Source organism: Cinclus cinclus, chromosome 2 (assembly GCF_963662255.1).
Source record: "Cinclus cinclus chromosome 2, bCinCin1.1, whole genome shotgun sequence".
Lineage (NCBI taxonomy): Eukaryota > Metazoa > Chordata > Aves > Passeriformes > Cinclidae > Cinclus > Cinclus cinclus.
This window is the reverse complement of record NC_085047.1, coordinates 29,980,271-30,098,701: the sequence shown is the minus strand read 5'-3', so window position 1 is coordinate 30,098,701 and position 118,431 is coordinate 29,980,271. Positions and strand designations below refer to the sequence as shown.

At 48.0% G+C, this 118,431-nt stretch overlaps 5 protein-coding genes and 1 pseudogene across 10 annotated transcripts; 5 read left to right on the top strand and 1 right to left on the bottom strand.

The window, feature by feature from the left end:
- Positions 1-14,586: 14,586 nt before the first annotated feature.
- On the top strand, positions 14,587-16,193 carry PIANP (PILR alpha associated neural protein). The gene is made up of 5 exons (XM_062513422.1): positions 14,587-14,603; positions 14,744-15,333; positions 15,477-15,558; positions 15,794-16,021; positions 16,172-16,193. The coding sequence occupies exons 1-5, from the start codon at positions 14,587-14,589 to the stop codon at positions 16,191-16,193; spliced, it is 939 nt and encodes a 312-aa protein (XP_062369406.1).
- A 24,318-nt stretch (positions 16,194-40,511) lies between these two features.
- On the top strand, positions 40,512-61,541 carry ZNF384 (zinc finger protein 384). Of its 2 annotated transcripts, XM_062515534.1 has the most exons (9): positions 40,512-40,685; positions 43,315-43,381; positions 43,527-43,767; positions 44,111-44,432; positions 56,449-56,673; positions 57,322-57,504; positions 58,317-58,395; positions 59,197-59,355; positions 59,521-61,541. In XM_062515534.1, the coding sequence occupies exons 1-9, from the start codon at positions 40,633-40,635 to the stop codon at positions 59,794-59,796; spliced, it is 1,605 nt and encodes a 534-aa protein (XP_062371518.1). In that variant the 5' UTR covers positions 40,512-40,632; the 3' UTR covers positions 59,797-61,541. The 2 variants fall into 2 exon arrangements, with proteins under 2 accessions (XP_062371518.1, XP_062371519.1); XM_062515535.1 differs by lacking the exon at positions 57,322-57,504.
- An 11,748-nt stretch (positions 61,542-73,289) lies between these two features.
- Positions 73,290-83,423, top strand: ING4 (inhibitor of growth family member 4). 5 transcript variants are annotated; one of them, XR_009934163.1, is made up of 10 exons: positions 73,290-73,568; positions 80,320-80,391; positions 80,585-80,751; positions 80,946-81,060; positions 81,386-81,494; positions 81,795-81,942; positions 82,336-82,397; positions 82,614-82,788; positions 82,882-82,945; positions 83,094-83,423. XR_009934163.1 is itself a non-coding variant. In XM_062513401.1 (8 exons), exons 1-8 carry the CDS (start codon positions 73,520-73,522, stop codon positions 82,661-82,663), a joined length of 750 nt encoding a protein of 249 aa, XP_062369385.1. In that variant the 5' UTR covers positions 73,290-73,519; the 3' UTR covers positions 82,664-83,423. The 5 variants fall into 5 exon arrangements, 3 of the variants coding, with proteins under 3 accessions (XP_062369385.1, XP_062369373.1, XP_062369396.1); XR_009934164.1 differs by having other exon boundaries at positions 82,636-82,788; positions 82,882-83,423; XM_062513401.1 differs by having other exon boundaries at positions 82,636-83,423.
- Positions 83,424-91,936: 8,513 nt separating this feature from the next.
- On the top strand, positions 91,937-102,442 carry ACRBP (acrosin binding protein). The gene is made up of 9 exons (XM_062513378.1): positions 91,937-92,336; positions 94,952-95,046; positions 95,162-95,264; positions 95,483-95,759; positions 100,906-101,038; positions 101,219-101,398; positions 101,505-101,672; positions 101,752-101,838; positions 102,314-102,442. Exons 1-9 carry the CDS (start codon positions 91,937-91,939, stop codon positions 102,440-102,442), a joined length of 1,572 nt encoding a protein of 523 aa, XP_062369362.1.
- A 1,189-nt stretch (positions 102,443-103,631) lies between these two features.
- On the bottom strand, positions 103,632-113,900 carry LOC134057837 (protein Wnt-4-like; annotated as a pseudogene).
- A 1,297-nt stretch (positions 113,901-115,197) lies between these two features.
- LPAR5 (lysophosphatidic acid receptor 5) lies at positions 115,198-116,328 on the top strand. Its single transcript, XM_062513366.1, has one exon. It carries the CDS (start codon positions 115,198-115,200, stop codon positions 116,326-116,328), a length of 1,131 nt encoding a protein of 376 aa, XP_062369350.1.
- Positions 116,329-118,431: the final 2,103 nt, after the last annotated feature.

Genomic DNA, 118,431 nt, shown 5'->3' with positions numbered 1-118,431 from the left:
CCGGCCGCCCTTGTCACCCTGCCACGGCAGCGTTCATGTCCCCGGACCAGCCCAGGCTGCGTGCGGTCTGCCCGCGGCGCAGCCTCTGCCCAGACAGACAGCGGCCACCGCATGGTCACAGGCACCGGCCAGTCCTCAGCTCCATTCTGCACATTTTTCATGTCCTGCCCTGCTCACCAGCAGCGTCTGCTCGCCGTTCTTTTATTTTTCATGACCCATCCTCTGTCAAAACTCCCCCAAGCTGCTCAGCCATAGTGAGATATGTCCCAACAAGGCAATCAGTGCCAGATGAGCATCCACGTATTAATGTGTCTTGCCAGTCTGGTGAATACTCTTCATCCACACACCTGGAAATGTTCAAGGCCAGGGATTGATGGACCTCTGAGAACGTGGTCCTACCCTGCCTCCAGCAGGGGTGTTGGAACAAGATAATTTTTTTAAGATCCCTTCCGACCCAAACCATTCTGTGATTCTATGATAAATGTTGAAATAACTGTTGAGAAAACAGATGCACTACTATATGGCATGGTGTTTTTCACATCTCAGTGATCTATTCTATAAGCACCACACTAGAACTAAAAGAGGTGCATGGAATACCTTGTGTGTGCCCACACATCGCTCTCATTTTTGCTTTCACACCATTAAGATCTCACTATTTTGGGCAGCGTTTTGGGGATATGTAAATGTAAAAAATCTTATATTGCAAAGAACCGTACTTCTGTATTTAAGCTGTGCATTTCTTAAATTCCTGCATGCCTCCATTCCTCTACTGCATTAATTTTTACCAAAAAAAAATGATTTTACTATCTGCTGAATCATTAAGCATCTCACTTGTCAAGAATTACATCCCTGATGCAGGCAGGGTATGGCCATAAAAAGATAGTTTAAATGCTCCACAAGGATACAAATGTTTATAGTGCACCTTAAGTATCTCTTTGTGGGTGTATGAGCTGCAGCAATGCAGTCATTGTTGAGGGCACAGTTCCTTGTGCCCGGTGAGAGAGAGCAAAAAGTGGGGGTCATTTGAGGAAAAAACCCCAAACTTTTGGAGTTCTTCTCATCTTGTATAAATCACTTGGTAGGCAGAGGTGAGTTGTGAGGGGGGAATGGAAGGAGTACAGCCAGTGTGCATTTCAATCAGCCATATTAAGCTGTTTGGCCAAGAGTTTCCAGAGCATCACCCATTTCCTCGTGGCTGGCTCCTTCAGGAATCCACAGTGATTCTCCATGAGACAAAAAGAGGCAACAAATTGATGGGAGCCCAATACAGTCTATGCAGGTAACATGGTTTTTGGATGTTAAAATCGTAGCGCTATCAGGACAAGTTTGCACTCCAGCACGTGATTGCCAGCAAGAGATTTGGTCTTCAGCTGGCTCAGTTTAGCACATATTAAAGGCAGTTGACTTTTGCTTTGCCAGACTTCTGTATGTATAACATCTTGAAATAAGTGTAACATCTTGAAATTTTCATCTGGGTAAAGTCTACATTTGTTAAGCTTTTACTTGCCAGTGTCAACAACTTTCTTCTCTTGCTTTGACTCTAGTTCTTGTCACACAGCTGCTGTGGCTGAGTCATGGAGAAGGCTCCTTTGGGGTACAATTCTGCTCCAAACATAATTTTGGCTCTAGAAAACACAACCCATGGCTGCCTTGGGGAGTTGGATCGTTGTCTCCCAAGTTCATTTGTACTGCTGTATGGATTGTTGCTACTGCTTCTCAGGGTCATCCTCTTCAGTCCCTAAGGCTCCTTCAGTGTTTGTTCTCCTCACTGAGGCTGCTGACAGAAGGAGGGAATAGTGTGGACAGCAACGGTCAGTGTGAAAAACTGAACTTTTAATGTTAATGATCATGCCATGAAGTGGACATCACTTCAAACTAATTCCAGGCATAAGGAGTAAAACAGCTCTGACTGCAGGGCCAGAGAACCAAACATCTGTCCCATCTGAGAGGGGAAGGCACCCAAACCCTCAGCCCTGCTCTTGTAGGGCACATTTTCATTTATGTGCTCTGATGATCTTAGCTTTGAGATGTCACAGTCTCCTTTGCCTCAAAAATCTGAACCTGAGCAAAGAAACTTCTCTGATCATCTTCCACTGGTAAGCATAGACACAGTCAAGGAGCTCTCCTAGGAAAGTTCCTTACACCCAGCATGTTGCAGGCATTGTTGGAAGCTTCCCTGGGTCTTCAATGAACAAAGTAGTAAGGAGCATTTCCTATGCTCAAGTCAGGTAGAATGGGATCAAGACACATTTTACCCAACGGGCATTTCTTCAGGAAGATCATGATCACCCAGGGAAGCAGGAAAGTCTATCACTCTGTGTTCTCAGAGGCAGCAGTATTTGGGCTTCTCCACACAGCAGAATGAAAGGAGAGGCAAGGCAGGTAAGGTTGGCTGAGAGCTGTGAGGCAGGTTACAGGGCAGTATTGACAAGGGCACCATCTCCTCCCTGCTTTTCCCTCTCTGTTTCTGTGTTTAGGCCGATTCACCATAGCCTCACACCTGCTGTCTTCACTTTCAGCAGTGCAGGGTGCATTCAAATCAGGTTCAAACGTAACCCTGCTGACTTGTAGTGTTTTATTACTCTCTTCCCCACCCCCTTGCCAGCTCCTTCCATCTCAGTTTTATCTCTATTGATCTGTTTCTCTCACACTCTCTGACACGCTTGCTGCCTTTCATTATTAGTTAGATAAAGCCTGGCAGCCTGAGTGTCCTAGCTACATGATGCGCGTTCTCTCCTTCTCCACTTCAGGCCCAGTTCCTATGTCCTGTGTTCTGGGTCCCCGTATTTTTGTCTCCTCCTTTTTTGTCCTGCATCAAGGGCAAATACCAGAAGGTCTTTTGAATGACTCAGATCCAGCACTCTCCAAATGAGAAGGTCATTGTCCTCATGAGTGCAAAAGTTATGGGTGACATCTCCACAACTTAGCAAAACTTTGACCTCATCCCTAGATTGGAGTGCTGGATGTTGAAATTAAATTCCAGCCTTCTGGAGTCAGTAACTTCCATGCTTTTGCTTTCCTCACAAAGTAAACACCTATCTTTATGGTCACAGGGAAACTGTGAAATGTGATTTTCATGTAACCAAAAGAGCCGAAAGTAGGAGGCGAAGAGTGCAGATGAAAGTAAGTCTGTATGACATTTCATAATTTTAAGATAAATCTTGTGACATGGAGACGTTCTGTGTCGTTATTTCAGAGTGTTTGGGATTTCTGATCCTAGCTGTAACCACCCCCTAGCATCATCCTTCTCTTCTGATCTCGCTCTGATCTTTACAGAAGGAAACCTCCATTCTCTTTGCGCTAGAGATCCACTTCCTTTCCTCAGTGCTCACTGTCCCACTTTAAAGCTGTAGAGCTGTACAGACTCATTCTAGGTTGTTCCTTTCTTCACCACCACAGAATCCAAATAACTTGTCAAAATGCTGATGACTTTTCTTCACCAGTCCTTCTCCAAACATAGCAGAGTCACATCTCATGAGACGATTTTTCACAGCTGTGTGTAACACAGACTCTGAGACAAAAACACTGTAAGGACAAAGACGGCTGGCATGACTCTCTTGGGTACCACCATGATACAGAAGGCTTTTAACCCTTTAGTTTGTACTGGGCTAATGCACACAGGGATTACACCTAAAGTCAGCCCAGTATCAGCTGCTTGGGGGTAACTGCACAATAATTCTTCCTCTGATCTGCTCTCACAGCCCTCAAGATTTTGCAGACCAGGAACTGTCTTCCAGACAGGCCTCTGGTTGTGATTCAAAGACTCCAGAAGAGAGAGGATCTTGCACTTCACTAGGTAGTTTGTTTCTGTGATTAATCACTCTCCAGTGACTGGCTCTTGTTATTCTCTGACAGAATATTTGGTAGACTTTTCTCCAGGAAAGGAGTGATACTGCAAGCAAGTCATGTCTCATTCTGCTTTTTGATATATTAAACAGGTTGACCTCTTTAAATTACTGAGATCTCCAGCCTTCATACCACCTTTGATTCAATGTTATTTTTAAAATATGGAGCATAAAGCACTGTACAGTTTTCCAGCATGAGACTTACTCAGACACAGAGAGAGGTTTAATAGTTTCCTTGCTTCCCATCCTTATTTCTGTTTTTACACAGACAGGAATCATCACTTCAGATTCATTGTGGCAGCCTAGATCACTGGTTCTGTGTTCAGTTTTCTGCCTGTTATAATCCTCACATCTTTTTTACAACACTTCTTTTTGGGACTGGAAGTTGTCTCCTGTAGATATGGGCATTTTTTTTTCCTGTTCATGGCTGTATAATTTGCTCTCAACAGTCTTATAAGAAATTTTATGATAATGACCACCCTACTGAAAGGGGCAGGTCACTCTGTCCTGGTCCTATCCTCATTATTTTTAACACTCTAACAATATTTGTGCCCTCAGTAAATTGTGTCAGGATGAACTATATCTGTTCACCAAGCACAGAATAAAATGGTGAGTCATACCTGACCCGGGACTCATTCCTGGGCATCCACGTAAGAAACACTGCCACTCAATGGTGGGCTTCCAGGGATGACCTCCTTTGTGTTTACAGGGCATTAAATGGAGTTAACCAGCTCACTTAACCTCCTGCTCTGTTAATGTTGCATAACACTTTTTTTTTTTCTTATCAGCATGCTTTGGGAAATTAACACTTCCAGAAGCCTGGATAGATCTAAGCCATCACCTTTCCCAAACAAAACTGTAGTCACATCAAAGACTGACAAGAACAAAACAAGTTTATGCAGAAAGATCAGTTTCCTCCAAACCAGGCTGATTGGCATTAACTGGAGAATCTCATATCAGCTCTTTGTTGCTTTGCCTAGAATTTTTAAGGTCTTCTGTTTGCTCTTTACAAATATTCACAGGGCACAGTTCTCTTCCAGTCTTCTGGGATGTCTCTGATATTCCAAAACTTATTAACCCCTTGTTTGGTGAGCAATAAGGCAGAGGAAACTGGGTTCTCTGTGGACTTTTTTCCTGTATGTTCCGTACTTTCCACCAGCACACCTTCAGCTGGGGTCTCTTGATGGCACCCTTTCCACAGCTTGCCACATCTGTGAGGGGCAATTTCTTCTACAGTCTATATCGCTGGGCTCCCCCACCACTCTCTAACATTACACAGCTTTTTTTACCTAGCTCATAGCTTGTTGTTGTTGTTGTTTCTGAAATAACACAGCTTTCCCAATATTTTCTGCTTAATTCTTTTGGCCTGCTGGATGGACTGCTCTGACTGGTGGGGCTTTGCCCAGCAGCACGGCTACAGGCTGTATTCCAGCACAGGCACTGGAAGCATTTCTTTCCTCTGTCAGGCTGTTGGTTTTCATACAATTTGTTGGAGCTTATTTACCTTTTAGAATCTGGTCATTTTGTCAAATCCATGGCAACTAACACACAGACAGACAGATAGACAAGATTCTGCGGGTAGCAAAGCTACAACATGGGTCTCTCTTCCCTTAGGAAACAACAGTAAAGCCAGCAGCAGTGGCCTGCCTGGGCTCAGGACTCCTGGGTGTAAATGATCTGTACATGATCACTGCCAGACAGAAATAACAGCCAGTTAACACCTGATTCCATCTCTCCCCTCAAATTTCCATGTAATTTTACATTAGCTTTCCTTTGAAAAGGAAACCAAACAGGCCATTCCATTTATATCACGTAAGAGTGAGGTACAAGTGACATCAGCCCTTGAGCTCTCTGTTCCCATCATCTAGACGGCCTTTCTGACTCCCCCCACCACATCTACCAAGGCTTCCTTGGTCCCTAAAAAATTCTGCTCCTTGTCCTCTCTCATATTTCTGACTCCTTTTGCTGCCTTCTGTAGTTTTACTCTTCAGGGGGATTTTCAGTGTTTGCGTCATTTGGATTTTCACCCTTTAGTTGACCTTTCTCTGGTTGAAATTTCTCCCTGTGTTTTGTGCTTCCCAATTATACTAAACACATTCGTCAGGATTTGAAAAGGTCAGAGAGAGCCTGTGTGCCTGATGTAGCCCCTTCCAGAGCTTTCTACCCTCTGCTATTCCCAGGTGAGAAAGCAGGAAAAGAATTGCAGGGAGCGAGACAAGCTGAACGCTGACTTGTGCTGCTCCACCATGTCTGTACAGGGGCTTTCTTGGGATGAGAGTGTGAGGAATCACTGAGCAAGATTTGTGCAGATGATTTGTACAAGTCCTGTGAGACCTAGAGATGAAAAGGCTGGAGTGTGACAGGAGCCAGGATAGTCTCTGACATAAAGCCCCATGTACATGAAAGGGACAAAAGCTGGGGGGTCTGGCATGTGTGTGCCTGGTGACACACAGTGGTGCAGCATCTCACACAAACCTCAGCTGTGACACTGCTGCCCGCACTGTCCTCCTCCCACACCACGACCTCCTGGTGACAGCAAGCCTTAACACAACCCCATCCCTGCGCTAATCCTCCAAACACGCACCGACATCATTCCCAAGCATGTGAAAAACCTGTTGACTCTCCTAAACATGCTCACAAATTCACACACAAGACTGAAATATCCTAGCACTGGAAAGCTCAGAACAGCCTGGTTCATGAGCACAGGAGCTTAGAGAAGGCCTGGTGAAGAACAGACTCAGACCCTTCAGGTATCTGTCCAAAGTTGGCATGACCTGTTCTGGCCATCCTGTCATGCTTGGTACTGTGTGTCCATTTGTCACCTGCACGCATCCCTGATGCAGTGGCAGGTTGCTTTACAGATCAGCGCTGTCTCTACTATTTCTTTCTGGCATATTTTTTTTCCCAGGGTCAGTCACAGTCTTTCCTCATTGCTTTATGATGAAAAGTTTGATTGTTTTTGAGGATCTGAGGAAATTACTTTCTTGCTTCCTCATATTTCAGGCCCTGGAGTGGAAACTCTCTCTCTGTCATTGACTTTCTTCTCTCTCCCGTTGGTTGCTCAGCTGCTCCCTTCTGATTTGGTCTGTGCTTTCTGTTTGGTTCTTGATGGTGGAGGGAGATGTTCCCTGTGAAACACTCGGCCCCTCAAAGGCACATCAGCTTCTTTCTTTAATTTTGCTGTCACATCCCCACCATTTCCAGACGCATCCCATCGATCCCTGGCAGAAACGCGCTTGGGGACACACTCAAAAGACCTGGGTGATCCCTCAACGGGTAAAACACACCTTGGACGGATCCCCCTCCTCCCCCCGCCGCTTCCCCATCGCTCCTACCTCACCCATGTGTCCCACGGGCTCTGCCCATGAGGCTCGACCGAACCCCGCCGCTTGCCCCACCGGGGGTGCGCCTCGCCGGGGCCGCCGCTCCGCCGCCCCCCGCCCGGTATCGCGGCGGCCACGGGGGCCCGGGGGCCCGAAACCCGGTGATGATGGATGCGGGGACGGGGGTCGAGGGGCGGGACCGAGGGGTGGCATCTCCCCGAGGGCACTGCTGCGGGGCGGAAAGGCGAGTGGCGGCGGGGATGAGCCCCGGCGGGCGGCCCGGGGGAGGGGGATCCCGGGGGGCCTCCGCCCCCAAGGACGGACCGGTCCGGGGGTGGCATTCGCCGGAGCGAGCTGGAGCGACGGGTCCCTTGGAGACACCTCTCTCCATGGCAACCTAATCGCTTCCTGTGAAGATCCCGAAATAACCGACGAGACGGGGGAGCGGAGCCGAGCGGAGCGGAGCCGAGCGGAGCCGAGCCGTGCGGGCAGCGGCGGGAGGCGGCGGGGGGCAGGTCCGGCGGGCGCGGGGCTGCGGGAGCGCGGCGCGGGCGGGCAGGGAGCGGGAGGAGCCTTCGCGCCCGGCCGCCGGGGCAGGGGGCTCCGGGCCGGGGGGACGCGCTGCCCCAGCCCGGCCGCTGCTCTCGCCCGGCTGCCCCGGCGCCCCCCGCGGGCTGCAGCGGGGGCCACGGTGCCGGGCGCGCCCGTGCCAGCAGCCATGGGGTTAACGGGAGGCAGCGAGCGAGAGAGACAGAGACAGAGAGAGAGAAAGAGGGGCTGGACCAGTCCTCGGCAGCTGTTTATTTCAAGGCATCTCTCGCTCCCTCTCCCTCAGCCAAGGCTCTGCCTCAGCAAACCTTCCTCCTCCTCCTCCTCCTCCTCCTCCTCCTCCTCTTCCTCCTCCTCCTCCTCCTCCTCTCCTTCCTTCGTCCTGGCCATGAGAGGCACGGGCAGCAGCAGCTGTGCTCCCCCAGCCTTCTGCTCCGCCGCCCCGGCTGCGCCCCACTCGTCTCCCCGCAAGGTAAGTTCATCCTCTCGGCCCGGGATTGGGGGACAGAGTGGGGACGGGGCTGCAGGGGCGGGGGGGAGGGGGGCTGCGTGCCCGTCTCCAAGTCATCTCTCCCCGTCTCCTTCCCTGTGTCCTTTCTCCCCCTTTTTCTTTTCCCTTTCCCGATCTGGGTGCTCTGTCTCCTTCTAGCCGGCTGTCTCCTTCTTCCCCCCTCCTTTTCCTCCTCTTTTAGTCGAGGGTAGGAGATGCCTGAGGGGCCGGGAGGGAGAGGGCACAGCCGAGGGATCGCTGCCTCTTACCCTCCAGCTCCGGGCTCCATCACAGACCTGTTGTGCTGGAGCACTGGAGCCTGCGCTGAGGAAGGCGACTTCAGCCAAACTGGCGCAGCTGGAGAAAGGAAACAGAGGGGTCAATCCCACCTCCTGCCTGGCCAAGGGTGCACCATGCAAAAGAGAGCAATTCAGATGTGGAGACTCAGCACTTGAAGCACTTGGATGCCCGGGAACAGTAGGAAACTGGGAGGCAGAAGATTGTCAGACTCATGACATGTATTGCAGGCAGGCACTAGATGGCAGGGGACCGGCATCCTAGAGTGCTGCTTGGAATGGGGCCACACTCACAGTTCCCAAATGCAGGGAGACTTAAGCTCAGAGGACCATTGATGGGCTTCACACGCCCTTTCCTTTGCTATGAAAACGTCCAAATGCAGCATCACCCTTCTAGCCCCGCATTCTGCCCCAGCCTAGGATTGCCATAACCAGCCCATAAGTGCTCACCCTGGCACGGGAATTCCTATCAGCAAACCACTGAACGCTGCAGGACCTGCACTGACTCAGGGCGAGCAGTGTCAACCCCTCCGGGATCCTGCTGGATCCTCCTGGGTGCTGCCACCAACCCTCTCAGCCTCAGACACCAGGTAGAGCAGCCTGACGTGAGCCACTGCATTCCAACTACCAGCCCCCAAATTCAGCCAGCTCTGGGAGGTGCTGCCCCCAGCCCCATGCAGAGCAGGAACTCTTTCCTTGGATGGGCTTGGCATCTCCACCCCAGGGTACCAGCATTCAGATTCACAGTCCCAGCTGCCAAAACTCCTCCGAGTGCAGCAGAATTGTCTCCCTGGGTCATCTGCTCTGGGATTCGTCCCTTCCCCTGTCCCCACCCAGCCAAACACAGCAGGGAATATGCATAAACCCTTTTCACCAACACCGGGGTTCATGCTTCCTGCTGCCAAACCAGTAATGACTGCATCTCTGCCTCTTGGACCCTGAACTCCGGGGTGTTCATGGCTACTGAGAAAAATACAGGTGTGGTGTGCCCAGGCCATCACACAGTGGGGGGAAGGGGGGAGGGTCTTACTGCCAGTGCCTGAACTCACTCTGCTCAGTGCTTGGAGATAGCTGCTATGTTCCGTGGTCCCACATCACAATCTCATATCAGTAGCTGTCACCATAACCCTTAGTGCTGGCTGGGAGATTAAAAAATGACAGCCAACCAAGCATTCCTTCTCTGTAAGGAGGGCTGGGTCCTCCTCAGGTCTGTTTTGATTTTTTTATCACTATTTCGAGTGGAATTGTTGCAGTGGGGGAGCTGGGCGAAGCAAGGATTTGCATGAAGCTCTCAGTGCTGCGGGGTTGCTAATGGTGAGCGTTATTTCAGCCAGCAGTAAGTTTCATAATCTTGGCCCAGCTCTTGTGAATGTTCCATTTTTCAGGGTCATGAGCCTCTTTACCCTTCTTCCATCCCTTCCCCCTCTCCCCAAACTGGTTGGCAATTTCATTGTTCCAGTGGAATATATCCGTCATGTGAGGTCATCGCTGCATAAGGAGAGGTGATTGATTGCTTAGGTCACTGGGGCTTGTCCCATGCTGGGCTTTGAATGCTGGTTTGGAGACCTTGCACCGGACTCTGTGCTCAAAGGCGAGGCGAGGCGATGTGGGGCGCAGAGGGGCACGGCGATACATTCCCGGCAGCTTGAGTCGCCGAGCAAACAGACTGCTGCAATCTGAACTAGCTGGAGCACTCTGAGAGCAGACAGCTTCATTCCTAGAGGCACAGTATCACAGCAGTCAAGCTCTAGATGTTACAAAAATACAGATAGATCATCATCTGCCAGCTGAGCCAGACAGAATCGGGTGCAACTCTTTTCCCATCCCCGGATGGAAGGAGCCTCTACCCGCTCCTGACTAACACGGCTTGTGTGCGCTTGGCTTCATTCAACTGCTCTCCAGTCAGAGCTGATCTCAGCTAGGCATTGAGAAAGCTGCGAGATTCTCAGATTTTAAGGCCAGAGGGACCATTTTGATCATCGAGACTGACCTACAGCAGAGCACAGGCCAGAGAATTTCACCAATTTAATTTCCTGCACCAAGCCCATAACTTCTGATCGAACTGTAGCATCTTTTTTAGGAATACAGCCAAGCAGAGGCTGCAGGCAGTAGGGAACACACCACCTGCCTAGGTGAATTGTGCTAGTGTGTGACCCTCTTTATTAATAGTATTGTTCCTCATTTGAATTTGTCAAACTTCAGCATTTTGTAACAGAAGGTTACAGATTGCACTTGATGTGAGGGAGCTACAGCACACGGCTGGCACCTTGGTTCTTTTATTCCTGTGTTGCCTTTTTTTATTTGGATAGGATTTATCTATGGCATTAAGATATACAAGAATCCTGAACACGGAGAAGGAGTTATCGTGAGTGAATCCTAGGGCTTTCCAGGGGCACAGGAGTATCTGAACTCCAGAGCTCAGGTGTCACATTCAGGGTTTAGTCAGAGCTCCCTGTTCTGAGCAGGAGTGCAGCAGGCTTTGCTCCTAGCCATTAGGTAGCATGTAAATTCCCAGCCCCTCTTGGTGAACTGATGTGTATGCCTTGGGGCATGGATACTGAGATCTGCTCTCTCATGTCCCAGCAGCGGCAGGTCCATGCTGCAGGAGACTTACAAAGAGGGAGGAAGCATAGATGGGTGTGGGGAACAGCAGCAGGATTCATGCTTCCATCCTGCAAATGCATGAGAGCAGCTCCTAACAGATTAGCCCCAGTCTGGAGTGATGTTGGGGTCCATTAGCAATAGCAAAGTAAAGTGTAATCCTTACTGCTTTCAAGCATGAAGATTCACAAACTGAGCTCAATGAAGTGCCCTGGGTAAATAGCTTTGTCATTCACACTCTGTCATCTGTGCATCACAGGACCAGAACGCTGAGATGAAGGCTCTGTACCTAGAGTGAAAGTATACAGGTTTCTTGTTCAGGCTCTGGGAGTAGTCCTGTCCAGTTTTATTGCCATTAGACCTGGGAAACACGTATGAAAGCAAGAGCCTTGCCATGAGGTACTGGTGCAGAAATCCAGTCTCTCTGCTCTGGCACACAAAGGCTTCTTGAATGGTATAGGGTGGGATTTATACTCCCAGGTAGTAAGAGCATCCCCTCCTCTGCTCTGAAGGTCTACCAGTTTATTTCAGGAGCTGCACACTGGGAGCTGCATCCAGAGCTGAACGAAGGGCATGTGTTACTCTTACCCTCCAACACAGCAGGGTCTGTGCCCAGGACACAATCCTGCTGCCGGTGGCTGACCGCAGAGTGCCCCAGACATGCTTTGTCTGCTGTTTAGTCAATAATCCACAGGGACATCATTTCAAACATAAATGCTCCAAGCACGGTGGAATCCAGCCTGCGCTGCCTGGCATTTTCACCTGAAACCCTCCTTTGCTTCCACACCTTCCATGCCATGGGAGACACCTCTCTCCTGCTCCCAGCTCATCCACAATCAGTCCTGGGTGTGCCAGTGCAGGACACACTCTCAGTCTTTGCGCACGATCTCATTAACAAACCAGAACGTGTTGACAACTTTGCATCAACTGACCAACCAACTTTGCATGATTCCTGCACTCCTCTGGAGCCACTTTTGGGGGTGGGGGCATCAGGAATCACCAGCTCTTCACTCTAGGCAGCAGAATCCATGCACAGCAGTGTCTCCAGACTGAAGCTTCCACCCTCATGTATGGGCTGTCCCCTCCTCAGCATCATGTGTGCATGAGGTTGTCCGTGCTGGGGCTCACCTCTGTCAGCTCATTCCATATGTTATCTGCTCCATAGGGCTAAAATTTAGACAACCGTGTGTGAAAGCCATGCAGGATCTGGCTCTATGGGGTTTCTTATTCCCAGTTTTTCAACCCTGGAAGTCCATAGACTGGGGTGTCATGACTGGAGCTCACAATCTCAGCTTAGAAGAGCAGAGATGTCTTCATTATGAGATCTTCCAACAAGCAAGGAGAGCGCAGTGACCCCAGCATTCCTACCCCCAGGCACATTTCTGAGGGTAGAGCCATTGTTGTTAGGAGGAGTGCTAGATGTTGCATATGTACCACTACTATACCACACTACCTGCACCTGGAGAAAGTTGCCCCAGCTGGGATGGCACTGTCGAGCCCCACATCTCCTGCTTCCCGATGCAAAACAGCCCCCAGCCCCCGAAGACTTGAGCTGTGACTGAGAGTGCTGTGCCACAAGCAGAGCAGGCTCTTCATCCCAGGGAACTGCTGTCCTGTGGTCAGTCCCAGACATGGCCCCAGGCACTCCGAGCCACCTTGAAACCTCTCCCGCAGCTTGTGTGCCCTCTAGCCTGGGGATTCACACAAGGAGGTCCTCCATGCTTGGAATTCCCTCCCTTTCAAAGTCCAAAATAAATTTTACCATGGATTTGTGTTGCCAGACGTGATCTTCTACGGCATCGTGATCATAATCCAGATGGCCAAGATCTCGCCAGTATCTGGCTTCAGAAGAAACTTGCTCCATTCTGTTGCCTCTCTGCAGAGCTGCATTTTAATACTGAGTCCCCTCCAAGGCTTAGAGGTTCAGGAGCAAAGAACAAAGAAATGCTGAGAATAGCTGCTCTTTTCTCCTCATCTTCATCTCAGGATCCCTCCAGAGACTGATCTTGCCCCGGAGGGAGGGGCAGGGCACATTAGCCAACAATGCTTTCTTTTTTTTTTCTGTGAACTTTGTTTAAATATTTAACAGAAGGGAACTAAAAATATACCCGGTTAATGCAGCGGGAGCTAGACAGCTACTTAGTCTTGGGTGCCCTTCCTCCTGGCCCCTCTTCTCAGGTGTACATCACATCCAGCCCTGGGCTCTTCCCTTAGGAAGAGGAAGCCTCCCACGCAGGAGGGGCTGCAGTTTTTGTTCAGGGCATGGGGTGAGCAGGGGCCGATGGCTGTCATCCCTTGGAAGCCGGGAGGTGCAGCACAGCTGGCTCAGGGCTGGAGGGGCAGGCTTGGCCTCTGCATTGACACCCTCAGCCAAGAATCCCTATTTCTCCATCCCAGCAGCCACAGGAGGGCATGACGGTGGGTTGTCGGCATTCATGCTTTCCCCTTCACGATGAAGGAGCAGGCTGAACAACATCTCGCATGACTTTTTTTTCCCTTTTTTTTTTTTTTCTTTTTTTTTTTCTTTTTTTTTTGTCCTGCGCGTGCGGTTGCGGAGAGGATCCGGGGTCAAGCACATGAGAGCTCACCGAGGAAGGGCCAGCACGGCGCTGTGCCCAGCCGAGGGAAGGGGCGGGCAGCACAAAGGGCAGCCAGGCTGCCACAGGGCTGATGCCGGAGCGTGCTGAGCGTCCAGGGCAGAAATCCGACCGAGCAGACCTGACCTCGCTCCGTGCTTTTGTTGCTCAGCCGTGGGAGGTGGAAGAGAAAACGGAGGAATAGGGGAGAAAGGGAAGGATGGGACAGTGCAGAGAGGACATTAAGGCAAGGAGTGTGGGAAGGTAATTTCATGTTAGCTAAGAGGAAAGTAAATACTAAATATTTGATAGGCATATTTTTTCTCTTAAATTCTTTAGTGAGTCTGGACTTTTTCTCGCTGATTCACTCTTTCTCAGTCGTCTTGGTTTACCACTCTCATGCTTCCCCTCTCGCTCCCTTGCTCTGGCACACAATGAAGAGGCTCTTTTCTAATAAATGGATTACACACTCCACACTATAAATAAACACAGGAATTAAGATTCCAACTTGTTCCAGCGATAAGCAAACAAAGATGCTGAATCCCCCTCTCGGCCCTCAGACAGGAGAGTCCCTGGGGAAGCTGCGCATGTGCCTGGGCACGTGTGCTCCAGAGATCGCTCCTTGCTTTTGTGAGCATATGCTAATGCATGTGTTTCTGCGTGGACTTGGCATCCGGGGGAATGATGCACCTCCGTGCATGCGGGGCATGGGAGAAGGAGAGGGTGTGTGTGTGTGTGTGCATGGACTCCCCTTGTCCTGCCTGCCGGGGCCAGGAGCTCACCTGGGGTGGCACGCACTGCCTGCAAGGAAAGAGCCGGGAGGGACACTGACCCCCCTCCCTTTTGGTTCCTAGTGAAGAAGATGAGACAAGATCCTGACTGAGCAAAGACACTGGTGCATCTGAGATGGAGCCTAGTGCCTGGTAGGTTCACAGCTTCCCACACTGGAAGGTGAGGCGGGAAGAAAACAGGAGTGTGGGTGGTGGGCTGCTCCTGGCTGCTTGGCCTTTCGACAGGAGGAACATTTAGATCAGGGTCTCTTCTTTTTCCCCCCAACCCGCAGCAGGATGCCTCCGCTCCTCTCCCGCATCCACTCCCTGCAGCTGTGGCATCTCCTCCTGGTCGTCTTGGCCGTCCCTCCTCCTGGCACATGGTCTCTTCGCTCTCGGGGCCCAGCAGCCCCTCGGCCTCTTTGCACCCGCCGGAGCCCCTCGGCCCCACGGTCCATTTGCATCTGGGAAAGGACCTCGCAGCCGGAGCGGGATTCCCGCTCGGATTCCCGCTCGGATTCCCGCTCGGCCCTGCCGCGGCAGCGTGCCCTGCCCGCGCGGGGAGCAGAGCTGCGGCACGTGGTGCGGCTGAGGCGCCAGGCCACGGGCGCTCGGCCCGCCACCCCCTCTGGGTTCGAGGATGGCATGCCCTCCTCCCAGTACCCCTGGGCCATCGTGTGGGGTCCCACGGTGTCGGATGAGGATGGAGGGGACACAAACTCAGCCAACCCAGGCTTCCCACCGCTGGGATACACCTTTGTCTCGCCGCACGGGATGGCGACGGCGCAGCCCAACTCCCACTCGCTCCTGCACAACGCGGGGCTCAACCTGCGTGAGACCCCGGCCACCCTGAGGCCCTTCTTGTTCGGGCCCCGGGGGGAAGGTAAATCTGCCCTTTGCTTCTTTCACCCCCGGTCCCCTGCAGGAGCAGCTCCTGCAAAACTCATCAGGAACCTCCCCTTGTCCTGCTGCTCTCTGGGGACCGGAGGGAGTGGCCATCACAGCCCCCACTCCTTTGTCTCACAGGTGTGGACCCCCAGCTGTACGTCACCATCACCATCTCCATAATCATTGTCCTGGTTGCCACTGGAATCATATTCAAGTTCTGGTAAGTGGGGTTTGGGCCAATGGAGGCTCTCACTGGGCTGGCGTCTACAGGAGGGCTGTGGGCTTGGAACCCATTTGTCCGAGGGGTGCAGATCTGGTGCTGCAGTCCCTTGCAGGGTTTGACATTTAGCCACGCTGGGCTTTAATGCTGAGTGTAGTGAGGTCCATCCCACAAACCTCTCTGATAGCAAAGGCTGGAGCTTGTCTCTTTACCTCACCCCTTACTGTCTCCACAGCTGGGACCGAAATCAGAAACGCCGGCGTCACTCGGGGCAGCAGAGCAGTGGGAGGCAGCAAGAGAGCCAGCAGCCCCTCACAGACCTCTCCCCCACCACCGTCAGCATCCTCGGGCCCTACGGCGACCCCCTGACCCCCACACCTGAGGCAGAGGAGGCCAGGCAGGGCCAGGAGGGTGCGGCAAAACTGGGTGGCCACGGGAAGAATGCAGCCTTCCAGCTTAACCGGTGAGTGGCCAGTGAGCTGGGGCAGGAGGGGCTGGCAGGGGACAGGGGAATGGGCACACTGAAGCAGGGCAAAGGTGACGTTGGCTAGCAGGAGCAGTGGGTCGGGGCAGTGTAAGTGCTAATTAATTTCCAATTCCCTCTTTCCCCCAGAATCCCACTGGTGAACCTGTGAAGCTCCTGGGAGAGGCTGAGCTGGCTCCCCCACCCTCCTGTCACAGCTGGCGAGCGTGGACTCTCGCTGCCTCTGCTACTCCAGGAAAAAAAACAACCTCCTTGTGCCACGGCCCACCACCACCATTATTAACTAACCACACTGGGAAGTGCCTGGGCAAATGGACAAGCTGGGCCTCCTTAGCCTCCTGCTGGGGCAAAGTTGGGGACCCGCCCTGCCCACACAGGACAGGGTGATAAGAGAGCAGAATGGTGGGAGGGAAGACAGCTGGTGGTGGTGTGAAATCTTGACCTCCCCAGACCCTCTTCTAGCATACTTACACAGACACACTTGGATCTCCATGACTCTCTCACCAGTGCATGCCTGACATCGGGGGTAGGCAAGGTGGAAAGGCGTACCCCTGTCCCTGTGGGCCCTCACCCTCCGTGTGTCCCTTCCTGTGTCGTGTGCTTTGCAGTGAACATCTGGAGTTCAGTGGCTGCAGGATTGCCTGCCAGGTGACTCGGATAGTGGCAACTTCGTCTGTTCCTGAGACCTTGGCCCACCTGAGAGTCCCAAGGGTGGGTGAAGCTTGGGCAGAAGAGGCTCACAGAGCACCTGGGCCCTCTCAACAACCCATTTCCTTGAAGGAAACATTATCTTCCCCCTAGATGGAAGATATTCACATCTTTCCAGTTTCTTTCTACCTAACACTCCTTTGGGTTTTTTCTCTTCAGCTTGTATCTTTCTTCCTCTCTCCGTCCACAGTTTTTTCCCCTCAGTTCCCACCCCCATGCCACTTCTCTTGCCAGTTAAAGTTGGAAAAGATTCCTTTAGCTTTCCAAATGTTTTGATCTGTTGAAAGCCTCCTTGCTGTCCCTCTCCACCCCTTCAGCCTCCTTCAGCAAGGTTTTTCTAAGTAACACCAATCTATGATGATGCTTTCCAGAAAATCCAAGGTGAAGCCCTCTATTCACCACGTTATTTAGCCAGTCCTGTACACAGCTAAAGTGTGGAATACACATTGCTGGGCACAAGGAATTTGAATTTTGCTGGGCTTGGGAAGAGATTTGCTTTCAGATATTCCTGGCACAGGCAACAAGGCAGCAGACAGGACTCTCTGCCTGGGATGATCAAGAGCAGTTTAGAATTGACCTTGGCAACACTGGAAGGGTTGCCAAATACTGCTGGTAGGCCTCTCCTGGAGTGCAAGGTGACTGGAAACCCACAAGGCAGTGCTCACCAAGGGCATGAGAGAGGGGTATCTGGGCTCCCAAATGAAGCTTCATCCAGTTCCCCAGCTGGTCAGAAACTGAAAGCAATGGCACAGGTATCTGTCCAAATTGGTTGCCTGCGCATGTCCTTTGGGGCTGTGGTAGTCTGTGGGGCTGGCAGCCACACTGTCACTTGTTTTTGTGAGCAAGATCCGTGCATCTCCACCTCTTCCTAGGCATGGACCCACGGGTGTCACTTTGAGGAAGTGTGAGATGGCAAATTTCAGCTTAATGACCATAGTTCCTCTTAGCTTTTATGGACAACCTCAAATTAATTAAAATCCCACACTGACAACCACTGAGGTGAAAAGATGCACATTTAGATAAGGTTGTCCTTACAGTGTACAAACACCTTTAGCTGCTGGACTGATGAAGCCTGAGGCAGGAAAATCACCCACAATTTGAAGGCCCTAATGCACCATACAAGGTCTCTGACAAAAGTAATCTTGGAGAGAGGGAAGTGGCCTTTCGTCCTTTGTCTCTGCATTACAAGCCTGTTCTTTATAAAACAAAGCACAGGGAATTTCATAAGAGGCCTGGTTCTGCCCATTTACCCAGCTGAACCATTTAGGTGTCCTCAGGTCCCATCTGACTCACGACGAAGGGCATTTAAATGAGAGTGTAAATTACAATAAGCTTCCCAAAAACAGTAGAGATTTGGAGAAAATGACAGGTCAAATAAAATTACTGGCTTATTAAAAGTACAGAGTGACTGAAAGATGTAGGTGGAAAAGGACTCTGGAGATCTCTAGTCTAAGCACAGGTTGAGTCTGTGCTTACAGCAGGGGATATTAGTGCTTTACTGTAGATTGATCTGTTACTGAGCCTGTTCTTATTCAGGATCCATGCAAGGCTTTGGAGCACATTTAAGCTGCAGATGGACAGGGAAGGACCAGGTGGCAGTTCCTGCTCACTGCCCCATTCATTGCTGCCCCTGTTCCCCCTCTCCCTGGCACGTCCCTTCTGGGGAAGGACATCTGCAGGAGGCTGCACAGCTGATTGCTGGCAATTTACAATACCTGGAACTGGCTGAAGTAATCTTCCAGACCAGATTAATGAGATTGTTCTTTGATCAACAGCATTTGTTGAAACAACGCCAGAGTTTAGATTCTTCCACTTCAAGGATTGTGCTTGGACTTTCTCTTTCCACATGCTGTGTGGAGAGAAGGTTTGCAAGAAAGTGGCAGGGGGCCACGGGAGGCATAGTGAAAACATTTTCCAATACTTGATGTGGGAAAGCCCTGCGCTCTCCTGGGAAGGCTTTCGTAAATTCTGCAAAAAAAACAGATTTTGGTGGTTTGGGCTTTTTTTCCTTCTCCTTTTACATGTCTCTGGTTTTGGTGAAAGTATCTCCAGGTAGTGAAAACTTTAATGGGTACTGTGCTGAGGGGAAAGCTGGTGTAGAGAAAACTCTTACAACAACAGAGGCTTGGGTATAAAGAACATCTTTTCTAAGAACAGTTTTCCTAGCCAAATACATTTTTTTGATAATCATTCAATCTCTCACACAAAACAGTTTAGATACAGGGAAACAACTTCATTGTCCTGCCCAAACATTCATTGCTATGCTTTGTCCCTGGAACAAAACACTCAGAACACATGTGGACACACAAGCTTCTTCCAGTCAATAAATAATCCCACTGGATCTGTTTTCTCCATGACTGGAACCCTATAAACCATCTTCCCCTACACATACTGGAGCCAGAGCATGCCTGAAGTCTCTTCCCTCGCCCAGGGTAATATTCTGTAGGATGTGCACATAGCTAAATAGACAGCACTGAGTACCAAGCCAGGCTAGAGGACAATACCTTCTTAGTCACAGCCCATCAGGTTTCCCTGTCTTGTAGATGAAAGAAGGAGAAATATTTTTCTTTCTTTCCATTAGAAATGCAAGTTTTTTTCTTCCAATTAGAGAGAAAAGTGAGCAGGGAAACCAACTGGAAGTGTTTGTAATCTTGGGCTAATTCCGCCCAACATTTCTATGCTGCTTGTTGAAAGGGAACATCCAGGTGGGCCAAGTGATCTGAAGTAACTGTCTCTGCTGAGTTCCTGGAGACCCCTGGCTTTTTGAACACAAGGGTGGTCTCTCTGTGAGCACAGTGGAAGGGAGGGAAGTTCCTGCTTTGAAGCAGGAACTGGAGTCTCCTTTGCTTTACCCAAGAGAGTGGTATGACCACAAAGCCAAATCCTGCTTGGGCTTTCCCATCTGGTTGTTTGCAACTGGTAGGCAGGAAGCAGACCTCCAGTGCGTGCTTCCACACCTCTCCTCCAGTCCAGTTTCCAGGGACTCACATCCAGCCAAGCATCCCAAAATTCAGAGAGGGCTATCTACCTCTTCCTCAATGGCACCCAAGTGCCCTTGCAAATCTGGTCCCTTCATTTCCCACTCCACTTCCCGACGAAGAAAAATGCTTGGAAAGGGGTGGTTTGTTCATTCCCTGCAAGTGTTCAAATAGGACCACCTTGAGACTGTTCTGAATTAAACCATGGTTTTGTTTTTTCGCTCTGACAAACCACATCTGTGGCCCAGCCTTAGAGCTGAGACCTGCAGCACAAAAGTCCTGGGTCAAACTCCAGCTCCCCAGCTACATCCCTACTAACATCTCACCATAGTCCTGCCCCAACCCTGGGAGGACCATAGAGAGAAGTCCCCTTTCTTCACCAACTGCTGGCTCTCTACTCCTCTTTTCCTGTTGTTTTCCTTCTCCCACTGTTTTCCCTCTTCCCACTCTTGTCCTGTACCATGGTCTCCCTCCTGGTTCTCTCTCCCCTCCTAATGTTTTGCTCTTTGTACTCCTCTCTTGTTCTCCCTTTGCCACTCGGTCTCGTTCTGCCACGGCTTCCATCCTCCCCTCCAGCCTCCCTCCTGCTCCTCTGCTCAGTCTCGCTCTTCCCCCTTCCCTGCCCTTGTGCGCTGTGATATATATTTTTGTAGGATTTCTCTTCTCCTTGTGGTGAAATATTCAAATCTTGTGGGATGTTAGTTTCAACATTTTTAAATAAAACTTTGCAAAATATTGAAGGAAGACCTCTTGCTTCTGTGGAAGGTGCCACACTGGATAGTCAGGGTGGGATGAGAGGGACTGCATCCCGGGCAGACCCCAACGGGATAGGGGCTCAGACTGCTTCTGGAATCCCACATTCTCTTGTTGGGAGTAGAGGGGGCAATTTGTCCCCGTATCCATCTTTCCTTGGTCTCTTTACCGACTACAGAGGCTCTTTGACCACCCTCATGCATTTCCATGGGAGGTGGAGCCTGGTGGAGGAGGAGTCCTTCACTCATTTTTCCACCCAAAGCCGCTGTACTGCCCCTGGAGCTGCTGCCTCCCGGGCACGCCTTGGGGCTGCTTGTCAAGCTGGGGGCCAGGGTGTCCGGGAGAGGTGACAGAAGCCGAGGGGAAGGGAGGGACATGCGGCGCTGCAGGCGCAGAAGCCTCCCTCACTCTGTTCCCCGCGGCTGCCTCCGCAATTTCTATTTACAGCCCTGCTGCCTCCCCTCCTGGCCACAGTGCTGCCGCTGTTGCTGGTTTCCAGGGCTGCTCTGTAATTAAGCATCCTTGTCTCCTGCAGCTCCTCCACTTCGCAAGCCCAGCGGCAATCGGGGCTGGGGGCACCCCGGGCTCGATGGCCGCTCCAAAGGGCTGCTCCCTGGCCACGGTTCGAAGACTGCTGGGGATGGGGATGGTTCCCAGCCCCTGCTCCCTCTGCCCTGTCTGAGTCCTTTGAGCACTGGACATGTCCCTTATCCTTTGCTTTATTCTTGGAGGAAGGAGCAGGCTTCGCAGACCGGACCTGACCTCTGACTCTGGGGTTTCTGCCCCCTGGAAGGACCCTTCCTGCTGCAGGGCCAGGCCCCTCCACATGGCACCCTGTGCCCTGGACAGGATCTCCGTGGGTTGGTGGTCGCCACAGGCCCATCAGAGAGCAGACACACTCCTGTGGTGTCTGTCCCGGGTACAGACACACAAGAGGCTGAACAGCACCTCTTCTGCCCCTGTGCTGAGTGTGGGAGGGGAGAGACTTTCACCCCTGCTGCTTTAGGTGGAAGATCCTCTCCAGTAAACAGCTTTGGGGCTGGGCAAGCTGGAGAGACTTGACAGAGGTGGCGATAGGTTCTCATTGTGCTGAAATTACATTCATATACTCATTGGTGCAGTGAGATGTTTTGCACAAACCTCATCTGCTTCCAGCCAGAGCTTCAGCCCTTCCTGCTGACTTCTCTCTGCCATCAAATGCTTTTCCTCTGGTGCCCTCTCTATATAGGCTGGGACTGCAGGCACTCAGCCAAACATACCCTTTTCCACCAGAACTCACTCTCTGACTCATAAGAGGAGCTCCACAAGCTGCCCCTTACTCTTCTGGCTTCCTGAAGCACTGAATCCCTGGTCTAGTCCCCTCCCATCACCACTTCCCACTACATCACTCCTACCCACCTGTCCATGTTAACTTCCCACCCTTCCAGTCTGGTCCCAGACCTGACTCCTTTTCCAGTATCTCCATTCCTTTCCAGTCTGCCTCCTTCCCTAGCATCTCCCCCACATCCTGTTCTCCAGCAGGGAGCTAGCACTGGGACTTGCATTCTGAATGAGGACAGCAGAGATGGGAGAAATAAATGCAATCATTTAAATCAAAGAAGAACATACAAAACTGTACAATGACTTCAAGACACATAAAAATCACCCTAAGGAGTGGTCAAAAAACAAGCATGAGGTGTTGCTGACTGCTATGATTTCGTGGGAAAGAGAGTAGTTCGGAAAAACACTTTGAAAACATCTTCAAAATTTGGATTCTCTCCAGCTGAATGCCTTCTACAACCTGCTCTAAACTATCCTGTTATGGGAAAAAAAATCAGCTGGAAGAGTCTGTATTGAAGGGATGTGGCAGCAACCAACAACACTTGCTTACTTCCCCTGCTGAAGGACCCTCCCCAGAGTTGTGGCTGGAAGTTAGGACTCCATGTGCTCTGGCTCTGCCCTCCTCCCCAGGCCTGTGCTGCTGGATATGATTCCTTTGTGTTTCTTTGCAGCACACCTTGTTAGAGAGCCATCTCAATACTGTGGGAAAACACCTGTGGAGCTGTGGCATCCTTGTGCTTCTCGGGGAGGGTGTGGAGTGGGCATGGGAGCGTGGACAAGCTGTGTTAACTCAAGTGTGAGTCTTTGTGCAGGGAGAAGGGAGAGCTTCAATCACAGGTAGCTCTGCACTCTACTAAAGGGACCTGGCTGTGTGGATGGCCATTTAATTAGGAGAAATGCACAACTTGAAACTGCCATAAAGAGTCGCCCTGAAACAAGCAACCTCTCATTTCAGCATCATGTAAAAGAGTTGAGTAGCTCCCTTGGTTCATTCCTGCTTTGATCCTTAGAGGCAGAATTGAATCTTTATTGAGGGTAGCTGTGTCTCTGAGTGCACATTGCACTCAGTGAATAATAGGCCATTCAGTGACGCATTCCACATTGATCCAAAGCCCAGCTTTCTCTGGAAGTGACCAGAATACAAGCAAAACCATCTTCAGCCTCAGATCAATCCTCACAAGGGATCTGGCAGAGAAGCAAATGCCAGTCTCTGCTCCAGGGCCCTGTCCTGCCTCTCTGTGGCTCCTAGTTAGCGCTCCAGTGGCAGGACAGCAGATGCTCTAGGGCAGCCAGTCTAGTTTGAAGCTCAGACTTTGTAGACAGCTGGACATACCACAAGGGTTCAACAAACAAGCAAGCAAACAAGCCTGGGGTGACTTGTTTTCTATCAGAGGAACATGGTGTGATGCCTACAGCATGCATTGGTCAAATCTGAGTTACAGCCTGGCTGGGGAGCCAGTAGGTTTCCTTGTTAGTTTGCCTATAAAAGGACACACCAGAATCACAGGCATCATGATTCTCTCAGGTACTCTCTAAGCTTTGGTCAAGTGACACAGACTGCGGAAGCTTTCTGAGCTCTTCCCAAATCAAGGGGCAGTCAGTGGTGGGTGTCCTCTGCTAGTGTCAGGGGAGTCAATCTAGCCAGGTTAGGACACAGTTTTGCCTGAATGAGTTCATTGACCAAAACATGAACACAGTGGTTAAATTCACCTATAGTGGAGGTTTGTGCTGTTCTTATTATTTTTATTCAGACACATTTGGCAATACTGGGAAGAGTTATCTAAGCCTGAAGTGGTTTCTCTCCCATGCCTTTTTCTGCTTTGCCAATTCTTATGTCACATATTACAGAATCACACAAATATCACACAAACGAGATCCAATGCTCTGTGTACCCTGTGTTGGCTGGATACACAGCAGGAACCCTAAGAGGTTCCTTTATAATGAGATTTCTCTTATACCAAGCATCAGGGCCTCCATGACAAAACTGAAGACCAAAAATACTGTCCTGGATAAACGTGGGTTTCTTGTATCTTCTCACATTGGCCAGCTTACATGTAGCAGTAATTCTGAGTGCAGGATATGGGGAAGAGACCGATTTTCCTCTTGTACCTGCAAGTTAGAGGAGGGCTGGGACAAAAGGGTGGCTAAGCATAATACTGCCTCTTCCAGGGTTTCGGTGACAGTTCTTTGTTGATACTTAGGCAGTCCTGCAGAGAGAAACAAATTGCCTAACTAAAATACAAGAAGCTGAGGCTGCCAAGCAAAGGTCTAAAGAGAGGTATGAGGGAGCAGGAATATATGAAGGAGGACAGGAAAAGGCAGGGTGAGGAGAGAGTGGGCAGAACCAGAAATTGAGGCTAGGATTAAATGATGGGGCTGGAAGGAGAAGTAGGAACAAAGGCAGGGATCAGAATAGAAATTTAGAGCTAGGGGGCATTAAAAGTGCTGGGTAAGTGAAGACAAGGTGGGTGAAGCAGGGCTCTGAGAGCTCACAGGTACCAGGGTGATGCCAACAGTGAAGCCCCAGTTTAGCCTGAGCACTTACCCAACTCTCCTGATCCTTCCAGCTCTTTCAGGAGCAGCAGTTGAATCCTCCCCTGCCTGCCTGCCTCCCGGGGAGGGAAGGGAAGGCACATGATCATGGGTCAGCCTTCAGAGCTCAGCCTTATTGCTGCAGTGCTGACCCAACCCATGTGTGAGAGATGCAGGACTGTCACAAAATGTAGTTCAGGGGCTGAACCTTTTGCAGGTTTAAACGTCTCAGCCCTCTGATGTTTGCTCCAAAGGATGATACATTCCCACTTAAGAGATGCTGTTCCCTTTTCTTGCTTCCTTATCTATGTTAGCTGTCCGGCCATCACTTTCCGGGTGCTGAGATGGAGTCCACTTCATGTGACCTACAGAGATACCAAGAACTGAGCCATAGGGATCACGCTCTGAACACGGCACTGAGACTACCAAAAATGAGGCTGTCAGAGTCTGCCCTTGTGCTCCCAGAGCCAGTCTTTTGGACTTTAGCCTTTACCACTAAAGGGCAAGGACAGTTCCAACTGGAGCAGGTACTGGAGCAGTGCCTGGTGAGGGAGGAGTCCCTCAGACCTGGAAATCTATGCACTGGAAAGACCAGGAGGAATGATGCATGAAGAAAGTTCTTAGCAAAGTTGAAGCTAAGGATGCAAATGTGAAGGAAGGAGTGAGTAGTGGTATGAAACAGTGAGTACCATCCTCTGCACCAGAAGGGCCTGCTGGAAAAGAAGTGCATGATAACCTGACTGCAAGCATCTATCAGGATGGTAGATGAAGGAAGAAGCTGGTGTTTCAAAACTTCTGAACTCACTTTGCATCCTGGGTGGTTGCTGCCATTTGTTTTCTTCTTTGGTGATAATTGTACGTAGTTTCTCTGCATGGTTCACTGCACAAATGATTTCACACACCCGCCCGAGCTGTGCTTTATTGTACTTTGTTTAAATATGCGAAATTGTATGCAACTCCATGTGACGTCTTATGCAAATTGCTTCTTGTGTTACTGTGCATATTTGAAATTAATTTGAGTATGATCACAGCCCTGACTCTGAAGCCATTGTTCAGACTGAGCACTCACCCAGCTCCCCTGATCCTTCCAGTTATCTCAGGAGCAGCAGCCTGAGCCTCCCCCGCCTGCCTCAGCCTTGATCCAGAAGCAACGTGCACTGGAGATGACACAGCTTAGATGAAGGTCATGTTCCAGCTCTCTGCTGAGTTTGCCAGTTAGTGCAGCCAGAAGCTGAGTATTTAATGGGGAAGCTGAAGCACCAACCTTATGTCCCAGAAGGGTCTGCATACATGCACTCGTGGGGAGCAAATTTTAATCCCTGTAGAGCCAGGGTAGACTCTGGATAAGGACATGCCATCCAGTGGCTCACCAAGGTATCCAAAGGCATCTAGGCTTAGGAGAAGTACTGGTGTTACAATGTCAGGAATTAAAGATGCTTTCTGGAGAAGCTTGTTAACAATCTGCCCTTTCTGGCAGTGTTTCTGCAGATATAAGGCAAATGCTCTACTCACAGGTGTTCCATGTTTTTAAAACGATCAGATTTCATTAAAAACATCTACTAAACACACCAGCCATAACACAGGCAGCAATATATTGTCTACACTAATCTCTGAACACATTCAAGCCATTTCAGCAACATTTTTCATGCTAATTTTCCCTTTTCTCCTCTTCTTGGTTATGAGTCAGCAGCTAGGCTTGAAACCCCTAACCTTCATCACTGAGGAATGATGTAGACCTCCCTCTGGTAAAGCCTTAATCATCTGTTAAAGAACAGAAAAGAGATAGTCAACCACAGACTTTGTTGTAACTCCCATTTTATCCCCAGCTCACATAATCCACTGTAATCTGGCAGTGAAGTCTTTCATGTGAGGATTTCTGCATTGGGCAGTTGAGTGCAGGTGGGTGCCAGGAGGCAGGGGTGGCTGAAGCTGTGGGCCATATCCCAGGGCTGCTGGTGTCCAGGGCTGCTGGTGTCCAGGGCTGGCAGCAGAGAGGAGCGAGGCAGGCGGTGCTTCCAGGAAGGTGCAGCTGGTTCACTGTAGCACCCAGCCTGCAGCTGCCCTGAGAGAGCTGCTGTCATCTTTCCCCTTGACAGATGCTCCTAGGGCATCCCCTTCTCTCGTCCCCTTTTGCCATCCTGTGCCAAGGTGGTCTCATTCAACTCACTGCACACTCTGGGAAAGGGGTGATGGATGGACCCTGGCCACTAACCAGTACCCTGGCTGGGCACTAAGCCAGTGGGGGAGCTGGCCTCAAAGTCCCTGAGTGCCCAGCTCTGGGCTGCAGTATGGAGGAGCCCTCTTCTGCTCATCAGAAATCCCCTCAGATCTGCAAGACACCCAGCCATCACTGGAAGCAATTGGTCTTGGGCCTGACTGTCACATACTGTCCCCTCCAATTTCTGTGCTTAGCTCTCAGGATGCTGGAGGCAGGAGGATGCACATCCTGCACTCCCTGGGTAATTACAGCCCTGCAGCACTCTGAAGTATCCCCAGGACACCATCCCACAGCCCCATACATCCCTACTTCCAGGCAAGCCCCAGGCACCCAGCTTGGCTTGAGCTGCTTTAAGGGCAAAGTTGTTATGAAAATGTCCTGCAATTGCAAAAGAAGACAGGACTGGCAGAGATCTCCTGCCTGTGGCAGGCAGCCCCATTGCATCCTCTTGCTGAGAGACTTCCAGTCCCACAACAAGTTGTCTCCTGGCCTCACTGCTGCTGTTGAAAGGCTGTTCCAGATCCTTGCACTGGCAGGTGGGAAGCTCCTTCTAATTTCCCTCCTCAGTGTACCCATGGCCCAGCCTATGATAACTCATTCCTGTTCCAGCATTGTCCTCAGGCTTAAATTCAATGTCAAAACCCTTTGTTAACACAGAGTTAATGTTGCTTGGTGATAGCTCATTCATTCCCAGAACATTATGTTCATCAAAACGCAAACTTGTGGAAAAACAGGGCATTTAGAGCTAAAGTACATGCCCAGGCAACCTTACTTGTGCACCTTCTGAGCTGGCAGCTGCCAAAGGGACTGTCAGCTCTCTGTCTGCATTCACTGCGTCAAGTATAAAGTGTTCTGTGATGATCAGTGAGAGCCTTACCTGGGACCAGAGGGGTAAGAAAGGAGGGGAGAGCCAGTCCCTTGGGGGCAGGCGAGGGGGGGTTCTGGCTGCCAGCTCTGGGATGAAAGGCAAAGTGTTTCTGCCCATGGGAACCCCAGCTTCTTTCAGTGCACCACTTTCAAGGACAGAAGGAGATTACATGTGATTAGGACATCCTGAGATAAAGATTTCACCAGGCACTCCACTCTGCAACAACACTGAAGGCAACAACTTTCTGGCAAGTGTCAGCTCATAAAAATCCAGCCGTAGGGCATCAGTTCTTTGGGAAGAGCACGCCAGTGCTCACCCAGAGAGCAGGTCCTGACCCACTGTACTGCAGAGTCACTGGAGTGGGGGAAAGCCATCTCCAGTGCAAGTTAACTAGCCCAGCAGGTTTGGCACAACCACAGCTGGGGAGGACTCCTGCAATTTTTGGCAGCATCAGGCTGTTTGCCCTTTCGTGCAGTTGCAGTCATGCTTTTTCTACCACAGAGGTTGCTGTGTCTAAGGTGAAGGATGCTAGGAGGCCACCATGAGCTCCAGCCCCATCTCAGGCTCCATATTAAGGGAATTCAGATTGTCAGGAGAGCTACAGAGATGTACAGTGCACAAGAACCGGGGTGAAAATTTTGGAAATTTTAATACATGATGATGGCAAAAAGCTTCAAGCACAGAAGCAAAGAATGGCCAGAGAGACTCCCTCTGTACACCACTGCCCTGTTACCCATGCTGCTGCCATTTCCAGCTCACCTTTCCTACTGCATTAAAAAATTAGTGCTTTAGAAACTGCTAATGTTTAAAACAAATTTTCTTACCATGTTTGCTGCTAGGTATGTATTTTCTAAAGAGTGAATTATAGGAAATTCAATATGAAGGACAGCCACAAATCCTGCCCTAGACAGACTGCTCAGCATCCTTCTGTCCAGCCAGGCTTTGTCCTGGGCCCCTGATCTCCAGAAGTTTTGGGGGAGCAAGTAGCATTTCTCAAATTTATTCTCTACTTTCTGTTATGTTTTGCATGTGTAGTGTGTGCAGTACCTACCCTCTTGCTGACTCAACCCAAAAGGGCAGCTGGCTATACTTGCCATGGCAAGGATGTACAGATCATGGAAGCAAAAGGCTGTCAGCTGGCAGGCCTGGAGGGCTGCACTCCAGAAAAAGGTGACAGGGAATGAGCAAAGAGCAATTTCTCAGGTGGCAGCTGCTCCTCAGACAGAGCCAAGGCTTCTGTGACAGATGCTCACTCTGCCTGCAAGGCTGGAGGAAATGAAGCCCCAGGTGACCGTGGTGCTGAGAGAGTTCCTGGAAAACACAAGCATTCTTGCTAAAATGAGGCCCAGCAGTGATGCAAAAGATTTTCTAGGAACTCTTGAGTATCTAGGTGAGACTGAGAACTGCCCTGAGGATGTGGCAATCATTATGCCAGTCTGTCATGGAGGAGGAGCTCATCCGGCTGAGTGGGAAGGAAGCACTTGAACCTGCAAGAACGCTACTTGCTGCATCTCTGGACTCACCTGCCCTGATCCAAGGACTTGCTGCTTCCAGTGAGGCACTGGGCAGGAAACATGTGCCCATGGGTCACCCATTCCTCCAGGCAGAACACCTGGCCATGGCTGGATTCACTAAAGCTCTGTCTAAAGAAGCTTCCATGTGGAGAATCAATAAATAATCCAGGAGCTTTTGGGTCTAGTAAGAGCGCCCAGGAACAAGTTTGCAACTCTTGTGCACTGAGCTTGAACAGTGGAAAACTACCCAGAAAGCAGACAGCACTTTGGAGTGTGAGGAACATAAGGATGGAGAGTGCAAAATGAGAAAAGGACAGTGCTCTGTCAAACAGGCAGAACATGCTTATGGATACAAGCAGTTGGATCTGCTTGTCTCTGAAGCAGAAGAAATAAATCAAATCCTGATGAGATGCACCCACAAGTGCTGAGTGAAACAGCAGAAGTCATTGCAAGGCCACTCTTGATAACTCTTCATTGGTCATAGCACCTGGGAGAAGTACCTGAACACCTGGGGAAAGCAAACAACTATCCTGTCTTCAAGAAGGGCAAGGAGGATCCAGGGTCAGTCAGCTTCACCTTGATGCCTGAGAAGATGATGGAACAGGTAATCCTGGAAATCATTTCCATGCACATGGGTGATAAGAAAATCATCAAGAATAGCCAGCATGGATTCACCCAGGGGAAGTCATGCTTGACCAACTTGATAATCTTCTATGATAAATCCCTCACCTTCAACAGGGCCTTTGACACTGTCTCCCACAACATCCTCACAGACAAGTTGTTGATGTAGGGGCTAGATGAGCAAACAGCAAGATGGCTGAAACCTGGCTGAATGGCCAGGCACAGAGGGTGGTGAGCAGTGACACCAAGTCTAGTGGGAGGCCAGTACCCAGCACTAACCCCTGGCTGATAGAGGCCGTCTGGGTGATTCCTCAGCAGGAGCAAGCTGGACCAGATGACCTCCAGAGCTGCCTTCTAACCTTAGCCACTCTGTGATTCTGTGAAACCACTTACTGGGAATGGTCTCTGATGAGTGCCACCACAAGCTGTGCCTGGGCTTTGTCTCAGGCAGCAGTAGCTGAATTGGGCTAAAACTGCAGCAGCCATGTGACAGAACGGGTGACTTCAGGTCCCCAGACTGCCCTGTGTCCTGGGGCTGAGTGCTCTGGCACAAATATAGTCATGGTTTCAGGAGATGGCAGGCTTAGCCTCTAACAAGGACAGGATGACTTCCTCATCCCAGGAAGAAGTAGAATGAGGGAAGGATGAAGCTGATATGGGAGTAAAGGACATGATGGACAGGGAAACTGTCTGCAGCTTGCTCTGCTTCTCATCAGGAGCTGTTCCCTCCTGCCATAAGGCTATGTGCCCTGCCTGCTGAGGAAAAAGGAGTGTCCAGGTATGTGATATAGGGAAGAAACAGTGGCAAGCTTGCAAGATGTGCTGTGACTAGCTAACACTACTGCTGCTGAGCTTAGCTCTTTAGGAACCACAGCACAAGGAGGACGATGAAGTAACCCTGGGAGATAAGCTGTCTGCAGTACAGTGAGAGGAAGCAAGGCAGCTGGTGAGTTCTCCCTGCTGATGTTGTAAATACATCTAAAAATGTATTTCCCTGAACGTGATGTTTACCTGAAACTTGGGAGCCTTGCCCTGAGGGATCTGCTCCAGATGCTGTGAAAACTCTGGGATACAAAAAGGGCGCAAGCGCTGCTGAAATCTGAAAAGCCACCCAGAGCGATGCAGCCCAAGCCTGTTATCTCTGAAAACCTCTCAGCATGTTTTAGTCCATAATGAATTCCAGAGGGGTTCATGGTGCACAGACTTGATGCATCTCTGATGTTACACACTGTTAAAACACTTGTAGCAGACCGTCCTTCCACACTTTGCGTTGCTTACGCACGGGGCTCCCGGCAGACTCTGTTATCCCTAGAACCCAAACAGCACACTACTTGTCCAGCACTGTGTTTTATCCTGGCTGGATTTGCCTCCTTCCCCTTCAACTGGCCACAGCCCCAAGCCCCTCTCCCCCAGCCTTTTTCTCATCCCTGTCAGGCAGCAGCTGCACGTATGAATTAGCTTCCCCTCCAATGTTCACTTCAAACCTGAAAAAACCCTCCAACTTCAATTCATCAGGAAGATCACATTAGGCCCATCTAATCTCGTTGTCTGACAGGGTAACTGCACTAGTGGAGTGGGGGGGTGTAGTAGATGTAATACATCTTGACTGCGAAGCTTTTGATAGAGTGAAAGGCACAAACAGTGGGGAAAAAAACACCGTTGGAATTGCCAAAAGGTACACACAATTGCCAAAAAGTATATACAGCTGGTTTGGGGAGATTGCACTGTCAGGGTGGAAAGGCACTTTTCAACGGGGCTGTGGAAATCGCTAGATTCATCTTCATCACTGAGAGCTTAAACTGTGTGATAGAAAAAGCTTTTTAACTATCGAGCAATAAAATGCTGGACTAGATTGGCCAGGGAGCCTTGTCACTGTAGGCTGTAGAGAACAGGTTCAACAAATATTGTCAGGAATGAGTTGTGCTTAATCTTGTCATCAGGTCAGAAGGCTGAATTACATGATTGCCTGAGGTCTCGTCCCAATTTCATTTCACCCAATTAAATTAAATAAACCTCAGAAATCATTGTCAGAAGCAAGCTGCAGCAAACGATACTTACTGCATCCTCCTCACCCCCAGTCAAGTGTTAGATCAGCACTAATCCCATCCAGGTGTAAACCAGGTTCAAGACCTATCACTCTTTCCCCAACATGAAAACCAGCACGATGAAGCCCTTTCAGTTCTGCTGTGTGGGCATGTGACATACTTAGTTCAAACAGGCTTTTGTGTATTTCTCCAAAGAACCGAGCCTTTTCTGAGATGCTGGGTTTTAAACTTCCTTTCTGAGATAGCTTATGGGAGCAGGCATTGTGTGGGAGAAACACCAAGATGTCACCTGCATAAAGAGCACAAGAGTTTGGACTGATCTCTTATCCTTGAAGGAAAAACTCTCTGGAGGATGGAGCAGAAAAATGTGGGCTTTTGGGCCTGTGTTCAGCACATCTTTTCTTATAATGCTGTGCTTGTCATGCTAACCTGCTCTGCCTGCCAAGGAAGCACAGCAAATTGGAGGGAGAGGTAAATTGGTGCAGCTTTAAAAAGAGCCGAACTCAGAAGAGAAAGGGACTGCCCAACTAAATCATGGCTGAACTCCTTCCTTCTATAATGGCTCATTTCACTGCGCACATCCCTGTGGATAAAATGGATTTTTAGAGAGAAGTTCATCCATTCTAGCCTTCTGCTAAGCGAAGGAAGGCTCCATGTCCGCTCTTAGGGAGAGCAGGGGTAGGCACGGTGACAGACTCTATTATTCCAGCTCCCCCACGCTGCTGCCAGCCCTGAGCCCACTTCTGAATATGAGTGACAAATTGTATATAGCATCCTAAATAAGATTAACGTAATGATCTCTTTAAGGCTGTTGTCTTTGTGATCACGTCACATCGGGGCTTCATAATCATCTCGTGAATGATGAATGCACCCAGATCTGTCTCTTCTTCTGTCATTTCTAACCAGCGAATCTCTGTGTGTAAAAGACATTCCTGTTAGCAGGAGCAAAGAACAGGACCACTTCTCTGCTTCAGACTGTGAGTAATTCTCCTAAATGCATTTAATCAGCAAACTTCCTTTTCATGCTGCTTTTTGCTGAGCTAGAGCCATTACTGCAAGCAGAATTATTCCCAAGGCCAGTGACATTCCTCCATGGTGGCAGTTCCCTTTTGACTCCACACATCATCTGCCTCTGCCTGGCATTTTACCCACCTAAAATTCTCCTCCTAATTCCTTTCACTTCAGCTTATCTAGCTGCCTTCCAGCCCTTACTGCATCAAATGCCCTAATGAAATCCAACTAGATTAAATTTACCAATTTCTTTTTACACCCAGGTAAGGGAAAGGAGGTAAAGAAAAGGATCAAGTTAAGGGCACGCAGTGCTTTTGTTGATAAACCCATTTTGTATTTGATTCCATTTTCCACTTACTGCTGTAGCTTTAATTCTGTTTTCTTTCTGTAATTTGTTCTTAACCTTATACTCTGTTGAGACTAGACTAATGGGTTTGCAGCTGCCCAGAGTACTTTGTTTTCTCTCTTCCTGAAATATAGCTCCTTTTCCCCAGCCCTGACATGCTTACTCTGAAGTTGATGGATATGCTGCAAATCTTTGCTCCCAAAACTGCTGCTTCCTCAGATGGCTTTGAAAAAAAAAAAAAGAGCCCCACAAATATCAAGGTAAAGTGGTGAGCTCCAGTCTTGCTTCTACAGAGCTTCTCGAGGTTTGCTGTTTCCTTAATACATCAAGTTACTGTTCTCCACCCTTTCTTCTATCCTCTTCTCCCACCTTTCTCAGCATCATCTTTCTTATTGAGAAATGACACAAGGCAGCTGTAAAGACCCAGAGGTGTTTTAGCAGCACAGTGGTGAGCACTGAAGGTGGTGTGAGGTGTGCATCAGCCGAGCACCCACCCCTCTGCTCTCCTGGTGAGCTGAAAGCCACAGTTTAGGCTATCACAGAGGCATGTTTCTCAAAAAGAGGGGGGCTGAGAAGTGACTGTTTAACTTCTGAAAGGGAACAGAGATCCCCTGAAACTCACCACAGATTCTCTGACTGCAAAGAAATATGCAGACACCTAAACCAAGAATTTAAAGGAGTTATTAAAGCCTCTCTTCTTCTGAAGGGGTGGAGGTTTTGTGTAGGGAGGGAACTCATATGCTGCAATATAGTTTTAAATGATATTTCAGTGATTGCTGCTGTTCAGAAAAACACAAGTGTCACAGCTTAAGGAGTCACCCCCAAACCAACCAGATCTTGCTGTTAGGAGATTCATCTGTAGTATAAAATGGGACAAGTTGTGCTACAGAAGGTGGCGAGCCAGCTGGAGAAGAGACATTTGTGCGGAAAGGCTTTACAGATGCTAATGCTGCTGTCAGCACAGATGCATTTCCACGGGGCCAAACGAGCATACTGCCCTTCTGGCTCACAGCGTTGTGGAGACACTGAACATTGGCTCATGGCAGATCAGCAGCACAAAAACACTGACCCACACAAAAAGTCAGGTGGGAAGGGATTTCTAGAAGTCTCTAGTCCAATTCCCTGCTTACAGCAGGGTAACTCCAAAGCTAGACCAGCTTGCTTAGGGCCTCGCTCACACAACTTCTGAGCACGTCTAATAATGGAAATATCCCAGTCTGTTTAGGCACCTCCTCCCCTACTGAACTGCTCTCAAGGGGAAGAAATTTTTTTCTTATATGTTTAGAATTTTTTTGTTTCAACATTTGTCCCTTGTTTCTTGACCCTTGTTTGCCACCTTCTCAGAGCTGACTTCCTCTTCTCTACAGCTTTCCTTTAGGCAGGAGCAGGCAGCAACTAGACGACACCCCCTCAGTCCTCCCTGTTCAACAAACCCAGCTCCCCCAGGCTTCTCCTTGTGCACTGTGTGCTCTACCCCTCCACCGTGGGGGCCTTCTGTTGGCCATGCTGCAGTTTGTCAACACCCACCTTGTACTGAGGAGCCAGTCCTGGGTGTAATCTTCCAGGTGGGGCCTCACACCACTCAGGTGGATGGGAATAATAATTTCCTTTGATCTGCTGACTACACCTTTGCTAATGCAGCCTAGGTGTCAGGGACCTATCATTGCTTGAAGGGCTCACTGCTGAATCATGTTTAAAATGCTTCTTGGTAACTTTTGTGGGGATACAGGGTTTATTGCCACTGAGAACTTATCACCCTACAAGGTGGTAAGAACTTATCACCCTAGTAGAGTAGGCTTTGCCTGTGCAAATGTGGTGTGCTTTGGTTGTGCCCACTCAAGAGAGACCCTCTCAGGCATTTCTGATGTAACTGTGATTTTTTTTTTCCCTGTTCTGAAGGTCCTCAGCCAATCTTGCTGTCCTGACACATCCAGTGAGTGATACTTTTTCCTCCCTCAAAATCACAGGATTTGTATTCCTGGCACATTGGCCAGAAGTTTCAGTAACTAACTGCCCTTACTACACTACAGTGGCCAAATGAACTCAGCCTGGAGCCAAGGCTGATCCAATCACAGGTTGTTAGATTCCTGCCCAACAGGGACCCACCTCCAAGTTTGCAGTCCCAGAGAAGTCTACTTCTTTCAGTCAAAAAGAACTGGATTGTTGCTACATACACTTCAAATTCCAGAGTGTATCCTAGGTGTGTGGTTTCTGCTCCTTGCCCTTAAGAGAGCAAGATGCCATTATAATGAAATGATTCAGGCAACCAAGCGTGTGCAGGATGACACGCATCTATAACTCTCCATTACTGTGTATTTCTAAAACCTTAAACAACACTAAGCAGAAAAGTTACCAAGCAGAGGAAAATGCAATCTATTTCCATGCAGCAGAAAAAACAACAACAACCAAAAAACCCAACCAAGAATGACGTGCCGAAATGCTCTCTGCTGTGTGCTGCCAGGGGATTTAATCAGCCGATTGCCAAAGAGATGTCAGCTCCCTGAAAAGAGTGAGGACAACACGCCTTGCTGAGAAATGTACTCTCAGGATTAAAATACCAGCTGCAAGATAAACCAAATATTGTCCTACAAACAGCTAACAATTTGGGTGAGAATGAACAGCCGCCATCCTTAAAATATGTGTCACTACATCATCACATCTTCCAAGTGTATCTGTCCCTCTTTGCCTACTGGTCAGTACCCCCAACAAATTCAGGAACCACTTGAGCCCTAATGAACACATCAGGCCAGGTTTACCAGCCCTAGAAGCCAGTGAAGCAGGATCCTGTGACATAAAATACCACCTTATATTACCAGAACAGCCACCGTGAGTAGAGCAGTTTACAAACAGACAACAAACAAAAGGTGTTCAAGCACAGAGAATACAGTGGCACCGTGGGAGGATGGTCTGTAATCATAACTGAAGGGCCAGGGGTGGGTGCTTTGTGTTGGGGTGGTAAAGAAAGAGAGAAATTGAGAAATCAGGAGAGCAGATAAAGAAGGAAAGCGCTGAGGTGGGAACGTGACAGTCAGATGTGATTGTGGAGGAGGCAACAAGGATGGGAAATGGAACAGGCAGCCAGCGTGGAGGTGTGTGTTTGCCACCCTCCCGGGCCAAAGCTGCACAGCAGAAGTTGTTACAAAAGTTGTGAGAGAGCAACTGTGGTGATAACCGGCTGGCTTTGTCCACACATTTTCTTTTCTGAGCTTGTCAGGATCTGGTGCCCCTCAGCAGGAGGTGGGAACCCGGCTGTGTTATTCACATGATTCGGCTCCCAGGAGAGAGGCTGCACTAACCTCCACCTCCACCAGGGCTCTGTTACCTCCTGCAGTCACTTTGCATTGCTGCTGGCTTATTTCCTTGCTGCAGAGTTGTGAACCTCTCTGTCACCCCCTGCCCAGCTCCCAGCCTGGGCTGGCAGTGCTGCTGGGTGAACCCCATGGCTGGTGCAGCCTGGCCACCCCTCCTCACACAGCTCCAAGCAAGGTGGATAGGCTGATAGCGCAGGCTGTACCAAAGCTGGCCTTTTTCCTAAAGAAATGATCTGGTCTGGAGACTAGGCTGGTCCTGGGGGTTTCCACTGCACACATCCCGTTACTTGCTATGGGGCCAGCTCTTGGCCAAGGCTGTCTCTGTGCATGAGCACAGGGTAAAGAGGGCACCTCTTCACCCCACACTGCTCCTCCTGCCCCCAGCACTAGCGGTTTTACACAGGTTTTTATTCACCACGCTCCTTAACTGAGCCCAGCCAGTCAGTGTTATGAAATCCTAGAGGCCCTAAACACACACCCATGGGACATGGGCATGTCTCACCAGGGAGAAACATGCAGTGGCATCCAGGATGCTCATCCCCGGTGGGGAAAGGAGCGAGGGCTGCCAGTATAAGTAAAAGGAGGCAAGAGGGAGCTAGGAAGGAAGGTAAAGAGATCAGCTGTACTCTCCAGAGACACACACCCGTGTTTCTCCGACTTTGCCTCCTCCAAAGGAAAGGAGGTAAGACAAATCAAGTGTCTGTGGCAGATGTTAGTCACGCTGCCTCACGTGCTGCTGAAGGGTGCTCGGCAGTGCGGGCCGGGAGGGGGAGCAGAAAACTCCACGCGCCCCAAGAAAAATTAACCACTTTGTCCCAGTTCTCGAGTGACAATTTCCCTCGCCAGGTATAGGGCGTTCCGACAAGCACTCTCGGTTATCAAGTCCAGGCCAGCCCTCTTCGAGGAGACAGTCCTGTTTCTTCCTAGGCAGCATGCAGGGAGGAAGGAGGCTATAAAGGACTCTCTGGCAAAGAAGAGAGAAGTAAAAGAGATGTCAGTGCCAGGCTGGAGTTCCTCTTCCAAGGCATAAGATTGAATACATTTGCTGCGTTGCAGAACGCGGAGAGAAATGTCACCTTCAGAGGTGATCTGACAATCACAAAAATAAATTACATAGAGGAAAGAAAAAAAACCAACAAAACAAGATGAGCATTTGTGAATATTCATGAGCAAGTTAAAACCCCCAAATTAACAAGGAAATTAATTTCCAAACTGATTAGGCTGCCAACTCCTTTTATTTAAATAAATCAACAATTGCCTTCATGTGACTCCTGCTGAGGAACGCAGAGCTAATCCCGACTCCTCCCAGGAGGAAGTTTGGTGCCGCCTGCGATGACCAATACCCCAGCACGTCCTGGGGACAAGCAGGCGCTGTGGCCAGAGCCACCGGCAGATTTCCCTCTGCCCACGGCTCCGGATGTTGCGGTTTCACGATCGCCCGAGCCAATCTAACCGCTGGCTGCTATGCTTGTGCTCTCCCTGGTCCCACCCTCTTACTCATGCTGGCTCGGAAAAGCTGTTCCAGCATGCCAAGCTGGCAGAAAACTCAGGCAACAATTTAAAAAAAAAAAAAAAAAAAAAAAAAAAAGAGGTTTTTCTCAAGTCAGAGCACTGAAGCAGCTCAGCCAAACGCCCGGCGCTCAACACCACGGGTAAGGAAGGTAACCTGACCTGACCTGACCTGGGAGGTGGGCCCAGCGCCAAAGCTAACCCTGCTACGAGTAGCGGAACGAAGTGCATCTTTTATCTTAAGGCGTCCAAGACAGAGCAGAGCAGCGACAGCCAGCGCGGCTTGGTGATTCAGTGGGGTGTCCTGCACTTCGGTGTGGGGCTGACCAGCCAGCCCGGCTCAGCCATGTCTCCTGCGGGAGCAGCCTCGCTGAGCCCGAGGCTCAGGGCAGCGAGTGCCCGCTGCTCCTCCCCATCCCTGCACGGCAACGCGCCCGGCAGCGCCAGAGCACGGGAGGCAGCGGGAAACTGCCAGACGAAAACTCGGGTGGGCTGAATCTGTGAGACTGAATTCCCGGTGACTGAGAGCGAGGGCGAGTTGCAGCCCCCCCCCCCCCGGCGTCAAGTTGTGCACGGTTAACAAACACAAAAACAATTGGTGTTCGGGTGAGGTCACGCGGAGCCTCCAGGAAGCGGGAAAAGGGTTGCCCTGCTCCCCTCCACGCCCGGCCTGGCCCTACTCTTCCCGAGCGGGAATGAGATGGTCCCGTTTGCCCATTCTGACACAAAATCAGCTCGCGGAAAGCCCTTTCTGTTGGCTTAGCAGGACAAACACGTTTAACAGCGTGCCAGGAAGCACTGGAGCCAGCGCGGACTGGGACCATCCCAGCGCTGGCAGCCAAACTTTGGGACAACTCCTCTGGATCATCGCGGCAGGCCGGGATCGTCCCAGGCGCTGGCAGGCACAGCACTGGGGAGAACTCCGGACCGGCCCTATCCCTCGCCAACCCGGAGGCGGCGACCGACTTAGTTATTCACGGCGGGTCACGAATATTCATGAGGGAACCCGCCTCTACCCCCCAGCATCACGTGACGCCGCGAGGCCGGAAGCGGCCCTGCCGGCCGGGCTCGGGGCCGCCGCGCGCCCGCCCGCCACAGCCACTTCCGCCCTTCCGCCAGCCCGGGCTTCCCCGCGCGCCGGCGCCCTCCGCGCTTCCGGTAAGCGCGCGCACGCCCGACCCCCGCCCCGACCTCCGGCCGCGGCCGCCTCGCCGGTGCCCCCGCCCCGGGGAGTCTCCCCCGGGCCGCCGCCGCCGCTCCGCCACCCCGTTTTCAAGCGAAACCGCTGATGACGCCGTTCCGTTCATCTCGGCGACCCGGAAGCACCGAGGGGCGGCCCGCCCCCTGACCCGGAAGCTTCTCCCCGCTGTCTTTCCGGTGAGGAGGCCGCCGCCGCCGGAGCCGGGCCGGGGCCGCCGCTGGGGGGGAGCCCGGTAATGTGCGGGGTGGCGGGACCGCAGGCGGGGGGCCGGGCAGCGGGACTTCCGGGGCCGGGGCGATCCGGAAGCGGAAATGGAGGAGGGCGGGCTGTCGGTCTGTCTGTCCGTCCGCCCGCCTGTCCCGGTGTCGGGGGCTCCGCCACGGGGAAGCCGCGCTACGGGCCGGCCCCGCCCTCGTCCGCAGCGGGGGGAGGTGGGTCCGGGCCCCACGGGGAAGTGCCTGCCCCGCATGTGGTCGGGTTGCCCCGGCCCGCGGGCCCCGCGGAGCGCCGCTCGGTGCCATGCGGGGGCCCGGGCGCCCCGGTAACCGAGGCGGTTTATTTGCAGAGCCGGCCCTGGAAGGAGGAGAAATGCAAGAGGAGGGAGATTGAGAGGGGTAAGGAGCTCCCGGAGCTGCGTGAGTGATTCCCGCCCCTGCCCCAGGAGCTGCCGCGGGGTGGGAGGAGATGGGGTGGGCCGCGGGTCCTGGAGTTGGGGGCGTGAAGGGATTTGAGCGCCAGGGTGCGGGAGAAGGGATTGACCGCCTGGAAGGACCTGAGGCGCAGGGTATGCTCTCTGCCAGGCACCTGTTCCAACAGAGGCTCACCCGGTCGGGGTGGAGGCTACACAAGTGTCGGGGAATGGCACCAAAGTTCTGTCTCTAGTGTACGGGTTTGGGATCCAGGACTTTGTCAGGTGCATTTGGAATATTCCTGATGTGCATTCAAATGCGCTTGCTCTAAAGCGTTTGAACTTTTTGGTGCTTGTGATTTCTATGGAAGCATTTTTGCTTTTGATCGAACAGCCTATGTGACTTTTAGCAACCTTAGTATTTCGCAGCAATTAAGCCTAAAAGCTCCTTGTCATTGAACAAAGATCTTGCGCAGACATAAAACAACAGTCTAAATTGTTCCCGAGCATTGCACTCAGGGCCTTTTGTTGACTGAAAACTCCGTGCCGAATAGGAAATATAAACCAGGCATCTGGAGAATAAAGAAACCCATGTTAAAAGTCAACCTCTGAATAAAGACCTGCATATCCAACCTTGACTGTGCCTTCCAGAAACACAGCCTCTACCTCACCGTATACTTGCACGTGCTTTTATCTGTCTTTATGATTAAAGCAATGACCTGCCAAGAAGTATAAATCCAGCACGTTAAGTATGTAAATCTATGAAACACTTTCTGAAATCTAAACTCCAGATCCCTTGTCCCTTGTGAGTTCTCTGGTTCACTTGGTTGTTTATTTGGTGTATGTACATTTGTGGTCTGTACATAGAAAGTGTTTTTGGTTTATATCAGGAGGGTACGTTGACATCTGTCTGATACTAGACTGGTGAATAGGAAGAAGGTCCCATCTCTGGCCTGTTTGTGGAAGCTGGGATGATGAAGGCCCTGCAGTGGGAACGTGCTGTGGTACAGGGTTGAAGCTCCAGCCCATGTCTGGTAGTTATAGAGCAATTGGAAGGGTTACGTGCAGAGTTCTGGTAAAGTAAGTGTGAGCAGTGTCTAAGCGGGGGCTGCCAGTAGGGGTGCATGTTTTCAAAATACTGTTTTAGCCTAAAAATGGGGTAAGGGAGGGACAGCTTTGGGTACTAGAACAGTAGGTTGGTGGAGGATTCTTACCTTTGTTTTCTGCCTTTAGAAGACTGGCTTGCTAGTGAAATTGCATGAAAGCTTCAACTTTTACACCATTTCTACTTTTCTTCCACATTCTTATAACTCCATCATACTTCAGCCTTTCAAGCCAGAAGTTTGAGGCCTGATAGATAACATGCTCAAGCATGAAGATTTTTGGATGGGGAGGTGGTTTCTAAAGGAGTCTAATGAAATCAGTGTAGCCATCCTTTGAAGAGTCAATAAGGACCATATTTGACTTGTGCACTTTGTAAACTGAACAAACAAAAGTTAGATTCTCTGTGAAGTTCTGGTAGACGACAAGATGGAGACAGGAGGCCACTAAGTGCCCTGGCCTCTGCTAGTCTGGATTTTGGAATCTGGAAATGTATTTGCCTTTCATTACTTCTTAAATAAGAAAGCTGTTGTGAGATTTTTTGTTAAATTGGCATATTTCTGTTTAACTCTTGAAGCTTGTAGTTGCATCCAAGGAAGTCTTGGGCAACTACAAAGTTTCTTTGGAAAATGCATCTGATTATTATATGAGACTTAGTGTTTTTGGAGAGTCAGGTTCACTTTGATGTGGAAGCTAAGCAAATAACGACTTATTTATTTTAAAAACAAAACCAAACCCAGCAAAAAAACCTCAAACTTGTAAATTCCAAACAAAATACCCCTCTTGATTCAGGTGGTGCTCAGTTGCCAAGGATGTGTTATCTCCTCGTGTGTGTCCATCCTGTGGAAGAAAAAAGTCATGTAATTAGGTGTTGCATGCATAGGGCTGTGCTGTGGGCAGTGTACTTAATAATTAATTTGGCTCAGAAAAGAAAGCAGAGGAAGAAAGGTAAGAGTCTTGCCCCATCAGCCTCTGATTGAATCACAGCAGTTTAAATCCAGAGTAATTCAGTCAGGCAGCGAGCAGTCTGACTGCATGCCACCAACATAAGGTAAATAATTTATCCTTAAGTGTGTTTATTGGTTGATTTGCAGTGAGTAAGTGAGGCAGGAGTACTTGGCCTTGCTGTTGCATGAGCAATTCATAAAAACAAAATTATTGGGTAATTTGGTTCATTTAAATACTGCTTCTCCACGTTGAGAAAAATTATCTTTGCATTTTGGCTCACACATAGCAATTGCACATGTATTTATTCTGTCCTGATGTACTTCTGTAATACAAGTGTTTCATGCTACTGGGGGCATGCCTCTGAGCTCCCCTGATGATTGAGACAGACCCTTCAGAAACAGTATTGTTTAATTATTAGACTACTGCCAGACCACAACAGAAATAGGAGTGGGACAGTTTGCAGGTAGCTGCATGAAAAGCCTGCAGTGGTTGCACTCTCTGCCAGATGTATTCTGAGCATAGTTTTTACCTACCACTTTTGCCATATTTGTTTAGGAATAGATGTATCCTCTGCTTCAGAAAATATTGTTTTGTTAATTTGAATAGTGTTTTTGCAGGTGTAACAAACTTTGTCTACTAATGGTATTTCACAGAGGACAGTGAGGGTTAGAAAGGAGTGTGCTTCTTCAGTCAGGTGTTCCCAAAGAGATCATATGTCTATGTTCAGGAGACTCTCTTTTGGAGGCTGACTGGTCCTCTGAATGCAGGGAGAGTTGAGATGGGGCAGTGGGCACTTGGCTGGGGACAGAGTCCTACAGAACCTTGTCCCAAAGATGGGAAGGAAATGGGAAGTGGAGAGCTGTGGCATGATCTCAATTGGAAATAGAGTATCTCAGGAGCAGAGGAATCAGGTTATTTTCCTACTGCTTAGTCTCATTGGAGTAGAGCAGGAATATTGAGTGAGATTTCTGTGTTTCTTTCAAGAGTGGGGCCAGGCTGGCCAGCAGGAAGTTAGGAGCCCTGAGTTTGACTTCTTGGTCTGCTGTGGCTGTCTGTTATCTTGGGCAAGTCTGTTTCCCTCTCTCTGCCTGTCTTTCTTCCTGTGTAACATAATGCTAATGTCCCTTTGCTGCATCTGGGTCCTTAGTGTTGAGCTGGGGTGGAGGGAGAGGCAAGGTCCAAAATTTTCATTGCCTGTGGGGTCAGACTATCTGTGATGGTGAAAAATGGTTCTGATCTGTATTTGCCTGGTTGCAGATGCACAGACTTCATTTATACTATGTACTTGGGTGGATGCTAATTGGGAAAATTTGGATGTGTTCTGGGTTTCTGATCAGTCCTGTTTTTTGCATGGAGGACTACCGGGCAAGGGGCATTTCATATGGACCCATTCCCATGGGAATAACAGGCATCTTTTTCTCTTGAAAATACTTTTTTTCGTTTGGGCAGATAGCTCAAAAGGGGGGAGAAGTTGCTCAAGAAAGACGGGGGGGAAATTAAGGAACTGTCACAGCATTAGACTGAGTCAGTTCCATGTTGGAGTCTCTTTGGGTTTAATGGGTTTTTTTTTGTGTGTGTGTGTGTGTGTCTGTCTGCCTGTCTTCCTTATCTCCCATTCCTTTTTCCTTCCCCCTTCTTCCTGCCCCCTGTGCCCAGCTAGGATGGAAGAATCTCATTTCAACTCCTCCCCGTACTTCTGGCCAGCAGTGCCCACCGTCTCGGGACAGGTAAGATCTTCCAACCTGTTACATTGGTCTTGCTTCCTGTTAGAAGTTTATGCACGATGAGCGTTCCTGTTGCATTTCTTGCTTGGCCAAATGCTGGTCAGGGCTGTACCAGGGAATGCTAAAACCTGTCCTTTCCCCTGTTTAGATTGAGAACACCATGTTCATTAACAAGATGAAGGAGCAGCTGTTGCCCACAGAGAAGGGCTGCAGTCTGGCTCCCCCCCACTACCCTGCCTTGCTGACAGTCCCCACCTCTGTGGCCCTGCCCACTGGTATCTCCATGGACTCAGACACCAAGTCAGAGCAGCTGACACCACACAGCCAAGCCCCTGTGACTCAGAACATCACTGTGGTACCAGTGCAGTCTGCTGGGCTCATGACAGCAGGTAAGGCGCTCCAGAGGCTTTGGCAGCGTACAAAGGGGACTCTGAGATGGGGAAACACGAGAGAGCCCGTATTTTCCTTATTGGCCTGTAGATTATTCCTAGTCTTACTGATGGTGTGGAGTTGGTGCCTTGGTGTGGTTGCACTGTGAATCTCTAAGCATTCCATACATCCACCCTCTTTATGGAAGTTTGACTTCCAGCAGTTGAGACTGGGAGTGCTTTGGGAGGGGAAGCTACCCTTTTGTTTGTGTCGTAGTCAAGAGTAGGTGCTTCTGTGGGATAAGGAGGTTGGGCATAATTGGAGATGTAATAACTGACTTCCTCCACCTTCCTTTGTTTGCAGGTCCTGGTCTGGTGATAACTTCCCCATCAGGTTCTCTGGTGACCACAGCCGCCTCTGCCCAAACCTTTCCCATCTCAGCTCCCATGATTGTCTCTGCGCTACCCCCTGGCTCCCAGGCAGCCCTGCAGGTGGTTCCAGACCTGTCTAAGAAAGGGACAACCACCCTCACTGAAGGTGGTGGGGCTGGGGGAGTTGCCCCCAAACCACCCCGAGGCCGGAAGAAGAAACGATTGCAGGAGTCAGGGCTGCCAGAGATGAGTGACCCCTTTGTGCTGACAAACGAGGATGATGAGGACCAGCACAAGGATGGCAAGACATACAGGTGGGGAGTGGGGTTAACCCTTGACTGTAGTACTGCATGGGGACTTCAGAGGGTTACATGGGGAAGAAGAGATCTCTGCCTTGTACCAAGAGTCCCTGAGTAGAGAATCTTTGAGCTGCAGAAAGAATTGAGTTTTTTTTCTGGTCAGGAATATTTACAAGCTGATGGGTTGACCCAAAACTAAGGATTTCATTTTAGTGGACAGTCTTGATTTCCTGAATGTATAGTTGTTAACGTTACTAGGTTAGTTAATGACCAGGTATTTTCTAGGCTAAACTATATCCTTGATGGTACAGCCAGGTAGTAAGACTGGTATACTGCAGTGTGCAGTGCTGTCTGGTGCAGCTGGAGCACTTCTGGTGTAGCTGAGAGCCATGGTGTACTTTGGTGCTCCTCAGTTAGGACTCCAGTCTGTCCAGTGTAAAGACTACAAACTGGAGACACACAGAGCAGGAAGTGAACTGTGGTGATAGTGTCTGTTCCTGTGTGTATTGCCCCATGTGATCTCCTATCTCAGCATTCCAAACAAAACAAGGGAAAAAATGTATTTCTGAATTAAATATAAGGGTGTTTTTGAGCCCTGAGTGTGTCAGATAAGAGGGAGGAGAGTTCTGGGCCCTGAGGTTGGGTTTCTGAGCTTGGAGGGATGTGGCTTGAGTTTATGAGTGGTGGGGAGGGGAGAGATAAGGTAGGAGGGAATCCTTGAACCAGGGGACAAGCAGTGTGGGTGTTTCAGAAAAGGTGGGAACCAGATAAAGCAGAAAGTGGTAGGGAGTAAATATGATGGTCTGTCCTAGGTGGGAAGCAGGAGCACTTACGGTCATTCAGTGAGAGGTGTTTCTGACAGATGTTTAAGATAAATAAGAGGTGATGTAGTAGCTGAATTGAAGCAGAAGGAGAAGGTGGTCCCTAGGTCTTCTCACTTCCCTATAATGTGCCCAGGATCCTGTATCAAATAGTTTTCCATTCATCATCCTAGATGCCCTTCGTTTTGGTACAGATTCAGTTATCTTTCTGGAATTAAGCCATAGGAAATGAAGGCATCAACACAGAATCTGTGCACCCACCTCAGGCATTTTTTCACTTCTAACTATAGTATTTCTTTTAATGTTTACATTTTTAAATCAACACAGTTAAATGGGTACAAAACTAGAGCTTGGATCAGCTTTTTAATCTTACCCAATGTCCCAGTTCTTCCACTTTGAAAATATAATCAGTGTATGGTGAGGAGGGGTGGGAGTGTTAGGTAGCTTGCTATTTGTAATCCCACCATTTATTTTGGGCCATAGCCACAGTTCCACACTACTCAAGATGCTTACAGTCTGGGTTGCTAATTAGGTTGTTAAATATGTATTTACAGGGGACACAATTGGCAGTGAACACTAGAATTAAAGCGAACCAGGGCTTTAATTATAGCTCCTTGTTTACTTGTAAGTTTGAAAAAAATGCCCAAGACCAGGTGGAGTGACTCAGCAGAAACTTTATGGACACATAGTCTGTGTAACAGCTCATGAAAAAGTCTTTGCAGGGAAAAAAACAGATGAATATATATGTGGGAACATGTAATTTCTTTATCTTAAAGATTTCTTTATGTTTAGTCTGTGGTACCTCTTCCACCAGCCCCCACCCCAAGCAGGCCTTCCTCTGAGCAGTGCTTAGGTGTGAGAGAGCTAAACTGAGATTTATTGAAGACCACCAAGGAGTGCTTCTGACCTTCTTGAGATGCTCTTTGGATGATGCATTGCATGTGCAAGTTTGGAACTAAAAATGATTGTTGGAAAAATAAAGGAAAGGGCAATCATCTCTTGGAGCTGTGAGAGAGAAAACCTTTGTGAAACATAGTAAAATAGTTTCTCTATAATATGCATATGAATAGACTCACAAGTTAAAACTTCGAGGAATACTGGGATCCTTCTGTATTCTAGAGGATGATTTCAGTAGTTCCCGTCACTACAGTATGCAGACATATGCTAGCTAAATTAAAACTGTGGGTGAGGTTCATCTACTCCTGCTTCTTTCTCAGGCTGGAGGAGGAGTTGGTTTTGGCATTCATATGACTATGTTCGTATGATTTCACCGATTCCCATGATGAAGCACTGAGAATAATGTGCTTAGATTCCTGGAAGGAGTTGTACTACATCGATCAGTGTGGGTTTTTTTTATTTTAATACCCAGTTCCTAAAGCCTTGGATTATTTTGTCAAATTTAATTATTTTTTTAAGCTTTGATTTTGAGCTCTCTTGTCATGAGTGTCTGGGCAGGGGGCTAGTATTTGTAATTCCTGACTCCTAGTGTGGTGATACAGGCAGAGTAAGGCCTTGAATGAGCAGCACAGCCAGGCAGATGTAGAAGGTGTTGGAGTATAAACCTTGATACATCTACTGCAGCTCGTCCCATTCTCTACTAAATGTAGAGTTGCCTGCTCCAGCAAGTAGCAGCTGTTTCACTGCTATATCATCTCTAGAAGTGAATTAACAGGCTGCTGTGAAAGTGGTGCAAGAAAATCTCTATGACTAGGTTGTTGTGTTTTTTTTAAGAAAAGTGTGAGGCTTTTGCTAATGATGGCAATACTTGCAGATCTTCAACGTCTGTCCTTAGGATTAGTCTGGCAGCATCCTTGGTGCTTTGCGTTGTGCTACTGGAAGAATGCTTGCACCTGCAGGGGATAGCATCTAACCCAGTCCTGTGAAGCACTTTGCTTCATGAGTAATGTTACTTCAGTCTTGTCTGGATTCATCATCAGCTCTTTGTTAATCTTCCCTGACATCTTCCTAGAATTAGTTTTTTCTTTGGAAAATGAGATCAGCATCAAGAGTCTTTCTAGAAAGATGCTGGCACTGGGAAGCACATGGCTTGTTCCCAGTGCTTCAAAAGGTGCTGAGGAAAAGGTAGCAAATAGGTCCTGGATACAGTGGGATTGTTTTTTAGTCCTGGTGTGGTGCCTGTACCTGTGCACTTTCAGAAGTCTCTGGTGTGATGTGATCAGTAGACAAGATTGATGAAGTGGTTTGGCTGCTCTGGGCCAGATCATCAATTCTTTCTCTTGACAGTTCTCTAAGCAGTTTCTTTGTAAGAGGAAGGGAGTTCTGTATAGGCATTGCTAGGCTCTAGTATTAAGTAAAATCTAGGATGAATACCAGTTTATAGTCTGGAATGGTTTTGCAAGCTGTGCTCTGGAGCCTCGGATACCAGCAGAAAGGTTGTTGGCTTGAAAAGGGGCCTGCCTCACTGTTGTAGGGTAATCAACAAGTTCTGTCTTCTCCACTTCTAGTTTTGAGTTTTCCTTACTTTCACTTGGAAACAGCAGGGAGGTTGGGAGACAATAAGTAGCTGAGGGACATAGGAAACTTCTTAGATGAGTCCAAGGTGCGAAAGTGTAGAGAAGCCTTAGTAAACTGAGCTGTAGAAGGTGAGGAAGCTGGATGGAGACCCTCATTCAGGAGCAAATTATGTACACAAGGGGAACCAGTGGTTTGAATACAGCAGGTGGGCATCTTCTCAAAGAACATGTCTTGTTTTAAGCCTGTTTCTTCTTCCATGTACTGGATTTAGTGTTACTGTTTCGTGAACTTCCCATAGTTTTGAATCAATCTGTAATGTGGTGTCTATGGGTTTTGTAAGCCATGTAGGTCTGTGACAATAGTGTTGAATTTGGCCACTTTTAAGCTTGGAAAAAATCTGTTAAGCATGCTTTGAGATGATTTATACTTTGGTGGCTGGAATATGTGGAGGTTATATTCTCTGCTGTTTCTTGAGGCCCTTTTTGCACAACTCCAGGCACTCAGCATCTCCACAGAGGAGGCAAATGCAGCCTAACTTCTCTCAGTTTCTCTGTGAGGCTGGACTATATATCTCTTCTTTCTGCAGCTCTAAGCATCTTCTAGAGTTGCACTGAAGGGCCAAACATGCTTTTCCTTCAGGCACAGCTGCTTCTCCTTCTGCTTCAGAAGGAGTCTTTAGTGCCCCATGTGGACAGTAACCTCCCCCGCGATGGGCACAAAAGCAAGGCGTGAGAAGACACTGCTTGGTTCAAACATGGTAGGGATGAGAATGAGGTATGGGCAGGGCTGGAGCTGTTCGTTGAGGAAATCTGGAAACTTGGTAGATATGGGAATCAGAAAGGAGAAGAGAAAAGACATGAGCCTACAAACTAGGGAATGCAGCAGAGGATGTGATGGGGAGCCTCTTTGCAAGGGAGAGATGGGAGAGCTAGCACATGAATAAGATATAAACTGACAAGATGGGGGGTGGAGGAAGGAACCAGACCTGCTAGGTGCTGGAAAATGAGATACCTAGAACTGGTAGAAGAGAGAGGGATGACAGTATGGGATGTGGACAGACAAACAGAAGCATGAGGGAGAGGAGATAAGTATTAGGTAATTGAGGGAATGAAACAGCAAAGAGCCCCTGCAGTAGAGGATCAAGAGGCTGGGGCATGTGGGTAAAGAGCTTGGGTCTGGGCCTTGGTGCAGGAGAGGGGATTGCTCTGGGCTAGAAAGACTAAGGGCAAAGGGGAATTTAAGTTTGAAATGTCAGGCAGAAAGTTTGACCACATTCCCTCCAAAGCCTAGAAATATTAAACCCAGTGTTTCTAAATTTTGCCATGTCTTTGATGGCAGCATAAGAATGTGACCTCCTCTGGCAAAGAACCCCACCGCCCTCTTAGGCTAGAAAAAGGTGACAAAGTATTATTGCTGTCATTTATCATCATAGCTACAGAGGCAGAGGTCTGTGCAATGGATTTTAAGATTGCTGATGACCAACGTGGGTGTCAGTATGATGCCACATGTTGGAATTTCTGTTTGCTTTTTTTAACAAGTAGTTCCGTGAGCAGCGGAACTAATGATGCCTGGTTTCCAGCGGCTCTCTCCTGTGTGGATTCTCTGATGTCTAATCAAGGGTGAGCTTATTAGCCTTTCCCTCAGCAGAGGACTCCAAGAGAGTCTCTCTTCTTTCCTCAGCTGCGTATTTTTGAGACTTGTGTTGACTTTTAAGATCCTTACCCCTTTTCCAGATGGTTGGAATTGGCTTATGACCTCAGAACTCTAAGGAAAACTGTTGCACATGCACTTTTACGTACACACATGCAGTTTGTACACATAGTCCTTGCTTTGCATATGAATGCAGTGCTTGGAGCTTAGAAAATTACAGTTTGACTGGCCACATGCATGAGAGTATAACAAGGTAAAACCTTGTGTTACGGTAAGTTCTCTCACTTCTACTGAGATATTGTAACGTGTGTGTGTGTGTGTGTGCGCGCTGTGCATGCACATGCTTTCCCTTGGCAGTACCTCATAGTGCTTAACAGAAGGAATTGACAGGAGAAGTTCTGCAGTCACAGATTCTAATTTTGGCATGTTACTTGTCAGTGGGATGAGTGTGTGCAAGGGAGTAAGGAGACAGTCACAGTTTCAGCTTGGGAGAGAGGGAACTTTAAAACTGTATTTTGCACCTCTGATTACACCTTAATTTGGCCCTATTGAGTCAATGCACTTTGATAGCATCCTTGATTAGTTATTGGTGTATGATAGCCTGTCAGAGTCCTGCATGTTTGCTCAACCTGAAAGGAATGTTCTGTTAAAAGAAAATAAAATGCATTGATATGGGATTGTGGAATTGAGGATGATCTGGGGAAGGCATTTGCTAGTATGAAGAACTGTTGATTACACTTGCTTCTGCCTCAGATTGCTGTGGTATCCTACATCCCTAGAGATAATCTTGCCTTGAAGTGTGCGCAAGTATGAGTTAGGTCCAGTCTTCAGTGGATTTGCATTTGTTTCAGGCTAGAAATGACCATTGAGAGTTATCCTGAAATAATTAACACTTTGTGTTCCCAAAACCATAATCTCAAGTATCACTGAACACTCCTCTGTTACAGGTGAGACCCTGTTTTGCTTTGTGGAAGTGTTGCATCTCACAGGAGTGGCATAGAAATCTGTAGGAGCATTCATAGGAACATATGTAATAGGAATTTTCCTTTAAAGGAAAAAAAGTGGTCACAGATATCAGTTTTGGCCACTTGGAATTAGTGGGTATGTCTCTCTTACTGTGTTTCACTGTGTCTTTTGTGATTCTCTTCTCTTACAAGAAAAAATGGGGACATTATGGGAATAGATGAGTGCTTCTGTGGTGGGTACAGGAGATGAGTGATCTGCTTCAGGAGGTTGGAATTGCATGTGGTTGACAAGTCTTAGGGCTGTCCAGAGTGGTAATAGAACAAACTGAACGCTTGCTTGTTAAGTATCTGTGCAACATAATAAGAGTACAGTTCTGTGGAAACAGTCAATAAGGCTGTATCAGAATGCACCTGCATTGCAGAGCCAAATTTGGTGACATGGATGACCTTAATCCTGGTGTTTCCAAATTTCCTAGTGCTTTCTAATGGGCCTTTTGTATTTTAATTTTAGCTCTTGCATGTTATCACTATACTAGGAAGCATTATTGTGTTTTACTGTTTTGTTGGTCTTTTATGCTAATGGTGACTGATATAAAAAATTGGCATACAGTGTCTTAGGCCTGATGTTCAGTGATTTAGAGGTTAACAGAAAGTCATGGCTGATAACCTAAAGATAAAAGCAATGCTGGTGGATAGCTGTAAAAAAAGGAATCTTTACGTGATTGTTAATTGTTCAGACAAAATGCATTTTAATACAGTCCCATGGAAGACTTAGCCTTTTGGGACAGCATGATGTCTCCAGCAACCAGAGATTGAGGTCCAGATGTTTGGACACAATGGAAAACATCAGACAGAAGTGTCATGTTGGACTTTTGAATGTCTCTGATCTAAAGATAAGGAATATGTAGGAACAGTATCCTGGAAAGCAATTAACTGTGAAAAAGACTTTTAGGAATAAAGTGACATCATGAAAGTTCCCAGTGTGAGACTGACAGAAAAGGTTTAAGGCACAACTGTCGACATCATGAATGATTGAGTCATTAAAAGAAGACAGGCAACATGTGAAGTATGCTGAAATACCACAAAATTCTGGCTCAGGTATTTTTAGGGTCATTTGGAAAAATGGACAATGTGCAGGAATGCCCTCAAATCTGAGGACTGGGAAAGTGCCATATGATGAGAGCATTTCAAACTGCTCTTTGCCTTGCCAGTATATGAGAGTATGCTTTTCTGCAGCCTTACCAAGTCGCCAGGTTTGGACAGGAAGGACTGTGGAAATAAGTTGACCAAGATCTCTGAGCATAGCTGATAATTTGTTACACCAGTAGAGTAAATTGTTCAGTGGAAGCACAGCGTTGGTTTTTGAATAGAAGCTAATGCTGGGTGTGCCAGTGTGGAAGCAGAGGTACAATTCCTGTGCCTTCATTTGGCATCTTCATACTCACTGGCTTTATTTGGATGTTGCCAAATAAAGTGTATCTTGGATACTCATTTTGTCTCCTTTCCCTGCCTCTTACAAAATATTAACAAGAAATTGTTTAACTTCAGCTTAAAAAAAACCAAGGGGGAATGTAAGGGTCACGTTAGCATTTATCATGAACTGTGCATCCATTATTATGCTTGCAGTAGTTACTTCATTAACTCTGCATTGCAAAGGGAGGATGCTTCCTTCCCTGCTAAACGAACTGCTGACTCTGACAGCCTAAACTTACTCATCATCTAGTCTGATTTCAGACTTCACTGTTCTGATTTTTATTTTAACTGATGGTCTAACTTGTATTTGGAGCCTAACAGAAGGAGCAAGGACTCAATTAACTTGTAAGCATACATTCAGTAGATACTAGGAATTTGAATTCTTAGAGCCCTATGAAAGCTTACATAGCTTTCACAACTGTGATACTGATTAATTAAGCACTTGGTTGAAAAAGGCTGTTAATCCATGTTAGGCAAATTTTACTATGAGCTGGTATTTCAGATGGTATTTTATCTCCTAACTGCATCTGATGAATGAGGCGGAACATTCCATGAAAAGTGGAAAAAAAAATACAGCACTGTGTGCCACAGAGTTGTAGTCTAGTTGCTATAACCATCATTTTGTTTATGACTCATTGTGATGACTTTCATATGGGAGTGGAATTGGAATTGTACATCCACCTTTTACTGGCATTTCATGATTTTTGAGAGTGTCTCTGTCTAACATGAACATTTTTGAATGTCTTTATTTCCTATAAAAAAGAAAGCATTGTAAACATTGGAAGGGGTTACTTTTGATCTCTGGCATATGGCTGAGTGCTAATTTAACTGTTGATATGAACTTCTGTGTTATTAAGGATATTTTCTCCAAGGCTGTCTGAATTTGCAGAGCCATAACAAGCAGCTGCAGGGGATGTTGTGTCACACCATCAATGGGAATGCTGCAGTAATTTCTGTTTCTTGCTGTCAAAGAATGCAGCCAAAGGAGGGGTAGTTTAGAAGCACAGCGGGGAGACTATTAAAAATGGATATTAAACAGAGGGGGGGTAGAAATCAATTATTTTGTATAGTGTTTCATTCATCCTTAGCAAGGAGCATTCCTTATTTTTCCTCTCCCCAGCCAGAATTCCACTGAAGTAGAATACAGAAACACTGCTAGTGTCAAATGGGATATTCTCATTATCCATATAGATTTAACATTTTTTGAATCTGTATTTGCCCACTAGAGGGCTGATTACATCTTCTCCTTTAATATTTGATGATGTCTGAGGCAGAATAAGAAGCCCTTAATTAAATGGATCATTTGTTCCCTTGAAAAAGCCTGATACCACACAATATAAAATTCTGAAATGCAGCTTTCTGTTATATTCCAGGGCTTTTTTTTAACTCATAAGGCTCATGAATTTGTTAATGCTGCATAACATTCTTGCTCTCTCAGGGTTGATGCTAATTAGATGATTAGAAAATGAGTTCTTACAAGATTTTAATTCTAAATGTTGTTTGAAAAACAATATCAGAATGTCTGTAGCTGCTAAATTCAGACAACAGAGGTTGGTCGTTTTGTTTGTTTTAGAGTTTGGTTTTTGGGGAGGTTAGTGTTTTGGGGGGTTTTATTATTGTTGTTGAGGTCTGTTTTTGCTAATAATCAGGTTTATCGTTGTCATGCAAGTGTCAGTGAGGTTTTGAAACAACTTCTTTGTAATTTTATTTGAAAAATAGAAAAGGACATGCAGTCTGTTTCTCTCCATTAAAGTTTATTTAAGAGACTTTCTAACCTGAAGGCAGATACCTGGCAAAGCAAATAAGTAAAGGAAAGGGTGCACAGACGTTCTGGAAGATAAAGTTGATGGCTTTATGGCACTATAGATTTAATGCATGGGACTACTTAGACTTGATGGCATGGTAAAGTTCATTAATTTTTCAGAACAGAATAGACTATTTAAAATACAGAGTCCTGTGTACAGCACAGAAGAGATTAGTGCCCTGAATTTTCTTTCAACTAGAGCAAAACCCTTATAAAGCTATTTCTCTCAGAAAGGTACCTGGATTCTCAGAGTACTAATTGTAGGGGCCAACTGATAGGGAGACCATGTTGTAGCCTCCAAGCCTTGTTCCAAAGATGCATTATTCTCACGGATGGAGAAGGCCTGTTTCCTCTTTTTTTTCACTTCTAGTTGTTCCTTTTTATATCTTACTTGTTCATAAAATGAGCCTCTAATAATTGGTATTTTTCTTCCTATGTAGATTTATTTGGATATTGAACAAGTTATCTTTTAAACTTCACTCCAAACCTAGACTGACTGGAGTCTGTGAATCTTTCCTGGAGAGCCAATTTTCCACATGCCATGATTCTTTAAGTTTGCTGAGCCTGTGTGAGTTTTTCAGTAATTGTTGAGGACAAGGACTTCAGAGTTAGACATGCTGTTGGCAAGAACAATCGCTCCCCTCCTGTATGCAAAATGGATACCTGTTATTCCCCTTTGTTTTGGTGAGCCATGTTAGCACAGTATCACACTGGGAGCTTGTTCTCAATTGAATGGTTCCTTATCAGAGGGCCAATGCTGTGGAACGGTGTTCAATTGAGAGTAATGGAAGTCAGCATCTGCTGAGAAGGAGCTTGCTAAAAGTCAAGCATGGGATTATGCTGTAATTGCTTGCATTAGCCGGGAACTGGACTTGGTGACTCAAAGGTATTTTTCAGTTCAGTGTTCACCTCAAAGTTATTTCGAACATTGGTGCTTTCAAGGATACTCAGTCCTCATCCTGTAAGTATGACTGCAAAATCCATGTGCTCTATTCAAGTCTGGCATTTCAGAAAGTCTGAAACAAATAGTGCAACTTGAGATAGTTTGGTTTATAAACCAAGAGCTGCTTTTTTTCAAAAATGTGATGCTGATGTTCCTTTTTACTCATATCTTTAATAGATGTAGGGATAAACAGCCAAATTGCTTCTGTTTGTTGATTCCAGAAGGTATTGGGGCGTGTGTGTGTGAGGAGGGATTTATGTAAGGATGCACTTAGTTTGCATGTTCTGTTAGAGCTTGCAATTAAAATGGATTAAGAGAAAGATGAAGGTAGGACACGTGGGAGCAACTGTTAGAGATGATAATGAATGTAAAAGAGCAAAGGTGGAGAGGAGGGAAATGTTATGACAGGTGTGTGTTAGAGTGCTTGCTTGGGAGGCATGGCTTCCAGCTAAATGGCTTGGAATCAAGCTGTCGCTCAGAAGGGCCTGTGGAAGTTAAGGTAGGTGCTGGATAAGTACTGCTTACATGACATACGCTAATCAGACTGCACACATCATAACGCTTCTGGATCCAACAGAGTCTGTGGAAGTTAAGGTAGGTGCTGGATAAGTACTGCTTACATGACATACGCTAATCAGACTGCACACATCATAACGCTTCTGGATCCAACAGAGTCACAACAGTAGATGTAATGAAGTATCCTCCTGAGAGGAGATGGATGTAGGGAAGAGCAGGATGAGCTCTCTGGGGCTTGTAATACCTGCAGGGACTTTTGTTACTGAGCAGTTTTGTAAACACTATAAAACTCAAGGAAATACCTGGACAAAACCACTGTGAAAGTTGAATTCATGTTAACCAGACTTCCTCTGGATGGCATTTCTTCTCTCAAATGTGACCCTGGAAGTTACATGTGGAGATTCTATTTTGTCTTTAATGTAAATGAAAAACCTACATTTGGATAAACCTTAACTCGTTTCACACACATAGGGGGGGTGGGGAAGAAATGAGTAATTTGGATGCAGCTTCTATCTCTGTCAAATTATCAACCACAAAAGCTTTTACCATCTTGAATTGTAAAACAGTACGAGCTTCTCTTAACAGTCTGGTGTCGTGGTGGTGGAGCAGTTTTTAACAGCAGCATCCATAGCAGAGCAATGCCAACTGCTTCTTGTTCAGAGAGTCTGTGTGTTAACAAATGCATTTCTGATCATTATGGGAACAGATGGATCCAAACACCCAGACAAAACATTTTGCATCACATCAGTAAGACTGAAATGATGAAAGCCCACTAGACCAATGAAATACCACATTTGATATCCAGAGTATCTTTGTGAGACCCACTAGGAAAACAGCACTGCTGTTATTCTCAGCATTTTATACCCTAAATATTTGAGTGTCTTCTCCAAAAATGGGAGCAGAGTTAAGTGGATTTGGCCATTTCTGCTCTCACAGACTTCACAGTACATGGAATTAACTTCTAATACTAACTATAACCTGGGATTTCCAGGTTTTCCAAGTTTTTTTTGACTGAAATAAATAACAGATTACCAAAGTGGGGGTTTTGTCTGGGAATTATTCCTATCCCCTTAGGACTGCTGTTGGAAAATTTCCGAAGTGCTGCCCTGTCTCTCTTGCAAGCAAGCTCGTTTCTGCCAGTGCCTTTACTTGTCTGGCTGTGAAGTATTGTTTGGTCTCTTACACCAGTTCCCAGCTTAAATTTGTCTCCCTGGGACCAAAGCACTCACAGCCGAGTAGTGTCCCAGGTGGAACCTCCCCAGTACAACATAGTGGGAAAATGCCCCTTCTTCACTCATTGTGGAAGATCCCATCCAGTTAAAGTTAATCCATTTTAGGGCTTACCCCCATGTGACACTGTCTCTTCCCCTCGCCCCGGTCCCAGGTGCCGGATGTGTTCGCTGACCTTCTACTCCAAGTCGGAGATGCAGATCCACTCCAAGTCCCATACGGAGACAAAGCCACACAAGTGTCCTCACTGCTCCAAGAGCTTCGCCAACAGCTCCTACCTGGCCCAGCACATTCGTATCCACTCAGGGGCCAAGCCCTACACGTGCAGCTACTGCCAGAAGGCCTTCCGCCAGCTCTCCCACCTGCAGCAGCACACACGGTAAGGGCCAGAGGAGGCTGGGGCCCTCCGCACTGCATGTTGCCGTCATCCCAGCATGTTGTGAGCACCTCAGTGGGCGACTGCCTGGAAAGACCTGGCTGGTTGTCACAGGCTGGTCAGGTCTTACACACGTCAGACCGGCAGTAGTGGTATCGGACACGCGAGACTGGTACGTGGCTGTGAGGGGCTGGGTGCGCTCAGGTTAGCGCTGCTTCGCCGGAGGGGCGTCAGCAGCAGAGTGATGCTTTCTGACAGGAGGTAGGGCTGGTTGTGTCAGTGTGAGAGTAGAGCGGGCATAGGAGGACTGTTCCCTGTCACCCTAGCGTAGTTCTGCCAAACATCTCAAGTCCAGGCTTGCAGCCCCCCTGCTATTTCAGCCATAGGCTTCCCACACACAGCTCTGCCAATGCCCCTCAGTCCAAGCTCTATAGTTCTTCTCTCTGGATCCTCCCCCGGTGCGGACAGACCATGGTCTCTTGAACCCAAGGGGTGCACAGTTTGAGACCAAGAGAGCTCATGCTGTGTATGGAGTTCCTTCATGTAGGAGATAGCGTGGTGCTGTCCCACCCCCTTTGTGCCCTCATTCCATCAGCACTAGCCAGATGGCGGTCATGTCCAACTGCTGCTGCTCCTCCTCCTCTTCGGCAGGATCCACTCCAAGCTCCACACGGCGATTGTCAAGCCGCACAAGTGTCCTCACTGCTCCAAGAGCTTCGCCAACACATCCTACCTGGCCCAGCACCTCCGCATCCACTCGGGGGCCAAGCCCTACACCTGCCGCTACTGCCAGAAGGCCTTCCGCCAGCTCTCCCACCTGCAGCAGCACACACGGTAAGGGCCAGAGGAGGCTGGGGGCCTGGCCCTGGTCCCCCCGCGCTGCCGGCATGCACCTCTGGAGCACGCGCGCCAAGCATGCGGGGGGCGGGCGGGGAATGCGGCCGGCTGCACCCCCAGAAGGAGGTGACCCATCTGAGTGGACGGAGTGGAGGCTGCGCAGGAGACACTGACCACGTCAGGGCTGAGGTGGGCACGTGCTGTCCATGGGGATCTTTGGTCTTGCACCGTGGGCGGCACAGAGAGAGAGCGATAGAGAGAGAGGCATTGGCTGTAGGGGATCCCAGCCTGGCACCACGGGGGTTGGACTGAGTGTGTGGAAGCTGCTCCTGGCATTGCAGGGGGACAGGGACAGATTAACATTGTAGGTATTAAACTCAGCCTGTTACTTTAAAGGATAAGTGTTGGTGTGTTTATCCTGGAGGGAACAGAGCTGCTTTCTTGGTACTGTGGAAGCAAGAGAACAGACTCCTCTTGGTCATTTGGGACTCCTGAGCTTGGAGCAGGGAGCCTGGACCCCCAGACCCCTCCCTATACATTTTTAGGTAGCTCACATGCTGAGCTGTCCAGACATTCATAAGCTCTTGCTCCTCAGTCTTAGTCACTCTGAAATCTGCTTGACTGCCTGTCTTCTCCAACTTCTAACTGGACACGGGAGCTGGGCAGAGTTCTCTTTGTCCAGCTAGAACAGCATCTGGAGGCAACATCATATTCCCCCCCCACACACACACACACACAGCAGCAAGCCCTGGCAATCTGACCTGTCTGCCTGCTCACTGCCTCCCATTTGTGCTCTTCCTCCTTAACAGTATCCACACCGGGGACCGACCCTACAAATGTGCTCACCCTGGGTGTGAAAAGGCTTTCACCCAGCTTTCCAACTTGCAGGTAAGGGGCTAGGTGTGTCCTGCTCACCAGCAGGGGTTTGCAAGGGTGCCTGTGGTAGAAGAAGTGGGGCAGCTGGGAGGAGAGTAAAAGAATACAGAAAGCTATTGAGGCCCTGGGCAGGGAAGGGATTCCTGACTTGTGGCACTAGTGGCCCAAAGAAGTCTATGCATAAACAGTCGCATCCGGTAAAATCGTTGACTTGAAAGCGGTGAGACCTTAGTGAAGTTCCTCCCATCTGTTTTGCAGTTTCGTAACTTAGCTGGGGAAAGACTTTTGCAGAATGTTACACCCGATAAAGTCTGGGTATCTGGGTGGATTTTTTTTTACAATGGTTTGTTTTACAATTAAATATAAGGGTAGGGTATACAGAAGCAGAAGTGGTATGTCCTGTTGCAGTACCCTGAAGGAGGGGGACTACCGAGTGTGCCAAAGAGCAGAGTTGTCAACACCTGCAAGCAGTTAAAGCAAATCCTGCCCTGAAGGTATTAGATGCAGGGAGCAGATGTATAGGGGCACAGAAAAGGAGAGACCAGGAAAAGACTGAGAGTTGCATGTGAACTGAGAAGATGGGGGTTGTGGAGCATTAAGAGTCTCTTCAAATAACCTAGTATGCATGAGAGGAAAGGGCATATGTGGGGGACTGGAGGGAGAAGTTCTGTCCACATGCTAGAAGCCAGGTGTACCTTCCTCAGCAGTCAGGAGCTTGGGGCCTGGCTGGAAGGGGGTGTTTGAGGGAAAGCTGTCTCCAGTACTAATACTTGCTTTCTTTCTCTTTCCTCCCTGCTGCTGCCGTCTTCCCAGTCCCACAGACGGCAGCACAACAAAGACAAACCTTTCAAGTGCCACAACTGCCACCGTGCATACACGGATGCTGCCTCTCTGGAGGTACACCTGGCTACGCACACGGTGAAACACGCCAAGGTCTACACCTGCTCCATCTGCAGCCGGGCCTATACCTCGGTGAGTGTTTGCTGCCCTAGGGCGCAGCAGGAGTGGTCAAACTTCCCAGGGAGCAGCTCCTCTGGATCCAGTAGGAGCAGTCCCCTGAGTAGCCATGGCCCTCCCTACTTGCTTTGGCTCTTGGGAGCGTCGTTCCCTCCTCTCACGCAGTTCTTCCCATTGCAGGAGACGTACCTGATGAAGCACATGCGGAAACACAACATCCCTGACCCACAGCAGCAGGTGGTTCAGGCACAAGCCCAGGCCTCGCAGCAGCAGCAGCACTTCCAGCCACAGGGCGGGGGGGCAGCAGGGGGCCCTTCTGGAGACACTAACCAACCCAACCCTCCCCCCCAGTGCTCCTTTGACCTGACTCCTTACAAGACTTCAGAGCATCACAAGGACATCTGCCTCACTGTCAGCACCAGCGCCATCCAAGTGGAGCACCTCTCCAGCTCCTAGAGAGACCTCAGCCCAGGGAGCCGAACGCCTCTTGTGCATAGCCTGTGCCAGGGGCACCGCTTGTGCAGCGGCCCTCCTCATGCAACAGTTTCCGGCCTCTCTTCCTGCAACAGCCTGTTCTGGCCGTGTAACCCTGTTCATGGCAGTCCCTTGAACAACAGCCTGTCTCAAGGGGGTGCTCCTTCTGTGCAACAGCCTGCCTGGTAGGAGGATGCTTCCTTGTGCAAGAGCCCCTTTCCTGTGCTGGGATCACTTCCTCATGCAAGAGCCCCTCCTTTGAAACCCAAAGAAAGGCCCCTGTTTTGCCTTCTCTCTCACTGTAGGATGTGTACGAAGCGGGGTTGCGTGTTGAGACACACATGGTGGATAGGATGGAGAGATGACCCTTGTACGTACAGGGGCTTGGACACGTGTTTTTAGTAGGCCACGGAAGAACGTGGCAGGGTTGAGAGCTGGATGGGGTTCTTTGAGGATTGCCTTGAGTGTCTAAGAGAGAAATATCCATTCTTGTCCCTCCTGCTTGTGAAAGGAGGGGGGGGGGGTAGGGGGGTCACTTGTCCTGTCCCAAGGACTGGATGGGAGAAACCTCCCCAGTGGAAAGTGAGACCATTGGAGGGAGGAGAAGTGAGGCATGTTCTCTGGGATGGACAGGTGCCTACACTGCTTAAGGGCTGTGGAGTATTGCATTCTTTCTCCTCCCCTGGTGGAGAGCAATAGAGAGGAGTCTGTCTGAACTGACTGCTGCCTCTCTCTCCCAGCTGTCTGAGCAGCACGATGGCCCTGTAGGAATGTGGGTTCCTGCTCATGGCTCTTTCCTGCCTGTTGTGGATGATATCCTAGCAGCATGTACGCCTCCTCCTCTCCCTCCTGCTTTTCCCCCCACCCCCTCAGAAAAGGCTGCAGGCATCAACAACAAACCAAAAAGCAACCGGGGGGAGGGTAAGAGACTGCCAAAATAATCATCACCCTTCTCCCTATTCCCTTTCCTGAAAGGCGGAATGACAGCAGTTCTGACACTCACATACCTGTCCTGCCCCCAGTTTCCCAAAGGGAAAGAGGAGGAGGAATAGACCAGTCTTTCCAAGGAGCTGGCAGGAGGCAGGGAAAGGCTAGCTTCTCCTGCTCATCTCCTGCCAGAGTGCTCTCCCAGGCTCCCTCTTGCCAAGACGGGCTGGACTCACATGGCAGTGGTGGCCTCTTCTGGACCCTGGTCATGGGAGAGAATCCCCAAAAGGTGGACAGTGGAGAGAAGGGGATGAAGATCCCCACAGAGAGACCAATCTAATGAGAAGGGGGAGCCAACAAGAATAAACTGAAGGCCCCTTGAATTTATATATATATATATATATATATAAATATCTATTCCCCACCCCTGGCCCGCTCTGTCCTTGCTGTAACTGTTTCTATCTCTGTGTTTATAAAACGCATTATCCTGGCGAATTTTTATTTTCAATCTTCGTTTGTTTTTCCCTTTCTCTTCGTCTTCAATTCTCCTTCCTCTGTTGTTTTTTTTAATTGGTCCACATGACTGCTAGTCTTGTGTGTTACTTGTTAGTTTCTTTGGATCATGGAGGCTGACTTGGAAGAGAATGAGAAGGCAAGGGAAAAGCATGTGTTGTTGGGTTTTAAAATCAGTCACCCACCCAAAGCCTACAGAATCCCAGACTTCTGTATGAACAACCAATAGGGGCTACTCTTTTATTTTTTTTAACCACCCTGTATAGAAATAAATTGGTGTAAAAGGCTCCTTGAAGGTGCTGCTGCGAGCACCCTGCCCCTGTGACGTGTCTTCCTTCCCCCTGCACCCGACCCCTGCAGGAGCCTCTGGCTGCCCTGAGTCCCAAGGGGCCATGTGGGCAGGCGCGAGGGCGGCACATCCCTGCCTTTGGCACTTTGCGGTTTGCACAAGGAAAGTGAAGAGCTCTGCACCTGGGGAGCCTGTGGCAGAAACCTTTTCCTCTGTGTTTAGTCACCAGGGTTGGCTGCAAACAGCTGGAGTGTTTGGTAGGTGTGTAGGTTAGGCTAGAAGGAGCTGTCTGGTTTGACTCCTGCATTTCACAGGTGACATTTCAGTCCATTTAGGCTGTATTGAGCCCCAAGAATTAATGTGTATTTGAAATGTGTTGACAAAACGCATTGGCTTGATTTTGAGGCAGTGGGACACAAAATCCATTGGTAGCCTGCTGCAAGGGCTTCAGGTTTTCACTGTTTAAATATTTAAGCCAGATTTCTCCTTGCTTTGGCTTCTGGTTACTAGTTCTGGAAACATTCATCCCTCTGATTCAGAGACCCTGAATGTGACGACTTCCCCCAAGACTTGTATTTACACACTCTAATGTCCCTTCTCAATCCACTTTTTTACAAGTAAACAGATAGAACTCTGTAAATCTTCCACTTCCAGCCCATGAATTATTATCTTCTTTCTACATCTTATCACATTTTACAGTATCTTATAAACATGTTCCTTTTGGAATTGAGTGTTGAAGCCCCAGTGCCATGGATGAGGTCCCCCTGGCCCTTTGCCTTTAATCTGCAGAGGATTGCATTTCCCCCTCTTCTCATAGCATTATACAGGACCTCACAGTGGCTGCGTGTCAGGTCATCCAAAGTCTCAGCATTCCAGCTACAGGAATGCTCTGGGTTCTTGTTTCCTGGATGCTTCACGTGAGGCTGTGTCCAAGTCCAGCCTGTGTGAATGGACCTGGCTGACTGATGGACCAGGTTACTTGTAGCTTTCATAGTTCTGTCACCCACAAACTGTATCAGTTGTTATCTTTACTTTCAGATCCAGGTTGAAATGCAATATTGCATCTGACCTACGCTAACGTGAAAAGCATCATTGAGTGCAACTTCTCAATAGCTTCTTTATGAGACTTGCAGGCTGGGCATTTCTTAATCCTCTTAGTATTTGATTATGTACAGTTTATCTTTCTGACTTATGGTGCTAGGTCAATGCCTTATAAAAATTTAAGTATGTTGCACCTATGCAGTCCCCTTTGTTAAACCAAATGTATAATGTTGTCATCTAAGAATGAAATTAGGGTTGAGTTTTTTCTTTTTTCATTTTTTTTACTACAGAATCTGTATTTCATAAAACCTTCTTCATATAGGTTTTATTTTTTTGTTCACAAATTCTTCATCTCTACAGTTTTTCCATAATTTTATTATTGAGTTGTTTCATTTGCCTTTTGGGAGTACTGTCATGAGTGTCTTAAGGTATTTCTCTAATATCCCATGTTTAATTTAAGATCAGAATCACTGGGCTAGAGAGCTGGCTACTGAACTCTTTCAGGACTCTTTGCTGATTTCAAAATACACATCCCTAGTAGGTGTCATCTCATCTCCTACTTTGATACTTTGGTACTAGATAGAAGTTGCTATTTTCATATGACTGCTACATTCTGTTCCTTTCTTTAGATGGGATTGGAAGTGTTTGATGACTGGTTTCTCCTGTTCTGTGTCACGAGCATTTTCACCATTTTTATCTAACATGGATCAATACTATTAGTAAGGTTTCTTTGTTTATTTTGTGATTGAAAGGAATTAAAGAGCAAAATATTCCTTTCCTTTTAGTTTTGCTAGTCATAAAGCTTTTCTTAAGAATTTTCTCTATTTTTATCGTGTCTAATCTATGTTGGTTTCTGTCTGGCCTTCACCTTTTCCATCTGTTACGTTTCTTCTTACAGGAGAGTTTAATTCATATTCCTCTGCCTTCTTTCTGTTTTATCCAACGGACAACTCAGTTTTTCTCCCCTTAGAAGTTATCAGACTCAGCACAGGTTGATTACTACTTGTGGCTCTCCTCTGCATGCCCGTGTTCCACATGGACAGGACAAAACTGCCAGCTTCACTCAAGTAATTATCTCATCTTGAAGACTGAAAAATGACTTGGTTTGGGTGCAGTGTCTTGAATTAAGCTGGGAAGGCTTTAAAAGTCAGAATCATAACTTTGCTGACTTGTTGAATTCCCTGGGGAATGGCTCACAAATTAAAATTCTTTGCAATGATTTTTCGTTTTATATGTTAAAGATGCTTGAAATGGCCTTTCCTTGTCCCTGGTTTGAGGTGGTGTTTTCTGATGTCTGCTACCGTTTCCCTTCTCGGAATCTGCTACCTGGCATGGGCATCCATGTGTATTTAAGGCTGTACAATTCCTGTTACCAGTCATTTCAAAGGTGTTACTATTCGTGTTTGTGCAGTTTGCTGCTGAGCCTATAGCTTTTACTGTTGCCCAGGAAGAAATTAATTATTTCTTACTAAGGAACTTTCCCACTGAGCTTCAAAAATGCCACTTTATTCCAGGCCTTCTTTCTTGTCAGTGAGAATTTCTCTGTTTACCCAGTCCTGTTGCTGATGTGGAAATTGAAGATACCTTAGCCTCATTATCATTGTCACTTATTTGAGTTTGGATTAGGTCTTCCTCTTTGGATTCCCAAGGTGGTTTAACATATTCAAAGTGCTCCAGATGGTTTAAAAAGTACAAATAGCTACCTTCAAGACTCAAAATGTTAACAACTTGTACAAAATTCTTCCCTCTTCAGATAAAGCTTGAGGTTCTGCTGTCTGCAGCTTTGTTTACTCAAGCCAAAAACAGTTCAGTTATTTACCCACACAGAAGATTGGAATATTCCTTAACAAGATCCCATGATCCTTCTTCAGTTCCGTGAATTCTTTGACCTTGCCTTTTCATTGTGATGCACATCCATTCGTTCCTATATGTTTGTACCCAAGAAGACTTGACAATGACTTTGGAGTCCTGTATTAGGTTGCATCTTGTATCTTTGCTGAAAGGCAATAGCACTTTTTCTTCTTGTCCTTTTCCAAGCTGATTTTCTGTTCTTGGTTGGATTTTACAAATTATCATTGCTTTAAAAGGAAACATCATGTAGGCTGGAAATCATTTAGAAAAGTCACCCACAAACAGTAACAGAATCTCAGCCATGACTAATAGTAGTATTGCTGGTCTATAATTCAGTTAAATCTTCAACAAAGATTTAAGACTTCTCTAATTTAAAGCCTTATGGTTAATCAGCCATGTTCCTTATTACAGTTATTTTGTTAGTTATCACTGCCATTGAAACTGCCACTCTATATTACTATTTTTTTAATCCATAATCTTGCTATGCCTTTGTTGAGTCATTAAAGTCTCCTGCTATAAGGAGTCTTTCTTCTTGGGTAATGAATTACAGACCGTGATCCAGTCACTGTGTTCATCTTTCCAAACAGCTGAATTAAATTGAGCTGGTTTAGGTGTCTCACAATAAGGCTTGGCTCCATCATGTAATTCTTACCTGTTGCCTTTCTCCTCCCTTTCAGAGACCCGGCTGTGTAGTGTTCAGTTAAAGTCTTGCTACATTAGGCCTAGATGCCTGTCTTGAGCCACCAAACTTAGACAGCCATACAAAGATATCCAATTCTTTTAATTAGGTTGTTTTCTTCAAATTAAAACAAACAGCAATATTTTTCTTTCCTTAGCTGAATGCAACCCCTGTCAATGCCACTGTGATTTTGCCATATCAGTGTTAGGTTAACTGCCTTACAGAAACCTGGATGACCCCACTTGCTTTGCAAATACTTCAAGTAAAAGTATTTGCTGGTCTTCTGGAACACATTCAGAACTTCAGAGTTGTTTGGAAAAGAAAGCCCATTGCTTCCATCTGCTTGCCAGATAATTCTTTTCAAATTACTGATTGTCAGTTTCTAGCTATGCAACTTCTAGGATGTTTTATTTAATGGGTAGAACTAAACATCTTCCTGAATCTCATTGGCAATAGGTAATATTTCATTACCTCATGGATGTGTCTACATCATCCAACTTTCTTCCTAATATAGAATATAATTATGAGATTCTGTCTGTCTTCTATATTTTTATTGATTATTTTATCATCTTTTTATCAACTAAAGGATATATATCATGTTTAGGATTTTCTTCTAATATTTTGCAGGTAATGTACCTGAAAGCTGCCCAAGTTTACTAGTGCAGTTTCAGAACATCGAATGAAATTGCTCTGTACACTTCCTTAACTACAAGATAGGTACCTGTTCAATTGTCCTTTCAGGTACAACAGATTAAATTTGTGTGCATGGTTTCTTGTTTCTGTATAGTAGAACACCAGAGTACTAGAGAGATGTAGTAACTTGGTCCAACAAACATTTCGATTTCATGTAGTGTCTGTGTAATGAATGGAAAATACTGCAAGAAAAGAAATCGTGACACCAAAGAACTAGACTCTACGCCTAGTTTTGCTACTGAAGTAGGGTACATTTTTGAAACATGGACACAGCTATAATTTGTGGCCTTTGGCATCCTCTTTCATTTGTAAAGCTAATTAACCCCCTTGGGACTAAGTGCTGCAGATCAATGGTTTGTCATTTGTGAGAACGAAGTGTGGGTACCTCTCGAAATGTGGGTACCTCTCGTGTTTCCTGAAGACAGGAAATGGAAAGTTCAGGGACCTCTGAACTGAGAATGTTAAAGAGTGGGAAGAGGTGAACATACCTCAACAGCAAAAAGGTAACAAGGGTTTGAAGTTATAGCTGTCCTGCTGGGTTCTGCATGAGGATCCCTCTCAAGCAGTGGCTTTCACTTCACAGTCCTTGGACAACGTTTAAGAAGTCTAAAAGGTAACTAAAATCTGGAGGCTTGAATTTGGTATGCAGATGTTTACATTTCCAAGGGAAAACAAACAGGCATATGTAGATTAATAAAGTTTGAGAACCACTCCTGCAGACTGCTTCCGTAGGCCATGCAGCTTCCCTGTGGGAGGTGCCGAGGCCTGGGCAGCACCCAGCTCATCCCGCAGGTCCTCTGTTGAACCAGGAGCTACCTGCAGGATTAACTGCAGGATGGAGCTGTAGCAGCAGGCTGGGCCGAGGGGGAGGAGTGTAATAACCACAGGCGTTAGCGTGTGAGGCTTTGTTACTACAGCACTTGCCAAAGGATCAGCGGATGAGGCCGGGTGAGGGTTAGACATAAACGGTCCTGGGTCTCTAGAGCTTATTTCAGCTGGGAAGGCTGCACAATCCTGCACAATCATCTGTGCCCGTGTTTGGACTTCAACATGCAGAAGTGGTTAAAAACTTCCACCTCTCAACAAATAACTACCGTGGTGATACTTCCTCTGTGGGTAGCTTCTGGAGCCCTGAGCAATGCAAACCCTTTCTCTGACTTCATAAAGAAAGCAAAAGTAACAACTTTTCCCAGACTTGGAGCTCAGGAATTAGTTTTTGCTGGAATGGTGAGAGTTTCTACTGCTGTGAGACCACACATACACATAAAACTGCCTCTTCCCTTTATTTTGCAAATTCACAGTAGCAGTTCCTCAGAGACACATTTGTACACTTCACTGAGATTTGCCATTTAGATTTTAGGCAAGTGCCTCTTCTTTGCCCCTATCATTTGTATCTGCAGTGGCAAGAAGTTCAGAGGGAGATTGTCTCCATTTCAGTGGTCTAGAATTATGGTATCTTCCTAGCCTTGGCTTGGAGGACAAGATGGAGTTCACAGGTGGTCTCTTTAAGTCAGTGATATCTAAGAATGTCTAATTTTTAACATCAACTCCATTCAGCTTGATAGCCCCAAGCAGGATGTGTTTGGGAGATTCTCGTTTAGGACTGTGACATGGTATGGGGACCACCTTTGTTTTTTTGGTTTTTTTAATATAACAGCCACATCCTTCTCCTTAATTAAGAGTGTAAGGCAATTTATACAAGAATTTTTAAAAGTACTTTAAAGAGGCTTAACAATAACGTTCAGCTAGCTGAAGCCAGCTGCTCCACATGGGAACTGAAAAGACTAAGAAATGTGTTCTGAATAATTAAAAATATGTCATAAATAACTTAAATGACTGTAGGAAGAGGAATGGAAAACTCCATCATTGGAACACAGAGGATCTCTGAATTAACCAAGTAGTTTAATGACAAGATGGTTCATAGTTCAAACAGCTGCAGTTCCTTTATATAACAGCTCCTCAGTTTTGCAGTGCAGGCTGCTCAAAGACTTAATCCTAGTATATCCATATAAATAAAGGCATGGTGTCTTGGAAGATCTTTGGGAGGAAAAAAAACAATCTAATCACTTCTCCATGTGGCCAGAATCTGGGAGCATTCAGTCCCTAGCAATTGGTGTCATACAGACTGCAAGGAAAAAGCAGGATGGTATAGGTGAGTGGGCAGGAAAAATGTGGATGAAATGTAGTATTTACCAAACCCAGTGCTTCCTAAACTCTATAGGATGCTAAATGAACACTGACCTCTTGAAAAAACAATCCTCCATGTCTTGGAACCCAAGGATCAACAAAAGATAATTTTTTTTCTCAGTTCCTCCATAATCGCATGTGACTTCACCGCACCGTGCATGTAGCAGAGGACGGCTGGGGAAGGGCTCAATTCCGCAGCACAAGGGGCTCTAAACCTTCAAGTGGTTCGTGGAGCATGGTCACGAAAGTGGCTCTGGCATGATGAAGCGAGCACGGTCACATGTTTTAACTTAGTTCCCTTTGTTAGTCTGTTGGAAGCGTGATGTACCAGTCCTGTTGCAGCGGAAACCATCCCTCTGCGTTTATGACACAGCAGTAGCTGCTCGGCACTGGTGGATTATGAGTTGAATGGAAAACCATAGTAACAAGTCAACATCACTTCCTCGCGCAGATCACAGAACGGGCCAGGTTGGAAGGGACCCCAGTGGGTCGCTGCTCCAGCCTCCCTGCTCAAGTAGTCATCCCCGAGCACCTGGCACAGGATTGTATCCAGGTGGTTCTGGAGCATCTCCAGTGAGACGCTCCACAACCTCTCTGGGCAATCTGTCCCAGTGCTCAGTCACCCGCACAGCAAGGAAGTTCTTCCTCATGTTCAGGTGGAACGTCCTGTGCTTCAGTTTCTGTCCTAGTGCTTGGCACCACCTAGAAGAGTCTCACATTCTCCTTTCAGTTATTTATAGACATGGATGGGGTCCCCTCTCAGTCGTCTGAGCCCCTCGGGCTGAAGAGGCCCAGCTCGCTCAGCCTTTCCCCGTAGGAGCGATGCCCCAGTGCCCCGGCTGCCCTCGCTGCCCTCCGTGGGGACCGCCCGGGGCTGCCCCGCACAGCCCGAAATGGCGGCGAGAGCGGGGCGGAAGTGCCGGGGCAGGCGGGCGGAAGCGGCTTCGCGGCCCGGTAGAGCCGCTTCCGGGGGGCGCGCGCCTCTGCTTCCCGCCGGAAGCGCCGGTGTGTGGGGCTCAAGATGGCGGCGGGGATGTACCTGGAGCACTACCTGGACAGTAAGAGCCGCCGGGGCGGGGCCGAGGCCGCGGCTGAGCCGGCCCGGGGGGCACGGATGGGCCGAGGGGCGGGGCCCCGCGGGGGCCGAGCGCCGCCCATGGCGCCTACGAGCTCTCCCAGCCCCTCGGGCGCAGCCCGGGGCCGCCTGTCGGGCATCCGGTCCCCGGGCCGTGCGTGGAGGCCCCGTCCGTGGGGCAAGGCTCGGCTGCAGCTGCTGCGGGAACCCTAACACTGCGGCCCCGCGACTCTTTTTGTCCCACGAGAAAGGAACCCGGTGCTGCTCCAGCCGACTGTCGGGAGCGGGAGCTTGGCTGTCAGTGGTTTCCCGGGATAGACATCCCGTCAGAGATAACTTTGGATCTGTGGGGCGGTAGTTATGGTAGTCTTCTACGCTGTCAGTTTACAAATGCAGCCCTGCTTTTCTGGCCGAAGAGGAGGTCGGTAAATGCTAATGGCAACATTATCAGAGCCTCTCTTATAGTACCTATTTTACCATCCAGCCTTAAGGTGCTTGAAACCTCGTCAAACTCTGCCCTTTGGAGATGACACTTCCAGTGCATGTTTTACCCACGCGTTCTTAAAATAGCCGAGCAGATCCATCAGAGGAGTTGTTTCTCAATGAATGGGCTAATGAGTTAAGATAGAATAACCTGTTCCTTGAGGAATGCTGTTCTCACATTTTCCTGCTGGTCTGATGTTGGCATTAGAGACGGGAGGATGTTCATGCAGTGGTGTGTTTAAAGCTGGATAGTTCTGGTAATGTGTCTTCTGCTTCACTGTACCCAGCCAGTTAAATCTCTCAGTCTGTTTGCAAATGCATGGTAAAAAATTGAGTTTGGCCCTTCAGATCTCTTGCTACACCAGGTTTCTTCCAGCACAGAAGTGATAAGGTGCTGATACGGGCACAGGGTGTCTTGTTCCTTGTGTCTTCAGTGCTCCTTTTGTCATTAGGAAAGGAAATGTCTCTGAGAATAATGTTCAAGAACCATATTAGATTTCAGTGAAAGCTGAAAAGAAGCTGCAGTTGAACAGGCAAGGATCTAGGAGCTGCAAGGAAAAGGAATAAAAAAGTCAGGAAGAAGAGTTGAATGAGGAGGCAGCTTGGAGAGGAGTGAAGATTTATGTTCCTGTGCAGTTCTCACTCTGATGTAGAAGGCTGCAGTTGACTGAGGCTCCTCAGCTGGGAGGACAAGGGCTGGGAAAGAGGACAAAGAAGCAGATGGACAAGGAGTAAGTGCATAGAGAGGATGCAGGGTTTTCCTGCTGGGAGGGCAGAGGTGTATTTGGGTAAGAACTGCAGAGCAAAAATAAAGGAACAGAAGCCTAGGATCTGCAGTTGGTAAGCAGAGACAAGCAGGATGCAGCACTGAGTGTAGGGAGGTACTGTAGGTACCCAGTTGGAGAGAAGGGAAGGTTGGTGGCTGGAGAATGCTCCTGCCAAAGTCAAACACCTCTGGATCATGTCATCACAGTCAATTAAAATCAGTCAACCTGGGAACTCCTCTTCCTCTCTTGTACAGGCATGCAGAGGAAATGCCAAACTCCTCTCTCAGCTGAGATTTGTGGTCCTGCGATTGGATTAGAAATTCTCATCCTGTTGAAGGTGGATATTAATACAGTAGACTCACTGTTAACTGTTTAGGTGTCTTAAATATATGAAAATAATGAAAAAAAAATTAAAGTGATTTGCACAGTCTAAAAGTCCTTAAAAGTATCTGGTTACAAAGATTTTAGGAAGAACAAAACGTTCTTTGCTGTGATGGCTTAGCCTTTTTTGCTTACTCTTAGATCTCTAAAGGCCTTTTTCAGTTTTGTCTGGTGCAATATTACTTGCTCTTATTAGCTAAACATAAGACACTTGCTGTGGTTATTCTAGATTTCTTTCAGGAAAGCATGTATAAATTGTGATACCTAAGAGTCAAAGAGCACCCATCACAGCCACCAGTAAGTTAGGCTGCTGATAGGTAATAGTGTATATTTCTAATTGCCCTTTTTGTTCTTCGCTAAGCCTGGTCTCCTCTCCTGGCGTCTTGACTGTATTTTAGACATGAGTCTTCTTCTTGATGCTAACTATTTGACAGCATTCAGTTTCCTACTTGCTGCTCTCCTTTTTCCCCCCCACATTATTTCAGTGTTCTAAAAACATTCAGTTCCATTTTAAAATAGTTCACTAATATCCTAAAGCTTCCTGAAATTTGATAGAAATAAATAGTACAGAACTTTTGGTCATCTCTTATAAAAAGTCTCTAATTCTTAACTTACATCTGTGTCTTGGAATGGAGTTCTTTTACTAGTATAGTGCTCTTGCAGATACGGTTTTCAATTGTCTTTTTTCCTTCCACAGAGATTCTCTTTCGTATGGTTTTCTGTCTGGATCTGCTCAGGGAATGAATGAGGAATGTGTGGTGAAAGAGGGCAGTTGTTTGTAGGAGCTGTTCATATCTTTGAATAAAGGAAGGTGTTCAAGGAATAAAGTGAAAATTGTAGGAAGGAAAAAAAGTGGCCTCCTGTTTGAAGCAACTGAATACCACTCTGACAAAGTGAGTTTGATGTTTTTATTTATGTCATGAGTTCCACTTCATAGAGGTTTTCCTTGCTTGGATTGTGCTTCCCTCAGATCATGAGTGGAAATTTTTAGTCAGAGGAACAGAGGAGCAGCTTCAGCTGGAGTCTGCCTTGAACAGATAATTCTGAAGTCAGGCTATGAAGCATTTTTGCACATTTCAGGAGAGTTTGTAATCAGCTGGCCTTCCTGGCTTTAATCTCTTGGCCTCGGTAAATCTCTTGGCCTTCATTCTGTTGGTGAGGGAAATGGGCCACTCCACTGCAGCATTGTAAAAACACTTCAGTGTCACAACAGTGAACACCTTGAAAAGATGATTACAAAGTCAGTTTTCAGATTGAGCTCTGGGTCTAAGCATGTGACTCTGTATTGAACAAAGAGAATAAAATAAAACTCTGAATCAGTGCTCAGTCACTGGGAATGAGAAACACCTTGTATGAAACATCATGTGAATAGGTAATTAAAAACTGCATGTTAAGATGCATGAGCAGTCTGCTAGGCATACAGCCCCAGTCACTTCAGTTCATATATTTTGAGCCCTCTGCTTTAGACATCTAAAGTTCTTTTACATTATTTTTTGTGGAATAGCCAAGTTAATAAGAGATCTCTTAGTAAAAGGTGTCTAGAAGCTTATTAGGTCATGTATTTCAGCAGCTTTCAAGTCCTTGCTGTAATTTGAAACTGCATTTAGACCTAGGATTAGGCATGCCCTTTCCTTGGCTTTAAGCTGTTAATTACAAAGCAGATCTGTCTGAAATGTGTTATGCTCTTGGCAGATGTTTCTGCAGCAGAAAAATGCACACATTCCTTCTGTGCTGAGCATCCTGACAGAGAAACTCCATATCTTGTCTACTCTAATCACCTTCATTCCTTCATCCTACTTAGTGAGCTACAAAGGATTCAGGGAATGGGAGAAGAGGAATGTGTCTTGTTCCACTTTTCTTCCTGAGTGTTTTTCTCCAGTGGCTGAATTTAAACATAAAAAGATTTCTGTCTCTTCAAATATTGTCCTTCTGGTTTCTAAACCCTTTTTATGCCTGGTTTTGAGGGGAGAAAGCAAGATGAAAAAATGCTTTCCCTCAAGCAGTAACAATGCAGCTTTAGTAAGGGAATACCTATAGGTGCAAAGGAGTTAAGAGATGAAGAAGAAGAAGGAGGACAACAGTGTTTGTTAAAACAGTTCCATTAAAAGATGAAATGTACATAAAGACTCGTGAGAAGAGTTTGTGCTTGCTCAAGCTGGAGTTACTGTGCTTGGCTCAGTGTTGGCCCTCGTACGGGGTTAGAAATACTGTTGTGGAGGCTTTGAGAGACAGAAAGGGACAATTTGATTAATACAGGTTCTCCAGAAGGTGGGATGCAAACCCTGAGTTTTCTTCATGTTTGGAAGTTTCAAGAGGATTGTAGAGCTCCTTTGTGAAAGACACCGTTGAAGCACACATACTCAGAAAACGATCCCAAATCGAGCCTCTGTTTATATGTGAGCATGCCATGAGTGTAGGGATTGTCTTTATAGTAGGGGATCTGCTGTGCAACCACCTGTGTTTTCTGCCATCAGTGCTTCCCTGTTTACCCACCTAATGGATGCCAGAATAAAGTACTTGTACTTAGTGACAGCATATGAATAATCTTCTATGGCAAGATAGGCATGTACCTCCCCTCAACAAGAGCTGTTTCCGTCTTCCCTGAGAAACTAAAGCCAATATTTCGTTTAAATTAGACCTAAACTTTTGGGAGAGTCGTGAGCAGCAGGAGTAGCAGGTAACCTTGATGAGCTGGAGAGGCAGAAGGATGTCACACGCCAGGCTGCTCAGACTGCATTATATTAATTGTGGTGCCTTGGAGGCCACCAGTCAGGACTTGTTCAAGGGGCAGGCACTAGGACATATCTGCCTCGGCACAGATGGAGATGGTGATGGAGACAAGAAGCTTAGACGAGGAGACCTCAGCTGGTAAGTTAACATGGTACTGTATCATCAATTTACCTTGGGATTTTCCCCTTTTTTACACCAGTTAGGGAGTCATCAAGTTTCCTTTGCTCCTTCTATTTGCATTTTTCAGTAGACACACTGAGATGCACCAGTTCAGTGACAAGCTAGAAAACTTAAGCCAGCATAAGCACAGGGCAACAGAAGCAGCACATGTCCTCAAGGAAGTCATCTTCTTTCTCATACAGCCGACATGGGAATGTCCTTTTGTTCCTTGATAACATTAGCTAAGCTAGTAAAATAGGATTGTTCTTTTGAAACAGCTACATCTGCCTGGATTTTCCTCTGTATGGATTTATCAAATGAGGGTGTGATGAGAATCGTGGTCTTAAAGCTCTTCAGGACATGGGTGTGATGTTGGAAATTGCTGTAGGCAAGCCCTCGAGTCCTTCCCAGACCTGGCAGTGTTCCAGTTTCCCCAGCAGTTCTTTTATCTCTTGCTTTCCCTACCTTCATTACTCTTATCCCCTCCCCAGTGTAGCATGCAGCCATATCCCCTGTCCCTGCCTCTGCAGTTTCTCACATCATTCTTCAGAAATGCGTGTCTCTTCATAAACCGTTTCCCTACTTGTCACTGTCTTAGTGTAGTGAAAGATGCCTTTCACTTTACTGAGACTTTGGATTAGTTACACCTGTGATGCACCACATTATCTATGGAAAATTACAAAAGATTTCATGCAGGGGAAAGAATTTGGTGATTCATAGGTATTTGTTTCTGTGTGAAAACTACTTGCACAGCCCACACTGAGCTGATACATTCAATGACCAATTCCTTTAGAATTGGTTTTCTTGTTGGCTGATATTTTTATTGGAGCTGATACAAGATGGCTTTACATGGCAAAGCATGCTGTGTTTTCTCTGTAGTTCTTCAGTTACCCAACTGCAAATCTGATGTCACTGTTTTTGCAAACAGCCCTGTGATCTCTTTGGTGGTTGTCCCTGCCTTTGGAGGTCTGTGGCAGGCTGGAAATGTCAGGAGTGTTGTGAGTCTCACTTGTTGTGTCAGTCTTCCAAGCCCTCCAAGATTTTCAAATCAAGGTTGATCTTTAAGTATAATGATCTCTTTTCTGAGACTTAACAACATTCCCTGCTATCTTGGCTGTGGATGCTGTAGCACTGAGCTACTGTAATAAGAGGACAACAAAAAGAGCCCTCCCTGTCTGAGAAACAGGCCCACACTTTGGGGGAGTATTGGGTTTCCATGGCTGACTGTCACTGATGTTGACTGTCACTGCTAACTGGTGCCCATTTCTTTGGACAATGTCTGAAGTAGATGTGCTTGGGTGGACTGGTGTGCAGTGCATTGGCCCAAAGCTTGGGATATGTGCTATGGCCACAGAATTCTTGGGTGGCTGTGACTCAATCAGTCTGCCATGCACCTGAGCACTCTCTTCGTAAAACTGTAGGTAGGGTTATCCCTTACCAAGGTGCTGTGAGGATAATGGTACAGGTTAGGATTTTTTATTGCAGTAGGGCTGAGCTGTCTCTGAATAGAAGGAAAGGGATATATTGTGATATATCAAGCACCAATTTCAATAAACTCTGTAGGAAGGTGATTGATTACTTGAGAACTCAGGACAGTGTAGAAGCAGTAGTTTCAAAGGGTGATACACTCTGAAAGGAGGGATATAAAAGACACCCTGCCCTCCAATGAGGTAGCAAGGGAGCTCCTGAAGATTGCTGCAAGCCAGTTGTCCTGCAGTGTACTTCAAGTGCTACAAAATTATGAGAATTGTGGAGTGCTGAAAAGTCCGATGTGCTTCCCCAGCAGGATCCCAGCCGGATTGCTGTCTTGGGGGGCAAAGAACTTACCCTCTCACTGTGGCAGTCCCTGGCACAAGCAGGAATTTTTTTACTTGCCTTCAGCCATGTGGTGTCTAAAGTGTTTGCTGAAATCTAAGTTGTTCAATAAAGCTACTATGGTTATGTTTCAAAATGTATTTTCCTATTTTTTAATAAAATGTAAACATTCATCTAAACATGGTGAGTGAACAGATGTCTTGGGAAAGGCACTGTGTGTTTGGATGGTGCTTGGTGCTGTTGATCTGTTTTTAGGGCTTTGGGCACCACAAATCCATTGTTCAGCACAGCACAGACATGCTTGCAGAGGATTGAAGCACAATTGAAGTTACCAGGGTGTGTAGGCTTGCTCTCTGCATTTGTGTGTCTCGGTTAACATCTGAGTTAAGTAGCTGAAGTTTAAATATCAGTTGCCTGCACATAACACCCATGCGTGTTTCTAAAAAGAAGTAAATAAAAGAATAATTACTGTAGAGGGAAAAAAAATGGTGTTGGATTCTGACATTTGGAGAGAGAGTGTGTGGTTCTTAAGGGAGAAGACAACATGGTTATGGATGCCTGTGGAAGAATGATTGGGGGAAAGAATGACAAGGAAAGACAGAAGAAGAATGGGCTTAGTGAAGGAATAACATTTGAGGAGAGGAAAGATGAAGGTAGGTAGACTTTAGCTTGTGATCAGAAATTAAAACAAGGTAAGAAAAGGAAGGGGTGAAAAGAATTCACTGAGAGACCTGCACCAATGAGTTGCAGGATAATCCATGAGACAAATCAGTAGGGTTGCACGAGGCTTCTGTATGGATCTGTGCACTGAGTCCCTTAGGAAAAGCATTGCCAGCAGGGCAAGGGAGGGATCCTGCCCATCTACTCAGGCCTGGTGAGGCACATCTGGAGTGCTGTGTCCAGTTCTGGGCTCCTCATTAAAGAGAGACATGGAGCTTCTGGAGCGTGTCCAGCAGAGGGGAATGAGGATGGTTTGGAGACAGGAGCACCTCTCTTATGAGGAAAGGCTGAGGGAGCTGGGCCTGTTCAGCCTCGAGAAGAGATGGCTGAGAGGGGGCTCACCAGTGTCTTGAAGTATCTGCAGGGAGGGTGTCGAGGGTGGATCCAGGCTCTTCCCAGTGGTGCCAAGCACTAGGATACAGGGCAATGGGCAGAAACTGATGCACAGGACGTTCCACCTGAATATGAGAAAGAATTTCTTTACTATGTGGTTGACCAAGCAATAGAAGAGAGTCCCCACCAAGGTTGTGGTGTCTCCCTCTCTGGACATATTCCAGAACTATCTGGAGGCAGTCCTGTGCCATGTGCTGGGATGACCCTGCTTGAGCAGGGAGGTTGGACCAGATTACCCACTATGGTCCCTTCAAGGCTTACCCATTCTGTGATTCTGTGGCACAGCTGCATTCATGCCAGCCCATGCTTTGGGCCAACCTGCTGGCCTTGCTAGCATTTTCTTCCCAGCACATTTTCACCATCATCCAGTTCCTCTCCTGCTGTTGTGCCATTTGTTTGGAAAGAGGCCCTTGCTTCTCCTTATTTTTCTGTCTGTTGTTGCATATCATCACTTTTCTCTAGTGATCAAAGATGCCTCTAGGGTGTTTTTTCTTTACAATTATCAGTTTCATAATCTGGGAATTACGTGGGTATTTTATGATAGATAGTATTTAGTCATGATAATTTTAGGTGAATCTTACTAAGATCAAAGAGCAAAATTAATTGTAGAGGAAAAAGAGAAGAGCGGGAGGAAAAGAAATTACATAAATAACATGAATGGTTTTAGAAATAGTAAGGAAAAGTGTTGTGGTAGGAATGAGGAAATGGAGACTCAAATCTAGATTATTTTTTTTAATGGGACTTTGGGAGTGATAATGTTTGATAGCCAGCACAGCACAGGTCAAGAAATTTCAGCATATGTTCTGGCACCTGTGATAAATTCTGTGATGCAGAGAATCACTTCTGATTAAGGCTATGCAAGAGCTTTGGAGTTAAGCTGCAGACAGTAGAAAACATCCCCACAGCTAGATTAAGTTATGTACCACACAAACAGTTTGTTGCTCAGCTATAACTTGCTTATCTGCAGCTTTATCTTGTTATGCTTTTTTTTGTTGCCAGACTCTTTCTGGATCATAATTTGTAATGGTCTGCTCAGCTTCCTTCCACGTTCAGTTGAACAGATAAAGTATCTTTGTAGCATTTCTGATTATAAAGTCACTGCACTGTCACTTGTTTAATTTTCTCCGTTTATTGACGAAGCAGTGGCAGAACATTTGTCCAATAATAGATTTGCAGAGTGAAATATTTTGCTGTGGTTTTACGAAATCATTTTGCTGGTTTTAGCAGGGAAGGAATTCAACTGACAGGGTTTGTCTCATCAGCCCCAGTGGAAGCCTGCCCAGCTAATGGGCCTCTGGAAGATCATGGCTCAGATGTGCCTAAATGATCTGCACATGGTGCATTTGGTCGTCCGGAACCAGAGGCAGGTGACAGCTCTTCCCACGCTGTGACAAACACCAGGAGCAGAGGGCTCTGCACACCTGGAGGCAGGAAATGAGGCAAGGGAGCCACTGGTCTGGGTGAGGGGCTGGGGGGGCTGGCACTGACGGGAGCAGGCTCTGGGAGGAGAGGAGCTCTCTAGGGTGGGGGTCACAGGAACAGACAAGGCATGTGCTGGCATCAGTGGTGGTGGCAGATTTTTCCAGCGATGGCTTTAAAAACTAGAGCACAGTTCCTTTCAGGTTGTGTAGCAGAATCAAACTCCTGTTTGAGTTTCTCCTGGTGCAAGAACATCGCTGTGAAATGTGACCCTAACCTCACATGGGGTTGTTCTGCCCACACAGTAGCATCCTACTGATTTTTGTGCTCGCTCAGGTGCTTGCTCTATCTGAAGGTTTCTAGCCCTGCTGAGGGAAAGCTGACAGTTCCTGGTGGAATTTGTGCTTTTACCATCTGTCCTTTTCAGAAGAGAAAAAGAAATTACATTAATCTTTTCTAAAAACCACAAGTCCAGAATTTAAAAGCTGTGATCTTCCAGGATTAATAAACTCAATATAAATTTGACATATTGTGTGCAGTGCAGAAAGAGCTTTGTTTTCCTCTAGAGGATACCTGTCTTGTCTTCTGCAGCAGATGCTTTGGAAAGGAATGAAAAGCAGTGTGCTGCAGTATGACCCATGTTTCATTTGCTGTATAAATTGAAAGGTTTAGAGTTGATGAGGCTGGGGATTGCAGGAGGGAAAAAAACATGTTCTCTAGATTCCCAAGCTGGATTTCATCCCCGCCATAAGCTCCCTCTATAAGCAATAATAATTTCCAGCATTGTGTCCCCATCGTGTTCTGAGATGCTTTTTTGAACCATAGGGATGTAATCCAGTAGTCAGCTGCTTAAACCTTGTGTGAAGTCTGTCATGCTGAACAAACATGGAAGTATCAAATTCAGGATGTGCCGACAGACTTAATTTTGCCGCTTAGTAATTTTTCAGAATTTGAATTTGCGCTGTTAACTGTCCTTGAATACAGAGGAGTGATGTGTATGTGCTGTGGATTATGTATCTGGGTACTTAAGGACACCTACTATCTGAGCATTTCTCAGGTAACTAAACCAGAAATTGCAACAGAAATATGTTGAAGCAGCAGCTTGATTGTTCCCAAGGATTCTGTACATAACTTCTTATTATGCTGTTTGGGAAAAAAAATCTAAGTGAAAGGAACAACTTCTGTGCTCAGCAAGGCCTACAGCTGGTTTTACCTCTTCTAGGAATTGATTTCACGGCATGTTATGTAATACTTGTTAAAACTTGTTAAAACCTTCATCTTGCATACAGAACCTTCCCTGTCAACTTGTTGCTCTTCAGGAAAGTTGAAAAGCATTTGTTGCTGTAGAAATATGTGCAGCGAAAATAGAGGTTGCTGCCTGGACTGATGTGTTGGACAGCTTTGGTGATGGCCAGACACAACTTCAGTTGCATTCCCTGTGAGCTGGAGAGCGAGTTCAGGAAGCTGAGACATGCTTCTCCTGTCTTTGTGAAGAGATTTTCCCAACACCTTTTTTTTTTTTTAAACCTTCAAGAGAGATTTATTATTTTATTAGGTAAAAAGGGGACAGTAATCAAGCTTAGACTTCAGGTTAATCAGTGACGCTAGATCTCATTTTGATTAGACAGGTATGGAAAAATGAGAATTGTTGTTTATCGGCTTTGCCAGTTGAGCATCTGGTGATGCCTGGGGGGTGAGTAGCATAGTGCATTGAAAATTAATTGACTATCAACTTCACAGTGCTCATTCAGAGCCCTACAAATATTTATTATTCACAATGTGTGGCATCCTTCCAGGTGTTGGATGGACCACACTGAGCTGGCAGTGCAGAAGGCACAAGAAGTTACAAATCATGAGGCATTAAGACTGCTCTCTGTTCCCCATCCCATCTCAAACTTGATCTTTGCTCTGCCCAAAGTGTCTACTGTCCCCTATATGTTAAATGAATGCATTAAACAGACTCACTTTTCAGTGAATTAGCATTTGATCAACTTAATTTTTACATCCTTGTATAAAAATAACTAAATGGCTTTACTTACCAGCTGTTGTGCTGTTTTTTTCATTACTGAGTGGAGTTTTTGGATGGAGACGTTGTATTATAATGACTGACACTCCTTATACAGATTTTGGGTTTCTGCTTTCTTAGTGTGGACCTTTCTGCATGGCTGCAGTTTTCTCCTAACTGTTATGTACTCTTGAACTATGCTTCTGCATTAAATATATAATATTTTTATAGCTTGTCTCCTTTGGGGCTGGCAACAAATGGAAGCAGGCTGATGTGCACCAGAGGGGTGTGTTTGTGTGTGTTATTACTGGTTAGCTTTGTTCCTGCCTTGGCAACATGGACAAGAACCTGATTTCTCCATGTATTCTTTCTCTGCAGGTATTGAGAACCTGCCATTTGAATTACAGAGAAACTTCCAGCTCATGCGAGATCTGGACCAGAGGACAGAAGGTGAGGATTGGAGATGGTTTTATTGGCAAGACAAGGAGTATGTAGCTTGACCAGATTTTCTTTGCTTTGCCTTTGTCACGGGGATCTCCAGGCAGGGGAGAGGCATGTAGCTGCTCCAGTCATTCAGCCTGTCTTCATGGAGGGCTCTGTAGTGTGTGTGGTGTTTGTCTATTTAATGGTTCACTCGTTTCAGACCTCAAGTCAGAGATCGATAAGTTGGCCACGGAGTATATCAGCAATGCACGGACTTTGTCTTCAGAGGAAAAACTGGGGCTTCTCAAACAAATCCAGGAAGCCTATGGAAAGTGCAAGGAATTTGGGGACGACAAGGTTCAGCTGGCTATGCAGACCTACGAGATGGTATGAAGGGAAGTGTCTCGTGTTTATGTGAATGCCTGAACTAAAGCTGCCCATCTCTCATTTTTAGGCCATTCCCACTCTTGCTCCTTGACTCTTTAGTGCAAGCACCCTGCCCCTTTGTCCCCTCTTTGTCCTATCTTTGCCTTTCTGGGCTCTGTCCTGTCTAACCCCTGGTCACTGCTGTGTCTTTGCAGGTTGATAAGCACATCCGGCGGCTGGACACAGACCTCGCTCGCTTTGAAGCAGACCTGAAGGAGAAGCAGATAGAGTCGAGTGACTATGACAGTTCTTCCAGCAAGGGCAAGAAGAGTGAGTACCACCACTGGGCTGCAGATTGATTCAGGAGGCAGCCAAGTGACTGTGGAAGTGGTGGGGATGAAGGCAGGCACTGGAGTGGTACAGATCAAAGACTGTTGCGCTGGAGTCTGAAGGACAGGTAAAAAGATGGTGACCTGGGCTCTTCTTGTATGACCATATTCAAGGCTGCTAGATAAATTAAGACGGGGTGCATGGCTCAAAGCCAGTATGCATACATTCCAGAGTAGGAGTGTATTTTAGTGCTGCAGAGGTTGTCACTGTCAGGTGTCTGTTTTGGTGGGATGACAGATGCAACACCTTTTTCTCTTCTTACCAGAGGGCCGAGCCCAGAAAGAGAAAAAAGCTGCCCGTGCTCGCTCTAAAGGGAAAAACTCTGATGAGGAAGCACCAAAAACTGCCCAAAAGAAATTGAAACTCGTCCGCACGTAAGTGTTCAAGGGACTTGAAGGAATGAGAAGCAGTACTAGAAATCAGACCAAGGCAGGCCTAGCCAGGCTTCCCTGAGATCCTCACACTGGAACTGTGCGTCCTCTGTCCCATCTTGGGAAGCAAGAGGAAGGAAACTTTTTTGTTCTTTCAGTGGAGAGTGGGTTGAAGGGGAAGGCAGATCCCCTTGGGTGTGTGTATTTGCATATCTGTCTCTGGCAAACAAAGGCACTGTCTTGGGACACATGAAGGTACTTAAAGCCAGTTACTTTGCTGACTTATTTATTCCTGTCCTGCAGTAGCACAGAGTATGGGATGCCTTCGGTCACTTTTGGAAATGTGCACCCCTCGGATGTACTGGATATGCCCGTGGACCCCAATGAGCCCACTTACTGCCTCTGCCACCAGGTCTCCTATGGGGAGATGATTGGCTGTGACAACCCAGATGTAAGAGCCTGCACATGGTGGAAATGGGAGGGAACGGAGTGGAGATGAGTCTTGCATGCAAAGTGTCGTCCTGCTTGGGTGGGGCCTGTGACAGCAAGCAGTGACAAGGAGAGGGCTTACCTCAGGTTGTTGGGATGGGCAGAGATGTGGCTGGCAATGACCGCTGAAGGGCCTCTTTCTTCAGGGTTTTCCTAAAATGTTTTCTTCTCCCTAAACTTAGCAAGGGAGAAGGGGACTTCTCCTTGCTAATGTTGTAGGTTGGGTGCAAGTATTCAATCCATCACTGCTAGGGTTTTAGGAGTTTGTGATTAAATGCTGGGAAACTCTGGTAGCCCAAAAACAACAATTTCAAATGGAAACTGCTCTTTAACTGGCTGCTCTTCACCCCAACAGTGTTCCATTGAATGGTTTCATTTTGCCTGTGTGGGTCTGACGACAAAACCAAGAGGAAAATGGTGAGTGAAGCAACCTGGGGGACCCACTCTCCTTTGGAAAGGGGAGGTCCTACGTGGCGGGGGAAAAGTAATATATATATACACTTGGAAGATATCATTAAAAGGAAAATTTGAATTAAGATTTTGTCAGGGACCTCGGAAAAGGTCTTTTGGGACCATGCACTTGAGGCTCATGTCATGCCCTAAATGTTGACTTTCTAAATCCCTTTCTAACAGGTTCTGCCCTCGCTGTTCCCAGGAGAGGAAGAAGAAGTAAATTCACATGAGACCTCAGTACTGCTGCAGGAGCTCTCTTCCCCCTGCCAGGGCCTCGTCCCAGTTCCCCCAGGCCTTGGGGCCTTGGCTGAAGGGAAGTCTTGCCCTGTTTGTGGTTTGGGCCATCCCTGGAATGGTGTGTACCCTCACGGTGGTTCCTGTGTGTTCTGTATCTCTGGTTGCTTCTGAGTCCTTAAGGGAGGCCCTCTCTGTGTACTATTCCAAACAGGTCTCTGAACCTCAGAGGGAATGAATGAGGGACCAGGGTAGCCACCAGATTCCCAGGGATTCAGGTAGCCCCTGATTTTCCTTGGCTTTCCTTCAGCCTCCTCAGAGTTCATTGCCTATTCTCTGCTTAGAGAATAAGGCTATGGGATGGGGGAAGGAAAGGAGGTAAGTCTTCAGCATTTTAGGTCATTCATTTTCCTGGATCTTTTTCAGGAGAGAGGGAGTAACCAGGCTACTTCTTAATCTAGTGGGCTGGTTGAGAGACTGAAAACCTGATGTGCTCCCTGTCTTTAACCATTCCACTGCTGGCATTGAGCAGCCTCTTTTGTTGGGGAGAGGAGAAGGCAGAGGGAGTATTTAGAGCTAGCTTTGTCTCTCTTATTCCTGGGGTAAACCTGCTGGTCTGGGAAGCACACTGTGTGAAGGAGGAAGAATTTCTGACCACGTGGGGAGAAACAGCTTGGTCCAGTCTGTCTTCCGGCTTCAAAATTCTGCCTTCCTCTTGTGTAGTGGTGCTTCTCCATTATGTTGATGGTGGGAAGTTTGGGGATTCAGATCCCACTTGTATAATACAGAATTAAATAAAATTCATTGAAACCAATACTCTGTTTGCCTTGATGTCACCTCCAAAATAAACTGTGGCAATTGGTCTCTCTAGTTTTTCTTTCTCTCTTAGCTCTGTATTTATTGTAAATGGTGAATGTGTTTCATCTTTTTCATGTAGCAATCCTGTCACTAAAAAGTGACATTCTGCATAAGTCAGGCTGAAAATGTATTTAATGTACTTGCAGAAAGCTACTGAGCTTTCTGGTGGCTGTGAAAAATACCTGCCCCTGCAGTTGTGCCCTCACAAAAAGGTGAGCATTTATTCCCACTATTGCTTGATCATTTACTTCATCAGTTGCTTTCTCTTAAATGAGGAGGAGTGGAAGTGGCAAAGGCCAACCCTCACTGTCTGTTGGGCAGCACAACTGAGAAAATAAGCCATGAAGACAAACCACGTGTCTCCCAGAAGGTGGATAGGTTTTCTAGACACCCTGATAGCTTGCTTCCCAGTAGGACACAATCACCTTGTTGCCAGAAACTCTGGTGGCTGTTACTAACATAACATTAGCCTCCAAAACAATTCCTGAAGATCTGCAGTCTGAAAGTACCTGTGAGGAGATGGCCCTTACTGAAGCTCCTCTTTATCAATTCCATTGGCACAGCCTGGGGACTGGCAAACCAAGTCTTCCTGCTTGTGGTCTGCTCATCAGGAAGGTTTAAGCCTTTCACCTGAAAGAAACATGGAATGTTTTCCTCACCCAGATAACTTGTATGAGGATCCAAGGAGGATTTTGCCCGTTTAGTTATGAAGCCAAAGCTCTGCCCGGGTTCAGAGGACAGCGTGGGTTAAGATCAGTGCTACTCCCACCTTGTCATTGCAGGGGGACCCTGGCAGCCATCAGCTCAGCTGGTGGTGTTTTCTGCGCAAGTGAGTTAGCACTGAGTCAGTGTTTGCTTTTGCCTCAAGAAGGGATGTTAATTTTGTTTTTCTGTTCATTCTGCACAGAAAAAAAGATGAGTTCTTCCCCAAGCTGTGGCTTATATGGTTTGTGGTACCCCTGCCACAGTCTGAATTGGTAATACAATCTGATCCCCAGATTGTATTACACCACTTCCTGGGGCTTCCTTTCTTAAATAGAGGTGAAACAAATTTCTGGAAGATGTTGGCTGTGTCTCTGGTGTGGTTTTAGAAACAGGGATACTCTGCCATGATCCGGTGGATGAGCAGGCTGTGGCAGGAGAACTGATCTCTTCAGCTGGGGATTGGTTACTCAGACATAAGCAGGCACTCAACTGACAGAAGAAATGGTGGATGCGGCCTAAATTGGAAAATGGGCTTTGTGGAGAGTGCAGGGGGGTACAAAGGATGGAAACTGCTCCAAGCAACTTGGTTTCAATGGATATGACAGGGGATTTAATGGCCAGCAGCAGCAGCAAGCTCTCTAGGATCTGTGGGCCAGAGAGGTGTTCGAAGCACTAGCCAGCAGCAAGGAGCATTCCAGGGACTTCTGCTGCCACTGAGGGAATGCTCTGACTTGCACAGTGAGACAATTTAGACCAAAATTTGGATAAAACCTCAGTGTTTTTAAATGGCTTGCAAGTATAAATGCAAATGAAAGCACATTGAAAGCTAACCTTGGAAGAGATGGAATAAGGGCAATAGCTGTGCAGTATTTAATCACCAGAGGAGCAAAAGAACCAGTAGAAGCTAGAAAATACAAAGTACAAAAATGAAGCCAGTGGGAACAAAGCCTGTTAGTGACAAGGCTGGAAACATGACCAGCTTTTTTTAGAATGCCTTTTGTTTTGATATAATTGAACATGGCACTTGTCCATTACTGACTGCAGATAGCAGAATTGTTTGTAATGAGAGGAGGGGAAGTGTTCTGTAAATATTTATTCTGTGTTGGTGCTGGTGTCATATGGGGATGGTGTACTTCCTAGGCAAACAGTAAAGAAGGGTTTTAAATGGCACCTCTTGGGGCAAAGACTTTTTTGATCATCAGTCCTCAATAAATGGTGTTAGTCATCCTGTAAAAGCCACCTGGAGGCATCTGTGGGTTGATCTCTGTCAGACTCTGGACTGTTTGGAAAAACCTACAAGGCTGGAAAAGAGCCAGCTCTGTTCTGTTCCTTAATGATGTCAAGAAGGCTGCCACAACAGTCCAGATGTGAAATACTGGAACATAAGAGAAGTAAATTGCTTCTCTCTAAAACAAGCAAGAAATCCAGGTCAACAAAATAAAATCAGTTTGACAGGAAGGAGCCAAAAAAAAAAATCTCTCAAAAAATTACTTTTTTTTTTTTTTTTTTTTTTTTTAAGATCCTTGTTAATAGTTACCTGGATCACTGTAGTGGTAATGGGATCTGAGAACTTTACTTCTCCTAGAATTGAAGCGATTAAAGCAGGGATATACTCAGTTAAAGTAATCATGAACTCCGTTACAGAACTGGCTAGCTTGCAGATTTCCTGGAACAGCTGTCAGTGCAACATAAACACTTTCTAAAATGGTGCTGGAGAAATTGTCCTTTCAGAGTGATTGGAAATATCCTAGTTGATGAGTGAAGTCAAGTCCGAGTTTTAGGAGGCTGGAATCATAGAGCGTGACAAGAGGGAAGAATTTTGCAGCCTTGTTAAGCCCATTTATTAATAATAATTGGTCATGCACACAAAGGACCAGTTCATCTTGCCCAGTTTGATTGCCCCATCTGTGGGTATCATTCCTGGGCGGTCGAGCAAATGTGCTGACAAGGATGTTCAGCAAAGTATTCCCCTTTCCAACGAGCAGATGTGCTCCCCAGGCTCCCATCCCTCAGGCTCTGCCACCACCATGTCCATTCCATGATGTGCATGGAAACCATCCCAGCCACGACTGTCACCTTCCCCCAGTGGGACCACCTTCCTCTCCTGCTTTTGAATAAACTCACCCGGCAACACCCAGCCTTTCTTTAAGCACTCTTAAGGTATTGCTGACCTAACCACCACTCAGAGCTGTGTGGTGGATACTCTCTTACTGTCATGTATATTCCACTCAAATGTTGCCCAAAATGGTCAAGAGCTCTCACATTGGCAATGGAAGACATTCCCAAGAGACAGTTTGCTCACACAGTCTGAAAATAAACCCATCTCCTCCCAGACCTGGATGGTCTGAAAACTTTCTGAGATGTTCTGCTTTTTTTTAATCAACCACAGCTCTAATTTATCCCTGCCAATGGGAAGACATTGAGAGCTTGAGCGGCAATGTCTGCTCCAAAGATCTGGCAGTAGGCAAGGGAGACTGCAGCACTGAAAGAGTTAAAGACTAATAGCAGGAAATGAAATGTCCTACCTTTCTTTCCAAAGACAACTGAAGGAAATTTATCCAACTCTGCTTCCTATCAGTTACAGTATCAGAAGAAATATATCTGTTTTTATCCAATAAAATGAATTTCATTTATAAAAATAGTCAAACATCTTGATTAATTTATGCTAATTTATGTTTATTTTTCTGAATACATAAAAGAAACTAGGAGTGTTAGTTTTAAAAAAACACATTTGTGCCCAAGGCTTAAGGACAGGCAAAGCTGTGACAACATTAATCTCCTACATCTTGGTGTGAAGGAAATGTTCAGCAAGGTGTCCACTTTGGTCTGTTTTCCCAGGTGTGCAATTTAATTTCAATGGGCTGGGCTGCTGCCATTGAAGAAACAACTCATTCAAAACTGAAACCCCATCTGGGAGTAGGAAAGGAGTATTTTTTTACACATTGACAACAAGCAAGAAAAAGAAGTGTGAGACCCTGAGATTTTCTCATTCCAAAAGTCTGAATGATGCAGTCATTGGAAGAAGCCACTTACTCACCACAGGAAGACTGAAGCGGGAATAAGTCTCTCTGGAGCTTTGTAGTCCAATCCCCTGCTCACATTAGGGATAAAATCGTGGTTGGATCAGGTTGTTCTTGCATAAAACAAACCTGCCTAAAAAGACTACAGCAGTTTGTTCAAGCAGGCTTTTATGTATCCACTCCATTTTAGTTTGTATTAATAATTCAAGAAACCATTTTTAAATGCTGTTTTTGCAATCAATTAAATATTCCATTTTCTAAATGTCAAGTAAAAAGTGCTTCATTCACTATTTCCTAACAAAATAAAATGTAAATTAAGTATTTGAATTAATGCACGTTATAACTGTGCGGTGCTTGTACAAATGTGAATAGATTAACATATCTACCAGGTTAAAAAGAGTGCCAATTTTAACATAAAGTCTATATTTATCAGCACATTCGCATAGCTCTCAGCCAGTAACAGTAAACCCACTGAAATAAAGTACAAATCCAGAATGAAGATTATTTAACCTGTGAATAAAGCCAGCAATTCAAAGAATTTCTGTTTGAATCAGAACGCTCACAGGTGCTTTTATCTGTGGAGATGGGCATCTGTGCCCTGCTCTGCATGGGCTGGCACTTGCAGCCCTTCCCACGGGGTGAAGCACTGGGATCTTGGAGCAGTGTTTGGGAGAGTGGAAGGGGCTGAACTGGAAGGGGCTCTTTGCTCGTCTGCTGTGTGATGGCTCTGAGGCTTCTTGGCCCGACTGTCCCCTCTTTCTGAGAGGCTCCTCTGGACTGTCCAACTCCTTGCGTGAACAGAGCGAGTGTCCCCCTTCTCTACCCTCTCCTTTAGGTCTGTGTTTCAATAAATGGAGGTATCACACCTTCCTTTGGTGCACTGGAAAGAAGGCACAACCTGGTGTGTCTCAGGGGCTCTGTCGAGCCCTTCCTGAGACCACCCCACCCTCCACACAAGCAGAACTGCTCATGGCCTCCTCCCTAAGCAGCCTGCTGTTTATTTTCTAGAAACACGCATACAGGTGGGTTTGGAAGCATTTTTCTTATCATCTCTGCTCACATTGCAAATTATTTAAGACACATGCTTTCTGGGGATGCTGCTTGAGAAGCCACAGAGTCTGGAATTCACACCTAATCTTTGTGGCCTCCATCTTTACAGGGGTTTGAACTGACCAGACATCCTCTCCCTGCCCCAAACCCCCCGGTTTAACTCACTGTGATGACACAGGGTCTGTGAGCCACAGTCCTGGAGTTTCCAAGAAGTTTTCAGTCACTGCTGCTGCTGGTGGTGTTTTGTGATGGAACATGCAGCACGGAAAATGCTGAGAAACAGCTGAAGTATTTGAGACAACAACAACAAGGAAGAGGAGCTCATCTGCTGGAGGGTGGTCCCTCACAAACCAGACAGGCTCTTACAAAGCCCAGGGTTGACATGCAATTGGATAGCAACATGGAAAACATCACTCCAGAGAGTTCTTGTCCCACTGTTACACCTCCCTGCTGCTGGCTCTGGCATTCTGTAGGTCTGGGGGTTACAGCTGTGCCCCTGAGCCTGCCGGGTCCCAGCTGGCGCAGCAAGTCTGGCTGCAGGAAATTCTGCAGCGTGGCAGCCCTGAAAACAAGGGTGCAAATCTGCTAGACCGCAAAAATTACATGGCTTGTAATTGCGTCATTTAGGGTACAGCCTTAAAGGTGCCAAGTGAAGCCTCAGAAATCAGAAAATACTGGAATTAACATCACCCCCGTGCTCCGCATTGCTGACAGCTATAATTGCTTGATGCAGCAGTAGGGAGTAGACTTCCCCCAGCCTGCAGCATTGATGCATCGTGTACAAGTTACTGTTCCTCCCCTCCTCTTCCCTCCCCCGGAGATGACTTTTGTTTTGCAGAGACTTGAAATGCAGGGGCCTCGCAGTCACCTGGCACGCACCTCATCAAACAGCACAGCAGTGCCTCCTGCTCTCAGCCTCCCAACCCTGCTGGGTGCATGCCAGAGACTCACTGGCTTCTACAGAGTTCACTTGTGGACTACGAGTTCTCTGAAGGATTCTGACAATCTGGACCAAGCCCAGGATGTGCCACAGAAGTGCTGAGTAGCCAACGTGTCCTCACATCCGTAACCACCTTCCCAAATAAACGGCAGCTCCCCACAGGCATTGCTACCGGAGCACCGGTCAAGGGGGACTCCTTTGACAGGTCCCTCTTCTTTTGCATACGTTCTTGTTTCCTGTTCTCATTTGCCAGAAATCTTTTGCTGGCACATGAAGACACAGGCGGCACCTGCCAGATATCCGTAACACTGTGTGGCATTGCCCAGGGAAGCTGTGGGTGCTCCATCCCTGGTAGTGTTCCAGGCCAGGCCGGATGGGGCCCTGAGCAACCTGGTCTAGCGGGAGGTGTCCCTGTCCATGGCACGGGGGCTGGAATTGGATGATCTTTAAGGTCCCTTCCAACCCCAACCATTCTGTGGTTCTGTGATTCTATGATTCTGTGACATGCCATATCAGTGTGCTTCCCTCACTCCCACATTTCCACCAGCCAGTGAGGTCGGTGCCAAACTTCTGCGGGAAGCTGCTCAGTCAGGGTGACAGCTCAGCCTAGGCTCTTCTGTCGCAGAGAAGTGGAGGTGATTAACAGAGCTAGGGACCTGAAGGCCCTGCGATTGTCCCAAATTGGCTAATAAGCAATATGTCTCAAGCTAAGTAATGGTAGACGAGAAACTGCCAAAAACATGCAAGCTCCAGCAGTGTTGCCTCTTTTAATAAGAGTAGCAAGAACTAGCTGGAAAAACCCTCCCGATCATTGCTCTTCTAAAGAGCTGCAAAAACATTCAAAATTCAGTGCTGTTTTTTAAGCGGTCAGGCTTCAAGCTTCTCCGAAACGCCGTTTTCCAGCAAGACACCTTACAGCAAACTACAGCCCGTCTCCTGCCAGGCCCCGCAGAACTACGTGCTGTTTCCAGACACCTTTTTAACAGGCTGCGGGGCTGGAGCGATGCGAGCTTTTCACCTGGACAGCCCGAATGGCCACGGGACACTGGCAGGACTTGTGTCGTGCAGCCTTGCAGCCGGTGCATCCGCAGCTGCTCCACACAGCAGAGCCACGGGGAATCTCCCAGGATTTGCGGCAGAAGCGGCTCCTGCAGCAGCACAATCCTGCTGCGCGGTCCAAAACTTTGCCCGCTTTGCCCGCAGCTCCTCCTCGGTTCCGCCGGGCTGTGGCTCCGCCGGTGACAGGCGGGGGCTGCTGTGCCAACCCGACTTCTGCTGACGCCTGCACTTTCCCGGGGCTGCTGTGCCAGGCGTTTTCCTGCCAGCCTGGCAGCTGCTCGGCCCCGCTGGCTGCGACCCCCGGGCTGCACCCGAGGGGTGCCGTGACCGAGCCCTGCACCCCAGGGGCCTCGGCAGCAAGAAATGGGCGTGGGTGTGCGGAGCTCCCCCAAAGCCAGCCCTTGGGGATCCCGGCACTTCTGCCATGCTGGTCCCTAAACCCTTTTTGCAGGCATCAGTCTTCCTGTTTTTTTCCAGGGAAGGCTTTGCCCTGCAGAGGGAGGAGCTCAGGGCACCTGTGCCAGAAGCAGAGGAAGAGCAGCTGGAGCTCCCTTCACTCCCCGGGAGCTCAGAAAGCGATGTGTCTGCCTGGGGGAGATAAAGCCGGCTTCCCAACCACATCCTGAAGGAAGCTGGTGCTGGGACACTCCTGGGAAGGCATGGGGTGCTTCTCAAACCCCTGCAGATGGAACAGATGTTGCCTCCTTTGTCCCGCATAAAACAATTTGAAGTTTAAGTTACCCCACAGGTACCACTTTTGGGGTACCCGCAGCCTCAGGTTACCCTGCCCAGGCCTCAGATGCTGTTGTGGGTCGTTCCCAACCACCACCGCATCCCCAAACAGAGGGAGAAGGTCCCAGCTCGGCTGCCGCTCCCCCCTGTCCCCATGAGCCTGGCGTGTCCCCTCCCTGTGAGTGTCCCCGCACGCCCTTCCCCAGCTCCACCGTGACACCGCTGCCGGTTCCGATTGTGGAGCCCTGGCCAGGGAATGGTTCCACCGTTGCCAAGGGCAGAACCCGAGTGCTCAGGCTTGTTGCGTCTGCCCTGCTCGGTGTGTGAGTGATTCCCAACTGGACACCGAGCAGCTCCATGATGCTGAAGCGTGTGGCAGACGCATCCTGGCTCCTCTGGCTACTGAGTAAGTGACTGCCCTCGCAGGGCCGCCTCAGAGCCTTGGGGCTGGAGCCCTGTCTCCCCCAGGACCACCCCACTTGGCCCACAGGCCATGTCGGCCATCGGCTCTGCTCCTCCCTGGGACAGCTGGAGGCTCTTGCAGGGGACTTAGGGCAGGGGACAGAGGAAGATGCGGAGGAGGCAGGAGAGGGGACCCAGTTGGAGGCAAGGAGAGGAGGGAGGAGATGGAGGGATGTCCCCTGGGCAGGGATGTGCCTATAGCATGGTGCAGGAGGCGGGGAGCCACCACCATTGTGGATGCCTCTGGAGGCTGGGGCTTTTGAAGGGAAAAATTGTAAAAGCACATAAACACCCCCCCCAAAAAACTAAAACTCTTCCCCCAATCCAAACCAAGCTCATAATAAAATCTGACTTTAGAAGCTCGTTTTTTTCCTTTGTTTGTATTCTTTTCCCCCCTTTTCCGTGGGACTCCTGGTTGCCCTAGCAACCTGTAGGCAGGAGTGATGGAGGGAGACTTCAGGCCAGCACCTGGAGTGCGTGTCCCAGCACTCCACTCTGTGCCAGCAGACAGGAGCAGGCCAGCCTACCAGCTGCTCCTCCATTCCCACCCACTTGTCCCTGTCAAGGGCAGCCCATCCCATCCCGTCCCGTCCCGTCCCGTCCCATCCCATCCCACGTGTTTGTCCCTAGGTGTGCTGACCTTGCCGACAGCCGCTGTCGCTCCGCCGATGCTGCCCGTCCCGGGCAGCCCGCTGTCGGACTGGGAGTACCAGGAGTTCTTTGGGAAGCTGCACCCGCCCTGGCAGGCGAACACGTTCTGCCTGCTGCGCCAGGCGTACGGCTGCCTGAGCCCCAGCATCCTGCACCTGGACCAGGAGGAGAACCACGGAGAAATCCCCGAAGGTAAGGACGTCACCCGCCCCCAGGCTCAGAGGAGCAGGTGGACCCAGCTAGGGCAGTGTGGCTGTTTCCTGCCCCAAAATGCCACAAGACTGTGGGAATGGGATGGGGTGGTTTGGGCTCTAAAGCCCAAAGAGCAGCTTGGAGAAGACACTGGCAGAACTAGAGCACACCGGCTTTTGTGGCCTCTCAGCATCCCTTTCAGTGCTGCACCACTTCTGTAGAGAAAAGAAACCTTTTCCCAAAGGCCAGCCCTAACTTCCTAAGCAGGAATTTGCACTGTTTTCCCCCCTTCACGTGTTGTCTGGCACCACCAAAAAGAGTTTGTCCTTTTGTAGGTTTCCTTCAAGCCCTTATGGGCTCCTGTGACTCCTCTTCACCCAGCTGAGCAAGCACAGTTGTCCCAGCCTCTCCTTACAGGCCATGGGGCTGAAAGTCACAGCCACTTCAGTGGCCCTTTCTTTCTCCACGTCTCTGTTGGTGGGGTGGCAGGAGGAAAAACTGGTCACAGTTTTCTCAAGCTCAGTGTAGCTCCTCGTCTCTTACCAGCTCATTCCAACTTCATCTGAGGGTTAATGCAGAATCTTGGCTCGTGGGCTCTTGTAGGTCTTTAAGAAAACTTGAGATGATAAGCTGCCTTTTTAAGTGTTTAACATTTCAGGAGCCAAGAAACATCCCAGTTCAGAAAGCACCATAGCAACAGCACCCTTCAGATCTCTGCAGTCATATTTTCCCTGCACCCCTGCATCAGAGAATTTAAGTGGTATAATTATATCTGTGCAGCTGAAAAACTTGGGACTACTTTTGTTGTATTTTTCTTCAGAGGAAAAAAAATAGGAGCAATTTTCTCATAAAAAAATATGTCTTTATATTTAGATATGAACGTCAATGAGCTGAATGATCAGCCAACTGTGCTTATTTGGACTGCTGCTTGAGGGCAACTATTTCTTGCTGCTTTCTCCAGCTGTGCTGGGGGAACGAGTTTCACCCCACATCACCAGACCCAGGGATGGGTCCTGTGCTCCTCACTCACTTTTGGGCACGTGCAATCCGCTATGCCACGGGGCTTCGTGCACCCAGGCTCTGTCCCTGGTTCCTCTCCTCTTGCTACCCAATTCCCCAGCACTGCTCTTTGTCATGTCCAGCCACACTCCCACTGCTGCTGCCTTCAGAGACTCAGTTGTCAAGAACAGAAGCAGCTGGAAATGCCATGAGATGGGACAGTTTTGCAGGTTGCCCTCTTTACTTTTTCTCCCATCCCTCAGCCCAACACACCTAACCAGCAGAATTTATTCCCTTTTGTGTTACCTTTTTTCCAGTTTGGGGACCATTTTGGCACATTTCAGCCAGGCTGAGAGGTGGAACAGATGTGGCAGAGTGTGTGCCCTCTCATGTTTAGCCTCTGCTGTCCTCACACAGAGCTATGGCAGTGCTGTCTTCCCCCAGATACCCATGAGCATTAATTGTGCCCATTCAGGTGCAGTGCTGAAGAAGGCAGTCACCTTGTGCTTCAAACAAAGGACAGTGTGAGGATCTGGAGTGTTCCCTGCAATACCTTGTGATTTAAACAAGGGATGGGGTGGAGTTCTGGAGCTTTCCCAACAAGTTGGGCATTTTTCTGGTCTGGGATCCTAGTGTATATCTGCAATTCTACTTTTGATGGCGCAGCTGTTTGCTCAGCACAAGAAGTGAATACAGGGTAAAGGATGGTGCATGAGCAATATCAGGAGAGCAGTGCAATTTCACCACTAATGCCCTCCCTCTAAGCCAGCACTTCCCCTGTTCTCACAGGCCTGGCTATGTGCCAGCCAGGCTATGCACTCCTAGAGCAGAGGGAGCACAAGATCACCCAATTCCTCATGGTTTTCTGCTCTCCTGCATGCCCTTGGCTTTCCTGCATTCACTGCAAGAGCTGCAGCTCTGTGTGTTGGCAGTGCTGGTCAAGACTGCAGTGTGTGTGTGTGTGTGTGTGTTTGTGTACAGGCACCGGCTTTGCCAGCAGCATCCTGGCCCTATGGACCCTCCTCCATCCCCTGCAAGGCTGGAATCAATGTCAAATTATATGCCCTGAAGAATTTGTTTCTTCTGGAGCCATCTGCCTGGAGAAGCTGTGGCAGCGCCATCCCTGACCCAACAAGACCAGGCTGGATGGGTCTTTGAACAATCTGCTCCAGTGGAAGGAGGCCCTGCCCATGGCAGGGGTCCAGGAACTTGATGACCTATAAGGACCCCTCCAAACCAAGCCATTCTCTGGTGCCCCCAGGCCCAGTCTGGCCATCTTTGTAACCGATAATATCACTACTTGCCTTTTTTCTCTTTCTTAAACCTAACAAGGACTAATAACAGAAGCATCAGATCCTGGAAACAGGAAGTCTGTGTCTCTGTTACAGGGAAGATAACTGTGTGAAAAAGGGCTGAAGGACAAAGTGAAACCCTCAGGGATCTGGAGGGAAAAGGGATGTGGTGCCTGGAATTGGGAGCTCTAACAGCCCAAGGCTGTGATCATCACCTGAGGGCATGCAGCTTGGACTTTCCCTGCATCCATGAGCTGCCCCCCGAGAGGGTCCCCACCTCTTGGTGCACCCAGGCCTGCCCCCATCCCACATCTCTGTCTCTAGGGCCAGTCTGCAGTGAATTTCCAGAGATGGTGCAGTTCCAGACCTTCTGCCAGTTCGCCCACTATCGCTGCCTCAAACAGCAGTTCTTCATCAAGGTAAGGAGTGGGATGTGGCATGGGTGGGGGGAGTATCTCTTGGGAAATGGAAGGGTGAGGAGGAATGGAAGATAACATAGAGAGAGTCACGTTTCTCCCTCTCTCCTCCACGCAGCGAGTCCCATGTTTGAGTTGGTCTCTAACCAGCCCGTTCCCGATAGAGCCATCCAGCACCATCAACTCCTCAGTCGGGGGCAGAGGCTCCCCTGTCACACCAGGTACGGCTGCACCGAGATGTGCTGGGCACCCCTGCTCACCTGCTGCTCTCCTGTAGCTGCTCTCCACCCCTGCAGCTTTCTGTCTGGCCTCTGAAAGTCGCCCTCAGCGGCTCCATCCCTCTGTCTCACCACTCAGAAGCGGGCTTTTCTGTCACCTGCTGATGCCCTGCCGCAGGACAATGCAGAAAACCTTCCCAAGCTCTCTTGTGCACTGTTAGGTCAGAAGCCACTGCCGACAAAGCACCCCACAGCCACGACAAAGGTGCCCACACCCTGGCAGAAGAGCAGAACTACGCACCCACCAACTCTCTGGGCTTCCACCTCAACTTCCAGGGTGGAATCCTCTGATGAACAAAGCCTGAGGAAGAGCATCTGGCACCTGATCCATTCAGCCCTTTCCTTGGATGCCTCCTTGGACACCAAGGACTCCTCTTGGAACTTCACCAGCTCAGGCCCAGGACACACATCAGAGCAGGAAATTCCTCCCCGAGGCAGGTGAGGGGATGTCTGCTCTTTGTGGGTACCACACACCACCCGTGTCCTCATGCACACCAGACAGCAGCCCCAGGGCATCCATGTCCCTGCTCAGAGCAGGTGGTGAGTGTGGGCAAGTGTTCTGGAGCAAGCTGTCCCATCCAGAGCAAGAAGGTACCTTGGGAGCCTCCAGGCACGTCTCGCTCCAGCAGAAAGTGAGCAGGCAGAGGGTGATCCAGCACTGTTAGTGCTGGAAAATGGCGCTGTCCTTGCATCCTGAGCAAAGCGAGTTTAGTCACTTGCCTTGCAGGCAAGGTTTTGTCCCCTGCCTGTGTTTCCCCACACTGTGGCCATCTGCACTACACAATCACCTCTGCCCTCGTCCTCCTCCAAACACATGTCCCAGGAGTCTGGGTGATGTGCAGAAATAGTGTCCTTGCAAACACAGGTCCTTGGGATGTGTCTCGCTGTGCTCCTTGCCTGTTAGTGTGCGAGGCAGGTGTTTCTTAGAGCAGCCTGACCTGAGGAACACTCCTGGGAGTGCACTGTCCTCACCCAAGGGGAGCAACAGCAGCCCTGGGCTAGGAAACAGCCGGGAGCACAAATCTGTGCAGGGCCACTACTTCTCCTCAAGCATGTGCACCTCTCTGCACTCTGGATGTGTGCACAGCTCTTCCTAGGGTATTTCTGGTTCCCCATTCTAGTTTTGGAGGCAACATCATGGCAGTTCAGCACAGAGCCCTGCACCAAGCCAGCTTGCTGCAACCCTTTCACACACCCTCCTCAGTCCCTCTGGCCTACGGATGTGTTAGGAGCTTATGGAGCATGTTGAGCTCTTCTCATCTGGTCTGCCAGCATCTGTTTGCCTCTGTCCTCGGCTAGCTGGGGCTGGTAACAGAGAAAAGACCTACAAAAGGATATTTTGCTTTTGCTCAAATTTACTTTCTGGTCCTCTAGTAGCTTGTGGCTGAGGATCATTTGCTTTGACTGACGTGCAAATTTTATTTTGCTTACCGAAAGGGGAAAAAAATTAGTAAAAAAGGTGTCTAGATGCGGTTTTCATGGAGAAGTCATTTTGGTTTTGCTCTCTTGCTGGCCAGTGATGTTCCTATAAGTGCACAGATCTTGCGCCTGATTTCACATCTCTGGTTTCTCTTTAACATGCTGCCTACCACTGGCCACAGTGCAGCCAGAGGTTCCACTTCTGCTTTATGTAAAGATGAATTGCATCATGTTGTTAAAGCCATAACTGTCTTCTTGCAAGTCTCTAACATATGTCATCCTCCTTCCTAATGCTGTAGGAGGCTTTCACTGCCTGGAAAAAGTTTTCCTGGTGTATGTGCTCTCAGGCAAAATCGTGTTTCATTGAAAATTTCGTTCTCCCTGCCTCTGAAACGGAGCCTGGCTGTGATTGAGTTGTATTGGGATTACTGGGGGACTGCTGTGATTGCAGATGACACTCGCTACTCTGCTGCAGAGTTTCTCAAAGACAGTAATGCTGACTCCGTGTCTGTAACCGGCAGCCGAGCCCCATCAATCATGCTAAGCAAAGCTTAAACCCCACTGAGGATAAAGAGGCGAGATAGACCGCGCCTGTCGGCTTTGCCGCTCGCCACATCCCGCCTCCTCTCAGAGGGACTTCAAAGCATGACCTAAAAAAGGGGCAAAACGCCTGGAGGCATTTCCCTTCCAGCACGAGGAGCAGTGCTGGGTGGGACTGGTGGCTGTGCACAGGTGCCATTCAGCATCTGGTTTAACACAAGGTGGGCAGGGCTGAGATGAGCACAGATCCCAGAGCTGTGTCTTCCCTAGGTTCTTATGTCCAGCAGGACATCCATCCTTAATCTTCCCTTGTGGCTTGTGGCAGATGCTCTGGCAGCTATTCCAGCTTTCATAGTGCCTGTTGAGGCCAGCTGTGGTCTTTAGAGGGAGACAGGGCAAGAGTAGTACTACAAGAAGAATCTGCAGCACTTTTCTTTCTGGTCTTTCTGGTAGCAGTGAATCATTGGGCAGGAAGGGGAAACGACAATTATTGCACCTATTTTCTATTTTTAGTCCTTATTGTGCTTTCTGCATTATTTCCCAGTATTTCCTCTCCTCAGAGTTACCTTTATACCATGATTCAGTCTTGCAATAAGTTGAAGAGAGCTCTGTAGCCCTTGTCTTACAAAGCTCCTGCAACTCTCCTTTTCTGCAGCAACTTTCTGTGTCCCTTTAAAACACCCCCATGTTCCAGCTCTGTGTGCGCAACCCAGTGATGGGATTCAGCATTGGGGTACATGGAATGACATCATCCTCCATTCCCTGCTTTTCTGTTTGCACAAAGAATTGCATTTGCCCTTTTTGCCAGAGCTTCCCATTGTCGTGTCATTTGTCATCAACAACCCCTACACCCCTTGCAGCCTCACGGCTGTCCCGGGTCCAGATCTGATTCTGTTGGTATTCACATGTGGATGCTCACCTGTGGTTCATGTGAGCCCAGCTTCCCCAGCAAGGATGCTTTGAGACCTCTCCGAATCCCAGAATTGATAGGGCTGGAGATCATTCTGTCCAATCCCCTGCCAAGGGAGGGTCACATAGAGCAGGTGACACAGGAACCTGTCCATGTGGATTTTGATTGTCTTGAGAGGGAGCCTCCATGACCTCCCTGGACAGCCTGTTCCAGTGCTCTGCCCCCCTCAATATAAATAAGTTCTTCCTGATACTGAGGTAGAACTTCCTGTGTTTTAGTTTAGGGCCAGTGCTCCTCATCCTCTGGCCAGGCACCACTGAAAAGAGTCTGGCACCATCCTCCTGGCACCCACCCTTGAGATATTTATGTGCAGTAGGAGATACATACATTCCTGGTGATTCTCCCTCACCCTCTTCCTCCTCCTGCTTTACCCCTCCAAACAGTCCTTGTGGTGCTTATCTACTTTAACCCCAGAGGCTTTCATTTTAAGTCCAGACCCTTCATTAAAAATACCATCCCCAGGAAAAAAACCTTTTTTGAATTATCAACACCCATAACCAGCCCTGGCATGCAGTCAAAGATCTTTTTTCTCTTTCTGAAGCTGTTAAGAGTGGCTTTTTCATAACTGGTTTTAGTTTCCTGCAGCAACCCCCCTAAATCAGAAGTTTCCAAGTGCAGGAAAGCTGCTGTTCGCTTCTTATCTTCTTTTCTGCTCGCCTCAGGTGCTCACTGCACCTCAGCCAGCCAGTATCAGGAAGGTTCAGCAGCTGAAAACTAATGGCCCAAATCCTTGTCATTACATGGCGGGAGAGGCGGATGCTGCTCACCAGCACTCTTCAGAGATAGCACTAAAGCAGGCTCTGTGTGTCCTTCCACATCCTGAGATCTAAACTTTGATAAGCTGTTACCTGAAGTTTTCTCTTTTACCTTAGATCAATTACTGATCTCGGCCCACAGATTCTTCTTAATCCCGGGGTGGTTTTTTTCATATTGCCTTTGGATCTTTGCCTCACAGTACCTGTTAGGCTTTTTCCAGGGCAGTGGTTAGGACAATAACATGCAGAGGTACTAAGCTGGGGAGGGATTTGCATTAGGAAATGGCTTTAGATAGACCCATCCCTTTTCCTGAAGCATGGTGAAACCTCTGTGCATCCACAAACAGCTCAGCAGTGTGTCAACAAATGGAGAGAACCAGTGGCAGTGCTGTTATACTCACCCAGAGGTGGTAAATCAGGTCATAAATTTGCAACTGTGAGGCCAGAAAACCTCACAGCAGAGATGGAGGGCAGAGATAGAGGATGAAAAGGATGTGACAGAGAGCCCAGCAGAATTTCTTGGTAAACTCAGGCAGGTGGCACAACTCAGGTTTCTGTGAGGCTCATTTCTTTTAACATTCAGGTCTAGGAATTGCCCTGACCCTGCATCCTGACCTTCCTGCTCAGCACAGGACATGAAGTCCTGTTTGGTGAGCCCAGAAGAAAACAGCTGTGCTATGTGGTTGAGCCACATAGACTCCTCTCCTAACAGAAGTTTGGGATACCTTTTTGAAGTCTCCAAACTGTGGAGGAAGCACTCATCAGCTGCTGCCATGCTGAACACCCTTGGTGTCAGGAAGATGCAGTTTGCTACTGATTTGAATGGATCTCGCCCCAAATTCCAGTCACCAAAAGTCATTACTCATCCATCTGCTGACAAGGAAAGCTTTCCAGCTGAAGCCCTCCTTGGTAAAAGGGCTGACTGAGTGCTGAGTGGGTACCCACTTGTGTCTTTGCTCAGCTGAGTGATGCTTTCTTAGCTCCTACCTTTAGGTGAAAGTTTTCCAGGCCTTAGGAAATCTCATCTTCATGACCTTCCTTCAAGTTCTCCACCTCTTTTTTTTTTTTTTTTAATGCTAATCTGAAGGTCTCCTAGAAGTTTCAGCTATTCTCAGGAAAGCTTGTCCATACATGTTAGCCCATGCATGGATTTTAAGAGCATTTTAACGTAGGCAGCTGCTGCTCTTCTTTACTTTCTGTCAGATCAAAGTTTGTTTATTTATCACTGGCTTTGCTTCCAGACACAAGAGGCAAATATCTAATGAGCATGTTTACCTCTTCTGCATCATTGATGATGATTGAAACCAACCATCCCTGTCTGCTAACAGTTCCATACCATGTTTGCAAATTCCATTGTTCCTAAGAGATGCCAAATATTCTCATTGCTCTCATCCCATTGTCCTTAAATTTTCTACTTTTAGCTACCCATGTCAGTTTGGATGAACAGTAAATTCATGGTTAACAAGTTTTCCCCCATTTCTGTCAAATACTTGGGAGGGAGGCTTAATATGTGACATCCTTCAGACCCAAATGGGGCTGCCCGATGTTCAACACTCAGCAGACATCTAACAAACATCTCCTCATTGTGCACTCGGAGAAAATTAGGCAGCAGCTGTTGCAGGGGCCCTGGGGAAGCTTTTTCAAGCTGTGCTCCTCATCCAGTCCCTCTCACATGCCCCTAAAAGCACAGCAACCCCCTTGTAGCCTCTGTGTCACACAGGCATGTACAGACCCTGCAGGGAGCCCCATTCCTCTGTGCAGTTTAGCCAAGAGTCCAAGGTTTCTTTGGGAAGGGATTTTTTGCTTTGTTTTGGGGTTGTTTTCAGTTTCTAACTGAAGATGCATCTCTTCAGTTTGTGACAAGGAATGAGATGACTCCCTCGTTCCCTTTCCCTGTCAGCCTTCTAGCCCTGCAGAATGATGAGGCAGTGCTGGTCCTGTGCTACGCAGTGCTGGAGGGAAATTGCCTCTCATCGATGCTCACCATGGCCTGGAAGGAGATGGAAAGGAGAGTCTTTGGGTTCGGAGATTCGGTAAAGACACCAGTGTCCACCTCTGGCCCCCAGTGTATGCAGGCCATCTCCTGAGAGAAGCTGACCTGGGTGACCAGGGAGGCAGGCTCCAAGCCAGGAATACGGCAACTCCTCAACCTCCTCTTTTGGGAGGTTCTCAGTCTCTTTTTCCCCCCTGACTCCCTGCCGGATTCACCCCAGGTGTGTGACAACCTTGGGCGGCACCACGTGGACCTGTGCCCCGACTGTGCTTTCTGCTCGCTGAAGAGGGAGCAGTGCCAGAACATCAAGACCCTGAACCGTGTTCACTGCGACTCGGGAAGCTTCTCCACCTACATCAACCCTCAGATCTCAGCCCAGCATGGCGAAATAGAGGGCGAGGTACTGAGTGAGCTGTGTGACCTGCTGCTCTCCCAGGAGGAGCCTGGACTGGGAGCTGGGGAAGGGGAAGAAGAAGCATGGCTCACTTTATCCCACCCCTTTGCAGTCCAGACCCTCACAGACCCTGGAGCACTACAACATGGACTTTTTGAGAGGGATGAGGATGGAGTACTGGTGCAGCCGGATGGCCATCTATGGCTGTAGGGACCCTGCTGTGACCCTCTGGCTGAAAGCAGAGTATGATGTCTTCCAAGACAGTGATGGCTCAGGAAAGGTGGGTGACCATCAGTGGATGTTCCCATCCCTCCTTCTCCTCTTCCTTCTCTGACCTTTATTCATTCCCTCATCGCCAGATCTGTGACTCGAGTGGAGTTCAGCATCCCAACTATTGCATGTTCAAGAGCTACCAGTGCCTCCTGAAGAGCATCTACAACCAGAGGGTGAGAAGCAGCTATGCTGCCTTTTGCACACTCTGCTCTTCATGGTTGGCCCCTCCACGACCAGTCCCAAGTCCCTGCTGGACTCACTGGCCCACTGCTTTTCCTTCTAGGAGGACAGAATTGGGTGTGTTTTGGGGAGGTGGGGGGACAAATAGTGGCCCCAGCACAACTGGGGTGTCATTGGTGGGTGGGATTTGTAAGGACAATGTGATGGATTATATCCCTGTGTACCCTTGAAGGGCAGGATCTCCCCCATCTGCTGGGAGCTTTCTAGGCAGTAGTAAAACCCCAATTTACCAAAGCAGGACAGAGGACCGGTCTGTATCTTAGCAAACACACAGTTCAGCTGATTCTCCCCTCTTCCCCCTGGTGCCCCCATCATCCCAGCCTCCAGATACCATCCATCATGGAGGTCTCTTTCTTTGGGAAGGATGGGCAGTGGTAGCACTCCTATGAATGCAGGCTCTCCTTGCAGGTGACTCGTGTGCAATGCAAGCATAACAAGACCTACTGGGTGCTGAGTGCGAAGGAGGGAGACAAAGAGGTGCAGCTGTGGCAAGAGATGTTCCAGAGCCTCTCCAGGCAGCAATCAAAAAATGATTGAAGTTCATAAAGACCTTTGAGATAGTCAATGCCTTTGACCAAATACCACCATGCCCTCTAAACCATATACCAAAGTGCCACACCTACTTGTTTTTTAAACACTTTTAGGGGTGGTGATTCTATCACTTCCCTGGGGAGCCTGTTCCAATGCCTGACCACCCTTACAGTGAAGAAGTTTTTTTCCTGATATCTGCTTGAACTTCCCCTGGCACAGCTTGGAGCCATTTCCTCTTGTCCTGTGGCTGGTTGCCTGGGAGAAGAAACCAACTCCCACCTGTCTACAACCTCCTTTAAGGGAGTTGTAGAGACTGATCAGGGCTCCCCTGAGCCTCCTTTTCTCCAGGCTAAACAACCCCAGCTCCTTTAGACACTCCAGACCCTTCATAGACTTTGTTGCCCTTCTCTGGGCACACTCCAGCCCCTCCATGTCTTTCTTGCAATGAGGGGCCCAGAACTGGACACAGCACTCGAGGTGTGGCTCACCAGTGTAGAATACAAGAGGACAATCCCTGCCCTGGTCGTGCTGGCCACACTATTGCTGACACAATCCAGGATGCCACTGGCCTTCTCAGCCTCCTGAGCACAGCTGGCTCATGCTCAGCTGCTGTCACCAGCACTCCCAGGTCCTTTTCCTCTGGGCAGCTCCCAGACACTCTGCCCCCAGCCTGTGGTGCTGCCTGGGGTTGTTCTGACTGAAAAGCAGGACCTGGCACTTGGTCTTACTGAACCTCACACAATTGGCCTCAGCCCATGGATCAAGCCTGTTGAAATCCCTCTGCAGAGCCCTCCTGCCCTCCAGCTGATCAACACTCCCACCCAACCTTATGTCATCCAGGAACTTACCCTCGATCCCTTCATCCAGATCACTGATAAAGTTCTTAAACAGGACTGGTCCCAGTACTGAGCCCTGGGTAACCCCACTGGTGACCAGGTGGATGTATCTCTATCCATCACCACTCTTGGGGCCTGGCCATCCAGCCAGTTTATAACCCAGCAAGAATGCACCAGGTCAGGCCGTGGGCTGCCAGCTTCTCCAGGAGAATGCTGTGGGAAGTGGTGTCAAAGGCTTTACTGAAGCCCAGGTAGAAGATAACATGCTCAGCCTTTCCCTCATCCCTAAGCAGGTCATCTGGTCATAAAAGGAGACCAGGTTGGTCAAGCAGGACCTGCCTTTTATGAACCCATCCTGGCTAGGGCTGATTCCCTGTTTTTGCTGTTCGATTGCGCTTGGGATAATTTGTTCCATAACATTCCCTGGCACTGAGGTCAGACTGAATGAGGAGAGCCTCACTGTGGCAGTTGCTGGAACTCCTCTTGCAAACATTTCTCCAGCCGAAGGAAAAGCTGAACACTGGAGAAAGCATTTCTTGGATGTCCAGAGACAGGGCTTTAAGCAAGAGCTCTTGTGCGCCAGGAGCTTGTGGGAACCTACCCGCTTCGGGTAAACCTCTGTTGCCCCCTCAAACCTTTCCTTGAGGACGTTGCCCACATGGCGGAAGGAAGGAATGACCTTCCAGCAGGTGCGCACCTTGCAGGAGCCCAACATGCCACGGAACTTGCATTCCACTGGCATGTGGGCCAGGAGAGCCTGCGGAGCTGCCAGCCTGACCAGGGACACCCTTCCCAACACCTCCCATGTACTGCTGCTCCCCCAACACTCCATGGGGCTGGAGATCAGGGGCAGGGGCAGGAAGGCAAGGCAAGGCAAAGAGCAAAAATGCCTTTTAAGCCAGGTCAATACAAACAGAGGGAGATCCACTCTGGGGGAAAAAATATGGTTTGGGTCTGTAATAGAAATCCCTGAGGCAGAAAGAGGGATGGGAGCTGTTCTGACCTGCGGGACTGTGGGGATGGGAACAGATCTGGCCAGAGGGGGAGGATGTTGAAGGGACCAGATCTGACTGCAGCCCCTGCAGATATCTGTCTTTATGGAAGAGAGGCTGGACGGGCAGGGAAGCCCTTCAGAACAGAACAGAGTAAATTATTTCCTAAACCATAGCTGGGGTCTGTGCAGAAAAAGAGACTGCACAGAAGGGAGCAGGGGAGGCTGGGAGAGCCCTCCACACAGGCAGGAGCCAGCTCAGGGTAATCGGCACCGTGCTGGGCTAGGAAAGGCAGCAGGTTGCAGACTCCTCTGGGAGCATGTGGCTGCCCTGAAGGGCTTGTTGGGGTGTGGGGGTTAGACTGAGCTCTGCCGAGCCAGGGAGAAGCCCCTGCAGACAGGTTTGCTTCCCAGCCCGTGTTCCTGCCCTTACCTTCTTCCCAGCCTCATTGTTGTACAGGTTCATGAGTGCTCTCAGGGCTGTCCACAAAGGCCTGAGAGAAGGTAATCCCATAGGAAAGGTTAGCAGAGCAGCCTGACCACTGGAAACCTGCAGAGGGAAAGTGGCCTTGAGACAAGGAAAAAGAAGCCTTGAGAGGATATCCCAAAGATCTGTGGAGAATGCAAGTGTCTCCTTTTCTGGTCTGTCTCCCCCATGGACCTTCCCCTCTGCCACCTGATCCCTGCCACCCGCTTCTTCCTTCACCATCAGGGCTGACCCCTCAGATCTTGTGGTCTCAGCCACACTTGTGCAGCTCCCTGCAGGCACAGATCACAGCAAAAGCAGTGCCGGCAGTGGAGATGGTGTGGGAGAGAGCAGACTCCCACGTGCCTGCAGTGGGACAAGAAATGGCACCCATCTGCAGAGGGCAAAGGCACTTACAGGGCACAGTGTGGGAAAAGAGGCTGTCACTGCATGCAGGAAGGAGGCCGTCAGATGGAGACTGCTCGGGAGAAATATGTATCAGGATGTTCACCTGGTGCAGCTGCTCCCAAGGCTGGAAGTCAGTGAGTGACATATCTCTGTGGCAGGGTGGGTGACAGGGTCAGGGAGAAAATTTACCAGTCTGCAGAGCTGGTACCCAGGATGGTTCAATGGGACCAAAATGCCAAATCTGGAGAAATGGGGAGAAGTTTCTCCAGAATGCTAATGTGTGTGAGAGCATTCAGTTCAGTTTGCTCGGTGCTGACAGATATATTAGCATGTGGAAGGAGGCACTGGCCACTCTGGGGATGGGTCCAGTGCGACCCTTGAACACTAGCCCAGGAAAGGCTGATGTGCCAAGGGGACAATAGGCATACTGGAGGGACACCATGCCAAGTCTGCCCACGCCAGCATTCCCTCACTAACTTTGGATGGCGGCCTTGCCCAAGACCTGCAGCCCCTGCAGGGTGGAGCAGTTCCAGCAGTGAAACTGGTGCTGGCACTCGAGGACAGCCAGCTCCACACCTCACTTCACCGCCTCCATGGCTGCCACCGGCAAATGCGGACCTGCTCTTCCACTAGCCCTGTCAGGCCATCACAGCCCCTGTGCGGTCCCGGAGGACTGCCTGCAGGGATGTCTGCTTGGCCAGGATCTATGAGGCAGGGGAGAAGTTAAGTTGCAGATGGGCTAGAGCCATGGCCTTACCTCTGCAGGACTAGCCCTCTCCAGCCACATCTTAGAGCAGAAGTGGGGCAGGGAAGGGGATGTGGCCATGTTATCTGTGAACTGGACATTCTTGCTCCCCATTCTGGTCTGCAGCTCTTCAGCCTTACCATCCCTCTCCCTCCATACTCCCAGAGATGCCCCCTTCTGCTTTTTGGTTGCCCAGATTCCTTCTTCCACCCTGCTCTCACCCTATTTTCTTTGGAGACAGCACCTCCCTAGGTGGCTTTCCAACCCAGACAGTACAATCACAAAGCACACTTACAGCCAGGTCGCGGCAGCGACGTGCTGGACATGGATCAGCACCACTTACAGCCACACCAGTTCCATCCTCTCCGTGGCAAATCTTCACCACCTCCAACCCCGGCACAGCAGCCTCCTGAATCCCCGCCTGTGGCTTCCCACAACCTCTGCCCAACAGTGGCTTTTACAGCAGCTCCAGCCCAGCACTGAAAAGCAGGGGTAGTGCAAATCAGTCCAGGGCTGTGACCGTGGGCTGTCCAGGTGTGCCTGCCAGCATCAGACACCCTGTAGCCCGCAGAACCCTGCTAGGTTGGCCCTGCCAGGTCATCCACACCAGTGCTATGGCTCATGGGAGCAGAGAGACCTTCTGCCTCCCTAATCCACATCCACTGTTCTTAAAGACACTCCTTCATCTGCCTCCTCCAGGCTGGAGATTCTTCTTTTCTATCCTGCAGCCCACATAGCTACAGCAAACAGACACAGCCCAGCTGCTCCCTGGCTCTCTTAACTCTTTCCCTGGCAGGTCTCCATTCACCTCCCTCATTTCTTCCCCATGGACTGCCCTTCCCCAGGATGAGTCCTTGCCCTTCTCCCAGGAGGCGCAATGGGGTGGCTGCCCCCCTTCTACTGGGTATCCCTTTCCTAAGAGCCCCTGGGAGCCCAGGAAAATGTGAGCTGTGTGACCAGGGAGCTGAAATTTCCTGGGACAAAAGACTGCTGTTCCCCCAGCCAACCTGGGAAATGCCAGCTGTTCCCACCACCTTGGAAGGTAAAACTCCTCTGCAGCCACAGGTTTCTGCTTTTCCTCTCCGAATCATTCAGAAAGTGAAGCAGAGCTGTTCTGGCCCTGCTGTGCCTCTTCCACAAAAGGATTCACCCTTTGTTCTGCTCTCCCACGTTTTGCTGCACAAAGAGGTCTGAAGAGGTCTGTGGTTTATCAGTCATCCTTTCAGACCTGAGCAGCCTCTCTCTTGTAGCGTGCACTTCACCTCTCTCCTTGCCTTTCCAGCTCCCTGCATCCCTCCTCCTTGGGTCCTTGCTCCTGCTTTCTGGAGCCAACACTCCGGGGTGGCAGGCATGTTGGGATCTGCAGCATCAGGGTGTAGCCTCCAACACACACCCCAGTAATCTGGTCTTACCTGCTGCTCACTCAGACAGCAGTGAGGAAACGCCAGGGGTTGAGCTGCTTTTCCCCGCGAGCTGAGCCTCCAAAACACAGCGAGGGGCAGACGTATGAGCCCACCTGGGTGAGGGGACACAGAGCTCGTGGGCTGATGCACTGATGAACCAGGGAGGTGAGTGAACTTGTCTGGGTGAGGATGCTGTGCAGCTCATGGGCTGGGCTGTGTGTCACTGTGTCCTTGTCTTCTTACACGTGGAAAAGCCAGGACTGCTGGGCTCAGCCAGATGTGTGCTCATGTGTGTGAGGGGTGAGGGCTGCAGGGGAGGGGGAAGTTCCCACAGAATGTGTCAGACACTCCTTAGTCAAAGGACACCCCCCGTGGCATATCTGCAAGGTTTTATCAGCGGCAACACCTTGATGGGAACTGAAGAGACACAAAAAGCTGTGAGAACAAAGATCCCAGCAACTAGCAAGTGAGAAAAGGGGTCTGGTTAAAAAGTAGAGGCCCTGAAAAGAAGCAGGGTGATCTCAGTTGTTCGGGTGCTATTGTGCCTACCAAGGATTTATGAGCAGCAGGAACATATATCCCTCGGTATGTCATTCCCTGAATGAGGAGTCACTAACAGCAGAACAAGGGAGGCACAGAGTGAGAAAATCAAACACCAGCAGGCAAGGGCTGCAGAGAAAGGGAGCCCACAGCAACTTCACAGGGCAGCTGTTCCTGGGGCAGGATGACAGTGGGATTAGGAGTGCCACTGTGACTCGTGTCTTCTTCCAGGTGTGCTGAGACTGGCAAAGCAGAAATAGGGCTCGAAGCAACAGAGTGCCAGATGGGCTCTGAACAAGGTCAGCTCCCTTCCCAGCTACACGTGGCAGTGCCAGGTCATAGATGATGTCCTGGTAAATCAGCCCTTGTACTTTAATAGCACTATGCCTCCTGTAGCCTTGAATGCCAGGGACTGAGGTTGCTTGCCACAGTCAGTGACACATCTCCGGAGCCTGGTTCTTTTTTTGGGACTCTGCCGCATGCCAGCGGTGCACAGCTGGGCCCCTGGGCAGGAGTTCAATCCCAAGGCCCCTTAGCCAATGGAAGTGACAGGACTGCAAGTCTTTGTGCGGGCTAGCAATTAAATCAACTTTGCTCTCACTTCCCCTATTTCACTTCTACCTCCTGTTCAGCAATATTTTGGGTAGAGGGATGTTTTATTTTTCCTCTGTCAGTACTGGGGGTGGCTGAGTTAGCAAGACAAGCAAGTATTTGGCACTATGACCCAGGGCAGGTCTCTTCAGTTGCAAGGACACCTGGGTACTGCTTCTTTCATGATTGCATTTGCTGTTGTAGGATGTGGTTTAGCTTATCAGCTTTTGATAACAAAGTTCATGCTTTGTAGCCAGGCAGAAGTGCATCAGGAAGTGAGAAAGGAGAAGACACAAACTGCAGCATACCAGATGTAAAATCAGCTGTAGTGCAGTAGGGGTAGCTGTGATTTGGATGAAGAGCCTGCCTGGTTCTGTTTTGATCCAAGCTGCTTTGTGGGTTTGGCGCCCAGATCGAGACCTCTGCAGTGGGAGCAGCCACCAGCCAGCAAGCCGGCATCCACACTTGGCTCTTCTCCAGAAGTGAGGTAAGGCAGATGGGAACATCTGGAGAGCGGGATGGTCTGGCACCTTGGGCTGCAGTCCCCGTGAACTGCTGTGCACACGCTGCCAGGCCTGACCACGGGGCATTGGGGGACATCTGCCCCTCTTCAGTTGCCCCGTGGACCTAGAGGTGCAAGGCACCTCTCTGTATTTATTCAAACCGAGGCTTTCTTTGGGATCCTGTGATACTGAAAGCACAGGCAGCCTGCAGAGCTTACTTGCCAAGGTGGCCACCGTGGGAGCCCTCTTCCACGGGATTCTCAGGAGATGAAGAGGGGTAGCATCCCTAAGCGGGAGGCAATAGCAGTGTGCTCAAACCTCATGAGTTAAATACAGAGGTCTCCGTTTTCACGTCATGTATCTCTCTTTAAAAACAAGATATCCTTAGTCTTGAATGTCTTCAAGGTTCTAATCATCACAAAAATCTAATTTCTTGAATAGAAAAAGAGATGAAAAGTGGGGCCTGAATAGCACCAATAGCAGGTAAAAAGCACCCACATTTATTTAAAAAAAATCCAATTTCTAGAGTAAAGTCAGCTGCATTTGCTGAGGTTTTGTTGTTTCAACAACACTTTTGTTGTTTCCTCTTTGGTTTTAGATTAAGTAAGTGAACTCAGGCAGTTTGGTTTTTAAGTTCTGAACCCCAGTGCCATATTTGCTCTCTGCATTCTCACAGCAGCCCCAAAATTCCCCATGGTTTTAGTGACAAGCCACTAACTGAAACACTGACCCTGCAGCATGCTCATCAGTACTTTTCCAGCTTTCCTTTTCCACCTCATTTCTCAGCCCCATACTCAGATTCTTCATCATTTTTGTAGTGCTTGGGGGCAGTGACTCCTAGTAGGACAGTGCCAGGAGAGAGAGGATTCCCAGGACCAAGCAGCAAGATGCCAAACACGCATCCCCATCTCAGGGCATGTCTACCTGTTCTGGACCCTGTATGCAGGTACATTTAGGGCTTCTCAACCTCCAAAGGAAAAAAGTCAAAATCCCACAGATTTTGCAAGTCACAGTCTTGGCAGTTGATGGTATTCAGGGGCTCAAAATGAAGAGGAAGAAAAAATGCTTCCTCCACCTCCTGGGATACATAAGGTCAGTCACGAAACAGAAAGTTTCTTCAAGATTTAAAGACAGCATCTTGTTGTGAGGAGGGGGATTATTCAGCTGTGGCACCACTGCCTCTTTACACAGCTGGTTGCTTGAGATCTCTTGGCAGCTTTTGTGCAGAGCAAGGAGTACTTGGGGTTCTTTTAGAGGCAGCCACAAGGAATATGCCTTTTGACTCTCAGACATTAACCAGCAAGGATAATCAGTCTCCCTGCTGCCAGCCTGCTTTACCTACCCACAGCTTTCATTTTTAGAGAGGGACAGTCAGAGCAGGACTTCCAAAGCCCATTGGAGAAACTCTCTGCACCCACAACTTCATCTTTCCAATGACTGTGTCTGTCTGTATCTCATTTCAGGTCTTGGTCTCAATATCTGTTATGGCAAGTCTGAGATTATGAGTTTGGATTCCATACCAACACTATAGCAGACTCTTTCTTCTGTGTTTCCATCTACCCACGAAAACAAAATCCCCTCAAAAACTCCATTCTATTTTTTGCTCTCAGTGATCTTTGCTGCCAGTTTAGAACTGTTCTGTACAGTGTCTTGAAGGCTGAAAAGCTGGAGTATGTAAGGAAAGACGACTCAGAAAAGAAAGAAAACATGGTGGTGGGCAAAAAAATGAACAGGTTTCTTTCACTGGTATTCATGTCATGAAAGCCTGGGAGATTTCCACAGCACAAACTCTTTATTAGAAGCTCATAAAAGGACTGTCTCTGGTCAAAACAGTAGTAGGATCAACCACAGAGCAGCAAGATGAACTAAACAGTGTCTAAAACCACATGGCTCCTACCCCAGAGGTCCGAAAGTAACTGAAGGGTGGAAGACCTGACTAATTGTGTTATAGAAACCTTTGCTTAAAACAGCTCTTAAAGGCAGACTCAATTTAAGAAAAGGCTCTTGGGCGGTTTCAGACCAGGGAGCTTGATGTTTTTGCTGAACAAATTAGTAGAAGCTATAATAAAGGAAAAAATCAATTGGCATGCAGTCACATCTAATTACTGGGGAAAAGTCATCATGGCTTTTATAAAGGGATGCTGTTCCCACAGTTCTTCCTTAAAGGACTCAATGAGCATATGGACATTGGCCCATGTGGATTTTCAGAAGGCTTTCAAAGGCAGTCTCACCAATAGCACTTAAAAAATTAAAAAAAAAAAAAAAAGTTCCTGCCTGGATAAAAAGTGCCTAAAAGAAAGGACAGAGAACGAAGGTTGAATGGTTGTTTTTCTCAGTGGAGTTGTCAGACACCTGTGCTGAGGCTTGGACTGTTTGACTTATACATGAGGGATGAATAATAAAATGACAAATCTGTTGGAGACATAAAATTATTCAAGTTTAAAAAGATGGGGTTTGGCTGCAAAGAACTGCAGAGCTTAAGAGAAGTGTGAGTGACTGGACTTAAACTAACAGCTGAAATTTTATCTAGTGAAGTGATGGGAAAAAGCAAACTGATCTGACCATTACCACTTGCAAATGAGATCTCCACCTACACAGCTCAGTGCATCCACATCATCAGCACTGCATGTTTTCAGCACCCCACTCAGGGCTCATAAAGACTGTAGCAGAAGTGGAAAGGTGCTGAGAAGAGCAACAGGGATGTTTGAAAGTACAGGTCAGCTTCTCTACAAGGAAAAACTATAAAGACAAGGACCCTTTAGCCCAAAGGAAAAAAAAAAAAAAAAGAGTTCCTGAGAGGGAATATGGGAATATGGTAGACATTTATAATATTATCAGCCATGAAATGAAGGTGAATAGGGATGGTGTTTGCCCTGTCTGTTCCAGCACTAAAGCTAAGAATTGAATCTAGCAGATGATGAATCAGAGATGGAAAGTGATTCTTCACCTGGGGCACAAGTAAGCTGTGGAACTCCTTGGCACTCCTGGCACTGGATAATGTAGATGGTAAATTTTATATCAACTCAAAAAACAACTGAAAAAAAGAAAAGCCAATGAAATAGAAATACCTTGAGGACTACTGAATACAGCTAGGTCATCTGTGGCTCAAGAAATTCCTTGAGCTACAATTGATGCTGGAAGCAGAAAGTCGACTTGAGGCAGTGTAACTACATGATTGTACTGTTCTTAACATTATCCCTTCCCCAGCCACAATTTGAGATGGAATATTAGTGGTAGAAAGTGTGACACAGCATGGACTGTGCTTACATATTATATTTTCTAGATCTGTTAATTGAATACCTCTGGAAAGCTTGAAAAAAACACTTTGTAGAGATAAATCCTTTTCACCTGACATCTGGCTGATCTGAGTACATATGTTACAGCAGGTCATGGTCACTCACTAAGTCACAGTCTCAATAACTTTGTTTCCATTAAGATAAAGGTCTGACCAGTCTGTTCAGTCTGCAGTTCCTTGCAGGGTTTTGGCTCTAGCAAAAGCTGACATATGCTCCTAGAATTATAGAATCACAGAATATACTGAGTTGGAAGGGACCCATCAGGATCATCAAGGATCAAGTCCAGCTCCTGGCCCTGCACAGGATACCCCAGGAGTCACACCCTGTGCCTGAGAGCATTGTACAAACACTCCTTGAGCTCTGTCAGGCTTGGTGCTGTGACCACTGTCCTGTGGAGCCTGTTCCAGTGCCCAACCACCCTCTGGGTGAAAAACCTGTTCTTATATCCAACCTAAACCTCCCCTGACACAGCTTCAGGCCATTTCCTCAGTCCTGTCACTGGTCACTGCAGAGAAGAGATCAGTGCCTGCCCCTCCTCTTCCCCTCTCGAGGAAGTTGTAGACCCCAGTGAGGCTTCCCCTCAGTCTCCTCCTCTCCAGGTGGAACAGACCAAGTGACCTCAGCTGCTCCTCACATGGTTTCCCCTCAAGGTCCTTCACCATCCTCATGGCCCACCTTTGTACACTAATAGCTCGATGTTTTTTTATATTGCCCAAAACTGCACACAGGACTCAAGGTGAGGCTGTATCACTGCAAAGAAGAGCAGGACAATCACCTCCTTTGACCTCTGGTGATGCTTCTCCTTGAGACCTTTTAAAGCATGAAACATTTCACTTGAAACCAACAACATCCTTGTATTTTTGCCACATCAGCTTATCATAAGACTTCATGCAAAGTATTCATCCACTAGGAAGGGTAGAATCCACTCAGATATAATTTGATAAACCAGTAGAAGTTTCTCTAAGAAACCTGTTTTGGTGATAGAGCTGTGCAACAACACTAAGGGATGGGCAAGTTGGTAGCTGTCTACACTCTTGTATTAGGTTTCCACTTCCATTGTTTAACATGTTGTCACCAGAATGATTCTCTTTCTCTCTATGAGGTCATCACACATTTCTGTCTGCAGCAGATTCTCTCTGAATCTGTGCACTGCCACACAATGCCATGCAGAAGGTCTGACATGCTTGACATGCCTGTCAAGTTGCTGAGTAACATCAACCTCATGAATATCAACCAAAGATATTCTGCAGACTTCTCTTTTGAAGTAGATCACAATCTGCATGGACTTTTACGTGGGAGTACCTGTTTGACCCCTGCAAACAACTGTGGGGAACTGTGTCACAACAATCCCTGTCCAGTGTGAGTTCCTTCCACAGAGTGTAGTCCCTCAGGAACAGAGTGCTCCAACATGGGTTCGCCATGGTCTTCTCTAGGGACAAGAGAGGAATCTTTGCTCCAGTGCCCAGAGCACCTCATTCCCCTCCTTCACTCACCTTGGTGTCTGCAGGGCTGTTTCTATCACATATTCTCACTTTCCTTCTCTGCCTACAATTGCTGTCTCACAGTAACCTTTTCCATTTCATTATCCCAGAGGTGCTACCACCGTCATTGATGGGCTCAGCCTTGGCCAGTGGCAGGTCCCTCCTGGCATTGGCTGTATCAAACACAGAGGAAATTTCTGGCATGCTTTCACAGAACCACACCTTCAGCCCTCCCAGCTACTGAAACCTTGCCATGCAAACCCCAGTGCTGCTGTTGTATCACCTGGAGCCTTCTCTTGTCCAGCTGAACAAGACCAATTCCCTTGTATCTCCTCAAGGCACAAGTGCTCCAGCTCCCAGGCTATTTTGGTGGCTCACTCCATCTGGTCAATGTTTTGACAGTGCTGCTAGTTAGTACCTAGAGTGGTTACCAGCCTCACACTTCTTTATAGTCACGTTTGTCCACATGCATCCCACGGCACTTCCCTTTTTATTCTGCTCCCCTCCATGGCTGTGCTTCTCTGCATTTCTGGGACATGGGCCACTTCAAGCTTTAGGGTGTTATAAGCAGCAGAATAAGGAAATACAATCCAAATAAGCACCACTGGTCCCATGCAAGTAAAGACACCAAAGGAACTGTATGAATGTAAGAAACATAAGGAACTTGAAGTCCCTGGAACTGAAGTCTGTGCGTGTCATTTTATGTAAGAAAAGGAGCTTGGGTGGAGTCGGGTCTAACTGTACTGTAATTCTTTTTATCTGCAATGGATGTACAAAGTCCTTCTTCTCTGATATAAAACAGTACTATGCCATTTTTATTTTAAGTCCCTTCCAGTCAGTGTTTTTCCTTCAAAATGCTGCTCTCTTTCTCTTTCTCTTTCTCTTTCTCTTTCTCTGGAGCTGCCTCAACTACTTTTCCTGTGTGCTTGTGGTGTCCCTTTCTTGTGCTCTCAGCAGTGATCAAAGCAAAGTGCATTTTCTGGGGCTGAATGATAAATGATTCTGTACAACAACCACCTTCTCTGTGCTCTGTCTTCTACTGCCATGTAATTACTCACTTTTCTGGTGTCCATTTTCCCTTGTCTTTTGGCTTCTTTGTGAGTTCTTGCTGTAGGAGACATGATAGTGGGATTTTAACATTCCAAGATATTTCCTCCTCTAATTTAAACACTTCTGTTTTGTTCTTCCACTCTGACCAGGAATTGTACTGACAGTTGGCAATGATCCTCCATCACCTTGTCACCTTATAACCACTGGAAAGATTGCTGAACCAGGGGCAGAAGCAGAGTCTACATTACTTTCCCTGCCAGATGACCACAGACCAGCAATCCAAAGCAGTGCCAGCCAAGAGAGATTTTGCCCATCTACCTCCCAGCTGCAGATGACAGGAATGACCTGCCTGTGGCTTCTCAGAGGGGAACGATTTCCCTCAGTGCTCTTCTTTGTGCCTCCTTAGCCCATCAACAGGCTCAGCCATCTCAGCAAGACCATCCCCTCATCCATGTTGGGCATGTCAGCATCCAATACGTCCAATACATCTCAGACATGCAAGGATTACACCTTCAACCACCACTTCCTCATGCCTGTTTACACCCTGATACTCATCACAGGTTTGATACTCAATGTGGTAGCCCTGTGGATATTCATCCGATACCTGCGCCTCAAGTCTGTAGTGATGATCTACATGTTGAACCTAGCCATAAGTGACCTCAGCTTCACACTTCCTCTGCCCCTGCGACTCTACTACTATTCCAACCACCACTGGCCCTTTGGTAGCTTCCTGTGCCAGGTCTCTGGCTCAGTCTTCCAGATCAACATGTACGGTAGCTGCCTCTTCCTCATGTGCATCAACCTGGATCGCTACGTTGCCATTGTTCACCCACTTCGCTGGCGGCATCTGCGGCGCCCCAAGGTGGCCAAGCTCCTCTGCCTCATCGTCTGGGTTGTGATCTTCATGGGCTCCATACCCACAGCCATAGTTCACAAACAAAACCACTGTAAAGTAAAAAACCAGACCATTTATCTGTGCTTTGAAAGTTTTAGTGACAACATATGGCAGAATAACCTCTTCCCCCTGGTGATCCTGGCTGAAATCTTGGGGTTTCTCCTGCCTCTCAGCTCTGTGACATACTGCTCAATTCGGATCTTTCAGGAGCTCTGCCAGACCAGCCAGACGAAGACCGTGCGACAGCAGAAGACTGTCCGTCTCCTCTTGGTCAATCTGGTCATCTTCATCATCTGCTTTGTGCCCTACAACACTACCCTGGCAGTTTATGGGATGATAAAGGCCCGGGTGATGAAGGTTGAGGCAGAAACCCAGGCCTCCGTGCGCCAAGCATTAATTATAACAATGATGTTTGCCAGCATGAACTGCACACTGGACCCCTTGATCTACTACTTTAGCACCGAGGGTTTCCGTAACACCTTCAAGAAATTGCGGCGGGGACAAGCCTGGGACTCAGAGATGGGAACACTTAAGCACCAGATTGTGGAGAGTAAGTCAACCCGAGACCACGCTGTGTCTAGAGTAAAACTGTTCCCATCTGAAAACTTTATCCGTCCCAGTGAACCTTCACCATCACTTCCTACCGCAGTATTTCTGAATGGCCCTATTGAGGACTCAGAAATTTAAGCCTGGGAAAGCCATACCATTGAAAAGTCACACATGCAATAACTACAGCAAGCCTGTGGGACACAGCAAACTGTTTGAGGGAGCACAGCAGACTGTCTGTGGGTGAACGTGATGATGCAAAGCTGAAGGATGAAAGGTTGGTTTGAATAAACAGAGGTGCCTTCGTGACATGGTCATACCTGACTCTTTTGGTGCAGGAAACACAGTGGGGAACAAGGATTTGAAACAAACTTAGTGTGCCTAGGTCCAGCCAGCATGAATTCCTATAGCAAGTCCATCCTGTCTGAGTAGCTCCTGGCTGCACTGTAGCCTGAGGCAGTTCTGGGGATCATCAGAACACAGATACAGTACTCACTGCTGACAAAGTGAATTTACTAGCAGTGGCTAAGGAAAACCTTTGACCAGATGTTTCAGTTTGAGTCATAACAGAGGACACCTAGATGAGTATCTTAATTTTCCAAAAAGAACTGGAGCATTTAGCAAGCTTTGTTAAGGTCAAGGAGAATAGCTGAGTTTTCAGTAATCTTGCAGAAAATAGGTTTCTAATTGTATAGAAAATCACAGACCTTAGCAAAACAATCTTCAGGAGGTATGTCAAATGTGCAGCTGTACACACACACACACACGTGGCACAATGGCTATACATTTACCTAAAGCAAAATGGCTTGGGAAACACTAGCATACTTTAATAAACTACATCCCCAATGGCCCCAGAAAGAAAGAGATGATACCAATATTGTCATCGTGTCAGAAGCACATGCTGACGCTAGTGCTCTGCACTCTCTTGTTGCTGGCCCCTATATAGGATGATTGATTTCAAGTCTGAGTGATTTTTACTGTTGAAAAGGAATGATGTCACAGAACAAGGCTGTGGTGAAATGAATTTGCTTGCACTGTTTGTACATGCTTTTTCAGGCTGCACTGTATGTGAAACCCCTATAAATCTCCCCAGAGGTGAGATCCAGCTGTACACAGGCAGTGCCAGAAGCCCCAGTTTTTCACTCCTGCTGATGGCCAAGGGTTGCCTTTCCAATTGCACTGCAAAACAGCCTCTCTGTGGCTTCCAGCAGGTCTCAGGCTATTCTGGACTGGATCCATTACAGTGGTTTGCTTTTGGTTTTGTAATGTTAAAGGAAAGGTCAGGGAAAGTGACAAGAAATGTAGTCCAAAGTGCTAGGGTTTATAGTTCTTAGACTTCTCAATAAGCCATAAATCTGGTTTCAAGTTCCTACCTCACGACTGCTGTGGGAATAAATGTATGGTAATACATCACAGGTTTGTGTTAGGAGACACCGGGTTTTAAATCCATTTTCCCAGTCTCCCTTGAAGACCCCTCAGAGATGACTGCAGAAGCAGGTCTTCAAGAAGACCTGTAGAGGAAGATGAGACATCCTCATGTCACCGCCTGCCTGTGAGACATACACCCTAGGTGAGCCAGCTCTGTACCCTTGCTCAGCCCATGCATCACCAGCAGAGCAGCCTTGAAATTCATTTGCAGATGAAGAACATTTAATAGTGCCCAAGAGATGCAGGGAGAGAGGTGGAAGAGGGCCTGTAGGGCAGCAGGTATTCCTATTTTAAAAACTCAGGACTGCCATGAATCCTTTGTGACATAGTATAGCTGGAGAAGAAACAGAGTTGTGTGCATCTTCTGCTACCCTTTTGTTCTGGGATTTATGGGATAACGGGGTGATATTACAGCAGATGTCCTGCTGTCCATTTTCAAACCTTCCCCCACCTTCCTCCTTCCTAGACCCCTTTCCTTGTCCCTGTCCCTCTGGTCCTTTCTCCTTTCCCTAATCTAATGCACCATGCACCTAAGAATCAACACAATGCCTTCAGAGTTTTCTTCCCCACCCAAAGAAGTTACTTTTTCTTTCCTTTTAACTTGGCTAGAGTGCTGTTATAAGTTGACGGAAAGATTCGGGTGGGAAGGGACCTCTGGAGGTCTCTACCGAGACTGCCTGCCCACAGAAGGTTGCTGGGGGCAGTGAGGGCTGGCAGCTCCCTAAGGGAATAAAAGAGCTGAGATCCAGGTGTGTAACAAGGCAGGCAGAGGAAGAGGCTTAGCCAGCAAGGGAAAGCATGTGAGCAAGGGGACAA

Bases quoted from the DNA above. Each gene is read 5' to 3' on its own strand.
- ACRBP (XM_062513378.1), top strand. From the start codon at position 91,937: ATGGAGGGAGACTTCAGGCCAGCACCTGGAGTGCGTGTCCCAGCACTC. The intron at 95,047-95,161 runs GTAAGGAGTGGG...TCCTCCACGCAG, and splicing joins AACAGCAGTTCTTCATCAAG to CGAGTCCCATGTTTGAGTTG. The intron at 95,760-100,905 runs GTGAGGGGATGT...TTTCCCTGTCAG, and splicing joins GAAATTCCTCCCCGAGGCAG to CCTTCTAGCCCTGCAGAATG.
- ZNF384 (XM_062515534.1), top strand. From the start codon at position 40,633: ATGTCTGGTAGTTATAGAGCAATTGGAAGGGTTACGTGCAGAGTTCTG. The intron at 44,433-56,448 runs GTGGGGAGTGGG...CCCCGGTCCCAG, and splicing joins AAGGATGGCAAGACATACAG to GTGCCGGATGTGTTCGCTGA. The intron at 59,356-59,520 runs GTGAGTGTTTGC...TTCCCATTGCAG, and splicing joins GCAGCCGGGCCTATACCTCG to GAGACGTACCTGATGAAGCA.
- PIANP (XM_062513422.1), top strand. The intron at 15,559-15,793 runs GTAAGTGGGGTT...CTGTCTCCACAG, and splicing joins GGAATCATATTCAAGTTCTG to CTGGGACCGAAATCAGAAAC. The intron at 16,022-16,171 runs GTGAGTGGCCAG...TCTTTCCCCCAG, and splicing joins GCAGCCTTCCAGCTTAACCG to AATCCCACTGGTGAACCTGT.
- LPAR5 (XM_062513366.1), top strand. From the start codon at position 115,198: ATGTTGGGCATGTCAGCATCCAATACGTCCAATACATCTCAGACATGC.
- ING4 (XM_062513389.1), top strand. From the start codon at position 73,520: ATGGAGATGGTGATGGAGACAAGAAGCTTAGACGAGGAGACCTCAGCT. The intron at 80,752-80,945 runs GTATGAAGGGAA...GTGTCTTTGCAG, and splicing joins CTATGCAGACCTACGAGATG to GTTGATAAGCACATCCGGCG. The intron at 81,495-81,794 runs GTAAGTGTTCAA...CCTGTCCTGCAG, and splicing joins AAATTGAAACTCGTCCGCAC to TAGCACAGAGTATGGGATGC.